The 128,635-nt window shown below is 42.2% G+C and overlaps 1 protein-coding gene across 1 annotated transcript; it reads left to right on the forward strand.

Annotated features, from left to right (window-relative positions):
* The first annotated feature begins 58,511 nt into the window (after nucleotides 1-58,511).
* CHKB (choline kinase beta) lies at nucleotides 58,512-117,580 on the forward strand. The gene is made up of 11 exons (XM_073619230.1): nucleotides 58,512-59,129; nucleotides 76,222-76,330; nucleotides 79,337-79,450; nucleotides 80,846-80,979; nucleotides 83,125-83,229; nucleotides 84,974-85,032; nucleotides 86,946-87,033; nucleotides 90,268-90,376; nucleotides 91,451-91,548; nucleotides 108,615-108,696; nucleotides 113,916-117,580. The coding sequence occupies exons 1-11, from the start codon at nucleotides 58,849-58,851 to the stop codon at nucleotides 113,970-113,972; spliced, it is 1,236 nt and encodes a 411-aa protein (XP_073475331.1). The 5' UTR covers nucleotides 58,512-58,848; the 3' UTR covers nucleotides 113,973-117,580.
* Nucleotides 117,581-128,635: the final 11,055 nt, after the last annotated feature.

Below are 128,635 nucleotides of genomic sequence, written 5' to 3' on the forward strand. Positions count from 1 at the left end.
CCTCTGCAAGGCCTGGATGTCACCTCTGGATACACGGGAAAGAAGCAAAAACTGGTTCCAAGGTTGAGCTTGGGAACACAGGCAGTGCACGATCAGCTCATGGAGCGTCCCATTAGTAATCCACTCGGGAAAGACAGATCCAGTAGGCTGTGGTGGGCAATCCTTAGTCATCACTACACATAGAAGGCAATGGGGATCGCTGCACTTTGTTGTGTCTGTAGAGAGATGTGCGATTCCTCTGCATGCAATCCACCCAGCACCGCTCAGGGGTACACGCCCTCTATAGGACACAATGGACAGGTCAGCCTTTCCTCCGTACTCCGTGCGATCTCCTCCGATCCACAGCTACTCCTCATACTCACTCACTGCCACCGCTACTGACTACGTAGTAGTCATAGTCAGTAGCGGTGGCAGTGAGTGAGTACGAGGAGCCCCGAGCCACTTCTTCTGGGGACTCCCGCCGGTGCTTCAGGCTCCTCCTTTTCATTGGGTGCCCCCACGGAAAGCCGCTTTCCATGGGGGTACCCGTGCGGATTCGCTCCGGAGTCCTGCTGCTGCATCAGTTGACACAGACAGTGGGACTTGGCCCCACCCCGTGTCACAGCTTTTGATTGACAGCAGCAGAAGTCAATGGCTCCTGCTTCTATCAATCTGTCCAATGAGAAAAGCGACAGCAGCAGGACTGTATCAGACTCAATTAAGAAAAAAAAAAAAAAAAAGGAATCTGGGGGGCAATTGCAGCACAGAAGGTTTTTCACTTTAATGTATAGAATGTATTATGGTGAAAAACCTTGAGACTTTACAACCACTTGAAGTGAGAAGGTGGTATAAACAGTAAATGCACATGGAGACCCATAACTGGTTTGGAGATCATGGGGAATTCAGGCAGGTGTTTATTGTGCCATATAGGGGAGAAGCCATTGATTGTGGGGTAGAACATTACTTTATAACTTTTGTTTTGGAATGGCACATGTCCCCCAGGCAGTGCCCACCTCCTTATGCCCTTTGACAAGTCCTTGTCTATTAGCTTTGAAAACACCCCCAAATGATTTTCAGTATTTGCCCCATTGACTAATGGGGTTTGAATTAAAATGTATTTACAATATGTTTGAAGAATAGTCCATGAATCAAACCCAGGCACATTCGCTTGTTACTATTACTTACTATACACTCCTACTGCACGACCGCGTCTATGTACCCGCTTCGTGGACTGCGCATGCGCGGCCGTGGCGAGGCTGCGCGCGTACCTCTCCCCGGCCGAGTAATGGGTTGGGTAATGCGGAAGCCCCACCGCACACCTGATTGGGACGTGCATATAAGGCTGCTTACCCAGCCTTATATCAAGGCAACCTTTCCAGACGGTTGTCCGTGGATCCTTCCATTCATTACCACTGCATTTACTCTGACAAGGTATTTTTTTTTGGAAATTGTAAATAATTCACCATTGCTACCTTTTTCTTTAGATGTTTTGGAACTGACACCTGTAAACCTACTGTGCCATTCTATTACAAATCCATACTATTTTATCGTTTGTTGGTGGTCTATTATAGATCCAACCCTCTACCTCGATACAGTATATATATGCGATCTATTATTAAAAGGTGAGGCTATCCAGTTAATATTACCTATTAACCCCTTGGATAGATTGTCTATAATGAGACTATACTTATTATTACGATTTATATATACACTTTACAGGTGGCGGTGTTTACCGCAAAACGCAGTTCCACTTCTTAGCATAAAGCTTATGACTATACAACATTTATCCAGGCTCATGCCAATTATGTTTTCCCATTAAGGTAGGCTGGCTAGGATCTGTCATCTGACTGCACCCTTTTATTTCCTCTACGGTGCAACCTTTTTTATCTACTTTATCCAAGTTGTTGTGCGTCTTTTGCCTATTTCACACTAGGCTCTGGCTCCTTACCTTATTTCTGGTGCTACTACTTTCTATACACTCAGACTATTCTACTAGGCACGTCCCGACATGTGTCCCACTACACTTCTTACATGCCCAGGTTTGAGCCCTCCTTTGATCGCCCTTTTGGGTATTCCCTGCAAACTCTCGGGACTTTTTACTTAAGATTATAAATGTTATCTATTGCCTTTTTCCTCTCCTCTAGAATAATTAACAAGCTCCTGAAGAAGCGATTTTTCGCGAAACATGTAGAGCTTTCTTGCATGTCACAATTCAATACATGCCTGCATTGACATGGTTTTAAATGATTATTATCCATATTGGAGAGGTTTAGCTATTGTTTGCATTATATTTGCAATATTTTAAATGTTTTTTCTTGTATTATGTGTTCAATAAAGTTTATATATATTTTTCTATAATTGATGCCCGGAAAGTCCATTTTTCCATTTTTCTATTTAACCATTACTATGTCAACAGGTATGCTGTATTCACCCAACAATGACAACAATAAAGCACTTTTTTTTTTTTAAAACAAACTTCTACTAGCTGTGTATCATAAGCAATTTACACATGTTTAAAAATAAGTCCTTATGTTTACGCTTTTTTCATCCTTTCATATCAGTACCACTGATCTTCTGAAGCCGGTTTGATGCATTAGATTTCTAAGGTGAGTTTCCTAATAGCGACAACAGAGAACCATGATTGCATAATGTGTGTTGACAAGGCCACTTGTGGTTTCTGTCATAAGAACATGCGACATGATGACAAAGCAGTAGCCCAACTAGGATCCAGGGATAAAGCATTGCCACAGAAAGTGTTTAGATTTTTTTTTTTTTTATATATACTGTATATTCATCATTGCATTTTAGCGCAGGTTAGTGTATGCAGTTTTTGGTGACCGCTGCTTCCTTTATTATTTGATTGTGTTTTTAACACTATATGTTTTATGATGAATACTATTTTATTGTGAATATTAATTTGGCTTTTGAGTACTTTCTATAGAATAATTTTTCGCTAAGCGCAGGTTTTTTTTTTTTCACTTTTGTTAATATTGCCACATGAAGTTTCTAAACAAGGTCCTTTATGGCAGGATCACTAGGTATTATTTTAATTAAATCTGCAGATTAAAAATATTATATTGGAGAGATATTAGATGGTATGATTATACAATAGAGCATATTTTGGATAGAATATAGGGATGTAGGTATCTTTTTAAATCTTGATGGTCTCATAGAAAGTAGGTTAAAACATACATCAGTCTGACTGAAGCCAACATCTCAGACGATGGGTGAGAGAAAAAGATGACTCAGTGACTTGAGAAAGTCATTTAGCTGTTACTACTTGAATGATGGCTGGGGAGGCCATTACCTACAAGGCAGTCTTGATTTGTTACAGTTTAGAGCAAAATATTAGGCAGTAAGTTTACAGATAAAATAGTTAAACTTTTTTGTTTTACCACTCATACAGAATTGAAAACATGTATTTCCACTATCTCCTGGCTTCATAGTGCAGCCATTATTACCGAACACAATTTATAGTAGCCCGGATCACTATGACGAGTAATACAAGATAAAATTTAGTGCACAGTCAGCAAAAAAGAAAAAAAAAAAATGGTACTTGACTGATTTTTTTGCTCCATTATCAGGAACACCACAACAGACCACCTAGGCATACTGTCACTGCATATCAACTAGAGCAGGGGTCCCCAAGCCCCTGTACCAGTCTGTGGCTTGTCAGATGCCGGGCCACACTGCCCCCTGTCCCTTCAGCTACTGCACATATGCCGGCCCAGTGAATCAATCAGGGAAAGCAAGCCAAGAGCCGAGCTTGAGCCAAAGACTCCCCTAAAAGCACACACAAATACCAGGCAACAACTAACAGTGCCGATCCCTGCAGTACCACACAGGGGGGTGCGAGATTTCATGGGCGATAAAGTGCCACAGGCAGAGGGGGGGGTATTGCTCTCCTCTGCTCAAACACTGCATAGAGAAAACTGCATCTGGTAGCAAGTGACACACTGCATCTAGTGGCAAGTGACAGTGGCAAGTGACATGCTGCATCTGTGGCGGGTGACGGTGGCAAATGACACGCTGCATCTGCATAGTTGCCAACATTGCAAAAAAAATATGTGGGACACTTTTTTGGCTGTGGGCGGAGATGTACAATAATTAGGGGGCGGGGGCATTCGTTTGTGGGTGTGGCCTAGAAAAAATGATAAGTGTGGCGCGCTTCGCGCGGCGAACAATGGGCGTGGCTTACGTGTAAAAGTGGGCATGGCTTAATTGGGCGTGGCTCAAAGATGGTGTGGTTAGAGTCTGAGATGAATGAGGGATGGAGAGGGAAAGGGGGAGAAGGAAAGGGGGAGAGGGGAATGACGGGACAGCAGCCCCAGATCCTACACAATAGAAATATGTGTATTCTAGAAAGTTTAACAATCAGCAGATAAAGATACTCCAAACACCAGGTGTTAACGCTTCAATCATCCCGGCACCATGGTTGTTATGGTGTCAGGATGATTGAAGCGTATTATTTCTATTATTACATTGTAATTTAAAATTAAATCATTCAACTCACCATAATGCCGAATCAGTGGGATCCCTGAGCGTGTCACTAGCCACGTCGCCTGCCACCAGCAGAGTCTGTCCTTGCATCAGGTGCCCCCGGCAGAGTCTGTCCTTGCATCAGGTGCCCCCGGCAGAGTCTGTCCTTGCATCAGGTGCCCCCGGCAGAGACTGTCCTTGCATCAGGTGCCCCCGGCAGAGTCTGTATAGACCCCCTCCATCAGTGCAGACCCCCTCAGTGCAGACCCCCTCCATCAGTGCAGACCCCTTCCATTAGTGCAGATCCCCTCCATCAGTGCAGATCCCCTCCATCAGTGCAGACCCCCTCCATCAGTGCAGACCCCCTCCAACAGTGCAGACCCCCTCCATCAGTGCAGATCTCCTCCATCAGTGCAGACCCCCTCCATCAGTGCAGATCCCCTCCATCAGTGCAGACCCCACCTCTATTAGTGCAGACCCCCCCCCTCTATTAGTGCAGCCCCCCTCAGTGCAGCCCCTCTATTAGTGCAGCCCCCCCTCAGTGCAGCCCCCCCTCTATTAGTGCAGACCCCCCTAGGTGCAGCCCCCCTCAATTAGTGCAGCCCCCTCAGTGCAGCCCCCCCTCTATAAGTGTAGACCTCCCCTCAATGCAGCCCCCCCTCTATTAGTGCAGACCCCCCCCAGGTGCAGCCTCCCTCAATTAGTGCAGCCCCCCTCACCCCCCGCTCAGTGCAGGTGCGGCCAGCCGGTGTTCTGCCTGCCGAGAAAGTTCCCCTTGGCAAGTATGGACCCCCTGTACTGTGCAGGCGCAGCGCTTGCGCAGTACGGGGCAGGGGAACTTAGTTTCGGCAAGACACTGCGCCGTCGCCATTGTCTTCTCCTTCAGTGGAGAGGGGAGGGGCCGTGCAGCCGCTTCATTGGCTGCATGGATCGAGCCCCCTTCCTCTCTCCACTACACAACACACAGTCACTAGGGGGAAGATCAAGCGGCAGCGCTGCCCGCCATTTTGCTGGAGCCAGCTGCTCCAAAACAAAAAAAAAAACATTCCCGATTTTCCCTATGGAAAATCCCGATTTGGGACAGCCTCCATCCGGGACGAGGGTCCCAAAATCGGGATTGTCCCGGGAAAATCGGGACTGTTGGCAACTATGCATCTGGTGGCAGGCGACGGTGGCAAGTGATACGCTGCATTTGGTGGCAGGTGACATGCTGTGTCTGGTGGCAAGTGACACGCTGCATCTAAAGGCAAGCAACAAGCTGCATCTGGTGGCAAGTGACATGCTGCATCTGGTGGCAAGTGACATGCTGCATCTGGTGGCAGGTGATGTGGCAAGTTACACGCTGCATCTGGTGGCAAGCGACCTGCTGCATCTGGTGGCAAGTGACACGCTGCATCTGGTGACAGGCAAGGTGGCAAGTGACATGCTGCATATGGTGGCAGGCAAAGGTGGTAAGGGATGGTGGTAAGTGACACGCTGCATCTGGTGGCAGGTGATGCGGCAAGTTACACGCTGCATCTGGTGGCAAGCGACCTGCTGCATCTGGTGGCATGTGACACGCTGCATCTGGTGGCAAGTGACATGCTGCATCTGGTGACAGGAATGGTGGCAAGTGACATGCTGCATATGGTGGCAGGCAGGCAAGGGACGGTGGTAAGTGACACACTGCATCTGGTGGCAGGTAAAGGTGGCAAGGGACAGGCTGCATCTGGTGGCAGGCAAAGGTGGCAAGTGACAGGCTACATCTGGTGACAGGCAATGGTGGCAAGTGGCATGCAGCATCTTGTGGCAGGCAATGGTGGCAAGTGACACGCAGCATCTTGTGGCAGGCAATGTTGGCAAGTGACACGCTGCATCTGGTGGCAGGCAATGGTGGCAAGTAACAAGCTGCATCTGGTCACAGGTGACAGTGGCAAGTGTAAAGCTCAGGCGTCCCACTGATTCTGCATTATAGTGAGTTAAACTATTTCATTATATATGACAAAGTAATAATGCACTGCAATCATTGATGACCACCCATTCCCCCAACACTGCCATCAGTCCCCGTAGATACACTGATTACCCCCTGCCCCTATAGGAAAATACATTTCTTTTGTTTGAGCTGCCATGTTGATCCTCTTTTGGCGTAATTCATGGTCATAATGAAAGACCCATCTTCTGTTTTCTTGTGTTTGATGTGTGTTCAAAGCATACTTTATTCACAAGTCTGTAGATTTCAATTCACTTTAATAGTGTAATGTGGATTACTACTCTGACACTGCATTTAACCTACTTTGCACTGCATTTCTGTTGAGGCATCAGGTCCCCTGCAGCATTTTATGTCTGAATCCATGTGGTTCAGTAGCACAGTCAAATGCAAAAGACAGTATTTATCAACAACCCTCGCCTGCATGAGCCCTAAATTACAGACACCCTTGTGTTCTTGGAATTCACTGGACTCCTACTAACTCCAAGCCCTACAGCCCCTAAGAAGCACATACTGTATACATCTATGTGCATAAAGTAATGCACATCTTTAATGCTCATTAATGCACTCTTTTGCATTATAAAACAAGAATCACAATTCTTTTGGTGGTAAATAGTAATGATGGATATCTATTTTTTGTTTTTTTGTTGTTGGCAAAGGAAAACTGGCTCAAAAATAATTTAAAAAAAAAAAAATATATATATATATATATATATATATATATATATATATATATATATATATATATATATATATATATATATATATATATATATATATAATTTATATATATATATATATTTTTTTTTAATTTAGCTGTAAATTTCTTGCTATTGTCATAATTTACCACCAAAGAACAATCTAAAATAAATTCTCCTGCTCATGACAATTGCAGCGATACTGCATATGTGTATGTTAATTGTTGTTTGTACCCATAGCACAGCCCAGAAACAGTGGTGCGCATTTTTTCTTAATCCTGCCTAAAACACACGAACACTAATTTAAAACTTTTTTTTTTTAATTCTACCCAAAATATGTGGACATGGCCTTTGACCCTGACCCTAACAAACTTCTTTTTTTTTTTTTTTTTTTTTTTACACACTTTGTTTACAATGTTTCTTTCTCTTCATTCAGAAGAGGAAGTACTGTAAAAAACAGGGGTGGGCTTACAGTGACTGATCACTGTGATAGCCAATCAGAGGCTATCGTAGCAATCAGGTGACCCAGAACTGTGAGTCCAGGGTCCTGATCATTAGTACGAGACCCGGGGCTCTTGGTGAGAACCCGGTCTCTGTGCTGGGAGCATGCTGTGCGGCACGCTTCCAGGGCAAGAGAAGATGCTCATATTTGCAGCCCCACTGAAAAGCCCATTTTCATGAGGCCGCATATATGTGTGCGGTCTGTGGAAAGGGGTTAACTTTCAGTTAAGCGGCCCATAGATGGGTAGAACAATGAATGATTGCGCAAACAAAAATCGAAATTTCGGTTTGATTTAACATTCGATTGTCCCATCATTGCTTTGTAATTTGTGCAGCAAAATTACATTTTTCTGATCGTTTTCACCATAGAACTAATTGAACAACAATGACCCACCAGCCGAGTCCATGGGTCAACTTAGGGTGGCTGAGCTTAATTGCTCAGGGGTTGGGGTGTGGAGCACTATTTGTTTCATCTAGGGCTGAATCAGGGTTGCCATCATCCCTGTTTTGTTGTACATAAGCAATCTCTGAATTGGGGCTCTCTTTAAGGCAACCAAACATAACAATATATAATAAAAATGTATGATTTATTGAAACACAAATAAAAAATTCTAACATGGGACAATTAAAAACGATTTTTTTTGACAAAACATGGAAATAGGAAGCGGTGATACCCAAACTCATAAGCTGATTGATTGTACTACTGCAATGACATGGATTGGGTACTGATGTTTTGATTATCTTCTTCAGGGATATGAATCACCACTCTTAAATCAGAGAATTCTACCATAATATAACACTCTTTATATGTATACATATGCATTGTAGCATATCAAACATATATACTCACAAACATTGATAAGTATGTCAAATCTCCTGCAGAGCTCCAGTACTTCCACCAAGGAAGGCGCATAGGAGGATTTTCAACAAGAACGCTTTAAATCATTCTATATGGGTATTCTTTGATGGATTTTTCTCCCCTATATGTAGGGCTGCACTTTGAACACAAGAGGGAGCAGTTGTTCCAAAACGACACTGCAAGGTGAAGGCATGAAAAAACAAAAGACAAAAAAAATTGTAGAATAATGGTAAATAAAAAAGTAATGAAAAAGATAAAATTAAAATAAAAGCTGCCAAGCTTCAAAACCATACCTTGTGCAATGAAAAAATGAGGGGATTATGCCTTTCAGACCAGTGTCTATCCTTCTATGCTGCTCCCTGAAGGGAGAGCTCCTCACTGTGTGTGTTCAGCCCACATATATATAAAAAAAAAAAAAAAATCTATATATATATGTATAATATATATATACAGAGAGAGAGAGAGGGAGAGAGGGGCGGTGATAAGCATACCCAGGTGCTGTGTGCACCTGTGCCTCATCTCCTAATCTCATACTTTGATGTGTTTTTTTCCCTATATGTAGGGCTGCACTTTGAACACAAGAGGGAGCAGTTGTTCCAAAACTACACTGCAAGCTGAGGGCATGGAAAAAACAAATCAAAAACAAAAATTAATAATAAAAAAATAATAATAATAATAAAAAATTGTATGATGAGAAAAAAGTGTAATAAAAAAGATGATGATAAAATTAAAGTAAAAGCTGCCAAGCTTCAAAACCATACCTTGTGCAGTGAAAAAAAAGGGAAAGGGGGGGGGGGGGGGGGGATAATGCTTTCCAGACCAGCGTCTATCCTTCTATGATGCTCCCTGATGAGAGAGCTCCTCACTGTGTGTGCTCAACAGCCCACATATATATAGAGAGGGAGAAAGGGGCGGGGATAAGCATACCCAGGTGCTGTGTGCACCTGTGCCTCATCTCCTAATCCCATAGAGAGTATAAAGGCCAAGCTCATTGGCTATCTGCGATCCCACCCAGGCATTCTCCTTTCACTGCACATGCACAAACATGCCTGCGCTGCGAAGTGACGTCATTTCATTTTCCACGTCCTAAACCTGGAAGTGATGTCATCCCCGGGCTACTACACCCGGAAGTGTACATCACCAACACAGGCAGGAAAGATAGGGAATCCAAAAGGCGCCACCACTCGAGTCGCCACCGACACAGAAATGCAAAGACACCCACTGAACACACAAGAGGACCAGAGGAAATCCTCTATCTGCAAGTATGCCAGTAAGGGCCCACCCTACAAGAGGGTTAACCCCACATAAGTGGGGCTTAGAGTGCCGGGTTGACACCACCCTGCGCCTCCCAGTGGGGAACTCCAGTACTGTATAGGAAAAAGGACTAGCAAAGCCAGTGAGGTTCAAACAAAAAATTACACATTACACTAATACATAATCCAACTCAACTTCTGAATTATATTAACCCCCACTCATGCGTGAGAGGTATTTGCACTACTCAATCCTGTCAAAAAAGCAGCCACATCCATCAAGGGTTGACTAAATGATATGCAGAGAAGGCAACATAGAGAAAAAAAGGGGAAAAAGAGGCATTAACCTCATCATTTCTCCGACCAAGGTCACTCTACCCCATCTAAAATATCAGGGGGAGAGATCTCGCTGGAGAAGAGCATGTATTGGAACCATCAAGAAAACAGGAGAGTTGCATCAGCTAGGAAGCACCCTCTACCCACTGGGCCACAGTCATTCTTACAGGAATCAGAGTTTCCACTACCCACATTATTCTAGTCAGTTTTGCCTGAGCTGAAGCCCTCCAAAAGGATCTAAAGCTCTCTTTTTCGTTCATGCCTGGAGGGATGGTTGCTTTTAAATAATTAATCCAGCGCATTTCAAGCTGCAGCAGATTTTTTTCCAGTCTCCTCTCCTATGTGTACTCTGTCTAATGCCACAAATTGTATCCGTGGCATTTTGTAGTTGTGTGTACATGCAATGTGTCGTCCTATAGGTAGGTATAAGTTTACCACCTGCATATCCTGTACATGTTTGGACATTTTTTCCCACCAATGTTGCTTAGTTTTTCCTATATAAAAGGAACCACATTCACACTGAATTAGATAAACAACCCCCCTGTGTTGCAATTTACAAAATGCTCGGGCCTAAATAGTTCTCCATTGGGAAGATTAAATTCCTTCTGTTTCCTAATAGAAGGACAATAAGAGCAATTGACGCAAGGAAATGTACCCAAGTCACTGCATGGGTCATCCCTTTTGGCCCCTCTGTATTCACTTTGGATCAAGCGATCCTTGATTGATGTTGCCCTTCTGTATGTTATTGAGGGATTCGGTGTAATGAACTTCCTAATACTAGGATCATCAGTTAATATTGACCAATTTTTTGTTACTTTTCTACAAATATCCTCATGTTCATCCGAGAACTTGAGAATGAGTCTTGTTGTGTTACCTGTAGTTGTTTTTGTATATTTTTAAATATCAAATCCTCTCCTTTGTTTATTTGCTCTATTAAAGGCTTTCCTCAATGTAGATTTCGTATAGCCTCTTTCCCGTAATCGATCAGTTAACCTGTCCGCCTCTATCTTGAAGTCTGCTTGACTTGAACAGTTCCTTTTTATGCGAAGATACTGACTGTAGGATATTGATTTCTTGAGAGAACTTGGATGAAAGCTGTTGGTGTGCAGGATTGTATTACCTGCAGTATCTTTCCTATACAGTTTGGTTATTTACAGTAACATCTAAGAAATTGACTTCTTGTAGATAAAAATTCATAGTGAAAAATAGGTTAAAATAGTTTTTGTTCATTGACTCCAAACATTGCATAAGCTGGGGGAGTGGTCCCTCCCAAACGAGGAAAATATTGTCGATGTATCTATGCCAGATTATCTGGCTAGTGTATATTGCAAAATCCTCATTTGACAGAAATTCCTGCTCCCACTCCCCCAGATACAAGTGGGCATAGGAGGGGGCACAACCGGTCCCCATAGCCACACCTTGTACCTGGAAATAGTGGGAGCCTTGGAATTTAAAAACATTACGGTACAAAATGTTTTTCAACATTGTCATTATGAACTCATTAAACTTTCATTCTGTTGAATGGGTGAACTAGAGATACTGTTGTACAAGGAGGATTTGGATTTTGTGGGAATTTCAGAGACCTGGTTCAACAGCTCTCATGATTGGCTGGCAAACATTCAAGGGTATACCCTATACCGCAAGGATAGAGAGGGTAAAAAAGGGGGAGGGGTATGCCTATATATCAAGAATAATGTACAAGCGAATGTGAGAGATGACATCACTGAGGGAGCTAGAGAAGAGGTGGAATCTAAGGGGAAAATAATACTGGGAGTATGCTATAGGCCCCCTAACCTGAGGGAGGAAGTGGACACGGATCTCCTATCACAAATTGGATTAGCAGCAAGGATGGGAAGTGTTATCATAATGGGGGATTTTAATTATCCAGACATAGACTGGGCGGAGGGAACCGCGCATTCATTTAAGGCTCGCCAGTTCCTTAATGTCTTGCAGGACAATTTTATGGGTCAGATGGTAGACGCACCAACTAGAAATAAAACATTACTGGATCTACTGATTACCAACAATACAGACCTGATCACGGATGTGGAAATACGGGGCAATTTAGGTAACAGTGATCACAGGTCAATTAGTTTCAGTATAAATCACACAAATAGGAAACATGAAGGGAACACAAAGACACTGAATTTCAAAAGAGCCAACTTCCCTAAACTACAAACCTTGCTAAAAGGCATAAATTGGGATAAAATATTAGGAACAAAGAATACGGAGGAGAGATGGGTTTGCTTTAAGAGCATATTAAATAAGGGCATTAGCCAATGTATCCCATTGGGTAATAAATTTAAAAGTGCGAACAAAAATCCTGGATGGCTTAACTCCAATGTAAAAATGCATATAAAAGCGAAGGAGAAGGCCTTCAAAAAATACAAGGTTGAGGGATCATCCTCAGCATTCAGACTTTATAAAGAATGCAGCAAAAAATGTAAGGGTGCAATTAGGACGGCTAAGATAGAACATGAATGACACATAGCGGAGCAGAGCAAAAAAAATCACAAGAAATTCTTTAAGTATGTAAACAGTAAAAAAGGGAGGACAGACCATATTGGCCACATAAAGAATGAGGAAGGACATCTGGTTACAAAGGATGGGGAGATGGCGAAGGTATTGAATTTATTCTTCTCCTCAGTCTTCACGAGTGAATCGGGGGGCTTCATTAACCAAAGCTGCAGTGTTTATCCTCATGACACAACACAGGAAGCACCTCCATGGTTAACAGAGGACAGAATTAAAATTAGACTTGAGAAACTTAACATTAATAAATCACCGGGACCAGATGGCTTGCATCCGAGGGTACTTAGGGAACTCAGTCAAGTGATTGCCAGACCGTTGTTCCTAATTTTTACAGACAGTCTATTGACTGGAATGGTACCAGCTGATTGGAGAAAAGCCAATGTAGCACCAATATTTAAAAAGGGCCCAAAATACATCCCTGGGAATTAGAGACCAGTTAGCCTAACATCAATAGTATGTAAACTCTTGGAGGGGATGATAAGGGACTATATACAAGATTTTAGTAATAAGAACGATATCATTAGCAGTAATCAGCATGGATTCATGAAGAATCGTTCTTGCCAAACCAATCTATTAACCTTCTATGAGGACGTGAGTTGCCATCTAGATAAAGGAAGGCCCGTAGACGTGGTGTATCTGGATTTTGCAAAAGCATTTGACACAGTTCCCCATAAACGTTTACTGTACAAAATAAGGTCCGTTGGCATGGACCATAGGGTGAGTACATGGATTGAAAACTGGCTACAAGGGCGAGTTCAGAGGGTGGTGATAAATGGGGAGTACTCAGAATGGTCAGGGGTGGGTAGTGGGGTTCCCCAGGGTTCTGTGCTGGGACCAATCCTATTTAATTTGTTTATAAACGACCTGGAGGATGGGATAAACAGTTCAATCTCTGTATTTGCAGACGATACTAAGCTAAGCAGGGCAATAACTTCTCCGCAGGGTGTGGAAACCTTGCAAAAAGACCTGAACAAATTAATGGGGTGGGCGACTACATGGCAAATGAGGTTCAATGTAGAAAAATATAAAATAATGCATTTGGGTGGCAAAAATATGAATGCAATCTATACACTGGGGGTAGAACCTCTGGGGGTCCTAGTAGATGATAGGCTCAGCAATGGCATGCAATGCCAAGCTGCTGCTAATAAAGCAAACAGAATATTGGCATGCATTAAAAGGGGGATCAACGCAAGAGATAAAATGATAATTCTCCCACTCTACAAGGCTCTGGTCCGGCCGCACCTGGAGTATTCTGTCCAGTTCTGGGCACCATTCCTCAGGAAGGATGTACTGGAAATGGAGCGAGTACAAAGAAGGGCAACAAAGCTAATAAAGGGTCTGGAGGATCTTAGTTATGAGGAAAGGTTGCAAGCACTGAACTTATTCTCTCTGGAGAAGAGACACTTGAGAGGGGATATGATTTCAATTTACAAATACTGTACTGGTGACCCCACAATAGGGATACAACTTTTTTGCAGAAGAGAGTTTAATAAGACTTGTGGCCACTCATTACAATTAGAAGAAAAGAGGTTTAACCTTAAACTACGTAGAGGGTTCTTTACTGTAAGAGCGGCAAGGATGTGGAATTCCCTTCCACAGGCAGTGGTCTCAGCGGGGAGCATTGATAGCTTCAAGAAACTATTAGATAATCACCTGAATGACCGCAACATAAGTGATATACAATGTAATACTGACACATAATCACACACATAGGTTGGACTTGATGGACTTGTGTCTTTTTTCAACCTCACCTACTATGTAACTATGTAATTGTGTTGCGATAGAACATGTTCAATCACTTCCAGGCCTTTTTTGTGGGGAATATTGTTGTATAGTGATTCCACATCAATCGTAACTAAATATGCATTCTCTGGAATAACTAAATTGTCAACTATTTGCAAAAAATGTAACGTGTCTTTTACATATGAGGCCAAACTAATAACATGGGGTCTTAGGTGCTCATCAATTAGTTGACTGGCACTTTCAGAGACTGAACCATTCCCAGAGATGATGGGTCTCCCTGGTGGATTCATGGCATTTTTATGGATTTTGGGAAGTGAATACAGTGTTGGAACTCTTGGATGTTTCGTTCTAATGCATTCCCATATTTCTTTGGAAATGCTCCACTCTTTACTGCTCCATCACAAAGGCTATAGAACTCCTGTTTGAATCTCTCAAGCATTGTGATGGAGATTGGACGATAACGGTCTTTATTCTGGAGTATTTTGTTGCGCATTGTTTCATAGTAAGTGTTGTCCATCGCGACCACATTACCTTCTTTATCGGAAGGCTTAATTGTGATTGTAGTGCTTTGTTTTAATTTCTGAAGGGCTTCAAATTTCATTTTGGAAAAATTAGGCTCCTTCCTATGGCATTTGAGTGGTTCAATTTCTTTTGTAGTCTATCTTAAAGAGGAAGTAAACCCTGATGGGTTTTACTTCCTCTTTTGCTCCCTGCAAATTAAAAGCATAATGGACTAGTATGTATCGCATACTAGCCCATTATGTGACAGTTACCTGCAAACGAATCCATCGCTGTCCCCTGTGCAGGCTGCGTCCATCTTTGCCCCTCTTCCTTCCGTGGGCCGCGGACTCCAGCTCTGTGACTGGCCAGAGCCGCGTGACATCACTCCTGGGCATGCGTGCAGGAGCTGTCAGTAACGGCACACGCTGGGGGAAGAAACGGCACGGAGGTCCGTTTCTTCACAGCGCATGTGTCAATTACATCATCGGCGCACTACAAGTGAAATATCTCCTAAACGGCGCACATTTAGGAGATATTTCCACTACCTATAGGTAAGCCTTATTCTAGGCTTATCTATAGTTAAAAGTCACTAGGGAGGGTTTACAACCACTTTGACCGCTTACTGCCCGCCGGCCGTCATATGACGGCCAGGCAGTGTGGCTCTTGTTCTGGGTGGGCGTCATATGATGTCCATTTAAACAGGCGCATGATCATGTGCGCGCAGCCCTGTACCTTTGGTGGCAGCCTGTCACGGAGACACCGCTTGCCACCGAGGGGGGGGTGAACAGCCATTGGGCATGGCTGTTTACCACGTGATCGGCTGTGATGAATTCACGGCCGATCACAGATGGTACCGCCCCACTTTGCACGGCGCATGGTGGCATGTTCCTGGTAACACTGCTCGTCACCGACGCTGGTACCGACATTGGCCAGTGGCTGTTTATCACGTGATCGGCTGTGATCCTTTCACAGTCGATCACTAAATGTAAACATAGAGCGGTAACGAGATGTTACCGGGTTCTCCTCACACACCAATCGTGTGTGAGAAGGAGATTGCGGTAACATCTCCTTACTGCTTACAGTGTACACCAACACACACTGATTGCCCCCCAATAAAGAGGACCTGTCATCACCCAAAGTACCTGTCATCAGCCATCAAAGTACCTGTCACAGTTCATCTGGGTACCAGTCACAGTCCATCTGAGTACTCGTCACAGTTCATCTGAGTACCCGAGTACCTGTCACAGTCCATCTGAGTACCCGAGTACCTGTCACAGTTCATCTGAGTACCTGTCACAGTCCATCTGAGTACCTGTCACAGTTCATCTGAGTACCCGAGTACCTGTCACAGTCCATCGAGTACCCAAGTACCTGTCACAGTCCATATGAGTACCTGTCACAGTCCATCTGAGTACCTGTCACAGTCCACATGAGTACCTGTCACCGCCCTTCAGAGTTTCCGAATACCAGTCCATCAGAGTACCCAAGTACCTGTCACTAGCCCATCAGAGTAACTGAGTACCTGTCACCAGCCCATCAGAGTACCCGAGTACCTATCTGCAGCCCATCAAGAGTACCCGAGTACCTATCTGCAGCCCATTCATATAGAATATACTTGGGATGTTTGCTTTCCAAAATGGGGTCATTTTGTGGGTAATTCCACTGTCCTAGTGCTCCAGGGCCTTCAAAGGTGTGATAAGTAGGAATGAAATGAGATGTGTAATTTATGCTCCTAGAACGCCTGAAGGTACTACTTCAATGTTGGGCCTCTGTATGTGGACAGGCTGTGTAAAAGTCTCACACATGTGGTATTGCCATACTCAGGAAGAGTAGCAGAATGTATTTTGGGGTGTAATTTTTGCTATATACATGCTATGTGTTAGAAATATCTTATAAATTCACAACTTTGAGTAAAAAAATGTGGTTTCGTTTATTTTACACATTTTCCAAAACTTCTGGAAAAAAATGAACCAATCATAAAGACTCATTATGCCTCATAGATTATACGTTGGGGTGTTTGCTTTCCAAAATGGGGTAATTTGTTGGCAATTCCATTGTCCTGGTGCTCCAGGGCCTTCAAAAGTGTAATAGGTGGTTGAGAAATGAGTGTCATTAATGCTCGTTTAATGCTCGTAGAACGCCTGAAGGTGCTATTTCAATGTTGGGCCTTTGTATGTGGCCAGGTTGTGTAAAAGTCTCACACATGTGGTATCGCCATACTCGGGAAGAGTAGCAGAATGTATTTTGGGGTGTAATTTGTTGTATGCATATGCTGTGTGTGAGAAATAACCTGATACTATGAGAATTTTGTAAACAAAAGATAAAAAAATTTAAAAAATCTTTATTTTGCAAAGAATTGTGGGAAAAAAATTACAACTTAAAAAAACTCACCATGCTACTTACTTAATACCTTGGAATGTCTACTCTTCAAAAATGGGTCATTTGGGGGGTATTTGTACTTTCCTGACTTGTTAGTGTCTCAAGAAATGAGAAATGAGATACCTGATGTACCGAAGGCCTGATCAGATGTGATCAATTTTCAGTGATCAGCGCCATAATTTGTAGACTCTATTGCCCCGTACACACGGTCGGACTTTGTTCGGACATTCCGACAACAAAATCCTAGGATTTTTTCCGACGGATGTTGGCTCAAACTTGTCTTGCATACACACAGTCACACAAAGTTGTCGGAAAATCCGATCGTTCTAAACGCGGTGACGTAAAACACGTACGTCGGGACTATAAACGGGGCAGTGGCCAATAGCTTTCATCTCTTTATTTATTCTGAGCATGCGTGGCACTTTGTCCGTCGGATTTGTGTACACACGAACGGATTTTGTTGTCGGAAAATTTTATAGCCTGCTCTCAAACTTTATGTGTCGGAAAATCCGATGGAAAATGTGTGATGGAGCCTACACACGGTCGGAATTTCCGACAAAAAGGTCCTATCACACATTTTCCGTCGGAAAATCCGATCGTGTGTACGGGGCATTAAACTTTCACAAATAATATACACTAATTTGGGTTATTTTTACCAAAGCTGTGTAGCAGTATAAATGTTGGCCAAAATTTATGAAGAAAAATTACTCATTTGCAAAATTTTACGACAGAAACAAACAAAAATGCATTTTCTTTCACAAAATTTCGGTCTTTTATTATTTATAGCACAAAAAATAAAAAACCCACTAGTGATTAAATACCACCAAAAGAAAGCTCTATTTGTGTGGAAAAAGGACGCAAATTTCATATGGGTACAGTGTTGCATGACTGAGTAATTGTCATTCAAAGTGTGAGAGTGCGTAAAGCTGAAAATTGGTCTGGGCAGGAAGGGGGTGTAAGTGCCCTGTATTGAGGTGGTTAAGAATAGCGCTAAGGTAGGGTTCTTATTTATCAGAGGAAACTTGAGATTTTTTCCGTATTAATGCTTCAGGGTTCTGTTTGGTAGATAGGACTTCTTTTAGAATTTTCTCTAGATCTATTTGGTCAATTAAATCCACTGGTTGACTTTCCTCAGATAAAAGTGTTAGATCCCTGAGGGCTTTGAACTCAGCTATGGAGTATTGTGACCAATCCTCAACCTCCTCTGTGCTCCCTTTGTCGTGTATGTTTTTGAGTAATAATTTTCTGGCAAACAAGTTAAGGTCTTTGATGACCCAAAACTTGTCCGTCCTTTGATTAGGACAGAAGGGTAATCCAAGGGATAATTTTCTGGACTCATCCTCTGAAAGTTTATTAAGTTAATTACATTTAATCCCATTTGGGTGTGTTCTTGATCATGTATTGTGAAATGTTGTCCTTGTCTAAAAAAATCATCCTGTGTTTTGGGGATAGCACCACTATTACTAGTGCATCCTTTGTGTGTATTACCTTGCTTTTTTTGTGCCTGTAGTTACCTTATGTTGTTTGCTACTTGTGTTGCCTAAACAGGCCCCACCACTGTTACCTCTATTGTACGATTCCTGTGAGTCAATCGTACGTTTCTTATTAGCTTGTTGAACCATACCTTCGCCCTGTAAAAATCTGAAGGAAGGACCCTTTCTCTTTTTGGGATCCTCATTTATCTGGCAGGATAAATGAGGATAAAGGAGGATGAAGATAGAGAATTGGGTATAGAGTTATCATTGTTTACCTTCCTTCCCACTTGTTGACTCCTCTTTCTCATCCTCGTACCATTTTGCCATTTATAAGCCCTACCTTCTGAGAAAGCCATTTTGTCCTTGCAAAATTTTTTCTCTTTCTTTTGGAGGATTTTACTTATGTACATCCAAATGCTCCTTAAGTTTTTTCTCCAGATCATCCACAAATTTTTGAAAGACAAAACTTGGACTGAACTCATACGAACAACCAAAACAAAACCAAAGCCTCTGCAAACAAGACAGGCGGCCTCTTCCAACCCCTTGCTATTGCACGCATCACAGCGATAAACAAATAGGTGGCCAGTTTCTGCTGATAGGAGAAAAGGCCCGGGATCAGACGGTGGAGTAAGGCCAACTTGGCATCTCTGCAGGAAGACACATGGAGACATTTTCTTTTTTCAATCGATTTCTTCATAGACAAAAGTGATGAAATGTATTTTGAACTTTACAGACACTACCCAACTGTACACTCCTCCTAGGTATTTAAAAAGTGGGAAGTGGACGACAATAATATTCTTTCGCAGCACATCTGACTGTTCGTTCTGAGAGCAATGGCCGTGGATTAGTTTGGTGTGCAAATTTTGATTGCCATTAGGCATAACGTGAAGTGGTCTTACCTATCCCCAACATGTTGTTCCGTAAATGCAATGGAACACCCAGGTAGTCTTTAACAAACTTGATGAGGACAACATTTTTTTGATCTTCTGAAATTGATACAGAATCAGGACAAAATATTTAAGTGGCGTTTGCTTGTACAGACACAGTAAGCCTGAAAGCTGAAAAGTCCTCTGTAGCCATGTTGTACTTAGTATAGCTGGTTTATATATAATGTCTATGGACTATTTTGTGATGTCTACTACTGTCTCTAAAAGAGAGCTTTATCTTAAAATCTTTTAACAGTATGCTAACTCTCAGGAACAGCAAAGTCATATATCACAATGTCATCTTTAACAATATCTACTGTCATTCTTGTAAATGTTGCAGTATATACACATTCTGGTTGCTGCTTTTGAGAAAATGTATATCCTCAGGCCTTAAGCTACATCGTTTTGACACCTCTTCTTGTATAACATGCTGAAGTTATCCATTACTCCGGAACTAGATTTTGCAGTAACAATGTACCCATAAGCAAGCTAAACACAGTGTGGGGAATTTACAAAGTCTGGAGCAGACAGAATCTGGGGTAGCCGTGCATGACAGCCAATCAGCTTCTATCTTTCATTTTCAAAGCTTAAAGTGTAACTCCACTTTTATTGAGAAAAAAAAAACATTCCCCTCTGGGTTATCTATGTACATTGCAAGGATTTCAAGAAACTTTGTTGCAAATTCCTACCTTTTGTTATTTTAAAGTAATCCCTGTATGTTTGTCTAGTGAATCGAATGGCAGTGGTTTCATAATTATCAACCAGCTGCTGCACCTGCAGGGCTCTAATGAAGAACATTGCAGGGTCTGCATCCCTTTAGATGTGATTTCCTATTGGGAGTATCTCACCAATGACAGATGATGGCACTGTAAATATTTTAATAAAAAAAATATCTAAGTACCTTTCCGAATTGATATACAGCTGTCACATGGCCCAGATCTTTCCCAGCCTGTCTGCAGGGAAAAATAAGCAGGAGAGGCTTCTAGTCCTCTGCTGCTGGTCACATATTATTAAAAAAAAAACAGCCTTTGGAATGCAGAGTAAAATAAATAATTGATATCAATAAACTTTTAAATTGTCATAAAATATATATTTGAAATCAAATCCTTTTATTCTTTGGTAATAACATGGCGTGGGTGGATTTCTGCCAGTCACAGGTGTCGCACCCCTCCAGCCTGTGTCTTAGAACAAGAGGGAGGTGAAGCCTCCATTAATCTACATGTAATATCCCACCCCTATTATGTTTAGTGGGCATGGAGGAGGAGGGTGGGAGTGGGCTGTCATTTACCACTGTGTATACTCCCACATGTGACTCTGTGGGCACATAGGTTGCTCAGATAGAGAGAAAATGCTCAGCAAAGAAACCCATTGAACTGAGCATGTGCAGAGTTGCCACCACAGCTGAATTGGGGACATGAACAGAAGGTGGAGATTACAGACCTTAAGTTGCACCCCCACTACTGAAAAACAGGTTTGGAGCAAAATAAATAAATGAATAAAAAAAAATGTAGTGGATGATATGATATTAAGATACTCCTCGTTTACCGACCACTCGGACTTACGACCATCTCTCCCAACCCAAGCGATGCACTGTACATTATTGTATTGTACAGTACAGAATTTGTTTATATTTTTGTGTTCTGTACTTATGCAAATTAAAACAACGTCATTGAGTTGGAGTTTTGTGTTTAGACCTTTTTTTCCAGACTACAGTAGAACGCTTAAAATATTGATTACTTGTGGTTCCTCGTTTAATGACCAATTAATTTAACAACCTGGTCACTGGAATGGAACCTGGTCCTTAAGTGAGGAGATCGTGTATAAAAGACAATTAGCGCCACCTCCCTAAAGTGTTATGTGCTATAAATAAACTATAAAGTTTACTAATTAGTACTCCACAGCTGCTGTACACTTCCAGTGAATTCACCTCGCCATACGACATATAAAATAAAATGAAAAATATAAGTGCAGCGCTATTAATCTATCATGTGAAATATCCAGTGATATCAAATGATATTCAAATAAATAAATACATCTATATAATAAATGTGTTCAATTAAAGTTCATATGCTAAAACTTTTCTGCGTTGAATTATTGTGACTTCTCAATTCATATATCATCCACCACTGTGCAAATCGTGTCTTCAGCAGATTATGTGCACACCTTCACCAGCCGTTATACCTGCTCACCTCATACATGAGTCAGAAAGACTCAAAACTCCTTTCTTTTTTAGCTATGGTCTCATCTCTTCCACATCCGACCAGCTACTCTGTATCCACTTTCCAACCAGTAGCCTCCCAGGGGGATCGCAAGAAAGATCTCTCATATATACTGCCCCACTGCTTTTCTCCTTCCTCCACACCAGCGTTATTACTCGGTATTCCGGATAGGATATGGCTCCACATTCATGCAACAATAAATAGAGGATACATAGTGCTCTCCGTTTGCAACATTTATTAAAATGCCCCAATTAAAAAACACTTACAAGATATTCAGTTAAAACCAGCTCTGTATAGTCCTGCTCATCACTGTGGCTGCGTGACCTCATGGGCTCTGCTTCTCCCCTCTGATGAAGTGAGCAAGTATAACGGCTGGTGAAGGTGTGCACATAATCTGCTGAAGACACGATTTGCACAGTGGTGGATGATATAAGAATTGAGAAGTCACAATAATTCAACGCAGAAAAGTTTCAGCATATGAACTTTAATTGAACACATATAAATGTATTTATTTGAATATAATTTGACATCACTGGATATTTCACAGGATAAATTAATAGCGCTGCACTTATATTTTTCATTTTATGTTAAGTGAGTTAAGTTATGTTAACTGTATTGCTGTTGTGCAAAATGTTTGTGGGCACACCAAAGAATAAAGGAAAGGCTCTTTGTAAGCCATGTGTTCGCCCACAATGGAGCAAAGCATTTCATCGACTTTTACCATCAATCAACCATAATAATTCAAGAAGAAGTCATGGGGAGTGTCAGATGATTCCTAAAGTGCATCTGTGCCCAGACTATGTACATTCAATTATTTACATATTCTTACCATGCAGCAAAAGTTCTCTAACACAAATCATCATTTAGAGCTCTAGCTTCTTTTAACCACTTCAGCCCCGGAAAATTTTACCCCCTTCCTGACCAGAGCACTTTTTGCAATTAACTGACAATTGCGCGGTCGTGTGACGTTGCACCCCAACAAAATTGACGTCCTTTTTTCCTCACAAATAGAGCTTTCTTTTGGTGGTATTTGACCACCTCTGTGGTTTTTATTTTTTGTGCTATAAACCAAAAAAGAGCGACAATTTTGAAAAAAAAGCAATGTTTTTTACTTTTTTGCTATAATAAATATCCCCCAAAAATATATATAAAAAAAATTTTTTTCCTCAGTTTAGGCCAATATGTATTCTTCTACATATTTTTGGTAAAAAAAAAAAAAAAAAATCGCAATAAGCGTACATTGATTGGTTTGCGCAAATGTTATAGCATCTACAAACTAGGGGATAATTTTATGGCATTTTTATTATTCACTTTTTTTTATTAGTAATGGGGGCGATGTGCGATTTTTATCGTGACTGCGACATTATGGCACATCGGACATTTTTTACACTATTTTGGGACCATTGTCATTTATAAAAAATGCACTGATTACTGTGTAAATGACACTGGCAGGGAAGGGGTTAAACGCTAGGGGGTGATCAAGGGGTTAAGTGTGTCCTAGGGAGTGATTCTAACTGTGGGGGGGACGAGCTTCCACTCACATGACAGCGATCATTGCTCTGACCACAGCACTTTTTGCGATTCAGCACTGCGTCACTTTAACTGACAAGGAGCAGTGATCTCTGTCATGTCATTAGGCAGAACGGGGAAATGCCTTGTTTACAAAGGCATCTCCCCGTTCCTCCGCTCTGTGACACAATCGCGGGCACCCGGCGGACATTGAGTCCGCTGGACCCACGGGCACGGTTACGGAGCGCGCACCCACAAAGCAGTGTCTTAAAGGGGAAGTTCCTGTATGCCCATTTACCCAGCCGTGCCATTGTGCCTACGTATATCGTTGTGCGCTGGTCGGCATGTGGTTAATGTGAAGTTATTCATTCTCACATATCACAACGAAGACTCTAAAGTCAATTTCTAATAGCTTAGAAACACCTGCTGTATGTTTACATTAGAGGGTTGACAAGCTGCCAAGATCTGCTCTCCATAGAAAATATCTGAGATTTCAATGCCTGTGAGATGAGCTTTGAAAATTAATTTCTCTACAATGCGTATAGATGCTGACATGGGCTTTAACTGTATTTTTCATTTAAAGGGCTTGTAAACCCTTTTTTTTTAAATAACAAACATATCATACTTACCTCCAGTGTGCAGTTCGTCTTGCAGTGTGGCCCCGATCATCGCCTTCTTGGGGCCCATAGGATGCATTAAGGTGAAAAAACACGAGGGTTTACAACCCCTTTAACTGGTTCCCGACCACCTCACGTCTATTTACGGGGGAAGACTGGCACCCCTGCACGAAACCCCGTACACGTACGGGGTTCCCTTTAAGAGCCGCCAGAGGATGTGCGTGCGCCCACTGCACAACAGGGGATCCGATGCGCATGGCCAGCGGTCATGATCACGTGCACGAGTGCCAGCACGGGCATTTGTGTGTGTAAACACACAAATGCCTGTGCTGTCAGAGAGGAGACATTGTTTATTCCTATTAAGTAGGAACAGCAATATGTCTCCTCTCCTACTCAGTCCTATCCCCATACAGTTGGAACACACATTTGATTGCCCCACAGTGTTAACCCCTTCCCTACCAGTGATATTTACACAATAATCAGTGCACTTTTATAGCACTGATCGCTGTAAAAATGTCAATGGTCCCAAAAATGTGTCATAGGTGTCCAATCTGTCTGTCACAATACTGCTAAAAATCGCAGATCACCGCCAGTACTAGTAAAAACAACTCTATAACTTTTGCGCAAACCAATCAATATATGTTTATTGGAATTTTTTTTTTTTTTTTACCAAAAATATGTAGAAGAATATATATTGGCCTAAACTGATGAAGAAATTTGTTTTTTAAAAACATTTGTGGGGATATTTATTATAGCAAAAAGTAAAAAATATTGTTTTTTTTTTTCAAAATTGTCGTTCTTTTTATGTTTATAGCGCAAAAAATAAAAACCGCAGAGGTGATCATATAGCACCAAAAAAAAGCTCTATTAGTGGGAAAAAAGGATGCAAATTTCGTTTGGGTACAGCATTTCATGACTGCGCAATTACCAGTTAAAGTGACGCAGTGCCAAATTGTAAAAAGTGCTCTGGTCAGGAAGGGGATAAAACCTTCCGGGGCTGAAGTGGTTAAGCACAAGAGAATCCATTTTGCAATGTTGCAGTGTCCTTCACATACACAGACTAAACTCTTCCTAGAATGTTATCTCTCCTCCTAAGGTCCCTGGTTAAACAAAAGAAAATTACTAAATTCCCCCATTCATACACTCAATGTAGATGGGGGGAATCCTTCCTGCTGAGCTTTTGTATTTTGATAGCAGGGAGATTTCTGGCGACAGTCGACGGCGCTGATCGAGATACATTTTTCTAACAGGCTGGTTGTACGCAAGTCGATAGATCGACTTGTGTACAACGAGCCTGCCCATACATGGATTGAAATTCATCCAGTCCCTGTTGATCCATGTATGCCCAGCTTTAGTTTTGCAACAGTTGGGCATAGCTGATGACATATGAAATGTGACATTATTCTATTTGCTAGTTTTTAATAACATCTCACACCACCCCCTTTCTCATCTCTCTCATCCAAGGACACCTTGATAACGGCCTATTGGAAGAAACGTGTCAGGGGAGGAGCTGCTAATGCTGACAGAACGCTGATGTCCGGTCCTGGGTCGGCAGCGGCTTTTGAATGTAAGATTTTTGTGCTTTTATACATGTTTTTAATGCTGAACGTATTTGTATTAAATACTACACTATTAAAGCATCTCTCTGGCTCCCGGTGAGCTTGATTTACTTCAGCTCTGACCTTTTTTTTTTTACTGGAGTGAATATCAAGTGAGATCGCTTTGCCTGCAGTTAGATATTTGTCTTAAAGACACAGGCATGCACCCTGCTGTAAGGGCAGCTATCCTATCTGGTGAGTGTTGATTCTATTGGGAGGTGATGGCTGACCTCTGAACACTCTGTTGGAAGGATTGTTTCTTCACGTGGGAAGGTTTGGATCTATCAACCTTCTTGCACTGGATTTTGCATCATATATTTTTTGGAATCCTTATGATTTAATTAAAAAGACTTCTGAATATTATTTAATGTTGATATATGGACAAACTTTTTCAATTTACTACTTATGAATTTGTTTGGTGCTGCACTTTTTATGTATATGTTGTTATAAGTGACAACCGTCACTATTTTTAGTTAATATTTCACAGTGCAGAAAGTTCTTAGTTTTATTATTCTTGTACCTGGATATGCAGAGTTAATTTTTATTTCCAGTATCTCAACCAGAAAAATCCATAACACATACAGATATGTTTTAAAGTAAAATGTAGGTGCACAGTTCAACTGAAGGTGCTGTAAATGCACAATCTAACTCTACTTCATTATTTCAACAAGGTACAAAAGCAACTATGATTAATAACTCAACACAATACAAAATGTAATTGGAATCCATTAAATTGTTACAGGTCAAAAAAGAATAACTAACTGTCTGATAGTTAATTTTTTTTTAGCTTGTTTTAAAGCATTTTTATTGCTTGTCAGGATATGTAAATACTTTAAAGTACACGATCTGGGAACAGATCAATTGACCACTTCCCGACTGCCTACCGCAAATGTACTGCTGAAGGCCGGTACAATTGCGTGAAACAACGTACCCGTACGTCATTTCGTGCAATAGACAGAGGGGGAGCGAGTCCAGCGGACCCCATGTCCGCCGGCTATCCGCGATCGTTCACCAGAGAGGCAAAACAGCAATCTGCCTATTTAAACAAGGCAGATCGCCATTTGGACAGGGGAGAAGATAGAGTTCGGTATTCCTGCTGAGCAGGAACACCGATCTCTGTCTTCACCCAGTCAGAGCAACCCCCACACAGTTAGCAAGCCCTAGGGACACACTTAACCCTTTGATCGCCCCCTGATGTTAACCCCTTCCCTGCCAGTGTCATTAATACAGTAACAGTGCATAATTTTAGCACTGATCACTGTAATAATGTCACTGGTTCCCAAAAAAGTGTCAGGTGTCCAATTTGTCTGCCGCAATGTCATAGTCCTGTTAAAAATCACTGATCGCCGCCATTTCTAGTAAAAAAAAAAAAAAAAAAGCCATAAAAATATTCCATAGTTTGTAGACGTGATAACTTTTGCGCAAACCAATCAATATATGCTTATTGGGATTTTTTTTTAGCAAAAATATGTAGCAGAATACATATTGGCCTAAATTGATGAAGAAATTAGATTTTTTACATTTTTTTATTGGATGTTTTATAGCAGAAAGTAAAAAATATTGTTTTTTTTTTTTTTCTTTTTTTTTTTTCAAAATTGCTTTCTCTTTTCTTGTTTATAGCACAAAAAAGAAAAACCGATAACTGATAAAATACCAAATAGGAAAAGAAAGCTCTATTTGTGGGAAAAAAGGACATACATTTTATTTGGGTACAGTGTCACATGACTGCGCAATTGTCAGTTAAAATAACGCAGTGCCGCATTGCAATAAAATGGCCTGGTCATTAAGAGGGAAAACCTTCCGATGCTGAAGTGGTTAACCCTTTTGCTGCCAGAGACATTTTTTTCTCCACATCTTTAAAAAATTTTAGGTCTTAAGATTTAATATTTTCTGAAAGCAGACACCCTAGAGAATAAAATAGTTGTAGTTCCAATTTTTTTATGTCACTTGATATTACCGCAAAATTTCAGTAAAAAAAAATACACTAAAGTGAATTTTAGGGCAAGCAAATGCAATAAACTACATATAAAAGACAAGGTAAATAGATACCCAACGTTGGTACCAGGGGTGTGTGGAGGCAATCTGGTAGCAGCGCAGCCGTCCAAATGGATCTGCCTGTCAATGTAAACCCCCCCGTCAGGTCTGTACGGACCTTGCAGCGAAAGGGTTAAAGGCATGATCTTTGTCACAACTGTGTTAACTATGAGCAAAACTTTTTTTTTTTTTTAGCTTTGGATGAAGTGGAGAGGGATTAGTACACCTGTCAGTTTTTATTGCTGTCTGTGCCCCCCCCCCCCCCCCCCCCCCCGTTGAAAAGATTAACCCTCTATTTGTCATGTTTCCATTATCACAAAAAAGCGATAAAAGTCAAACCAAGATTTTGTGTTGTCTCCAGAACAATAATAGAGGTGACATTTTCCAATGGGGACACTAGCTGTGGTGACCCAGTTGACACCCCCCAGGTTTCCCTCACTTTGGAGGGATTTCCTCTCATTTCCTGATTTAGCTATGGGACAGGAAGTGAAGTGAAATAACCCCAATGAAACACAGATGGCAAAAAAAAATAAGAACCTGACAGGGGTTAGAATCCAAAAAAAAAAAAAAAAAAAAAAAACACAAAAAACTATTGCCTATAGCTCTATTTTGAATGTGTGTGTAACAAATATAAATACGGTATATCAGTTTTATGTAGTAATGATGAAAAACAACAAAAACAAAAAACACTTTAAAGTACTAACAGCTTTTAAAATACAATATAACAGCGATTATAAAGTGTAAAACTAGTACACTAAATATAAACTGGCAGAATATCTTTGGGACAAGTGGGTTAAGTACTATAAGAAAGCCAAAATATGACCATATAATGTGAATAATACAATTTCTTGGTCTATTTGTTAACAAGATATTATCAATTCATTTATACAAGTACGATTCTAAAGCTGGCCATATAATCAGTAGAATGTCATTTTAAAAATTTAATTTTAGGAAAGTTCCTTCCATATTCTGATTGTTAGTGGGGTCAAATTGGCAGTCGTTTTCAACCACAGTGATTAGAAAATTCAAAGAAATAAGATGGAAATTTTTCTCGAACAAACTAATTTCTAACAGTGTATATGGCTTTCGTTCAGAAAATTTCATTGAATTCAAATACAAATGTGAAAAGCAATGACATTTTGAAGTACATCCATATAACATTCAAGTCATTGAATGTATTGAGAATTTTCATGTGTTCAATCGAAAGTCTATTAGTACAGTATATAACTGGCTTAAAGTGTAACTCCACTTTCGTAGGGGAGAAAAAAATAGCAAATAAAGAAGAAACAATATAGCGTATACAATTGTGAAACAGATATTTTGTAGTTGAATGTTATTAAAAATTACCTTTCCTTGTCAATCTGCAGCCACTGTAATTTTCTGAAAATGCAATATGGCTACCTGGAGGTTTTCTGTACAGATATGTAATATCCTGCTTGTGTGATTTGTTCACTGATTTTCCCAGAAGTGTACACTAAGATAAGTCAGATTTCCGGCATCCCCGGGAACACAAATGTAATTTTTGATGAGCTACACCCAATAGGAACACGTCTAAAGGAATGCAGGCCCAGCAGATTTCCTCATTAGAGCCCTACAGCTGCCACAGCTGATTGATAATTATGAAACCACTCCCATTAGACTCACTTAGCACAGAGAAACACACAGATGGATTTCTTCAGAATAACAAAAGGTAGGAATCTGCAACAAAATCCTGTTAAAATCCATGCAATGTACATAGATCACCTAGAGGGCAATGTTTATTTCTCAACAAAAGTGGAGTTACACTTTAAGATAAATGGTATGCAAACTGGCTGCCAATTAGTTTAGAAACCTAAATCACTGATCATTAGACAGGGATTATCCACCATGATTGCTTCCATAAAGTAAACCTATTCTGATGAAAAAGCTTTTACAGAAGGGGTCTATTTAAAAATCACACCTTACAGAGCTAAACAGCAGGCAGGATCATACCTTAATCAAATAATCCTTCTGTCAGAGCACACACAATATTATAGGGTATGAGCAGAGTAGGCATGAATCCTCATTTTACAGCACTTGGTGTTTGTGGAACTAGTCAGGAGATCCAAGCACTGCCAGCCACGCAATGGGCGGTTAGGCTGATGCAAATACTAATTCTTAGAAAGTTAGTTTAACTAATTTCAATATTACCTATAAATACAGACACACTTTGGATTCTCCTTTAAAAATGTGAGCAAAATACTGCAAACCAACAGAAACAAGAATTCAGATTTTTCTCAGCAGCTTTAATTTTTCAACAAATATTTCACCCCAATTTCTTTACATGTAGCAAACTAGACAGTTCTGACCCTGACAAATGAGAAGCAGTTTGGTATCCCACTGTCCTAGCTTGGTTTAAGGACTCAACTACATATAATATTATGGTTGTATGAACTGAACACCTAATTGCCTAGTGCAACATTTGCAATACATTGATTTCAGTTGAGACTTCTATAAAATAGAAAGTTGAATCTTAAAGATCTATCTTTGCAAAATTAGTACTTTGTCCCAATAGCTTGAAAGAGACAGGTCCATTGTAACTGCAGCTTGTCTTAGCTCAGGGGGATTTCTGAGACAAGCTGCGGCAAGAGGAATGCAGAGAGACAGGAGGCTAACAAAACCCCTCTCTCGTTGAATTTCCCTTGTCTTGGGAGATTGTTCTGAGCAAGACAAGCTGCAGTTACAATTGATCCGTCTGCTTCCAAGCAGTTATCGGATTTGCTGGGAGGGGAAGGGGGCATGTTGGACTTTATAACTAGACTTAGGAAGCACCTAACTACAGTGGACACAGTGTAGACTACAGTGGAATACTATGCCCCATGGAGGGAAGAGCAAAGAAAAATGTAATGAACATTGTACTTTAAGCTAACAGCAACAAAAATTGTAGTTAAGCCATAAAAAGTACTATAATTTTCATTTAGTGTGTTCAAGAATTTTTGCATTTCTGCAGCAGGTCCATGTAGGCTCCTGTGAGAAGATTTTCCTGACAGATGCCCAGGGCATTCATCAGTTCTTGAGCAATAACATCTCCATCCTGTGAAGTCTGGGAGTCTGTAAGAACTACCTACAAAACAGAAAATACATCAAAATAACTGTTACATAATAAAACAAATAAAAGAAGTGGCGTGTATGGTTCAAGAGAGTTAATATCAAGAATTTAAAGCGGTAGTAAACCTTAGACATAAAAAATGAATTAAGAACATCTCCCTATGGTATATACTAGCCAAAGAATCAAGTGTAATTACTCTCTGATCTCTTCTCTCTCTCTGCCATCTACATGAGTCACTGGAAAGCCTCTAAGCAAACACAACAGCTTTCTTGAAGACCGCCCCCGGCTCATAGCCTCAGCTCTGTATGTTTTTCTATGTCAGTGTGTAGAGCAGGGTGTGTCCCTTCTCTGCACTCAGCTACCTGAGAACTCTGTGCTTTAGCTCTGCAGTGTGTGTGTGGCATCGGATCCCCGCCCTCTGCCTGCTAGTACTGTGAAAAATCCTTTGATCTGTGTCGTTTTAGGAACATGTGCAGAAGAAAATGACTGCAGATAGACAGGTACAACTTATGTAGGAGAATTTGTTTCATCTTTGTGCATCACCTGAGGCCAGTCACTTCACTGGGTATATGTAATGCCCTGTACACACGACCTGTTTTGCCGTCGGAATAAACTCCGAAGGTTTCTCAGACGGAATTCCATTCAAGCGGTCTTGCCTACACACGGTCAAACTAAAGCCCTACCAAAGTCCATCCATCAAGAACGCGGTGAGGTACAACACGTACGATGGGACTAGAAAAAGGAAGTTCAATAGCCAGTAGCCAATAGCTTCCGTCTCGTATTTGCTTCAGAGCATGCATTGTTTTTGGTCCGTCGGAACAGCATACAGATGAGCGTTTTTTTTTTCGATAGGAATTGGTTCCGTCAGAAATATTTAGAACATGTTCTATTTCTAGGTCCGTCAAAATTGTCTAAAAAAAAGTCAGATGAGGCATACACACGATCGGAATATACAATGAAAAGCTTCCGTCTGACTTTTTCTGGCAGACATTCCGCTCATGTGTACACGGCATTAGGGTTTACAACCAATCTACACTGGAACTTTCCACCCCAAAAGTAAAAGCAAAAGATGCATGCAGCAGTCCATGCGCAACAATAAACATTGTACACTTAAATCTAGAAATTGTGTTTTTTAAAGTGGAGTTCCAGCATTTTTTTCTTTTTAGACACCTCCATGTTGTTTGCACTTAATCCTACATCAATCAGCATTATTAGAAATATTAGGCTTTGTTAATGTAATTTAGTTAAAAAAAACACATTCTTTGCAGTCCCTAAGCCCCCCCCTGAGAGCGCGCTCTCATCTTCATTGTGGGCAGCTGAAGCCCACTGCTATCTCGTTTCAGGATATGACTCTGCTGGCTACCCAGCATGCACTTCCTGATCTCGCACATGCTCATAAACAACAACGCGCGGCGCTTATCTCCACTTTGCATAATGTAATTTCCTTTTTGGAAACACCGTGATGCTACAAGCAGCAGAGGCACCTTGACTCCTGGGATTGATGACCCTCATATCCCAGGAGCCAATGGGTGGCCGGCAAGGTACTGCAGAAGTGGAGGAATACAAAGAAAAAAGGTATTTGCACCGCTGGGGAAAAAAAACAAAGCAATGAGACTACAGGAAGCGATGATGACACAGGAAGGGGGGGGGGGGGGGGTAGATGATAAAATGCCTGGAACTCTGCTTTAAGTTAAATTACTGCTTTCTCTTTTTACCTATTGCATTTTCCGAGGCACTAGCGAAGTAGCCAGTGTCTCCTGGCTGTCCCAGGGAAGGCTATATCACTAATGCCTTCCAAGGAGCTCCCGTCAGTAAACCGCCGCATCTCACGTGATAAGCTGGAAAAAATTTTTTCTGAACAGAACAAATACAAACTGTGCCAGATCTCAATAAGCACATGCATGAATAGGCTGACCCAGAGAACAAGGAAGAAGTCAGCCACTACATATCATTTAAAACGGTTATTGGCGAAAGCCAGAACTTGACAACACTACATGCCAAGTCTAGACTTGCAATCCCTGTGGAGTGCCTCATCTGATTTTGTTCCATAGCAAGCAAACTAATGTGTTATTCACAGGTACCAATAATGTGCTCATAACAGACCTCGCTCGCCCAGAAAAGTTTTATTATCTGTTCTATGACTGGATTTAACTCAATTAAGCATATTGACCAGATGAGTCTGCTCAGCAATGTTAACAAACAAGGCTTGGTTTTGTTAAGCTCTGGTAAGAGATATTTTTTGAATATAATACCATACCGTGCATTAATACAAAAATGTGGAAAAATTGGTATATTGATTATACCTCTGGATATTTCTTGCACAAAGTAAAAGAATAAATCTAAATGCACACAATCTACATCTGCTTATAAATCTGTTAGACTTTTTACACAACAAAATAAAGAACCACTTTTCTACCAGGGCAATAATTTCATTTAAAGCACAAGTTATAAATGGCATTTTTTAAAATTATAAAATTACTTTAAAACCTCTTTTATATACTTGTTATAGAACATATATTTAATATAGAATAAACCGGTGCAGTTGAAATTTTGTTTATGTCCTATGAATGTCAAATAAATTTTAGTGCTTACAAAACGCAATACAATTTTATTTTTATTTTTTGGTAAAATTATTAGAGATAGGATGGCATCAAGTATAAAGATACCCAACATGTCAAACCTTAAAATTGCGCATGCCCATGAAATAGCGAAAAAAGATGCCACCCAAAATTGTCCACAAGTAATGCTTTAAAAGGCTGTACATGTTATCAATTTAAAGTTAATTATGGCCCCAGAATTACTGCTTTCAGTCTGATGTTCACAGCATTATGTCACAGGTGTTGTGTTGCGCAATCTCTGTTTACATAGCTTGAGCAGGTGACAGGCCCTCTTTATTTAAAATAGGCGGTCTATTAAAACTCTGTATGTCACCTCTGCCTTTCACTGCAGCTAATCAAGAACAGATTGTGCTTGATTACTTTCTTCCCCAGTAACAGTAACCAGGAAATGAGAGCTTTAAACCTGGAAGTGAGAAAATGCTTGTCACTTTGGGGTTTATTTTTAGTTGTAGAGGTGATCAGTGAATGGATATTCCCTAATCTTCTCCCACTCTGCATCCTGAAGCCTTTTCCTTTGGTCCAATTAAAAACAATTTTTTTTTTTTATTTAACTTTTTCCCTATCACAAAAAGTCCCTTACATGATGATGTTTTTTGGTGACAGGTTCTCTTTAATGAGGATGTCCAGCAAAACTACGAACAGGGATGTCACACGTCACTTCCGGGTCAACAGCTAGAATCATGTATCCACTCTCCTCATTCCCCTCTACCCGGTGGCATCCGCTATTACGGTCCCGGGCCTGGATGGACAAGAAAAGTGTAAGATCCATAGTGGGGGGGTGGGGGCGGCGCACGCACGTGGTGTGGGGAGAATTCGGACAGCACCTTAGGAGTCCCGGTCCAACTACTCTCTGTGCTGACCCAGATTCTCAGTTCCTCCCCTCCCTACAATAACTTTAAGGTATTTGGAGAAGTGAAGGAAAATACTGTAGTGGGTCACTTGAGTAACAGCTATAAGTCTGCTGGGCCTGTTGGCATCGCACCCAAGGTCTCAGAGCCTTCAGATGTCTCTGCAAAGGAAGGCTTTTACAGACAACAACATGACTAAATACGTTAAATGCACATGTAAGAAGAACTAAACAATAACAACAAATACGGAAAATAAAAAATTTAGCGTGGCATATTTCTTTATTGAACATCACGGGACACAGAGCATCTTCATATTCATTAGGGTTATGTTACCACCTTTAAATGAATGGACACTGGCAAAAAAAAAGGACAGGAAGTCCACTCTCAGGCATAACCCCTCCTTGTTAGGCAAAGCTTCAGTTTTCTTGCTAGTGTCTTATGTAATGGCCATGTCTGTGCAGCTCTGCATAAAACTAACTAGCTTCTTAGCAGTTCAATTTGGGATTAGGAGACTGGCTTTATCTGCATCCATTTTTCTACGGATTTTCAATGCTCAGGGGAATGGTATTCAAATCCCGCTCTGGACAAACAGGGCCAGGCTCTAAAGTTGCTGGTTGACACTAAACCCCATGCAATTATATATTGCCTTGCAGACTGGTAGGGCACTATTAATGTCCAGGGTAGTGATCCCTAGCTGGGGAGTCGATGCCCTGAAGGCCCTTGTGGCAAAGCCCATCATAAAGGGTGAAAAACGGACCCCTTTAAGGGGTACTGTGACAGACTGGTAAGCCCCTTGGGATAACCCCATGTTAGTACACCTACCCCCCCCCCCCCCCCCACCTGTAGTGTTATCTGAAGTAGATTGCTGCTATTCGGCAGTCACATTCCCTCTTTATGCTTCCTGAAGGTTCAAATAAAAGGTCACGCAGCTTCAGTTCATAAGTTTACACAATGTTACCAAGTTGATGCTAGAGCTGCTGAGAATGCCACCTTTGATCGGTGTGCTTTGCAGGCTGCTGCGTGAGGTTCTAAACTCTTCTGCTTTGGTTGTTTGGGGCCTTCTGGTTTGTTGCCATGTGACTCGCCCCTCATATTTTTTACTATTATTATTTTTTTGAACATCTCTTTTTGATCTGGCATAGATGTAAAACGTCCTTTAAAACAGTTACACTGAGAGCTTTTGGAGTCGAGAATCCACCTGGCCCACCTGTCCTAAATCTCTCTTGTTTTTAATCAGAATATTATGGAATGTTAATTTAATAACTCATCACAAATATGTGAGTGTACTCTGTGAAAATTGTTTGTGGAATATTGTATATATGTGTGATGTCATATATGCTTATTCTGTTCTCTTTAATATATTTTATTTTAGAACAGAAATTTCTCTTGCTAATACTCACCCCTGAGGAAGTAGATACGTGTACTCCGAAACGCGTTGGGTACAAGAGTACTATATACTATTGTATGTACATTGGTGAAAATGTTAGAAATGCATTCCTTATGTTACATGTTTACATGATTTTATACAATATATTTAATAAACTATTGTTGTATCTAAATACTCCTTTACTCTTTATGTGCCTTAAAAGTCCACCACTAGGGGTTTTTGTTCTTTAGTTTCAAATATTGGATGTGGCACTAAAGAATGCATAAAATTGCAGTTCTATATAATTTCCGCCCCTCATATTGAGAGCTTTGGAACAATCTTATCGTAATGGACATGAAGATGCCCAGTGTCCCTTGATGTACTGTAATGATAAAGAAAATACATTGTGGGACACAGAGATCCCATCTCTGTTTCTTTTGTGGTTCATGGCTTGCTAGGAAAACTAAAGCTATGCCAGAGAGGGGACTTGTCTTGTTTTTGCCAGTGTCCTGAAGGTGGCAGAATAACCCTATGGTAATAGGTATGAAGATGCTGTGTGTCTTGTGATGTACTTCAAGAAAAGGATTTCACAGTAAATCAAAAATCAGAAAATTATTTCAGCTAGCAACACTAACTTTAAATAGAATGCCTTACCTCTAGCTCTATAAATTCTCCTAAATCCTGTACTCTGTCCAGGTGAATCCGTGTTTGTCCCACTAAGAAGAGAAATCGTTCCTTTACAACTTTACCTCGGACTCCTAAAGCTTGGGTCAGGACATCCTGAAAAAATAAAAGGTACAAAATGTTCGAAATGTGTGTCTACATGTTGTATAAATGCTTGAAATGTGAATTGCCAGATCATTCTGTAGAGGCCACTAGCTAAAGACTGGGGTGGATTTGGGAGTAGAAAATATTCACTCAATAAATTGTAGTTATGTTCATTTTGAATACCCAATCATATGTATACGAATAAAAAGGAATTTTTCACGACTGGATAATTTAACTGAACACAGCTTAACACTCCTAGGTGATCATGCATTCCTCCTTTAGTAAATCAGCTTCACTGTGACCACTATGCATCCCTGAGTCTGAGCTAATGCTGGGGTAAGGCAATAAACATCAGCTCATAATAAATATTGAACCTGCAGCTCTGGTAGGGGCTCTTTAGTTACTGGCATTACTAAACTGGCAGCTTTGCAAATGCTGGATAATGAATAAATTATATGTTAAACAGCTGCAAACTAACAAAGACTTTCTCCTGAACAGTTCTTTAAATGGCAGTGTGTTATTCCCATGGCATTAACACAAACTATTTCAGTTGTAACTTTAAGATTTGAGTGTACCAGTACTGGATTTATGCAGAATCTGGCTTTCAGTAAGACCCGGTTCACACACGGGCGGCACGACTTGCAGGTCGCCTTAGCGAGGCGACCTGCAAACGACTTCCGCGGCGACTTGCAAAACGACTTCTGTATAGAAGTCTATGCAAGTCGCCCCCAAAGTCGTACAGGAACCTTTTTCTAAGTCGGAGCGACGGTTCAATTGTACAGAACGGGAGGCGACTTGTCAGGCAACTAGGTCGCCTGACAAGTCGTCCCTGTGTGAACCGAGTCTAAGGCCCCTTTCACACTGGGGCGGTTTGCAGGCGATATTGCGCTAAAAATAGCGCCTGCAAACCGAACCGAAACAGCCGCTGCTGTCTCTCCAGTGTGAAAGCCCCAAGGGCTTTCACACTGGATCGATGCGCTGGCAGGAAGGGAAAAAAAGTCCTGCTAGCAGCATCTTCGGAGCGGTGTATACACTGCTCCTTCATCGCTCCTGCCATTGAAATCAATGGGACAACGCGGCTATACCGCCGGAAAATCGCCTCTGCAGAGGCGCTTTGCGGTGTTTTTAACCCTTTCTCAGCCGCTAGCGGGGGTAAAACCGCCCCGCTAGCGGGCGAATACCGACGGTAAAGCGCCGCTAACAATAGCGTCGCTTTACCGCCGACGCCGCCCCTGCTCCAGTGTGAAAGGGACCTAAGGAATTTACAATTGTTTCAGGTGATTGTAGTTGTATTAGTGCAACAAAAACAACTGAGTACTGTCCGTGAGATTTTTTTTTTTTATATTTGCACTAAATCTGGATGTTAGTGCAAATAAAAAAATATCATGGACAGTACTCAACTGTTTTTGTTGTAGTGCACTAAAACAGCTACGCTCACCTCAAGCATTTGTAACCTTTTTTACTGAAAGCCAGATTCTGCATAAATCCAGTAGTGGCACACAATACATGGGAGGTACATTTAAAGTGGTTCTAAAGCTAAAATGCTTTTTACTTTAATGCAGTCCCTGCATTAGGGTAAAAAAAAGTTTTGCCATTTGCTGTGTGCACCCACTCTCCCTAAACACTTACAATACCTGAATTCTGTATCAATCCAGAGCTGTGCTCGGCTGCATCTCTTCTCTCTGCTTTCACGTTGCTCCACTGACAGCAGTGGGAGCCTGTCAGTCAAGTCCTGTGAGAAGGGAGTGGGGGGGTGAGCCTCTCTGTGTCTACGATCGCACACAGCCTGGCTCGGGAGCGCACCTGCACATGTTCCCCCATAGCAAGCCACGTGCAAGCCAGCACGTTCCATTAGGATTAATGGCACCCACATGCACCTCCTGCATTTCACTGTAGGGGTCATTGCAGCTGCGCGTACAGATGCAGACTTGCAGTTGAAACCACACGTACAAGTGCGAACCTAGCTTAAAGTAAGCCTTTAATGAAACAGGACAACTATTGACCCAAAGGGGGGAAAAAAGAATGGAAGTGTGTCATTACCAGATTGTCAAAGAGTAAAAGTATTTTTTTAAATTTTGGTCCCTCTGTGATATCAAAGAAATGTAATGGCACACTACCAGCTACATAAAAAGGCAACCAATCGCACACAGGACGCCAACTCTGTGACTAAAACTAAACTAGGTAACGTAAGATGGAGAGGTTCTTCACATCTGTTTTGCCCCCTTTTTGGCTTAATCATTGGTAGGTATAGACATATTTCCTTTTACAGGATAGATAGAATAGGCTTAGAATGGGTGGGAGTAGGTTTAAACCTAGTTAGGGTTTGACTTGCCTTCCACTATATTTCCATCTGTGTGTCTTGTTGTCACAGAAGGCTAAAAAAACCTGCATATATAAAAGTGTAAAGAATCTGCCCCATTAGGTAATAATCCAGTATATTCCTTGGTAACTAATAAAAAGGAAGCTGGTAAGCAACTGTAATAAAAAATATGTAGACTGCCATTGCTGGACTTTGGAAAAACTTGTCTGGCTGTTGATGTTGATCCAAAGGCTTTACATTTTTATGGGTCACCAACCTGGAAAAAGTAAGTTGATCAGCAATTCTGACTTTGCAAGCTATATACTTGTCCCAGGTCAGTGACACAGAATGTAAAAAGGCCAGGGAAAACCAGGAATGGAACATTTTTCAGAAGCAGGTTAGCAGTTGAAGCCTATGCATTTTTCTATTGCCGTGTTTTCTCTATTTTTAGATTTTTCTCTATTGAAAGGTTTCCTCTAGAGAATAAATAAACTTATGCTACCCCAAATGCATACTTACCTTCATTCCATGTGATAGCACCAGCAGAGACAATTCCCGAACACTTTTACGCGGCCATCTTCCAAGGGATGAGAAGGTCTAATAAAAAGTCTATGGGAATCAACTGCACAAGAGCAAACATCACTAAGAAGATATTACTGAAAGCTGTTAACACCGTTGTCTGCATGAAGAGAAGTATGCATCTGAGGTGGGCAACTTCAGTTTGAAGGAGGGATAAGAGCACTTTGTCTGAAACTGCAGTGATCCTTTAAAAAATGTAAAGTTTTAATTTTACCTACCTCGAGTCCTGCAGGATCAGCTGTATTTGAAATCGAGTAACTTGACAACTTTGGCCCAAGCATATCTGGACGTTCGTAAAAAATCAGCTGACCACGCCCATTCTGTGCACAAAAAAAAAGTCTAGCGTTAACTATGCAAATGCTTTAAGTAGACGATGTAGAGATGAACACACAAGAGTAGTTTGGGAAATATTTAACTGCCATCAACAGAAAGACAAGGAAATATTAGAAAAGAAGAAAACAAAAATGACTGGCTTAAAGTGTTTGTAAACCTCTGACATGAAATATGAACAAAGCATAGCCTTCTATAGTGTGCACTTTAAGTGTAATTTCTCTCTGCTACCTGCGACCGTGTGTATGCTCCATCGAACATTTGCTGTCGGACTTTCGCCAACAAATGTTTGATAGCAGGTTCTCAAATTTTCTGGCAACAAAACTTTGTTGTCAGAATTTCCGATCGTGTGTACACAAGTCCGACGCACAAAAGTTCACACATGCTCGGAATCAAGCAGAAGGAGCGGCACTGGCTATTGAACTGCCTTTTTCTCAGCTCATCGTACAACTTGTACATCACCACGTTCCCACGTTCGTAATTGTTGGCCAACATTTGTGTGACCTGTGTATGCAAGACAAGTTGTAGCCAACATCCTTCAAACAAAAATCCACGGTTTTGTTGTCAGAAAGTCCGATTGCGTGTACGGGGCATTACTGCACCAAGAGGTAAAATGGTGATGGGGGGGGGGGGGAGCTTCAGGTACCTGTGGCACCCTCAGCTCTGTCCCTGTGTGAAGGAGGTGTGTCCCTTCCATTTCAATCACCTCTCCTCACAGAGCTCTGCAGAGTGTAACCTTTTCTGAAAGCTCAGACAAGCAGTATACATTCTGCACTTGAATGGCTGCAGAGAAGAGAGGGCTTCAGATAAACAGTACAGTCTTCATCTATGTGTATCACCTGAGGTGTGTCACTGCACCAGGTATATGTAAGGGTTTACAACTTTAACGAATGTGCATAAAAACAAATATGATGTGAAGTAACATACAGCAACCTATGATCATGATAAAAGACGATTGTTGATTAGCTGCTATAGGATACCAACTTTGGTCTTACAAAGACTAAAAAAAATATATATAAAAATAAAATAAATAGTTTTTTAAGATAAAACTTTAAGGATAGATATATATATATATATATATATATGTAAGTTTTAGGCAGGTGTGAAAAAATGCTGTACACTAGCACACAGTTTTTGAAAGAACTTGACACTAAATTTACAGGTGCCACTCAAGGCTTCACCGGGTCCCCTTATGTAGCAACCACTTGAAGTGCAAACAAGGACAGAGCTCGTCCCAGCTCTAGACATCTAATGGAAAAGTCCCGGAAGTCGCACATCTCTGCAAAACCCCGTAAGGGCTCTTTCACATGGGGGATCCGTATGTCCGTTTTTTATCCTTTCGTTTTCGGATGAAAAACGGACATACATGTATCCCTATGGAGCGTGACATGTCCGTGACGGTGACATGTCCGCTGACATCCGACCCGCTCCGATCCGAAAAGTGTAACAGAGGAAAACCCTACTTTTCCATCTGTTTTCGGATCGGATGACGACGGACACTACGGTCCGTCGTCATCCGATCCCCCATAGGGGAGAGCGGCGCTGACAGGTCCGTCGCTGCGGACCTGTCATCTTCCTGCTCAGCGGGGATCGGCGGAGCGATCCCCGCTGAGCAAGCGGGTGTTCACGGGGTGGATCATCACTGATCCGCCCCGTGTGAAAGAGCCCTAAGATGTATGACAGCCTCAGCCTGGGCTCCAGCCAGGCCAAGCCCACTGGGCGTGCTCAGGCTGTCATACACCTTACAGGGTTTTGCAGAGATATGCGACTTCCAGGACTTTTCCCTTAGATCTTGGAGAACGAACCACAGATCTTCTGTGGATGTAGGCTGCCTCAAATCCTTCTGTCTCTGCATGCAATTCCAGACAGACTCGATGATGTTGAGATCAGGGATCTGTGGGGGCCAAACCATCACTTCTAGGACTCCTTGTTCTTCTTTACGCTGAAGATAATTCTTAATGTCATTGGCTGCATGTTTGAGGTCGTTAACCTGCTGCAGAATATATTTGGAGCCAATCATATGCCTCCCTGATGGTAAGGCATGATGGATAAGTATCTGCCTGTATTTCTCAGCATTGAGGACACCACTGATCCTGACCAAATCTCCAACTCCATCTGCAGAAATGCAGCCCCAAACTTGCAAGGAACCTCCACCATGCTTCACTGTTGCCTGCAGACACTCATTTTTGTACCACTCTCCAGCTCTTCAGCAAACAAACTGACTCCTGCTACAGCCAAATATTTCACATTTTGACTCATCAGACCAGAACACCTGCTGCCATTTTTCTGCACTTCAATTCCTATTTTTTTGTGCATCATGGAGTCGCTTAGCCCTGTTTCCACGTCAGAGTTATGGCTTTTTGGCTGGAATTCTTCCATGAAGACCACTTCTGGCCAGACTTCTCCAGACAGTAGATTGGTGTACCTGGATCTCAGTGGTTTCTGCCAGTTCTGCTGATGACACTGCTGGATGTCTTCCAATGTCAAAGGGAAGTAAGCATGGTGTGTCATTCGGTCCTCATCGTTGCCTGTTTCTTTGTGCTTCTTTAAAAGGGCTTGAACAGCACATCTGGAAACCCCATTCTGCTGTGAAATCTTTACCTGGGAGAGACCTTATACAGTATAACTACCTTGTGTCTTGTTGCTATACTCAATCCTGCCGTGACGGTTTGTTTTGCTGTTTCTCACCCAGTTTTAAGCTTTGTACACAGCTGTTTCAGTTTCATTTAATGACTGTTTTTAAACCTACATGTGAAATTGATGATGATCATTAACACCTGCTCGGTATAATTGGTTAATCATACACCCTACTAATCTTACAAAATTCCTCACTTGTGGCCTGTTCCGAAGCACAAAGTGCCACGCATGCTCAGAAGAAATTCCAAGACGGAACAGCTCGTTCTGGTAAACTTAGCATTCGCAATGGATACAGCACTTTCGTCACGCTGCAATGTTAAAAATGGTTTAATACAGCGCACTCTCTTCTTTATAATGTGACAAGAATTAAGTCGTTTTGCTGCTCTCATATTCACACACACTTCTCACAAAGTTTTATTTTTGTTTTTTTATTGGGATTCCCTGAATATATTGTTATTAGTTGTCACATCTGACAGAATTTTTTTTTTATTTAATTTTTTGGGGGATTTTAAGCCTTTTATTTTTTTTAATGTTTGAATTTTTTCAAAGGCTGATCTTTGTTCAATGTTATTTTCATTTTTACTCCAGAATATTTTTGTGTGTGTTTTGTGTGTCAAGTTACCCCAACACCATTGATATCTTTTATTATTTAATCTCAAGGAGATTGTTTGGTGTTGGTGTCCCTTGTTCATTTCACATTGTATATTTGAAATGTACCTGAATCCTCACAAACCAACTGTCCTTTTTGAAGTAAAACACATAGGAGAGTATAATTCAAAACAAAAATCCTTTATTAAGGGCTCAGAACCAAACAAAGAGGAAGGCAACACTGGATCAACAGGAGAAATTAGCGAAGCCTGGGACCCCCACGGCAGACATCAATTCTTGAACACCAAAATTGGTGGCCTGAGGAGTCCATATGTAAGGGAGGGCAGTCTGGTCCAGAATTCGCAGAGATCCGGATAGCAGCAGATGACATCTGTGTCCCCAGGCTGTGGTACCACAAGAGGCTGCATTTTTTGGCCGACCAGACTGGATCCAGGGTCCTTACTTTCTGGTCTTCCTTTCACGCTTCATTCCGGGCTGTGGCTGTGCAGTTGGAGATGTGGCAGGAGGAGGAGTAGGACCTGGAGGAGGACTGGGAGGACCTGGAGGAGAAGGCGGAGGAGGAGGAGGAGGACCTGCAGGAGGAGGAGGAGGACCATCGCAAAGGTGTGTCTGAGCTGTCATTTGACCCCTCATACCTTTGTTAAGAGCCTCCAATATGAGCGCCTCACACAAGACTTGTTGGCCCTCCTCCATCCTCTGCATTTTATATGCAATGATGGCAGCAATGTCCTCCTCCAAGGTCTGTCGTGCTCCCAGGACCTCTGTAGCCCTCCAAAAGAGTCCTCCGGTAGCCTCCTCTAGGGCACTCCTCCTACTGCCACTTTCTCTTTTCAGGGGGGGTGGAGAGACCTGCAGATCAGCCAGCCGGCTCGGCCCGGCCACCTCCTGGCTGAGACTTCCCTGTGTATGAAAAAGGGACATGGTTGTAATGTTTTGCTTCATCAATCACAATCCTAAATTAATACTCCAAACTAACATCTAGTTAACATCATTGATTGGACAAGCAGAAATATTTAGAGGAATGCTATACCTGGCTCAATCTGGGCTCCTCCACATGTTGCCTGGAAGGCCCAGGTTGGGCGTCAGAAGCCTCATCCGGGGGGGAAGGAAGCGTAGAAGGAAGACTGGAGAGGGATGGCCTGGTTCAGTCTGGCCTGCCAGAAAATGCAGCCTGTCGTAGTACAACATCCTGGGGACATAGATGTCATCTGCTGCTCCGGATCTCTGTGAATCCAGGACTTTCTTGCGCTCCCTTACATATGTGCTCCTCAGGCCACCAATGAAGATCTTCAAATAGGTGATGTCTGTCGTGGGGATCACCTGCTTCACAATTTCACACAATTGCTCCAGTGCTTACTTCCTCTTTGCTTGGTTCTTGTAATGTGGGTGGTTAATCTCCCACAGACATGGCAGCTCCCTTAAGATATCTATGAATACTGACATGAAGTCATTGTCTTTCACTAAGATATCCATGTTCACTGCAAGACACAACACAAGACAAAGCCTAAATGTCAGACAAAACTCTCCTAATCTTGTTACAATATAGGCTTCAATGTAGAAGCAGTATAGGCACAAGTTTGTCTCTTACCTTCGTTCTTACGATCGGCGCGTCCAATTCTCCTTCCTCCGCTCACAGATCGTACATAATACGCACGCGTGTTACGCTTTATACACACTGCGCATGCGTGTAACTCCGCCCGCCCCTGACGTTCTTTCTAGTCTATTCCCCGCCCCTTTTCGTTCGGCGCAGTGGGTGAAGAGCACATGGCAGAGTTAGAGCAGGTGCGTGCTAATTGCAGGAACGAGGAGGAGGAGGAAAGCCCAGATCCGGACACGTCACGATCCAGAAGGAGACGTTTTAAGGCCACAAATATGTCCTTTGGGGAGATGTTGGAGATGGTCGACATCATGAAGAAGTCCGACTATGACGGAAAGTATGGGCCTTACCCCAACCCCAACATCAGAAAGGCAAAGATCATGGCGAAAGTGGTCAAAAGCCTTCACAAGAATTTCGGGGTACGACGATCGAAAGATCAGCTCAGGAAGCGGTGGTCGGACCTGAAGTTAAGAGAGCCAGAGCAGTACCGAAAGATCCGGAGAGTGCTGCAAAAAAGTAAGTAGTTGTGCTGTGTTCCAATTCTTTCTGTCTTTATTGCGTTCGTGCTGCTCCATATGCTTTTCCTAATTGTACAGTTTAAAAGGGCAACTTTAATGTTCATGGGCCCATTATTCGTTCGTATCAAACATTTTTCTTTCGGCCTCTAAAACACCATTGTTTAGGCCATATGCATTTTCCCACATTTTTTTGGGGCCTACTTGGATGCCAAATAGTTGTTTGTGTAGATGGGTTTGTTACTAGAATGAAATGCTAACTAGATTCTATGTAAGGAGAGGACACTCAGCAGCTGTTTTCACATCTGGACACTGGAGCACTAGTGTGGGACACAAGAACACCATTTTTATTAGGGGGCCACACAGGTGCTCCAGTGTATACTATAGGGGGGTCTCCATCTGTGAAGCTTGTACTAAACAGGTAAAGTATTGCAGCTTGACAAAGGCCAATAAAAAAAATACATCTTGGAACTCGGCTAAAATAGACAATTGTACCCCACTTCCAAGCAATGTTTCCTATTTCTAGTTCTGCCATCAAATATCTGTGTGCTAATTATACCATTTTTGTTTTACATAGGGGATAAAAGACTCGGAGGACACCCCTCATCCGAGGAGACCATAGACCCTCCACCTCTGGAAGAAGGGGAACTAACACCAACACAAGAAGTGCAGGAGGAAGAAGAAGATGTGGTGGAGATTGGCACCACAACAGGTGAGTGTCTGCGACCACAGGCTCAGGTAAAAGAGATGGATGGTGGCAGATTTTTGAGACCTGTTTTTGTTTTCTCTCTCTCTTTTTAGGTGATCGTGATGTTGTGGATCCAGAACGTTTCACATCAGAAAGTGCACAGATCCTGATCGGGGAGATCATGGGGTGTAATGTCGAACTGCAAAACATACAGCAAAAAATCAATGATGTTATTAAAAAAAATAATAACATAATTGATGTTTTGGGGCGAATTTAAAACCCCACAAAATCACTTTTTGGATTGTGGTCCAATCTTTAAAATTTTTTTGCAATGTTTTGAAAAGCCAAATTTGGAGGATGCACACAGTGTGCCAACATGTGCTATCTGCCATTACGGGAGATCAATGGACGCGTTTTGGGGTTGCAACCCCTTCCTCAATTATAAAGTAGCGTTGAGGAAGGGCTTGCTCCCCCAAAACACGTCCCTTGATCCCCCCTGATGGCAGATAGCACATGTTGACATTCGTAAATTGGTGTGCATCTTCCAAATTTGGCTTTTCCAGGGGTGATTTCCCCCCATCTGAACGCTATATCAAACCCAGTTCCTAAATACTGATGTCTGATATAGCCTTCAGGTTTCACCTAATGTGAACTTTGTACGTTCAAGCTTTTTGGCTTTCTTGTTGGTTTTACACAGGCCTGTTTTATCTGAAATGGACATTTCGATTTTTGATAATGCTACTGCAAAAATTGTTATACAACAAACATGTTGGTTTGTTTTAAAAACCTTTGGTAAATGCACATGTGATTGTGCAGGTATAAAAAAGTTGCTTACTCAAGAATGTGTGGATTATTGTCTCAACACTACAATACAACACTTTTGGGGTGATGTAATTGCTGTTTTCTGCAAAAATGGGTGTTATTTCCTAAGGGCAAATCCTCTTTGCACTACAAGTGCAGTTTCAGTGCAGTTGCAAGTGCACTTGTAGTGAAATGTGTTTTTGCATTTAGGAAATAACAGCCAACAGTGCTTTGTTTAAGGTTACACAATCACGACATTTTCTGGACTCAACACATTTCTGTCAGGGTCAGCTAAAACAAACACAAGCAGTAAATGTCCACCAAGAATTTCTTTTTTTTTTATTATAAAAAGGCTTCACAGATTTTCTGGCATATTGATAGCCCCCCTACCCGCAAAGAACTCCAGGTAGCGTAACCGGACATCACGGGCACTCAGGGAGGGCAAGCCAGGACGGCCACTTTCAAGCGCCGTCAGTGTGGTTTGATGTAGGATTCCGGCCTCAGGCCCAACTGAGCCAGCATAGTTGGCCGAATGTTTCCTTAAAAAGTTATGTAGAACACAGCACGCCAGTATAATATGGTTCAGTTTATACTCCGCCATATGGATGGGTGTCAGAAATAGTCGGAACCGGCTGGCCAGGATTCCAAATGTGTTCCCCACCACTCTTCGGGCTCTGGCCAGCCGGTAATTAAAAACCCTCTGTTCCGGGGTGAGGGTCCTCATTGGGAATGGCCGCATCAGGTGGTCCCCCAGCGCAAACGCTTCATCAGCAACGAACACAAATGGGAGTCCTTCAACATTGTCCTCTGGAGCTGGCAAGTCCAAGCTGCCATTCTGGAGACGCCTGTAAAACTCCGTCTGGGCGATGACTCCACCATCGGACATCCGGCCATTCTTCCCCACGTCCACATACAGGAAGTCGTAATTAGCCGACACCACCGCCAACATCACTATACTATTGAACCCCTTGTAATTATAATAGTACGACCCCGAGTTGGGTGGTGGGACGATGTGGACGTGTTTCCCATCAATTGCCCCTCCGCAGTTAGGAAAGTCCCACCGCTGGGCAAAGTGGGAGGCCACAGTCTGCCATTCCTGTGGCGTGGAAGGAAACTGTTGAGGAAAAAACAATAAACATTACTATTTTTTCACAGAAACATGGCAAGCAGATTAGGCACAAACATTATGTGGCAACCTCCAGATAGCATTTAGTAAGGGGAATGTAACAAGGCCAAAGTATAAGGTACACCTATCATATTCCCCCTCTCATGGGCCATTTCTAACATTATAGGGGGGGGGGGGAATCTTGGACAGGTAACCCTCTTCACTTCATTGAGAGCTGAATGCCTAAATAATGGGTATTACTTGGTACAGCCCCTCCTTAGTTACGCTATTGGCAGACCACTGGACAGGTAAGAAGTGTCATAATACAAAAGATATAAATACACATTGTACACATTTGAGGACATTTGGACATTCTGCTATTACCTATCAAGATAATAATAGGTTACAAAAACTTGAAACAGTACCATTGGAAAGTATACAGGCAGGCCCTTGCACTACATGCTTTGGGGAATTCATCCATAAACCTGACCAGTAAAGAGGTGGGTATAGTGTGTATGGGTTTGGCAAAGTCAGCAGATAGATGATTGAGGATACATAGAGAATTGGGATCAGCTGACTTGGGGGAGGGAGGGTTACAAAAAATTATTTGGGGACACCAAAAAAAAAAAAAAAAGCCTCTGGCACTCTGCCTGAATTTAAATAAAAAATAACATTTCCAAACATTTTAGGGGGTGTTTGGGGTAAAGCACTACTATAGAGCTGATAAAATACATTGTTAAGTGACTACATGAGGTGATTATAGGCCAGGAAAGACCAAGCTGGGGAGGTTATTGAAGGGCAAATATGTATGAAGGACCTAAAATAATAATTACATAAAAATCCAGCATGCATGAGGACAAAGGGGACATTCACAGCATATTCCAATCATGGTAATTAGGGAATGAGGAAAGAAATACAATATATTAGCAAACATTCAATACAATAAAATGTGACATTAAAGGATAAAAATCTTACCTTCATATACTCCTTCTGCAGGACCTGGATGATGGCAGAACAGGTCTCTGGGATAATGATACCCAGAGCCTGGGGGGAGATGCCTGTAGAGAACTTCAAGTCCTGCAGGCTTCTCCCTGTGGCCAAATACCGCAGGGTAGCGACCAACCTCTGCTCCGGAGTGATGGCTTGCCTCATGCAGGTATCCTGCCTGCTGATATAGGGAGTCAGCGAAGCCAACAAACGGTGAAACACGGGGTTCGTCATCCTGAGAAAGTTCCTGAAATCATCAGGATTATTCTCACGGATCTCACGGAGCAAAGGCATATGAGAGAACTGGTCACGCTGAAGCAACCAATTCTTGGTCCATGAACTCCTCCCCACCCTGTTCATGGACTGGACTTGTGTCAAGGTCAGGACCCCAACATCAAGCCCCCCCACAGCACGAACTCTACGAGGAGTACGCATACGAAACATGGCTAGAAAACAGTCGGCTGCTCAGAACGAAGTAACAGAACGCACTGAAGAACAGCAAGGCCTGTGAAGAGCGACCTGAAAACCAGTAACGAACGAACAAGAATACAATGACTACTTAAAGTCACACGGAACTTGCTTGCACGCACTGAAGAGCAGATACAAACCCACAAGCACAAACTGAACGGCAGAAAACTATCTGAAAGCCACGAGTCTGAAAAAGCGCAAATCGTCTCTCACCAAACTTTTACTAACACGAGATTAGCAAAAGGAGCCCAAAGGGTGCCGCGCTTGGTTCTGAACCGGCCTTTTCTAGTCTCGTCGTACGTGGTGTACGTGACCGTGTGGTTGGCGATCGGAAATTCCGACAACTTTGTGCGACCGTGTGTAGACAAAAAAAGTTTGAGCCAACATCCGTCGGAAAAAATCCTAGGATTTTGTTGTCGGAATGTCCGAACAAAGTCCGACCGTGTGTAAGCCCTATAACAGTGTAAATTTGCTGTCCCCTCAAAATAACTCAACACACAGCCATTAATGTCTAAACCACTGGCAACAAACGTGAGTACACCCCCAAGTGAAAATGTCCAAATTGGGCCCAAAGTGTCAATAATTTGTTTGGCCGCCATTATTTTCCAGCACTGCCTTAACCCTCTTGGGCATGGAGTTCACCAGAGCTTCACAGGTTGCCACTGGAGTCCTCTTCCACTCTTTCATGAGGACATCACGGAGCTGGTGGATGTTAGAGACCTTGTGCTACTACACCTTCCATTTGAGGATGCCCCACAGATGCTCAATAGGGTTTAGGTCTGGAGACATGCTTGGCCAGTCCATCACCTTTACCCTCAGCTTCCTTAGCAAGGCAGTGGTTGTCTTGGAGGTGTGTTTGGGGACGTTACGTTGGAATACTGCCCTGCAGCCCAGTCTCCGAAGGGAGGGGATCATGCTCTGCTTCAGTATGTCACAGTACATGTTGGCATTCATGGTTCCCTCAATGAACTGTAGCTCACCAGCGACAGCAGCACTCATGCAGCCCCAGACCAAGACACACTTATCTTTGTACTCCTCACCTGGTTGCCACCACACACGCTTAACCCCATCTGAACCAAATAAGTTTATCTTGGTCTCATCCAGTAATCCACATCCTTAGTTGCTTGTCTTCAGCAAACTGCGGGCTCTCTTGTGCATTAGCTTTAGAAGAGGCTTCCTTCTGGGACGACAGCCACGCAGACCAATTTGATGCAGTGTGCGGCGTATGGTCTGAGCACTGACAGGCTGACCACCCACCCCTTCAACCTCTGCAGCAATGCTGGCAGCACTCATACGTCTATTTCCAAAAGACAACCTCTGGATAGGACGCTGAGCACGTGCACTCAACTTCTTTGGTCGACCATGGTGAGGCTGTTTTGTGTGGAACCTGTCCTGTTAAACCGCTATATGGTCTCGGCCACCGTGCTGTAGCTCAGTTTCAGGGTCTTGGCAATCTTCTTATAGCCTAGGCCATCTTTATGTAGAGAAACTATTTTTTTTTTCAGATCCTCAGAGAGTTCTTTGCCATGAGGTGCCATGTTGAACTTCCGGCTAACAGTATGAGAGAGTGAGAGTGATAACACCAAATTTAACACACCTGCTCCCCATTCACACCTGAGACCTTGTAACACTAACGAGTCACATGACACCAGGGAGGGAAAATGGCTAACTCACTTTTGTTGCCAGCGGTTTAGACATTAATGGTTGAGTTATTTTGAGGGGACAGCAAATTTAGTTATACAAGCTGTACACTCACTACTTTACATTGTAGCAAAGTGTCATTTCTTCAGTGTTGTCACATGAAAATATATAATAAAATATTTACAAAAATGTGAGGGGTGTACTCACTTTTGTGAGATACTGAACATACATATACACTACTGTGCAAAAGTTTTATTCAGGTGTAAAACAATGCTGTAAATTAAGAATGCTTTCAGAAGTAGAAATGTTAATTTGTTTCTATCAATTAACAAAATGGAAAGTAAATGAACAGAAGAGAAAGCCAAACCAAATCAAGATTCGGTGTGATCGCCCTTTGGATACAAACCAGCATCAATTCTTCTAAGTACACTTGCACACAGTTTTTTTTACAGCATTTTCTTAAAGTGGATGTAAACCCACCACTCACCCAGTATAAACTAATGGCACAGTATTAATGCATATATAATGCAAGCCTCCTGCATGTATCTCTACCTTGCAAATGTCATCCCCTTCAGCAGTAGGAGCCCCACAAAACTCTGAAATCGGTGGGTTGGTCTCTGTGCCAGAGCTCGGTGGGCGGAGTCGTGATGTCACAAGACTCCCCACCCACCTCTACACGCTCCTATTCCTGAGTAACATCCAGTTAAAACTCAGGAAAGGCACCACATGACTTTAGCACGCTCCAATCATGCTGAGGTGTGGAGCAGCCAACCCTGGGAGAGCTGGAGAAGAAAGGAGGAGGGGGGTGAAGCTGGAATCTAACACTTTCTCTCTCTCTCTCTCTCTCTCTCTCTCTCTTATGCTGTTCATGAGATAAAGAAATCAGATGTCAGTCACAGCAGTGGGGGATGTGGCAATACACATTTATCTGTCTGTTGTTTTTTTATCTTACTAAAAAAAGACAAGAGAATTACTCAGAGCTGGATTAACTCCTCGTGGCAAGACTGGGCACAGATGACTTGACATCCTCTACAATTTTTTTTTCAGGTTTACATCCACTTTAAAGCTGCCTACACTATCTGCACAGTACTGTCTGCAAGTGGAACTTACGTAACATTTAAAAAAGGGCAATCAGGCAGGTCTTTTATTGCAGAAAAGACATAGAGGGGAATTTATTAAGACTGGAGCAGACAGATTGTGGAGCAGCTCTGCTGCTCTTAGAAGTGACACTACATAATATCCTTGTTCTCCAAAAATAATCCATACACATCCACTACTTAATGGCCCTCTAATCTATCTTTCATTAATCATTCCTTACTATGTTTTCCAGCTTCTTTGTGTAAATGTAATTGAAGAAATACAATAAAAAGATATCATTATTAGTCTCTGAGCTCAGAGCATAAAAGTGGAGGAAAGAAACAACGTTTTTCTAGAAATGTTCAATCACGATCTCAGTCTGAGGATGATTTAGAATCTGATATTTCTTCCATTTCTTCTTTCCAGGGGACACGGGATGGTCACTATCAATCACATGGTGGCACGCGTGGTGGACAGAAGAATTGGTGGTGGGTCAGCTTCACACAATATGGTAAAAAGGAAGTATGCTGGACAATTGGGGCAGAAATTATGTACACGTCACAACAATATGGTGGCAGGTGCTATGGGTATAGACAAGGCACAACCCACAGATTACCCTGTAAGCAATGGTATGTCCCTGTGGCCATTAATGATACACGTGGCCATTACTGATACGGTTTCTTCATTGCAGAATGGAGCTACACTGGATACACAAGTCACAACTGTAATCAATACACAAGTGTTAACATTAGACTGAATAAAACAAACAATCGTAGGCGCTGAGGGCAACAATTTTTTAGGGGTAACACTAGGGGTGCAACAGATCAAAAAAACTCACGGTTCGGATCGTTCCTCGGATCAGGAGTCACGGTTCGGATCATTTTCGGATCAACAAAAAAAAAAATCTCCCCCACTGTAATATCCACAATCTCCCCCACTGTAATAATATATTAGCAGGGTATGGCAGAGTATTGGCAGGGTATTGGAGGGTATATTGGCAGAGTATTGGCAGGGTATTGGCAGAGTATTGGCAGGGTATGGCAGAGTATTGGCAGGGTATGGCAGGGCATTGGCAGGGTATGGCAGGGCATTGGGGAACAATGAGGTCTTAGTCGGAAACTTTTTGCATGGCCTTTCCAATAGAGTGAAGGATGAATTAGCAGGAAGAACAATCTCCGCTGATCTGGACAAAGTCATCTCCTTGTGTAACCAGATCGATATTCGTTTTCAGGAAAGCGACGCCAGCACTCCTTGATCCTTAGTCAGCCTGAGCTCCCCTCTCTTTGACCCGTGGAGCATTCCCTGCCAGCTGAGGAACCCAGCTTCAGGGATCTGCTTTACCAATTTCTTGTCATCTACCTGGATGACATTCTCATCTTTTCGGATAATCTGTTTGTTCACAGAGACCATGTCCGGATTGTACTTCAGCGCCTTCGAGAAAATAATCTGTACGCCAAGCTGGAGAAATTTTCTTTTGAATGTTCTGAAGTCCTGTTTCTAGGAATGCTTTGTCTTTAACTTCGGTCTTCGTTTGGATCCTGGAGAGGTCTCAGCCATTACCAACTGGCCTCTTCCTGCCGGCCTCAAGGCCACACAGCGCTTTCTTGGGTTCACTAATTATTACAGGCAGTTCATTAGGAATTACCCCTCTATTGCTGCGCCTATTATTGCCTTAAACAAGAAGGGTGCTAATGCCAAGGAGTGGCCCCCTGAAGCCGTCTCTGCCTTTCATAATTTGAAACAGGCCTTCATGTCTGGACCTTTGTTGAGAGGACCTGACCCTAGGGATCCATTTTTATTGAAGTGGACGCTTCCTCAACTGGGGTGGGAGCTGTGCTTCTTCAATCCTTTGGGGAAAAATATCAACCATGTGCGTTTTTCTCCAAAAAAAATTCTCAGGCAGAGAAGAATTACGCTATTGGTGATAGGGAACTTCTTGCAATTAAATTGGCGCTGGAGGAGTGGTGTCATCTCTTGGAGGGTTCCCCACATTCCATAACAATTTTCACTGACCATAAAAATCTGCAGTACTTACAGAATGCCAAACAATTGAATCCCAGAAAAGCCAGGTGGACTCTCTTCTTTTCCCGTTTTAACTTCACCATTACATTCAAACTAGGTTCCTGCAACAGTCGGGCTGATGCACTCTCTAGGTCTTTTGACATTCAGGATCAGGAGCCTACCCCTGAACCGGAAGCCGATCATCCCTACCTCATGCATCCTTGCCCATTCTACCACCCTGGAGTCAAAAATGCCTCCTGGCAGGACCTTCGTCCCCACTGAGCTAAGATCCTTCGTTGGGGACATGACTCCAAGGTGGCAGGTCATGCTGGGTTCCTTCGATCCTTCCTCATCGGTCGTTACTACTGGTGGCCTACTCTCCGTTCGGATGTCAAAGACTACGTTAAAGCTGTCGTGTCTGTGCCCAGTCTAAATCCTCCACGCAGGCCCCTGCTGGTCTTCTCATGCCCTTGCCCATTCCCGAGGAGCCCTGGTCTCACATAGCCATGGACTTTATCACTGATCTTCCACCGTCTGAGAATAATATGGTCATTTGGGTGGTAATCGATCGGTTCTCCAAGATGGCTCATTTTGTTCCTCTTCCTTGTCTCCCTTCTGCTCCTGCTTTGGTTCCCATTTTTGTTCAAGAGATCTTCCGCCTCCATGGGGTCCCTTCCCATATTGTTTCTGACAGGGGTGTTCAATTTACACCTCATTTTTGGAGAGCCTTCTGCAAATCCCTCAATATTGTCTTGGATTTTTACTCTTCGTACCATCCTCAATCGAATGGACAGACTGAGAGGTTTAATCAGGTGTTAGAGGTCTTTTCCGCACCTTAGTTTCTGCTCATCATGGCGATTGGTCCTCTCTACTCCCGTGGGCAGAATTCTCTCACAACAATCGTGAACATCAGTTCTCAGAAAACACCCTCTTTCACAATTTATGGAAGACACCCTCAGCTCCCTCTTCCTATGACCTGTTCTCTGGATAGTCCATTTTACAACAATCATTCAATTCTATTTGCGTTAATGTTCATGATACCCTCCGGGCAGCTGCTGAAAAATTTAAAGGTTTTGCCAACCATCGTAGGCGGTAAGCCGCCTTCTCTACAGCCTGGAGACAAGGTCTGGCTTTCCACCAGAAACATCAAGCTCTGGGTTCCTTCTCATAAATTTGCCCCAAAATTCATTGCCCCGTACACCATAATTTCAAAGTTAAATCCGGTTTGTTTTAAACTGCAAATCCCTAAAAGCCTCAAGATCTCAAACTCTTTTCACGTTTCCCTCCTGAAGCCTTTAGTCCTCAATAAGTTCTCGTCCTCTCCCTGCATTGGTTCCAGTCTCTGAGGATAATCAGGAGTACGAGGTTAGTCACATTCTGGATTCCCGACTCTGTAAAGGCAGTCTTCAGTACCTCGTGCATTGAAAAGGTTTTGGTCCCGAGGAGAGGTCTTGGATCTCTGCATCGGATGTCTTTGCACCTCGTCATTTGAGGATGTTTCATTTGAGGTTTCCCTCCAAGCCTGGGCCCAAGCGAGGGAGGAGGAGGCCTTGTAAAGGGGGGGGGGGTACTGTCATGACTCTGCAGTAATACCTTCATGCCCTGTCTGTCCCTTACCTGGTCTGTGTATCAACCTTAGGGCTTGCACTCTCACACCTGCATGGTTAAGTAATCTTTCCTCAGTGTGGCTCCACCCTAACCTAAACAGAAACCACTATTTAACACTGTGTTCTCCAAGCCTGCCTTGCCAAGCAATATTATGCGTTTGGTTTCCTCTCTCCTGCTTGCCTTGTGCTCTACGTCTGTCTCTGTTATCTTGACTGCTAGTTGCCCCGACCTTTGACTTATCTCCTGACTATCCCTTGTTGTCCTGGTTTGCTGCTTCCTCTCTATCCTCCTGTAGCCTACGGTGAGCGTGAGCTAGGAGACCCTGGGGGCCGCGACCTGGAGCCAGTTGCAGCGCAGTCCAGCCTCACCACTAAGGGCTCTGGTGAACACCTGCTGGCTCTTAGACTCCACACCCTGGGGAATCTATGCTCTAGCTCCCAGTGGGATCCATGTTGGTGCTCCAGTGGACCTGCCTTCCTGAACCTCCCAGAGTTCCATCCACAGCATTCAGTCATAGGGTCCACTACCTAAGCAGTGCACTCCTGATTCCAACGGTGTGCATCTATCACCTGGACTCAGGTGACCTGATAGTTTGCTTGGCCATGGACCCGGCTGATGTGCCACTACCTGCTGATGATCAGCTGCAGGGCATGTATTAAATGCTTATTTGTAAAAACAAACTATTTACATCATCATGGCAAAAGGCAACCGGAAGCTATATGCAAAACAGGAGTCTGAAAATATGTAATTGACACAAGTTCCTTGCTTCAGGAATGGTAGATGTACAGAACCATCACTTTATCAGCAACAGAGGGCGGTTTTAAAGATTAAGGAGCACAAAGTGGAAGTCAAGTTTTGAACCTAAATAGACAGGCCAGTGTCTGGTCATTATATGATGAAAGAATAAAAAAAAAAAAAAAAAAAAAAAAAAAAAAATCTGAGTCAAACCTGGAAATCCCTTAGCTTGAGGCGTCCCTGTGGGGTGTTGAAGAAAATGTCTCTTTGGGAGATCTTTTCCCCACTGCTCTTGCTTAGCTCTTGACACACTTGAAGAGTACGTTCCCAGTTATTTATTTTGGCTTTCACTTCCACATTTCGAGGCATCTTGTACTGAAAAGCAAAAACCAGGGTGGGATCATGAAAGAAACTACCTCTGGAGTTCCTACATGTACATACTGCGTACATACGTGCATGTACAGGGAGTGGGTTTTTTTTCTTGTTACTTTTAGTTTGACAATAGGTTTATTACCTCAATGCAAAGAATGCATTAAAGTGGTTGTGACCCAAAAAAAAAAAAAAAAAAAAAAAAAAAAAGAAAAAAAAATAATAATATTATCCTGAACCTTTACAGCAGGATACACAGCATAGTGCTTGTGCTGTGTCATTTGTCCCCATCTATGTTCTAAAAAAACTGGTTTATCCTCCTTGTTCCTGTGTCCCCAGTTTGTGCTGACCACAGTAATCCTGGCTGCTGATCCTGGATTACCGTAGTCAATTTACGTGCCTCCATCATCTTGCTGTCTCTCCTCTCTCCCTGTCAGCTTGGGAGTCTGTGTTATTCGTGTCCTCCCCGTCCCTCTGGGCCACTATAGCTGATAAAATTACTAGTGACAAATCCTTTAAACCCCTCTCTGATGTTAAGATATAATATGCAGTATATGTTTTTTTTAAATAATTCAGCAAAACACCTAATTTACAGTGCCGCAGGGCCCTCACATGACTTCCCTGGCTCTCCTTCCTGCTGACGTCAGCGAGGAAACACAGCCCCTCCCAATGTAGTGCCCGGACCAATGAAGGAGAGCGCCGGCAGGTCACGTGAGCACCCAGCCGCGCTGTATAATAAGATTATATGCAGAATCATTTTTAAAAAGCACGCACAATGCACAATATATCTTCATTTAAGAGGGGATTACAGGATGGACAGAGCAACAAACACGACTAATAAAGTAAAGTGGGAAAGGTCACCTACAAAGGGCAGTCTTTAACGCAGGGCAAATGGGGCACCTGCCCTGGGCCCAATCTTTGTTGGGGGGTCCAAAGCATTGAGTCCGCACTACTTGTGAATTGGGGCCCACGATGACGCTTTGCAGAGCGCACAGAGGACACATGAGGCTGTATTCCCGAGCTAGCCAGCAGAGAGGGGGCGGGGCAGGGAACTCCACTGATGCTCTTACCCCACCCCATGCCTGTATGCTCAGGGTGGAGCAGTTGTAGTGAGAGCAGAGTGTGGAAGCCCTGCCCCCGGACCTCTGGCTGTATGCGGTTTTCTCGGCTGGCCAGGTATGTCCTTACACCCATAAATTGCCTGACTGCTGAAACCCTGAGCTGTGTTATTCAACTGTAAAGCTGTGCATTGCTGAAAGTTCTCTGACCATCTCCAGTAGCATGTCCGCAGTCTCCGATTGTCTCCTGTAGCATGTCCGTAGTCTCCGATTGTCTCCTGTACCACGTCCGCAGTCTCAGATGGTCTCCTGTACCATGCCCACAGTCTCGGATGGTCTCCTGTACCATGTCCGCAGTCTCTGACTGTCACCTGTAGCATGTCCGCAGTCTCTGACTGTCACCTGTAGCATGTCCGCAGTCTCTGACTGTCACCTGTAGCATGTCCGCAGTCTCTGACTGTCACCTGTAGCATGTCCGCAGTCTCTGGTCATCTCCTGCAGTATATTTCCAGTCTCTGGTCATCTCCTGTAGTATTTGTATTAATGTGCTGCTTTACTTGCTCAATTATTTGGGATTGCTCCACTTCACAGTGAGTTGTAATAATGTGCATTAACTTGTAGCAACCAAATAGTGAACAGTAGTGATCTGCTGTAATCTCTAGCAACCAGTGAGTGGTAATGATGTGCTGTAACTCCTAGCAACCAATCTGTGAGCACTATTAATGTGCAGTAACCTCTGGCAACCAATTGGCAAGCAGAAATTATGTGCTGTAATCTCTAGCAACCAGCTAGTGAGCAGTAAGGATAGGCTGTAACCTCTGGCAACCAATTGCTGCATGATCTGCTCTGCATCTACCTGCTATTTTTTGTATGTCTCGGAATTGGGGGGGGGGGCAAGAAAATGTTTGCCCAGGGCCCAATCAATATTAAAGACAGCCCTGCACCTACATCATCCCCTAAGGTCACCAACATTCACCATATACTCACCTCCTCGTGGTACAAAAAAAATACTCCCGCCAGTCACAAACAATCACGATATTTTAGACTGACCAATCACAGAGCGGTAAACTGGCTGTCACTAGAGCGCCACACCTCCCGCAGCTTAGATGTCTCCACTTCCGGGTTGATGGTACTAGACAGGGGCGTTTATGATTCTGATATGATGGATCCGTAGCAATACACATCGTGTATTAGGCACATATCTCCTACAATATACTGTGCATTTGGGGTAATGAGATAAATGTGTGTCGTATGATAAGCCTACCACCAATACAAAGCTTCCCCCCTGTGCTGCGGACAGCTGTTCATCAGGGCTCTGCAGTCTGTGTAGGGGGTGTGCGATTGGGTCCAGCGGGGAGTATCCCTCGTTTTGATTGGCTGGATGAGCTGACGGTCGGCCAAGCTGGCATGTGTCCACATGAGGTGACGAGGAGAAGTGCAGGCTGAGCTGGCCATGGTGGAGTGGTAGCCGGCAGTATGCAGTGTGTGGGAGGCGCCGATCCTCAGACAGGGGATGAGGAGAAGAGCGGGGAGTCTCCTGTCAGTCCGGACGGAGAACAAGCGGTCCGGGCAGTGACTGAACCCCCGGGGGAAGCCTCCTGCCCTCCATCCTCCTCAGTGGAGCCTGTCTCCCCGGGAGGACGAAGAATGGAGCTGAGCGATGAGCTTCGAATGAGAGCCTTCACCCTGTGCCGGGAATACCTGGGGGGAGCCTGGGGGAGCATCCAACCCAAACACATCCGGGTCTCTGTGGTCAGGTAATGTCTGCCCCACCCCTCTCATCTGTCATTACTAGTGCTTGGGGGTCCTATTATATCTGTCAGCACACCCCACTAATCAATCATTACAGCAGAAGAGCGCAACGTTTCGGGGTCACACAGGATCCCTTCATCAGACATGTGAGAAGGAGAGACCATCCAATGTGAGGATTACTGGATGTTACCCTAAAGTGCAACGTCACCCCAAAGGGGAACTTCTGCTTTCTGCCCTCTCCTTGACTCAGGGACTTTTTTTTTAGGGGGGGGGGGTGTTGATAGGTATTCGCTCCCACTTTCACTCCGATCACCCAGATGATCTAATTAGAAGTTACTTTGCGGGACCATTCACTAAGCACAGCCACAAGGAGTCACAACTGGCTTCCCTTGGCAAACATGTCGGGGACCCGAAGACCAGTGAAGATCCGGCCCGGGTGAGGACAGCGCTGGATCCCTGGACAGGTAAATGTCGTGTGTCTTTTTTTTTTTTTTTTCTTTTTTTAAAGTGGAGGACCACCCTAAAATAGAAAATAGCATGAAAAATCTTGAAAAAAATAAAAAAAAAACATTTGAAAAAAATTTTTTTTTTAAACTTACCTGAACCCTTGTTGCTAGGCAGTCTTCCTAATCTGCCTCTTCCGTGGCGTGTTCTGCTCCTAACTGAGCGGCCCCATTGCCTTCTGAGAACCGTGTGTGTTCCCAAAAAAACGTGGGGCCATTCACAGATCGCCGCGCCTGCGCAGTAAAAAACTGGCAGTGAACCCGCAAGGCTCCACTGCCTGTTTCCCTTACTTAAGATGGTGGTGCCAAGAGCCAAGGGACGGGTTGGCCTCGGGCAGCCGACATCACGGGCACCCAGGACAAGGTCAGTCTACTTATTTAAAGTCAGCAGCTACAGTGTTTGTAGTTGCTGACTTAAAAAAAAACAAATTATCGTGGCCGGAATCCCGCTTTAAGGGCCCTTTCACACTGGGGCAGGGGCGGCATCGGCGGTAAAGCGGCGCTTTACCGTCGGTATGCGGCCGCTAGCTGTTTCTCTGCCGCTAGCGGGGGGTAAAAGGGTTGAAAACCACCGCAAAGCGCCTCTGCAGAGGCGCTTTGCTGGCAGTATAGCCGCGCTGTCCCAATGTGCAGGAGCGGTATACATTCCTCTCCTTCACCGCTCCAAAGATACTGCTAGCAGGACTTTTTTCCCGTCCTGCTAGCGCACCGCTCCAGTGTGAAAGCCCCGAGGGCTTTCACACTGGAGAGACAGCAGCGGCACTTTCGGGTCGGTTTGCAGGCGCTATTATTAGCGCAATAGCGCCTGCAAACCGCTCCAGTGTGAAAGGACCCTAAGAGTGGTAGATAGAAAGTAGCTGTGGCGCTGCTTTATATGATGAAAGACTTCTACTCCTGGTGTCAAGGTGGACACAATTAAAGGATAAGTCCAGCCTGAGCTCATTTGGCTGTACTTCTCCTATGGATCACCGGAGTGCAATTCGTTCTGCTTTCCTTTGACTCGTTTATAGCAGAGATCGGTCTGAAGTCTGCTCTCTGCTGACGTCACAGAAATCGATCCATTCACCGTGTCATCCCAACAATAAAGCCTGGTTTTGCCAGTTGCCTGGACTGACACCCGTCTCAGGCTCTCAGTGAGCCGCTGAGACAGGTGCTGCCCGCCCCTCCACAGCTCAGCGCTCCAGTGAGTGCAGGGGAGTGGAGAGCCGCTGATTGACAGTCAGCAGCACTCTGCTTAGGGAGGTGCTATATTTACCAATTGATAACCTGTGATAGAAATAAAATGCTATAATTAATACATGTGCAAAAATTTCCTCTGAAAATGTGATATTACAGGTATAAAAATATTATACATTTATTGTAAACTTAAGCATGCCATACATGGTCGAATTTCGAATGAATTTTCTTTTCAAAATCAGAAAGTTTTTTTTTTTTTTTTTTGTGATCCGATGATGCCACCTTTGATTTTCGAAATTCGGCCGACCAAGCCTTCAATTTCACCTCATGTTGCTACAGAAAAGAATTTTCGTGGCCGGGAATCTTCTTTTCTCTCCGTAAATTTTCTTTTCTTATTACATTTCTCACACGATTCTCCCATCATTGATTAGAAAATCGTTAGTTTTTCAAAAAATTTCCAACATGTCCAATTCCTCAAATTTGATTGCCGCATAAAAATCGTCCGTTGTTGCAGCCCACTAATGGTGCGAAATTCGTATGAAAATTCTTTCGTACGATCTTCGAAAGAAAATTCTTATGAAATTCGAACCGTGTATGGCCGGCATTAATCCCAACAATATAATAAATTCATAAACAAATGCTTATTTAAACAGAAAAGTGACAAGTGCTAAAAATAAGAGTCCAAAGTAATACGCTGGTGTAAACGTAATACCAGCAGTTTAATACACTCATAAACAAATGCTTATTTAACCCCTCGCCGAACAGCCACTGTCATTTTACTGCAGCTGGTCGGCACAATCCCGCGAACCGTCGTAGCTATACGTCAGTTTGTGGGATCGGGATAGCAGATGCGTGCGCCGCCCACTGCACAGCGGGAGTGCCGATGGTCGTGGATACGAGAGGCAGAACAGGGAAGTGTGTGTGTCTGTGTGTGTGTGTGTGTGTGTGTGTGTGAACCCACAAATCCTTGTTCTGTTCTGTGAGGTGTGACAGATCGTGAGTTCCTATTAGCTGGGAACCACGATCCATCACTTCCTGTCCCCTCCCCCTACAGTTAGAAACACACACAGGGAACACAATTAACCCCTTGATTGCCCCCTAGTGTTAACCCCTTCTCTGCCAGCGACATTGTTACAGTAATCAGTGCATTTTTATAGCACTGATCGCTGTATAGATGCCAGTGGTCCCAAAAATGTGTCAAAAGTGTCCGATGTACCCGCCATAATGCTACAGTCCGATAAAAATCGCAGATTGCCGACATTACTAGTAAAAAAAAAAAAAATAATAAAAATGCTATAAATCTATCCCCTATTTTAGACGCAAACCAATCAATATACGCTTATTGCGATTTTAATGTTTTTAATTTTTTTTTTACCAAAAATATGTAGAAGAATACATGTCGGCCTAAACTGAGAAAAAATTTGCGTTTTTTTTTTTTTTTTTTTCAAAATTGTCCCTGTTTTTTGGTTTATAGCGCAAAAAATAAAAACCGCAGAGGTGATCAAATACCACTAAAAGAAAGCTCTATTTGCGGGGAAAAAAGGATGTCAATTTTGTTTGGGTGCAACGTCGCACTACCGCGCAATTGTCAGTTAAAGCGACGCAGTGCCGAATCGCAAAAATGGGCCCGGTTATTCAGCAGCCAAATCTTCCGGGGCTGAAGTGGTTAAAGTCATTGTAAAGTCTCGTGTTTATTTTTTATTTTATTTTTTTAATACTAATGTTATACTTGCCTGCTCTCTGCAGTTGATTTTCCACAGAGCAGCCCAGATCCTCCTCTTCTCGGGTCCCTCTTTGCTGCTCCTGGCCCATCCCTCCTGTCGAGTGCCCCCACAGCAAGCAGCTTGCTATGGGGGCACCCAAGCCGAGCTGCAGCTCTGTGTGTCCATGCAGACATGGAGTTGCCGTTCGGCCCCGCCCCCTCTCTCCTGATTGGCTCCCGCAGCTGTCAAAGTGAGTTAGCCAATCAGGAGAGTCCCGAACGGCCAAGGGATTCGTTGACTTTGTTGGACAGAGAAGGACCTAAAGTAAGAGGGGGGGGCTGCTACACACAGAAGGCTTTTTATCTTAAAGCGGGGTTCCACCCAAATTTTGAACAATATCTGTATGTATTCTCTTCCTTGCCTAGATGCTGACATGCCTTTTAAAAAAATTTAAATCGCCGTAATTACCTTTTATTTTTCTATTCTTCTTTGCACTTCCTGGTTCTCCTCCCATGGGAGTAGGCGTGTTTCTAGCCTCTCCCAGACTCCTGGGAGCTAGTCTCAGGCTTCCCAGGATGCCACTGAGCATGTGCGGGAACGAGCGGTGAATGCTGGGAGCACAGCATTCACAGCATCCAGGAAATAAATGCTTGTGGGCTTCAAATGCCCACAATGAAGATGGAAACCGCCTGCAGTGAATAATATAAGTTATTCTTTCCGACGAAATCTGACACAGGCGGACATATTACACACAATATGTGAGTATGTAATGCTGAGAAGGAAAGTTTGTGAATGAACTAAAAAAAAACAAAAAAAACGATAGATAGGTGGACCCCTGCTTTAATGCATAGAATGAATTAAGCATTGCCGTGGTGGCCAGGCTTCGTTGGGGGGCTGTATGTCATCGATGGTGCAGAGGAACTTTGGGAGGAAGGAGAGGCATACAAACTATTTTTGGCCAGTGTGTGCTGTAGATGATGTTTACCCCCTGGTGGAGAGAGCTTTTTGGTGATTGCGGTAAAAGAGGGGGAGCATGAGTGGGGACTAGGGGTGCAACGGATCGTCATTGATCTGTGATCCATACGGATTAACCTCCGCGGATCGGGACACCCGCGATCCGCGGAGCGCTCTGTGGCCTCGGCCATAGGAAAGGCCGCGGCTTCGGCCTAGCTCCGGAGCGGCGGCCATCTTGGTACACCCGGCAGCCGTTTACCACGTGATCGCTCCGTCAAATGACGGAGCGATCACTTGTAACAATGACGCCGGTTCCTCTCTCCCCTCTGTGTACTGATCTGTACAGTGGAGGGGAGAGTTCGGATGTACTCTGCAATGCCCTGCAATACTCTGCCATACCCTGCCACTACTCTGCAATACCCTGCCAATACTCTGCAATGCCCTGACAATACTCTTCCATACCCTGCCAATACTCTGCAGTGCCCTGACATTACTCTTCCATACCCTGCCAATACTCTGCAATGCCCTGACATTACTCTTCCATACCCTGCCAATACTCTGCAATGCCCTGCCAATACTCTGCAGTGCCCTGCCAATACTCTGCAGTGCCCTGCCAATACTCTGCAGTGCCCTGCCAATACACTGCAGTGCCCTGCCAATACTCTGCAGTGCCCTGCCAATACTCTGCAGTGCCCTGCCAATACTCTGCAGTGCCCTGCCAATACTCTGCCATACCCTGCTAATATATTATTACAGTGGGGGAGATTTTTTTTTGTTGATCCGAAAATGATCCGAACCGTGACTCCTGATCCGAGGAACGATCCGAACCGTGAGTTTTTTGATCCGTTGCATCCCTAGTGGGGACACCGGCACACCGCATGACCTTGTGAAAATATGCACTGTTGTTGAAGCACTCAGCATTATATTATGGATTTATATGTTTAGCACTTGTCATTTTCTGTTTAAATAAGCATTTGTTTATGAATTTATTATACTGTTGGGATTATGTTACTCAGCTCTCAGTCTAAAGCTGGATACACACTATACAACATTTGTTGTTCAATTCCTTTTAGATTTACTTTCAACCATGTAGTGCAAGGGCCTGCCTGATTGCATACAATTTGAAAGTTTTTAGGTTTGACCTGATGTTATATGGTTTTGATAAATTTAAAGGAAAAAATTTAAAGAAAATTGTATAGTGTGTCTCCAGCTTTAGAGGCGACAAGGGATAGATGCAGCTGAGATGGGTGAGAATGATGTATTTGTGGCCCACAGCTTCTTGAAATATCACATCACTCCTCCCAGGAGGCACAGTACAGTACATGATGTGGTGGCAGGCTGTAAGAAACTGGCGGAGACAGTGGTCCCCCTGATGATGTCAATGACGGTGTAGGGCAGGGTGTGCAGCAGATTCTCTTCAGAAAATTGCTGAGTGTGAATGTTTTTTGTGCATAATACACCTAAAAAAGTTCGGGGTAAAAAGTAGTATGGCAGGGGGTGAAATCCCTGTTTAAAGCAGTAGTAAACCACTGGCTGCTTTTTTTATTTTTTTTCAACCTGCAAGGCAAAGTTATAATGTGCTAGTATGCATCGCATAGGTCCTTCAAACAGTAACAATGTAAAAAGAAATGGGCTTGTATTAACATTACAGGGTCACATGTGAATGTGATACCTGCCTGTATGCTTGCTGTGTTGATCATCATCTAGTATTAATAAGGCCTTGTTGGCACGGACATACTTAAAGCCCAGCTCCAGGCAGATGTATGTCCTTAAATGCCAATTGTCTGTACCTATACAATGTATCCATTGCTGTTATGAGTCATCTGGTGTATTCTGTGCACTCCGACTCTTGGCTGTATGGAGTGTCGACATGGCAGGTACAAAGATTACACATTGATCACAAGCGTTTCCTGTGGATCTTGCACAATGTTTGCTTTATTCAAATATTTAGGCTTAATGTACGCGGGAAACTTCTCCCGAATGATTTAACTTGACAGATAGTAACCGATGTTTAGAAACGTCCGTTTTGCCGGGTTTACATGCTGCTTTTAGCCGCGTTTTGCGTTTAGGAGCATTTTATTTATTCTTCAAACAGTCAAAAATGTATCTCCAGAAACGCCTGTTAACAAAATGCAACGTTAACAAGCTGTTACAGGCGTTTGGTGTTTTAAATGCCTCTGAACATCCGTCCTGATTGTATTTTTTATTTTTTTTTTTTTTTTGCTTTACAAAAAATGCTTCTAAACTCAACTGCCTAGAAACCACTAGAAACGACCCTGTGTACATGTACTGATAAGATAACATAAAGGCGAGTTCAGGGGCAGCTAAAAAAAAAAAAAGCCCAACTGCTCCTTAACGTTCGTTTACCAGCAGCAGTGTACATGAGGCCTTAGTGTTGCAGTATAGGATAATTAACCTGTAGACAATGATTTATTATGAGTTGTAATATAGGGTAAATAACACAACAGTAACTTTAATTTCATCATGTGTGCTCGGTACTTAGCCAAGACATAATTTATATTTGAAATTGGAAATATGTGAGCCGCTGTTCCTGACACCTTCAGTGAGGGTGTTGTGCCAGTTGCCTTCATCATACCAGCCTTTCCAAAACCTTTTTGTCCTATAGAGAAACTCTCAAAAGAATTTTAAGGTCTCGAGGAACCCCTGCTAAAGAACCTTTTCTGTCATCCCTTCACAGTAAAATAGCATAAAGAGTAAGCTTGCTCTATTCTTCAAAATAAATTAAAGTGGTTGTAAAGGCTTGAGGTTTTTTCCCTTCATGCATTCTATGTATAAAGGGAAAAAACCTTCAGTATGCAGCAACCCCCTCAACACCCCCCATCCCTTTCTCTATACTCTTTTACGCACCTGAGCATGATCCAGTTATGTGCATGAGTGCAGAAGCTTGCCTGGGTCTCTCCCTTCTCATTGGCTGAGGCAGCAGCGGGAGCCATTATCAAGCAGCTTGCTATGGGGGAACTTATCAGGGGGGAGGGGCCAGGAGCATCGGTGTGGGATCTGAGAAGAGGAGTATTAGGGCTGCTCTGTGCTAAACCATTGCATAGACCAGGTAAGTATATCATGTTTGTTATTTAAAAAAAAAAAAATCTAAACCTTTACAAATGCTTTAACCACTTGCTGCCCGCCATATAGCAAAATGACGTCGGCAAAGTGGTTGCCATATCCTGACCTGACGTCATCAGGATATCAAGCTGCTGCGCGCCCCGGGAATCGTTGTTGCAGTGTGTCAGTCTGACGCACCGCAACTCTGATCTAGGTAAAGAGTCTTTGACAGAGACTCTTTACCACGTGATCGCTGGTGTCCAATTACGGCTGATAACGATGTAAACTGGAAGAGCCATTGATCGGCTTTTCCTCATTCGCGTCTGACAGACGCGAGCAGAGGAGAGCCAATCGGTTGCTCTCCTGACGGGGTGGGGAAGGGGGGGGGGGTCTGTGCTGATTGTTTATCAACGCAGACCCCTACTCGGATGGCCACCACGTTGGACCAGCAGGTATGCCGCCCTAGACCACCAGGCAGCTGCCAATCGCTGCCCATGAAAAATGCCTGCCAGTGATGCCTATCAGTGAAATTCAGTGCCGTCTATCAGTGCCACTAATAAGTACCTTTCAGTGCCCTTTGGTGCCTGGGCAGGAAGGTGTGAAAGTGCCTGGTATTGAAGTGGTTAATAATGGCTAGAAAGTAACACAGATCGTGATTGTATTTGTCAGTGGAGACATGCCCTTTGATTGTGATTGGTCTAGAAGTGAATGACATTACTTACATCAAATGTCAGTAGGAATTGCCTCCTTACATTGGTAATCACTGTAGGTGGGAGATCAGTCTGTGATTGTTCACAGCTCAAGAAACTCCTATCAACCTCCAGGGAAAGCCGGAGTCATTCTGATACATGAGCATCAATACTTTCTGAGTCACTGACCTTCAATTTGCAAATCGGACATTCTGACTTTCCTTGTCACATGCTTGTTTTTGGTCAGTGACACAGGACATACCGTATTGTAGCCGAGGACTGCAGTATAGTTAGCATTTCCACAAGGAGAATAACCTAGTCAGTCTCTGTATTTCTCTCAGCATGTTTTTCAAGTTGTATTCTCCACTTCCCGACCGGCGCACGCCGATGTACGTCGGCAGAATGGCACGGCTGGGCAAATGGACTTGCAGGTACGTCCATTTAAATTCCCCGCCGTGCCATTGCATGCGCGCCACTGGCGGCGCTTGTGCCGGCCAGGAGCTCCGTGAGGGGATACCCGCTCCGTGAGGGGATACCCACGATCGCCTCACGGAGAGGACGAACAGGGAGATGCTGATGTAAACAGCATCTCCCCGTTCTGCCTAGTGACAGTGTCACAGATCACTGCTCCCTGTAATCGGGAGCAGTGATCAGCATAGTTACACACACAGCCCATCCCCCCTACAGTTAGAATCACTCCCCTAGGACATACTTAACCCCTCCCCACCCCCTAGTGGTTAACCCCTTCACTGCCAGTGTCATTTACACAGTAATCAGTGCATTTTTAATCGCACTGATCGCTGTATAAATTACATTGGTCCCAAAAATGTGTAAAATATGTCCGCCATAACGTCGCAGTCACAATAAAAATCGCTGATCGCCACCATTACTAGTAAAAAAAAAAAAAAAAAATATTAATAAAAATGCCATAAAACTATCCCCTATTTTGTAAACGCTATAACTTTTGCGCAAACAATCCATAAACGCTTATTGCGATGATTTTTCTTTTTTTTTTTTTTTTTTTTTTTTTACCAAAAATATGTAGAAGAATATGATCGGCCTAAACTGAGGAAAAACATTTTTTTTTATATATTTTTGGAGGATATTTATTATAGCAAAATGTAAAAAAAAAATGTGTTTTTTTTCAAAATTGTCGCTCTTATTTTGTTTATAGCGCAAAAAATAAAAATCGCAGAGGTGATCAAATACCACCAAAAGAAAGCTCTATTTGTGGGGAAAAAAAGCATGTCAAATATGTTTGAGAGCCACGTCGCACGACCGCGCAATTGTCAGTTAAAGCGACGCAGTGCCGAATCGCAAAAAGTGCTCTGGTCAGGAAGGGGGTAAAATCTTCTGGAGCTGAAGCGGTTAAAGTGGATGTTAACCCGAATTATTTATTTATTATTTTTTTTTTTATATCATAGTGTAGAGTATAAGATTTCTTATCATTTGAGCCCAGTCTTGCCACACAGAGTTAATCCATCTCTGAGCAATCCTCTTTTATTGTTCAGTGAGAAAAATCTTGACAAACTGAGAAAAACTTTGTCAAATCCTCCCCCTTGCTGTGAGTGACAGGTGATTTACATCTCGTGCACTAGCCTAAGACACAGGTATTATTTTTTAATTCCCTCCCCCACTCCTTTCTTCAGCAGCTCTGCAAGGATTGGCTGTTCCACACCTCAGCATGATTTGGCATGCTGAAGTCATGTGGTTACTTTTCCTGTCTTTGCACTGGATGTTAGAGATCATAGCAGAAGTTCAGTATAAGAAATACACAGGAGAAAATGCATATTGACAAGAGGAGTGTAGAGGTGGGCGGGGAGTCTACTGACATCACGACTCCACCCACCCACAGAATCTGTCGTTTTTTCGGATCTCATAACATACAGAGGGGAGACATTTGACAGGTAAAGGTACATGCAGGAAGCATGTATATCCTTATAGAAACCTGACTCCACGAATATGACACCCCTTCTCCTGCTTCCCTCTCCCAGGGTGGCCTTCACTGGACTCACTCCCCTAGGCCTAATGGACGCATGGGAGGTGGAGTGGGATTCCTCCTATCCCCCCCAGAGCACCTTCCAGGTTATTCACCCTCCTCCCTCTTTTTCCCTCTCATCATTCGAAGCCCACTGTATACGTCTATTCTCTCCTACTTCCCTAAGAATTGCTGTGATCTACCGGCCCCCTGGACCATTATCGACTTTCCTTGATGAGTTTTCTGCCTGGCTACCCTACTTTCTCTCTTCGGATATTCCCACAATCCTTCTTGGTGATTTCAACATCCCTGCTAATACAAACACTCCTGCCACTTCTAAACTTCTTAGTCTAACCTCTTCATTTGACCTGAAGCAATGGGTACAGGCTTCTACTCACTCTGATGGCAACACGCTTGACCTTGTATTCTCCTACCTATGCACTCCATGCAACTTCTCAAACAATCCTTTCCTCTCTCCGACCACCACCTTATTAGTTTCTCTCTCCCCCTGTCTTCCACCACCTTTCCCTCCAATTGCCTAACCATCACCCATAGAAACTTTCGCAACTTCAACTCCTCTCTCCTCTATTCTGCTACTGACCACCTCTATGACAAAATCTCTCCCCTGTCCTGCCCCAACCAAGCCACGTCCATCTACAATAAATCTCTGTCCTCCACCCTGGACAAGCTCGTTCCCCTCACTACACGCAGAATCAGGCCTCGACCCCTACAACCCTGGCAAACAGCTGACACTAAAATTCTCAAACGTAGTCGTGCTCTTGAGCGTCTGTGGCACAAGACTAAGTCTCTCAAAGACTTCAACCAATACAAATCTGCCCTACAAAAATACTATTCTTTCCTCCATACTGCCAAGCAAACCTATTTTACAACTCTTATTAACACCTTCTCATCCAATCCCCATAAACTCTTCTCTACCTTCAACTCTCTACTTTATCCTCCACCGCCTCCACCCACTGACTTACTCACTGCCCAGGAAATCGCTAATCACTTCAAAAACAAGATTGATACAATCCGTGATGAAATCTCCATTCTACAGGTATCTCCCCCAGCTAAGACCCCATGTCAACAGATACAAGTGACACTCCCCCTATTCAAATCTGCTACTACAGACGAAGTTGCTAAACTCCTTTCTATCGCCCACCTAATCACCTGTCCCCTGGACCCTATTCCCTCTCAAATGCTACGGTCACCCTGTGACCCCATCCTACGCTCTCTAACCCACATCTTCAATCTCTCCCTTACCTCTGGTATCTTCCCCGATGCTCTAAAACATGCACTGGTCACCCCCATACTCAAAAAGCCGTCCTTGGACCCTACCAATCTTAACAACCTACGTCCTATCTCCTTGCTCCCCTTTTCCTCTAAACTCCTTGAACGCCTGGTTTACAACCAACTGAGTGACCACTTCATTAAAAACAACCTTCTTGATCCCCTTCAATCTGGATTTCGCCCTCAACACTCCACAGAAACTGCTCTTTTAAAACTCACAAATGACCTACTAACTGCAAAAACCAACGGACACTATTCTGTACTCCCTACTTCTGGATCTTTCAGCTGCCTTTGACACGGTTGACCACCCCCTCCTCCTCAAAAAACTTTACTCCCTCGGTCTCCGTGACTGTGCTCTTCAGTGGCTCTCATCCTACCTATCCCAACGCACCTTCAGTGTCACTTACAATTCTACTTCCTCCGCTCCTCTTCCCTTCTCTGTCGGGGTCCCCCAAGGTTCTGTTCTTGGACCTCTTTTATTTTCAATCTACACCTCTTCCCTGGGTCAGTTGATAGCCTATCACGGCTTTCAATATAATTTCTATGCTGATGACACACAAATCTATCTCTCCACCCCTCAACTCACTCCATCAGTCTCCTCACGCATCACTAACTTACTACCCGACATATCTGTATGGATGTCACACCACTTCCTCAAACTCAACTTGTCCAAAACCGAGCTTATAATATTTCCTCCCCCACGTGCCTCTTCCCCTGACTTCTCTGTCAAGAGCAATGGCAAAACCATCCACCCGTCCCCACATGTCAGGGTGCTAGGTGTTATCCTGGATTCTGAACTCTCCTTTCGGCCCCACATCCAATCACTTTCCAAAGCTTGCCGCCTCAACCTCCGCAACATCTCTAAACTATGTCCCTTTCTAACCAGTGAAACCACAAAGCTCCTGATTCACTCCCTGGTTATCTCTCGCCTTGACTACTGCAACTCACTCCTCATTGGCTTACCTTTTAAATAGACTATCGCCCCTTCAGTCTCCGTTCCATCCAAGACCTCCTGCTCTCTAGCTCCCTCATCCCCTCCTCCCATATCTGCCTCCAGGACTTCTCCCGAGCCTCGCCTATCCTCTGGAATTCCCTACCCCAATCTGTCAGACTGTCTCCAAATTTATCCACTTTTAGGCGATCCCTGAAAACTTTCCTCTTCACAGAAGCCTATCCTGCCTCCATCTAACAACTGCACTATTTTCTCCATTAGCTCATCCCCCACAGCTATTACCCTTTTGTATAACTTGACCCTCCCTCCTAGATTGTAAGCTCTAACGAGCAGGGCCCTCTGTTTCCTCCTGTATTGAATTGTATTGTACTTGTACTGTCTGCCCTAATGTTGTAAAGCGCTGCGTAAAACTGTCAGCGCTATATAAATCCTGTATAATAATAATAATTATAGATAACCCCTATGGCAGTAGTTTAGAAAGGATGACATTGGGTTTACATCCACTTTAAATATAAACTGTTTGACTTTGACAGTCTGTTCTAAATCAGTGGTCCCCAAACTGTGGTCTAGATGCGGCCCTTTGCCTGCTTTTAGCCAGCCCTTGGAGCACTATTTCCATCCGCTGATACCAACAATGGGGAAGAATTCCCCCCACTAAAGCAAATGAAGGGCCAGAATTCCTCCCAATGACGCCAACAACGAGGCCCACTGACACCAATGATGGGGCACAGTTCCTCCCACTGACACCAAAAACGAGGCATTGTTTATTCCCACCGATGTCCAGACCTTTTCTACTCCCAATAACCACAGTCTGGCCCCCCTTAAGTCTAAAGGACAGTAAACTGGCCCTCTCATTGAAAAATTTGGAGACCCCTGCCCTAAAGCATCCATCCCTGGAAGGAGACTCTTCAATTCAAGTTGACTACCGTGTGTATATGCTCCTTATTTATTGCTGTCTGGGTAGCTATGAGAGATATTCTGCTCACTTCCTGTTCTCCTCCTTCCTCCTTCCTCCTTCCTCCTTCCTCCTTCCTCCTTCCTCCTCCCTCCTTCCTCCTTCCTCCTCCCTCCTTCCTCCCCCCTCCTTCCTCCTCCGTTTAGGGAGGAAATTCTCTAATCTACTCTGAGAATAACAGAAAGATATACTGTATATAATATTGGAGGTTGAATCTGGTAAATATCAGACTAGGAGATCACATTTTTTAGTTGGACCCCTTTCACATGGGGGCGCATGTAATGTGCCCTGTTCCCATGTGCCCTGCCTGCATGTAATATGCCCTGCTCCCACATAATGTGGCTTGCCTTCATGTAAACGTTTACTTTAAATGTAATTGTAATGCCTTCTATTACCTCCAGTCTATCAGCCTTCACCTTCTCTGGGTTCAGATGCTGATCTTCCCTGCACAGTCTTTAAAGTATTTTTTTTTTTAACAACAAACATGGTATACTTACCTGCTCTGTGTAATGGTTTTTCACAGAGCAGCCCAGATTCTTCTCTTCTGGGGTTCCTCACCGATGTTCCTCAGAGTGCCCCAATAGCAAGCTACAAATTATAGTATAGTGTGCCCCTATAACCAGGTAAAAAAACTTCTGCCTTTACACCCACTCACTTCTTGCCCAGGACTACATGTCCCATGAGGCATTGCTCCTCACACATTCACAAGTTCTCAGGCACTTACTGACATGTATGGACGGTGTACTGAGCTGTATGTGTGCTGCACTGTATTTCCTGATATGTAAACAAATATTGCATTCTGTATGCAGGCCAACTAATCGGCTAGCTGATTACTCGATTATGAAAATAGTTGACAACTATTTTCATAATCGATTAGTTGTTTCAGCCCTACTTGGAATGCAGTTCAGTTAATACTGCGCATGTATGCTAAATCCTAAGGTTTACTCAGTGTACTGTCTTCTATAATCCTGAATCCATAGACTGTGTGATGGGAGGGTGCTTCCTGCATCTGATTTGTAATTTCCTCTCTCCCTCTGCGACTTTACCAATACAACCTTCCCAGGGCAGATAATAACATTGTTTTTTGGGCACTGTAATAATCCGATTTTCTGTATAAAGGAGTCCACAGTCATGCTTGGAAATGGCTCTGCTGCATTACAAACAGGTAAGAAAACTGGGTTCACAGGGCACCTCATCACTGACAATATAAAGTGTGGTGGACGGGTCTTTATAGCAATGTCTGGGTGAAAAACAAAAGACCTAAGCGACTTTGAATGTAATGCACATTTAACCCAAGACTTGGGATAAAAGCCTTGCAAGAGTAATATTTTTAGTTAGAATGTGCAGCTTATTTTCCGGTGACATGTAAGGCCAGCTGTCCATGTGTCCTTACAAATCCCTTCACCACATAACATGGTATAAATTATTGTCAGTACTGTGTCATTACAATAAAGCTTTGCTCAGGTCTGTGCACTCTGGCTAACAAAGCTGTCATCTTCCATTTTAACCACTCTCCTTTCTATTCTCCAGCTTGCAGTTCAAACACTTCTTGCACTTGGCAAATTTTTCATTTGAGGTATTCCAGTCAAGCAGCAGGGAAATTCGCTTTCAATTTAATAATGTGTTCTGAAATGCCATTGTCAAATGTTTCATTAAGTAAGAGTAGTTTATTTAAAGCGGAGTTCCGCCTGATAAAATATTTAAAAGTCAGCAGCTACAAATACTGTAGCTGCTGACTTTTAAAATAAGGACACTTACCTGTCCAGGCCACCCACGATGTCCTCACCTGAAGCTGACCCGTCCCTTGGCTCCAGGTGGAGGCGCCAGCATCCCGAGTAAGGGAATCGGGAAGTGAAGCCTTGCGGCTTCACAGCCTGGTTCCCTACTGCGCATGCTCGAGTCGCACTGCACATTTTTAGTGGTCCCTGCTGTCTTCTTTGACCTGTGTGTCTCCCAGAAGACAGCAGGGGGGGGGGGGGGCGGAGGAGGGGCTGGACATGGCATAGATCACCATGGATACTGCGGCGATCTTTCACCAGAAGTGGGAGCAAATACCTGTATTAGACAAGTATCTGCTCCCCTCCCCCCTGAAAGGTACCAAATGTCACACTGGAGGGGTGGAGAGAGGAATCTGGACAGTGGAAGTTGCATTTCTGGGTGGAACTCCGCTTTAAATGTTGGTGTTGTGAAGTCCTATTAGGTTTAGCAGGAACCAGCTGAATTTTGATCTGTGTGACCAACTTTGGTTAAATGGTCCTGCTGGAAAAACAGTACTCTATCAGTGGCTGCAGCGCTGATCAGTTTATTCTGACAGGGAAGAGGGGAGTCTCAGCAGCCAGAATATGATGGCGCAGCGGAAAAAATCTCTGCATTCACATTACTTGTGGGGATCTGACAATTTGTTTTTGTTCAACACACTAGTTAAATGAAAAGAAAGCTACCCGTGCATAACCTGCTTTAGATACATGGCTGCTTAGTTGTAGGTCTTGTAGTAGCCCTATACAAAAAAGTTAGAGGAGCTCCAGGCTCCTTCAGAAAAATTCAAGTTAGCAGCTACTGTAGCTGCTGACTTTTAATATTAGGGCGTTTTACCTGCCAAGGAATTCAGCGGTGTCCTCGTTCGTGCCACCATCTTGACTACGGGAAACCGTTAGTGCAGCCCTGCGGCTGCACAGGTGGTTTCCTACTGTGCATATGCGAATGTGAACGAGCTAGCTGCAGGGGGAGGGGGCCAAACTTCCGACTCAGTTCGCCATGGCAAACTGAGCCGGAAGTGGGAGCTGGTACCTGGTTTTGACCCCCCCCCCCCCCGTCTAAAAGGTGCCAAATGTGGCAGCAGAGGCAGAAAAACAGATTCCTCTTTTGTGTGGAGCTCAGATTTAATTTTTTACCTTCGTGAATGCGTTGCATTAAAATAAAAAAACCTGCTGTGTACTTATCTGTGCCCCATCTCAATCCAACGCTGTGCATTAGAGCAGCTGCTCTACCCCTTCTTATTGGCTCAGTCAATCACAGCCAGTGAGGAGAGAGCAGGGGATGGGGCTGAGCCCAGTCATGGACACACAGAACAGGGCTTGGTAGCAAGCATGTATGAGGGCCCCAATAACAAGTGACTTTCTATGGGGACACTCGACCGGGGTGGGAGTCAGAGCCCAGAATGCCGGTGGGTAATTCGAAATGAGGGAGATTGAGGCTGCTCTGTACTAAACCATTTTTTTAATTATTATTTTGTTTTCCTTTAGAATCCCTTTAATTCGGCAGAGCTGCATCTTGATGACAAAGACAGAGCTTCTCCATCAGCCTCTGGGCTTTTTTTCCACAATAAAAAAAAAACAATTAAGCTGACTGGCAGCCTCCTCCTTTTGGCAGTGGTTCTTGGGTGTTTGCTTCTGGTTTTCTTTTAAAGCACAAGTGCATGAAGAGCAAAACTGTAGGAGACCTTGGTCATGCAGAAATCTGTGTTACCATCCCACAAGGCCGAGGCTGCTGATACTCAGAATCTGAGATGTGCACATAACAAGAGATAAAGTAGATTGGCTATCATTCTCTATGTCTAGATCCCCAATCTGTACAGATACTGTCTTTAGTCCTACACATGTGCTTCATTACAATAAGCAGTATGGGGCCCATGGGGCACCAGACCTGAACAGGCTGGACATTGGTAATATGGATTTCTATCAGACCAGTATACTGAGTTATATGTAATTTGCTGCAAAGGTGGGAGGGTATGGTGCTAGGTGTTCACTTGCCTATCATCTCGCTAACCTAATTCTCATTTCAATGCTTATACCTGTTCTCTATACTAAGTTTTAGTTTTGTATGATTGATTTTCAGTGGCGGTCTCAGTAACCTGTTGTATAAGTGCAGTCTCGTAGACACTGTTCAGAGCCAGTCCAATGAGCCACGACAAGTTCTCTTGCGGCTGTATGGGGCTATCCTGCAGGTAATGTGGTGTTTCATTGAATACATTATGTTGTTTTTTTTAAATAACATGTTTATAAAAAAAAAAAAAAAATTAGGCACTGCTTCCTTTTTTTTTTTTTTTTTTTTTTTTTTTTTCTCAAGCATTTTTGTTATTGGTTTTGTGTAGGAAAAAAGTTAATTCTAAGGCCAGTTAAAGCCAGTTGCATGGGTTATGAAAAAAAAAAAAATGCAATATCAGTGATTTGCTAAGGTATAAGACCAGTCACCCTTCACAAAGAGTAAGCAGCAGTAACCAACATACTCAAAGAACACCAAGGAACACAAGTGCCTCCTTGTATTGTTAGATATTTGTTTATCCTGGAGTTCAGCTTTAAAGGCTTAGTACCCAGTGTTATACAGCGAATGTTACCTATTTATTGTTAAGCCATGGTAGAAGCAAAATAGGCTAGGTCAATGTGACAAGGCATAAGGAGGTAGGTGGGCTACAGCTAACAGGCGACCTACAGTGGATATAAAAAGTCTACACACCCCTGTTAAAATGTCACGTTTCTGTTATGTATAAAAATGAGACAAAGATAAATAATTTCTGAACTTTTTCCACCTTTTTAATATGACCTATAAACTGTACAACTCCGTTGAACAACAAACTGAAATTGTTTAGGTGGAGGGAAGTGTAAAAAACAAAACAAATAAATAATATGGTTGCATAAGTGTGCACACTCTTAACCACTTCCCGACCGCCGCACGACTATGTACGTCCTAAGTTTGAACGGGGATATCGTTGTTATGGCAGCAGCTAGCTGCCATAACCCCGGTATCCCCGTTTTCGTGCGGCGGCCGGCTTTCAAATAAAAGTGGTCCCTGCGGCGGATTCGCCGCGAGATCACTTTTATCGGTGGCGGGAGAGGGCCCCCCCCTCCCGCCGCGATCCGGTGCCCTCCGTCGCTTACCGGAGCCGTCGGTAGCGGCGGAGGCGATCGCGTCCTCTGCCGTGCTGTGTATAGAGACGAGTGAGGCCGAGATGGCGCTCACTCGTCTCCATGACACTGCTGGGCGGAAGCGACGTCAAAACGTCACTTCCGTCCACGCCTCTTAAAGGCATATTTTTTCAAATGTCATTTTTCTAAATGACTTTTTTTTTTTTTTTGCATTTTAGTGTAAATATGAGATCTGAGGTCTTTTTGACCCCAGATCTCATATTTAAGAGGTCCTGCCATGCTTTTTTCTATTACAAGGGATGTTTACATTCCTTGTAATAGAAATAAAAGTGACACAATTTTTTTTTTTTTTTTAAAGTGTAAAAATAAATAAAATATTGTAAAATAAATAATAAAAATAAAAAAAAAATTTTTTAAAACCCCCCTGTCCCGACGAGCTCGCGCGCAGAAGCGAACGCATACGCGAGTAGCGCCCGCATATGAAAACGGTGGTCAAACCACACATGTGAGGTATCGCTGCGACCGGTAGAGCGAGAGCAATAATTCTAGCCCTAGACCTCCTCTGTAGCGCAAAATATGCAACCTGTAGAATTTTTTAAACGTCGCCTATGGTGATTTTTGAGGGTAAAAGTTTGACGCCATTCAACAAGCATGACATGTTGGGTATCAATTTACTTGGCGTAACATTATATTTCACAATATAAAAAAAAATTGGGATAACTTTACTGTTGTTTTATTTTTTTATTCAAAAAAGTGAATTTTTTCCAAAAAAAGTGTGCTTATAAGACCGCTGCGCAAATACGGTGCAAAAAAAAGTATTGCAATGACCGCCATTGTATTCTCTAGGGTGTTAGAAGAAAAACCATATATAATGTTTGGGGGTTCTAAGTAATTTTCTAGCAGAAAAACCTGTTTTAAACATGTAAACACCTAAAATCCAAAACGAGGCTGGTCTTAAAGTGGTTAAACTTATACTTTGTTGAAGCACCTTTTGATTTTATCACAGTACTCAGTCTTTTTGGGTATGAGTCTATCAGCATTGCACATCTTCTCATGGCAATATTTGCCCATTCTTTGCAAAAACACTCCAAATCTGTCAGACTGCGAGGGCGTCTCCTGTGCACAGCCCTCTTCAGATCACCCCACAGATTTTCAATCAAATTCAGATCTGGGCTCTGGCTGGGCCATTCCAAAACCTTATTCTTCTTCTGGTGAAGCCATTCCTTTGTTGATTTGGATGTATGCTTTTGGTCGTTGTCATGCTGAACAATTAAGTTCCTCCTCATGTTCAGCTTTCTAGCAGAAGCCTGCAAACCGCCCCAGTGTGAAAGGGGCCTTAATGTTACTGTAGGCCACTTGGCAGCCTCCCCGACCAGTTTTCTTCTCGACTTTTCATCAATTTTGGAGGGCCGTCCAGTTCTTGGTAATGTCAGTGTTGTGCCATCTTTTCTCCACATGGTGATGGCTGTCTTCACTGTCTTCCATGGCATATCTAATGCCTTGGAAATTCTTTTGTACCCTTCTCTTGACTGATACCTTTTTAACAATGAGATCCCTCTGATGCTTTGCAAGCTCTCTGCGTACCTTGGCTTTTGCTGTAGGATATGACTAAGAATAGGTCAGGAAAGACCTACTAGAACGGGTGAGGTTTTACTTGGGGTTAATCAGAGGCACTTTAAATGATAGCAGGTGTGCCCCTCCCCCGAAAGATTTCAGTTTGTTTTCAATTGAGTTGTACAGTTTATAGGTCACATTTAAAGGTGGAAAGTTCTGAAATGATTTATCTTTGTCTCATATTTTTTTTTTACATCATAGAAACCTGACATTTTAACAGGGGTGTGTAGACTTTTTATATTATAGGTGCATGTTAGCTGTAGCCCACCTACTGGTACCTTCTTTTGCCTTGTCACATTGACCTAGCCTATTTTTCTTTCACTGTGCCTTCACAGTAAATATGTGCTGATGGGTAAAATTAATGACTATATTAATCTCTTGCTGTAAAATTGCTACCCCTTGACCTAAAAACGATGTGCATCTTGGCTTCATAAGGAAGTTTCAACTCTTGATCTTTTTTTTTTTATATGTAGGGTGTGGATTCTCTTGTTCTGGAGAGTGTCATGTTTGCAATACTTGCCGAGCGATCCCTGGGTCCTCATTTGTACGGTGTGTTCCCACAAGGTCGCCTGGAAGAGTACATTCCGGTAAGCTGTTCAAACTGAAAAAAAAGATTTAAAGATGATAGTAACTGGTTAATTTTTCAGACACCACTATTCGACTTCTAAAAGAACTGTTTTTTTGGATATATGGTTGGAGAGTGAACTTTCTGGGAAAAAAAAATGAAAAATGACAGCATGTGTTAGGCATTAGTAGTTTATGGTCCAAAAAAGTTGACATTTGTTTTATATTTTACTTGACAATTGCATCTCTCAGAAAGTATGCATGATCTTTCTTTTGATTCTTGTCTTTTGTATGACTGGATATTGTTCATCTGTTTTGGTAGCAAATTTTAGTTGCAGCCTCAACAAGCAGAAGTCTACATGGTGCTTCTGTCTTTTTTATTTTGTTATAATGTTTAGATTTTCTGTCACTTCCTGCCCTGATGACCACGATAACAAAAACCCACGACAGTCATTTGTGATGCACAGTGCTTTTGCAAGCCATATGCAGGTCAGATTGGGTTTAAATAGAAAACGGTTGAACTGGTATTTGCTGACCAATGGACACCTTGGGATAATATGCTGTGTGGATTAGAATAAAAATCTATGAAATGAAAATCTTCCCTGAACAGTGGAAGTTATTATTTTCTGGTACAATTTATTGAAATATAAGAAAAATAACAGTCGTAGTAATCCCACAAAGGGGATATGAAGGATAGACACAATATAGCAACGCAGGATGTGTCATAAGGTGTAAACTATCAAACAATAACCCTCCGACTAAGGTGGGGGGTCAACACAGGGTGCCTGAGCCATAGGGTTCAGGGGCTGGGGTGGGTAAGGGGAGTGCGTCAGTCCACTCAAAATTGGGATGAACACAAAGATATGAGGAAAAGGATGAGAAGAAATGAGGAGGGGCAGGGTGACCCAGAGAAGTGAAGAAAGAGAGGAAGCATAGCAGGAGAAGGAAAGGGGAGAAAAGCAAGGAAGATAGGAGAGAAAGTTCCCCCCAGACTGGGAGGTGGAAGAAATGAAGTAGAGAGTCTGCTCGGGTGCAGGGTTAGTAGAGCTTAAGAATACAATGGGCCCACACCTTAGGAAACAGCTTGGGAGTTGTGGAGGATACTGGTCATCTTTTCATTGATCACAAGGGTTGTTGGGATGCTCTTCACCTCTGCAAATGCAACAGCCGACTTTTTCCAGGCCCTAGCTATTGCAAGTTTGGCTGGAATGAATAGGTAGGCGGCCAATGTCTGCTGGTAGGAAAAATAGCCTGGGATCGGACAATAAAGTAATGCTAATTTGGCATCCTTGGAAATGATTATTTTAAGGAGATATGTCATTAGGATTGCCACAGCCTTTCTAGTACCTGACTCTTAGAAGCTAGTTCTGGAAAAATGTTCAACTATTTTTTATATTTATGGTTTCTCTAATATTTAGAGTCGACGACTGGTGACTGCAGAGCTCAGTGATCCAGAGATCTCAAGTGAGATTGCAGCCAAGCTCTCCAGGTTCCACAAGATGGTGATGCCATTTAACAAGAAGCCAGTATGGTTGTTTAAGACTATGGAGAAGTAAGTTCACGCATTTACTGTCATCCTCTAATGTCTAATCTATTATATTGGCATCAGGATTGGCAAATCCTGGTTACCTGTTGGTAGAAACTGGGGTTGATTTACTAAAACTAGTGATTGCAAAATCTGGTAAAGCTGTGCATGGTAGCTAATTATTTTCGTGTATGTGAATGTGAGAATGTCCTCACTGCAGTAGTGCTGTAACAAGGCAATTAGTGCATGCTTTGCCAGTTAGTTACCACACAGAGTAGACACACTATCTTCCCTGCAGCACTCATCACCTTCACCCCACACATCCTGTATCTAGTGAGAAAATAGGAAATTGTGCCTGTGACTCAGCTGTAGGGACCAAACATGGATTGCAGTATAGGGTAGTGCACATGTATTCAGTAGGAAAATATGCTGTAATCCCAGAGTATAGACTCTTCACTTATTAATATGTGGTGGAGCAGAGAAAACGTACTAGCTGTGATCAATGCGGTAGCAATCTGTCATCATGAAATAAATTCCAGGGACGTTTTGCAAGAACATCCTGCCCCTGAAATGGTATACTTTTAATTATAACACTATAGTAAAGGTAAAAGGTGCATTACTAAATTGCATTATATGAAAACTGCACACTTTTTACCCTAGGCTCACATCTATATGGTTGATGCGGTTTTCAGACACATTTTGCAGTGCTTTTTGCAACATGCATTTTTGATGTGCTTTTTGCATGCGTTTTTCATGAGTTGTTTTTTTTTTTTTTTTTTTCCTCTTTAACAAACGGTGTATAACTGATGACTCAGACAGCTGAATGTTAGCACAAGAATTGCCGGCAATAAAAGTGGACCCCCTACCAAACCCTTATCCAAGCATGCAGGTCAGGAAAGGGAAGGGATGGGCAAGCGCCCCCCCCCCGAACCATACCAGGCCACATGCCTCTAAAGCACCTTGTCCCCATGTTGATGGTGGTGACATGGGCCTCTTCCCCACAACCCTGGTCGGTGGTTGTGGATGTCTGTGGGCAGGGGGCTTATTCCCTCAGTGCGAGTGAGTATGGGTTACCCATTCACCAAAAAACTGTAAAAAGTGAGTAAAGACACAACACGAGTCCTTTATTAAAAAAAAAAAAAAAAAAAAAAAGCCCCCCACCCCCCCCGGTGTAGATCCATGGTCAATCACAACACCAAGGGGGAATGCTTGCTATTTTTTACTTTTTGCTATAATAAATATACCAAATTAAAAAAAAAAAAAAAAAATTTTCTCAGTTTAGGCCGATATGTATTTTTGGTGAAAAATAATATCGCAATAAACGTATATTGATTGGTTTGCACAAAAGTTATAGCACCTACAAAATAGGTTATTGATTTATGGCATTTTTATTATCGGGACTGCAACATTACGGTGGACAGATCGGACACTTTTGACACTTTTTAATTGACATTTATACAGCGATCAGAGCTAAAAATAGCCACTGATTAGTGTATAAATGTCACTGGCAGGGAAGAGATTAACAATAGGAGGCTATCAAGGGTTAAATGTGTTCCGTCACTGTGTTCTGACTGGGGGAGGAGACTGATTGGTGTTCCTATATAGTAGGAACACACGATCTGTCTCGTCTCCCCTGACAGAACATGGATCTGTGTGTTTACACACACAGATCCACGTTCCTGCTCTGTCAGGAGCGATTGCAGTCGCCTGGACATCGCGCCCGCCGGGCACGTGCATTGGCTCCTTAGTGACACGGTGTGCACACGCATCGGCTCCTCAGTGACGTGGCGGGTGTGCTCCCCCTAAACTGGCGGGAAGCGGAGGACGTCAAAAGACAACGGCCCAGGATGGGAGATGCCATCTGTGGACGTCATTTAACAATACGCCGGGATTGAAGTGGTTAATGAAACTTATAGGTATAACATAGGAAAAAAGCATGTAACCTAGTCTATTGATGGATTTAGGGTTTACAGTATTTAAGTCAAATTTGCAAGTAAAATGCTGTATGTAAATAGCCTCTTTAAAGGCCATGGTTTTTTGATGGCACCGCATAAATGCACTAAAATAAGTCCGTGGCACGGCACAAAAGTCAGGTCATGTTTGCCCTACCAGATAGCTTCTACTGTTAAGCATAGATCCAATGTATCTCTTCTGTTTTCTGTTCCCTTTTAGGTACATGTCTCAGATTTCTTCTCTCTCCTTTACACAAGCTCATCTTGTGGAGAAGTTCAACAAGCTGAAGAGCTTCCATTTAGAGGAAGAAATGGAGAGACTGAAGTAAGATTGCAACATACCTCACTTGAATTTAATGGATCTTTTCTTTTGTCTAATAAATCACTGCACAGTTTTAGTTATTGTTCCAGTCATATTTGTAAAATTAGGAGGGGACACTGTATGAAAAAATGCAATCACTCCAGTCTGCATTGATTTATTAGCTGTGCAGAGTACACAATATGTGTGACATATTACTTTTGTTATAAGAGCCGGATTTACTTGCTACATACCACTGTTTGCCCCTTGACAGCTCAATTCTGATCTGTTAAACCATGCTGAGTTTCAGTATGCTGGCCTTGTAATATCAGCAATCTCTCTCTTTAGTCACAGCTGCACTGAGATTTGTGTGTGAAGTCTCACCAGACTTCAAAGACTGTGTGGGATGGAGGAATAAAGAGGTTATCTTTGTACAGTGTGAGCTAATTTAAAAATGGTAGCTTTATTATATGCTCCTCCACAGAGACTATTAGATTTGTCTGAAACCAGAATGTGGCACCAGCAAATCTATGGAAATTATTTACAGATTGAATTTTTTTTTTTTATGCGCTAAGAATGCAAGGTCTGCTTAAAGATAAAAGTTCTGGGGGCATTTTATTTTGTATATAATGGCCTTCATTTTAATAATTTGGTACAGAGTGTTTTCTTGGCTCTGTAGACAACAGGTATAGTATATTTAAAAGGAAGTGTGAATTATTTGTGGTACAGGTTTTATGTTTATAGGATCACAAGGAACAATGACGCCTGATTTGTAATTATGGCCAGCAAGAATTTTTCATTTGCTTTAGCTTTGCAAATAAAGTACTATTGTGTCTAGACCTAGCTTACCTTCCTAGTATTGCTGACTGAACCCAGCATATTAAAGTATAACTAAAGGCAACACGTTTAGTTTTGGATAGTGTGTAGAGGGATAAGGACATCTGTCAGGTTTTTATTGCTGTCTGTACCCCCATTAGGGAAATTCCCCATCTCTATTTGTCTTTTTTAGCATTATCATTAAAAGTAAAAGAAAATCACAAATTTTCGCTTGTCCCCAGAAAAGTAATCTCGGGGAAATCTTCCAATGGGGATACTAGTTCTGATGACTTGGGTGGTTCCCAAGTGTTTCCATTAATTTGCAGGGATTTCCTCTCACTTCATGTTTTGGCAATTGGGCACAGATGGCAAAAAATAAACCAACAGGGGTTATAACCCTCTATTATTCTATCCAAAATGGAAAAAAAGTTTTGCATATACAGGATAGTTCTCCTTTAAGTTGCTGGGACCTCAACAGAAAACAGCCTGTGTAGTCATTTGAATGCTGGTTTATGATCCAGATTTTTATGTTTTTGTAATTTGTTGGTGTAATGATTTTTGGGTAATGTTAGAGAAAGTGGTGTCATTTGCATGTTGGTTGTTTTGATTTTCTTGTTATTTTTTCAATCAGTGTTATTTATTCTATGTAGAGTGTGGTGTTTTTTTTTGTTTTTTTGTTTTGTTTTTTTTTTTAAATGGGATGGTGTGGTTGATTACAGTACAGTATTTATTTCGTTTTATGTGGTATTGTTGTTATCTTGTTGTGATCTTTTTATTGCTTTGTTGAATGTAATTGTATTTTAGTCATTTTCCTTTGGGATTAATAAAGTATTCTGAATCTGAACTGCTATGGTTTATCAGTGCTTACTTACAGCAAAAGTCAGTAATTTACATGTATTTCACAATTTTGTTAACTTCTCATTTAACAATGGTTTACACCAATCTATCTGTATAGGCTCCTTTTGGAATCCACGCCGTCTCCTGTAGTGTTCTGCCACAATGATCTTCAGGAAGGTAACAAAGCCTCTTTTATCCACTATTATCTATTACTGTTTTGTACTGGTCTGCCACAAAAATAAGCTTGAGTGTGCTTGGTTTTTTTAAATGACTAAATTATAATCCTGGGGTGGCGTGCATTTATAGATATTATTCAAGTTTTCATTGGTATCATCCCAAATTTAAACATTACCAAAAACACAACAGAAGGACAGAACGGGACTTTAAATATGCCTTTTGAGAACTGAGTCCACACTGGATTTGTATAAAAACGTAACAAATTTTATTAGATTAGTTGTTAAAAATAACATTTAATCATCATATAATAGATGGGTATATCCTATATAATATAGATATATCTATATTTTATATAGATATCTACCGTATTTATCGGCGTATAACACGCACCCCAAGTTTAGGAGGGAAGTTTAAGGAAAAAAAACTTACATTTAAATGCCCATCAATGCAGCCTTATCAGTGTCCATCTGCAGCCTTGTCAGTGCAGCCTTGCCCCCAGTGTCCAGTGCAGCTTTGCCCCCAGTGTCCAGTGCAGCCTTGCCCCCAGTGTCCAGTGCAGCATAGGATGCATTTAAAATTGGCGCCGCCGAGATCGCAGGGACTGGGCAGAGCCGAGATACACATAGCCGAGTGTACTCGGCTCTTCTCGGCTCCGCTCACAGTCACGCCCAGTCCCGCCCTATGATGGACATAACACAGGTTCAATGGCAGGAATGGGCATGACTGTGAGCGGAGCCGAGTACACTCGGCTATGTGTATCTCGGCGACATACATCCCCCTTCCAGTGCTCCTTGCTGCAATAGACCAGTTATAGGTGGGGGAAGTGGCTACTTGTTTGTATTTTGATTACTTCGGTCAGGCAATGCACTGACATCTTTGCTGCCATAGTGCTATGTGCTGGTGTTCAGTGTGCCCCTGTACCTTTTATGGAGGGGTGGGCTCCTTCCAGGCTCACCTGCCCTCTGCCCATCTATTAAAATGCATGTGCTCCCATTGTGGAGCCTCAGAAGTCATAGTTGGGGACTACAGAAAACAGGGTGCCTTGACGGGGCCTGTAGCTTACGCATGTATTTGCAAATGTGTGCAGACTAAATCCCTGTTCCTAACGCATATTGTTATACTTGTCAGTTCGGTTGATAGCAGGTTTTACTGTATGCTGCAGAAATGTCCCTCCACTGAGTCTGGCTGCATCCATTTTAACTGTGGGCAGCTGAAGCTGCTGCCTGTTCACTTCCTGGATTTACACAAACACACAGAGGCACACCGCCAGCTCTGCAGCTCTCATTGTCCTCTTATGACTCAACCCCCCCCCCCCCACGAGAGTGAGAGAGAGAGCTGTGCATGATGTCATAAGCCTAGGCATTTTAATTTTACCAGACAAGAAACAGGAACTGGGCTGTATAAGGTATTTACTGGCAGAAAAATAATGTTTTACTATCCAAAGTTAAAACAACAAGGAGAAGATTTAATAGATGGAAAGTTAAAAAAAACAAAAAAAAAACTGAAGGTTCGCTTCAAATGCCGGAATGCTACTTATGATTTTTATAAGATTATTTTCTTTGCCCTTGAAGACACTTATGCTTACACCTAGGGAGACTTCTGACTATTAAAATAAATATACAAAAACACTTTAATTTTTTTATTACAACGCTTTTGGGTAAATATATGCATCTTTAAAAAAAAGTTTTTCAAATTCTTAATAAGCATACGTTTACACTATATGGGTGACTTCAAATTTGCCGGCATGTGTCATTTTTAGAAAGTTGTGAAATTGGTTGGCTCTGATTGTAGATGTTAGTGTGTGTGTGTGTGTGTGTGTGTGTGTGTGTGTGTGTGTGTGTGTGTGTGTGTGTGTGTGTGTGCGCGCGTTTTTTTTATATTCAACCTGTAACAATTGCAAGTATCTCTTTCAGGAAACATTCTGCTGTTGTCAGCTCGTTCGACCCACCCATCAGATAAGCTCATGCTCATTGACTTTGAATACAGCAGCTACAATTACAGGTGAGCCGAAGAGCTGAATTCTCTTCTGCTGCATAGGTATTTCCTACACTAGCTCCATTTAGTACTAACTCTGCGGTGTATCAGTACATTAATATTCTGGCCTGTTCACACACATGCGATGAGCTGCGTTTTACTGCACTGGAAGAACAGTAGTGGACAATGCGTGGACACATGGAAAACAATTGTTTTCTGTGTCCTGTTCACACCACAATGCTGGTGTTATGTGCATTGTATTAAAATGCTAAATGTATGTATTTTAATACAGTACACATCGAGACATGTAAAGGCAAATGCAAGTCTTTTAAAGAGGAAGTAAACCCTGATGATGGGTTTTACTTTCTTCCTTTGCCCCTGCAAATTAAAAGCATAATGTGCTAGTATGCATCGCATACTAGCACAATGTGTGACACTTGCCTGCAAATGAAGCCCGCGCCGTCCCCGCTACAGGCCACATCCATGTTCGGCCCTCTTCCTTCGGGGGCCGCGGACTCCGACTCTGTGACTGGCCGAAACCGCGTGACCTCACTCCCATGTGTGCGGGAGCCGCCAGTCATGGCACTTGCTCCTGAAGAAACGGCATGGGGGCGCAAAACACAGTAAATATCTCCCAAACGGCGCACGTTTAGGAGATATTTACAGTACCTATAGGTAAGCCTTATTCTAGGCTTACCTATAGGTACAACTTCCACAGAGAGGTTTACAACCTCCTTTTTAAGTAGAAAAAATTTAGCATTTTTTATTTTTATTTTTTTTATTTTGTCACTTAAAACGGGACACTGCTCACCTAGGATCCAGCAATGTGGTGTTCCTGAGCTCTCCGCTCAGACCTCTTCGGGGCAGCTGACTTCCGGGTCTCGATCACTGGCTGCACGTGTGCAGGAGCTCAGTCATGTTCGGAATTGGCGAATTTGTACAGTGAGCTGCGCGGCTCACTGTACAAGGGGTAAACAAGCAGGTAAGTAACTTTAATGCAGAAGAGACCAAACCTGTTTCTTCTGCATTAAAATTTGTGCATTTTGTGCCTGTCCGCCCAGATTAAAACTCGGGACCAAAGTTCCTATTTAAGCTGGCCACTAAAGGATTAAATTTCAGCCAGTTCAGCGGCGACTAGCCAAATTTTGATCCATCTGTGGCCAGTCCTGTTTGAGAGCAGTCGATATACTGGCCAGCCTTGCAAGAATCTCTCTTGTGGTTTGGCTATGGGACATGAAGTGAAGGAAAATCTCCCATGGCAAAAAAATTGACAGGGGTTATAATCCTTCATTACTCTATTCAAAATGAAAAAAAAATGCCAATAGTTCTACATTAATAAAAAAAAAAATATGGATATTTGATAACCACTCTATTGTAGCAGTGGGGTTCTTGGTACCTGTAGGGTATAGCTTTGCACCATATTGCAAAATACACTGTTCTGTTTTTAACAACATTTCCAGTGTGTGAGCAGCTTGTTTATAAACAAAGTGTTCTGTATGTGGGTTCCTGACTTTTTAGTCTTTACTTGTGCATTTGCTTTGTTACATAGATGGAACGTTTTGGGGAAGATTTACTATACTTGGTGCACACAGAATCTGGAGCAACAGTGCATAGTGACCAATCTGCTTCTAACTTCAGTGCGTTCAATTAAGCTTTGACAAATAAACCTGGTAGATTATTGGTTACTATGCACAGCTGCACCAGATTCTGTATGCACCGGTTTTAGAAAATCCCCCCTTTGAGTCCTGCATGTCTGAAGGAGCTTTTTTTTTCTTCTCTCTTAATTGCATAGTTTGGATATTAACGGTTCATCGGCACAGACATAAGCAAGGTATACACTGAGATTTGTTTTTTGCTCAGCCAGGAGGTTGAACGAAAAGAGATTTCTGTATCGGAAGAAATGTTGTGAATGTGCAAATCTCCCCTGCTGTACTATTGTATTCTTACAGCCTTAATCCATGTACACACGATCCAATTGTTGGCCAACTGAGTGTCTGATTTTTGTCCAAAGGGCGTGTGCCAGGATCTTGACTTGCATACGAACAGTACACAATTGTTGGCCAACAAACACAAACTTAATGACGTACTACGAGGAATTTCAGCTCTTGAGCACCACCCTTTGGGCACCTTCTGCTAATTTCGTGTTTGGTAAGCTTTGATTCCGAGCATGTGTGTTTGTACTTTCAACTTTTGTGTGACGGACTTGTGTACTGACAATACGAAAATCTGACAACAGACCGTTGTCTGCCAAAATTTTACTATCCTGCCGTCCCAACATATGTTGGCCGAAAGATGGACAACAGTTTTCAGAAGAAGCGTACTAACGGTCAGATTTTAGGACAACATTCTGTCAACAGACAATCCCTTGCCAACAATCTGATCGTGTGTACGAGGCTTAAGATTGGCTTCTGTTGAACAAATAGGGATATACACACAGACATTTGACTGGTTTCTGCTAAAACTGCTGCATTTTGATACGTGTATACTCAATGGATTGCCGCATTTCATAAATATGCTGCCATTTAATTTATATCTATTTCAGTTTATAAGAACAGCCTTATGGTAACACTAATCAATATGATTAAGCAGGAAGGAGATGCACTGTTTCAGGAATGTTTGTACTTGTAGTGCGCTATTTTATAGCAGTCATGTTTGTTTTGACTGCCTAAACTGGTGAAAGATCACATTGGGTTATTGCACCATCATTACCCTTTGCATTATTTATTAATTATGCAAACAAGCACTCATTTCTATATTAAAATATATTATATTAGAACACTCGGACTCCCATGGTTTAGGTTTTCTTTATGAATATTCCAATATCTATAAACCCACATAAACAAGACCTGTTAGAACAACTTAACCTATGCTGAGAACATTTGTTAAAACCAGAAATTGACTCTCCTTCAGCTTACCCCTGCATATTATCTTTAACTCTATGAATATTCGATTTGCTTGGAAAATTCCACATTGGTATTTGTCTTCCTAACAGATGGATCGATCATATCCAGACTTGTGTATATATTGGAGGCCTGGCAGGAATATAAGGTTGTCACGAGCCGCAATGCCGGCACAAAATCAATAAGCTTTTCCTAACCACAATGAACAGCAGGACTGGGATGTTCATTGCTAGCAGTATTGGTGCCCATAAAGGCAACTAATTTTGTATTGTATATCAAGAATGGAGTGCGCTCGTATTACACACCATTTTCTAATGTTTATCCTCTGCATGACAAACTTATCTTTTTTCAACCCCTACAGAGGATTTGACTTTGGGAATCACTTTTGTGAATGGGCATACAATTATCAACACGATGAGTGGCCATTTTACAAAGCAGAATTGAGCAACTATCCAAACCGACAGCAGCAGGTACATATCCATGATAATTAAAGTTGTTAGCTGTTTTCGTTACACCCTGTTCACACTGAATGCGGCTTTGAAATCTCTCTAATTCAGCATGATTTCAAAGCTGCCGGTCAGTACGATTTCATGTGCCGCTTGCCGACATCTGTGCAACTTCGTGTCTATGCAAGTTGCACATGAAATCACCAAAAAACACTGCAGGGACCTTTTTCAAATCGGTACAAGTCAGAGTTGCACCGATTTTGAACGGTTCCATAGGCAAAAATGGGGTGTGATTTTAAACTTTTCAAATTGCATGACAAGTCGCACCGGTGTGAATGGAGGCTTAAAAACCAATACAAACCTTGGCTTATAAAAAATGATAAAAAAAATATAAGATGATGAGTCACACTCCACAATTCATACTATTTCCAAAAAGTGGCACTCCGTAATTTAGCTTTTCTTGATACTTTATTTTATTACCACCAATAAAGAGGCTGCATACATGTAGTCTCCACCCAAAAACACTCCATAAATGCATTACACCAATGAACAGCTTCACAAAGATAGAGTAGTGAAATGCATTTAAGGGGGCGTGTGTGTTTTGGTTTTGTTTTTTTTTTTGGATTGAGACTACATGTATGCAGCTATTACAGACTTTATTGGTAATAGCCTAAAGTATCAAGACAAGCTATTTGTGGAGTGTGACTCTCATGTTATATTCTTGTGTTGGAATGAAGACGGACTGGATGACCTGTGAATGTTAAAAGGTGGAGGTTTGGAGCAACGCTGTGGATTTTGGGTATGCTGCGAAAGATCACAATACTTGTTGAAGTCTGGCGCCATAAACATTCATTATCAGTTGTGAAAGTCAATCTATCATTACCAAATTGCTGCTCAATGGTAGCAAGTCAGTAGTGACAGTCATTTCTGTGGTTTAGGCCGTGAGGGAGCACTCTGTAGAAAACCCAAGAACAACTTGAGCAATTAAGTCTCAGGGGAAATGTCACTAGAAAAAAAAGCAGCTTACTTGAATTTGGTATGGTGATTAGTGTTCTACACTTTAACTTTGTTCTTCTATTTTACTCTTTGACATGGTAGCTTCACTTTTTCCACTCATACCTGATGGAAAATAATCCAGCACTCAACGAGGAGGATCGGCATGTTCAGGCGGAGGCAATGATTATTGAAGTGAACCGGTAAGAAAATGCATTAATTGTGGTTGGGCTGTCAGTATTTCCCCACTCTTTATTTTAAACATCAATAGCACATCCTTGTAGTTGCCTGTTTAAAACCCATCTTTTTCTGTTTGTTTCTTTTCATGGTAAAAACACAGTATAGCATATATTTTGTGTAGTGGATCTCTTAAAGTACAACTAAACGCAAAATGTTTTGTTTTCTTTTTTTTTTGTTTTTGTTTTTGTTTTTTTGCGTTTTGGATAGAATGGAGAGGGATTACACCAGTGTGTGGTTTATTTTTGTATTTTTTTTTTTTTTTTTTTTGTCCCCAACAAAGTAATAGAGGCGAAATCTCTCAAAGGGGACACTAGTTCTGGTGCCAGGAAGTGCAGGCAATCTCACCAAAGGGACACTGATGGCATAACCCCAGTCACTTTATTTTATGCTATCTAAAAAAAAAAAAAAAAAAGGTTTTGCCTCTAGTTCTACTCTAGTTCTAGATTTTGCTTAGCCCTTTTCTATGGAATAGCTCAGCCTGTGAGGGAGTATTTCCACAGAGACACCTGCAGCGATGTTGCCTGAGCAACATCGGCCTTAAAATGGTTGTAACCCTAAAAAAAGTGATCCTGTTCTGTTCAAGCAGGGTATACAGCATAGTGCTTGTGTGGTGTCATTTGTCCCTCTCTATGCTGTAAAATACCTGTTTGGTCCTGAAGGGTAATGTGTCCCCCTTAGTGTGCTGACCACGGTAATCATGGCTGCTGATCCATGATACCATGATCAGTTTACGTGTGTCCGTCAGCCCGCAGTGTCTCCCTCTCTTCCTCCCTCCCTGCCTAATATAATGGGAGTCTGTGTGCGAGCCATCCCTCCCCTCCCCTCCCCTCGTCTCCCCTCGTCTCCTCTCCCCTCCTCTCCCCTCCTCTCCCCTCGCTATGGCTGTACAATTACTAGTCCCAAATCCTGGAGGCCCCTCTGTTACAGAAAGATATACTGTGCTGTATCTGTGTTTTAAAAATTATGCAGTGAAATACCTTATTTCAGAGCACCACTGTGCGTTCACGTGACCTTCTGCCGCTCTCTTCCTGACGTCAATGGGGAATCTCAGCCTCTCCCACTGTAGTCCTCAGGTCGGGGAAGGAAAGCATCGGGAGGTCACGTGATTGCACAGCAGCGCTTTGAAATTAGGTATTTCGCTGCATAATTTAAAAAAAACAACATATACTGTACAGTATATCTTTCTGTAACAGAGGGGATTCCAAGATTTGTGATTAGTGACTTTAAAACCACTTTAATAGTATTGCTGCTTTTACCTTAAGGCTACTTTCACACGGGGGGTTGGCGGTAAAGCACCGCTAGCTTTGGTGGTGCTTTTCAGCCTCTAGCTGGGTGCTTTTAACCCCGCTAGTGGCCAAATAAAGGGTTAAAAGCACCCGCAAAGCTCCGCTGTGTTGCCCATTGATTTCAATGGCAGGGGCGGTGGAGGAGTGGAATTTCAGCAAAGGAGGAGCCTGAATCTGTGAAAGCAGTTCCTAAAGCTCCACCTGCTGGATTAAGAAACAAAGGCAACGTGATATTTCAGGTTTACCTAACTAAAAAACATACATTTCACAACTGAGCTGAATGACTCTTAGGCACTGGTTGTGAAATGAGACAGTAAATCACAACCACTGTGTAGCCCTGCAAGTAGAAAGCAGAGCTTCTATAAGTATGTATGGTTAACTATGCTAAATAAATATGAGTATAGATCAACCATAACTTTATAACCTCTGACAGGTTACAGCGACACTTTACTCCTAACAACTTGATTAAAAAAATCATGTTCTTTAGCAAGGAACATACAGGTGCATCTCAAAAAATTAGAATATCATCCAAAAGTTTATTTTAGTAATTCAATTCAAAAAGTAATACTCATATATTATATAGATTCATTACTTACAGAGTGATACATTTCAAGCATTTCTTTTTTTTAATTTTGATGATTATGGCTTACAGCTAGTGAAAACCCAAAATTCAGTATATTAGAATATTACATAAGACCGATAAAAAAGTTTTTTAATACAGAAATGTTGGCTTACTAAAAAGTATGTGCAGTATAGTATGCACTCAATACTTGGTCGGGGCTCCTTTTGCATGAATTACTGCTTCAGTGCGGTGTGGCATGGATGCGATCAGCCTGTAGCACTGCTGAGGTGTTGTGGAAGTCCAGGTTGCTTTGAGAGTGGCCTTCAGCTCATCTGCGTTGTTGGGTCTGGTGTCTCTCCTCTTCCTCTTGACAATACACCACAAATTCTCTATGGAGTTTAGGTCAGGCGAGTTTGCTAGTCAAAAGTACAGTAATACCATGATCATTAAACCAGGTATTGGTACTTTTGGCAATGTGGGCAGGTAGGTGCCAGGTTCAGCTGGAAAATGAAGCTGGTTAGCAGAGGGAAGCATGAAGTGCTCTAGAATTTACTGGTAGAGGGCTGCGCTGCCTTTGGACTTGAAAAAAAAACACAGTGGACCAACATCAGCAGATGACATGGCTCCCCAAATCATCACTGACTGGAAACTTCACACTGGACCTCATGCAACTTTGGATTCTACTTTCATCCGAAAAGAAGACTTTGAACCACTGAGCAATAGTCTAGTCCTCTTTCTCTTTAGCCCAGGTGAGACGCTTCTGACATTGTCTCTGGTTCAGGAGTGGCTTGACACAAGGAATGCCACAGTACACCAGTCCTAGTCCACTCCTTGTGAATCTTCCCCCAAATTCCTGAATGCCCTTTGCTTCACAATCCTCTCAAGGCTGCAGTCATCCCTGCTTTTTTTTTTTTTTTTTTTTTTTTTTTTTTTTTTTTTTTTTGACCACGCTTTTTTTTTTTTCTTCCACTCAACTTTCCATTAATATGCTTGGATACAGCATGTGAACAGCCAGCTTCTTTAGCAATGACCTTTTTGTTACTTAACCATCTTGTGGAGGGTGTCAATAACTGTCTCCTGGACAACTGTCAAGTCAGTAGTCTTCCCCATGATTGTGTAACCTACTGAACCATGCTGAGAGACTATTTAACCACTTCCCGCCCAACACCGTTGTATGACATCCTGGACTTTGAGTGGAGATATCTGAGTGATGCCTGCAGCTGCATTATTTTCAGCCGGGAAATTCCCTGCACCGCAAAAAACAATCATGGCAGCTGTTCATCAACTTGATAGTTTTTACAGGCGGTGGGAGGTGTCCCCTCCTTTTCCCTCTGGTGCTTCTACCGGCTCGCCTGTACGATCGGCGAGCTGGGGAAGGAATCCGTGGTGGAAGTTAACCATAGAGAAAACCGCAGACCAGATCGTCCCTGGCCGTCTCTATGACCTTCGGAGGCCCAGGTGCGATGTTATGACGTCACGTCCGGGCTGGCAGATGTAAACACTGCCATGTACTTGGCTGGAAAGGCCGAGATCTATTTTTTATTTTTTATTTTTTTATCTCAGTCTTTTCTGCCTAGAGGAGAGATGTGGGGACTTATAGACCCCAGATATCTCCATAAAGAGGACCTGTCTAGCCCTATTCCTATTACAAAGGATGTAAGGATGTTTACATTCCTTGTAAAAGGAATAAAGGTGATCAAAAAAATAATAATAATTTTAAAGGGGAAAGTAAAAAAATATTAAAAAAAAAAAAAAAAATTTTTTTTAAAGCGGCCCTGTCCCCATGTGCTCGCATGCAGAAGTACTTTTGTAAACGGAGTTCAAACCACGCGTGAGGTATCACTGGAAACATTTGAGCGAGACAATTCTAGCCTAGGACCTCCTCTGTAACTCTAAACTGGTGACTTGTAAAAAATGTTAAAGTGTCGCCAATGGAGATTTTTAAGTACCGAAGTTTGGCGCCATTCTACGAGTGTGCGCAATTTTAAAGCATGACATGTTAGGTATCTCTTTACTGGGCATAACATCATCTTTCACATTGTACAAAAAAAATTGGGCTAACTTTAGTGTTTTTTTTTTTAATTCATGAAACTGTTTTTTTCTTCCAAAAGTTGTGCTGTACCACTCCAGTGGTGTCTCATGTACCTTATCCTGTTTTACAAATAAAAAGAAGAATTTAATCTGTTTATCCCAGCGCCGCGATATACCCGGAAGGCACGCCGAGGGGAAATGTCAGCTCCCTCGGCGTGGACCGGGTGAGATGCCGGCGCCTCGTTCTAAGGTAAGTATCTCATAATGAGCTAGTATGCGGTGCATACTAGCTCATTATGCCTTTTCCCTTACAGGTGTAGGGAAAAAAAAAAAAAAAATAGTCAGCGGGTTTACTACTGCTTTAAAAGTGGATGTTATGACATCTCAGGGATAAGACCAGCACTGAGGGCACAGCTTTTCACATGAGCGAAGCCAGCTCTGGTAGACAACACAAGAATAAAACAGAAAAGCGACTGCGTGTAAAATTTAATGTTACAGTAATATGTTATCCAACACTTACATCAAAGTAAGGGATGACAGGCTTATGGGAAGTGAGATCTCCCGGGTTAGTCCCCAACGTCTCTGGCGTGTCCTGTGTATGCGGAATGTCCGGTTGCTGTAACCGCGATGACCCTGTAGGAAGCCAGCTGATCCTCTCGATGGCTGGAGGAGATGGAGGTATTCTGCCAATTGATTTTTTTACTTACTTCAGAGCATTTCATACTTGTCCCTTCCCTCTTCCTTTACACTTGAGAAAGGAGCGCGCATGCTCCATATGAGTCTCACGCATGCTCTGAAACGCGTTGTGTTTCTCCCATACCCCAGTGACGTCACACGCTCACTGGCTCACTCAGAGCCAAATAACTCTGTTTCCTCCAGCCATCGAGAAGATCAGCCGGCTTCTTTTAGTGTAAATATGAGATCTGAGGTCTTTTTGACCCCAGATCTCATATTTAAGAGGTCCTGTCATGCTTTTTTTCTATCACAAGAGATGTTTACATTTCTTGTAATAGGAATAAAAGTGTCACTTTTTTTTTTTTTTTTTAAAGAACAGTATAAAATAAATAAGGAAAGAAAAAAAAATTTTTTAGACGCGCCCCGTCCCGCTGAGCTTGCGCGCAGCAGCGAACGCGTATGAAAACTGTGTTCAAACCACACATGTGAGGTATCGCCGCGATCGGTAGAGTGAGAGCAATAATTCTAGCTCTAGACCTCCTCTGTAAGTCTAAACATGCAACCTGTAGAATTTTTTTAAACGTCGCCTATGGAGATTTTTAACCACTTACCAACCGGCCCATAGCCGAATGACGGCTGCAGGGCGGTTGGATAACTCTGGGTGGACGTACTATGACGTCCTCCCAGAATTCCCCTCTCGCGCGCCCCCTGGGGCGCGCACCCGAACACATCCGTGACCGCCGGGTCCAGGGGACCCGGCGCATCACGGATCCCGGTAAATGGTACACAGTGATCGGGGAGGGGGATGGATGGATGTCTGCAGCGCTGTGGGCTGTATGTGTAGTGCCCACAGCGCTGCACAGTGACATCCATCCATCCATGCTCAGCCATCCCTACTACTAATGCTGTGCAATACTCTGCAATACCAGCACAATACTCTGCAATGCTGTGCAATACTCTGCAATACCCCCACAATACTCTGCAATGCTGTGCAATACTCTGCAATACCCCACAATACTCTGCAATGCCCCCACAATACTCTGCAATACCCCCACAATACTCTGCAATGCTGTGCAATACTCTGCAATACCCCCACAATACTCTGCAATACCCCCACAATACTCTGCAATACTCTGCAATGCCCCCACAATACTCTGCAATGCTGTGCAATACTCTGCAATACCCCCACAATACTCTGCAATGCCCCCACAATACTCTGCAATGCCCCCACAATACTCTGCAATGCCCCCACAATACTCTGCAATGCCCCCCGCCATACTCTGCAATGCCCCCCGCCATACTCTGCAATGCCCCCCGCCATACTCTGCCATGCCCCCGCCATACTCCGCCATACTCCGCCATACCCCGCCATACTCCGCCATACCCCGCAATACTCCGCCATACTCCGCCATACTCCGCAATACCCTGCCATACCCCGCCATACCCCGCCATACCCCGCCATACCCCGCCATACCCTGCCATGCTGAGCCATGCTCAGCTGTACTCGCCCTCTGTATGTGGCCAAGCTGTGGAAGTCTCACACATGGGGTATCGCCGTACTCAGAAGGAGCAGGAGAATCTATTTTGGGGTGTCATTTTTGGTATGTGCATGTTATGTGGTAGAAATATTGTATAAATGGACAACTTTGTGTTAAAAAAAAAAAAAGCGTTTTAACCACTTCCCGCCCGCCGGCCGTCATACAACGTCCTTGACTTTGTGCGGAGATATCTGAATGATGGTTGCAGCTACAGGCATCATTCAGATATCAGCTTTTTCAGCCGGCGATTCCCTACACCATGAGAACTATCATAGCAGCTGTTCCACTGCTTGATCGTTCTTACGGGAGGCGAGAGGGGACGTCCCCCCTTCCCGCCGCCTTGCGGTGCTTCTACCGACTCACCGCTACGATCGAAGCCAGGATCTTTTTTTTTTTTTTTTTTTTTAATTTCAGGCTTCCCAGCCTAGAGGTGAGATGTGGAGTCTTATTGACCCCATATCTCACTGTAAAGAGGACCTGTCATGCCATATTCCTATTACAAGGATGTTTATATTCCTTGTAATAGGAATAAAAGTGGTCAAAAAAATTTTTTTTTTTGAAAAAAGCATCAAACTAAAATAAATAAAGTAAAATGAACAATAAAAAAAAAAAAAAAAAAATTTTTAAAGCGCCCCTATCCCTGTGTGCTCGCATGCAGAAGCGAACGCATACGTAAGTCCGCCCACATATGAAAACGGTGTTCAAACCACACATGTGAGGTATCGCTGCGATCGGTAGAGTGAGAGCAATAATTTTGGCCCTAGACCTCCTCTGTAACTCAAAACATGTAACCAGTAAAAAATTTTAAAGCGTCGCCTATGGGGATTTTTGAGTAGCAAAGTTTGGCGCCATTCCACAAGCGGGTGCAATTTTGAAGGGTGACATGTTGGGTATCTATTTACTCGGCGTAACTTCATCTTTCACATTATGCAAAAACATTGGGCTAACTTTACTGTTTTGGTTTTTGTAAAGCACAAAACATTTTTTTTTCCAAAAAAAACGCGTTAAAAAATTGCTGCGCAAATACCGTGCGAGATAAAAAGTTGCAACGACCGCCATTGTATTCTCTAGGGTCTTTGCTAAAAAAACATATATAATGTTTTGGGGTTCTAAGTAATTTTCTAGCTAATAAATGATGATTTTTACATGAAGGTGCTCCCCCTGCATGTTGGGCCTGTATGTGGCCACGCTGTGTAAAAGTCTCACACATGTGGTATCACCATACTCGGGAGTAATAGCAGAATGTGTTTTGGGGTGTAATTTGTGGTATGCATATGCGGTCTGTGAGAAATACCCTGCTAATATGACAATTTTGTGGAAAAAAAAAAAAGTAAAAAAAAAACCTTGATTTTGCAAAGAATTGTGGGAAAAAATGACAACTTCAAAAAACTCACCATGCATCTTTCTAAATACCTTGGAATGTCTTCTTTCCAAAAAGGGGTCATTTGGGGGGTATTTGTACTTTTCTGGCATGTTAGGGTCTCAAGAAATTAGATAGGCCGTCAGTAATTCAGGTGTGATCAATTTTCAGATATTCGCACCATAGCTTTTGGACTCTATAACTTTCAAAAAGACCAAATAATATCCACCGATTTGGGTTATTTTTACCAAAGATATGTAGCGGTATAAATTTTGGCCAAAATATATGAAGAAAAATTACTAATTTGCAAAATATTATAACAGAAATGAAGAAAAATGTATTTTTTTACAGATTTTTCGGTCTTTTTTCTTTTACGGCGCAAAAAATAAAGAACCCAGCAGTGATTAACCACTTGACGACCGCCTCACGCCGATGTACGTCGGCAAGGCGGCACGGACAGGCAAAATCACGTACATGTACGTGATTTGCCTTCCGCGGGTGGGGGGTCCGATCGGACCCCCCCCCGCCGCCCGAGGCGGTCCCGTTCTGTCCCCCGGCGATCAGAGACGAGGGGGAGGCCATCCGTTCGTGGCCCCCCCCTCGCGATCGCCGCCGGCCAATGGGAACACTCCTTTGCTGCTGTATGCTAAACAGCAGCAAAGGAAGTGATGTAATCTCCCCTCGGGTCGGTAGTTTCCGTTCCGGCCCGAGGAGAGACGACATGTGAGTAAGTGCACCAACACACACACACACACAGTAGAACATGCCAGGCACACATTACACCCCGATCCCCCCCCCCGATCGCCCCCCGATCCCCCCCCAATCACCCCCCCCCCTGTCACAAACTGACACCAGTTTTTTTTTTTTTTTTTTTTCTGATTACTGCTGTGTCAGTTTGTGACAGTTACTGTGTTAGCACAGTTACTGTTACCCCCCTGTAGGTCTAGGGTACCCCCCTAACCCCCCCTAATAAAGTTTTAACCCCTTGATCACCCCCTGTCACCAGTGTCGCTAAGCGATCATTTTTCTGATCGCTGTATTAGTGTCGCTGGTGACGCTAGTTAGTGAGGTAAATATTTAGGTTCGCCGTCAGCGTTTTATAGCGTCAGGGACCCCCATATACTACCTAATAAATGTTTTAACCCCTTGATTGCCCCCTAGTTAACCCTTTCACCACTGATCACTGTATAACCGTTACGGTTGACGCTGGTTAGTTTTTTTTTTTTTTATAGTGTCAGGGCACCCGCCGTTTATTACCGAATAAAGGTTTAGCCCCCCGATCGCCCGGCGGTGATATGCGTCGCCCCAGGCAGCGTCAGATTAGCGCCAGTACCGCTAACACCCACGCACACAGCATGCGCCTCCCTTAGTGGTATAGTATCTGATCGGATCAATATCTGATCCGATCAGATCTATACTAGCGTCCCCAGCAGTTTAGGGTTCCCAAAAACGCAGTGTTAGCGGGATCAGCCCAGATACCTGCTAGCACCTGCGTTTTGCCCCTCCGCCCAGCCCACCCAAGTGCAGTATCGATCGATCACTGTCACTTACAAGGCACTAAACGCATAACTGCAGCGTTCGCAGAGTCAGGCCTGATCCCTGCGATTGCTAACAGTTTTTTTGGTAGCATTTTGGTGAACTGGCAAGCACCAGCCCCAGGCAGCGTCAGGTTAGCGCCAGTACCGCTAACACCCACGCACGCACCGTACACCTCCCTTAGTGGTATAGTATCTGAACGGATCAATATCTGAACCGATCAGATCTATACTGGCGTCCCCAGCAGTTTAGGGTTCCCAAAAATGCAGTGTTAGTGGGATCAGCCTGGATACCTGCTAGCACCTGCGTTTTTCCCCTCCGCCCGGCCCAGCCCAGCGCACCCAAGTGCAGTATCGATCGATCACTGTCACTTACAGAACACTAAACGCATAACTGCAGCGTTCGCAGAGTCAGGCCTGATCCCTGCGATCGCTAACAGTTTTTTTTGTAGCGTTTTGGTGAACTGGCAAGCACCAGCCCCAGGCAGCGTCAGGTTAGCGCCAGTACCGCTAACACCCACACACGCACCGTACACCTCCCTTAGTGGTATAGTATCTGAACGGATCAATATCTGATCCGATCAGATCTATACTAGCGTCACCAGCAGTTTAGGGTTCCCAAAAACGCAGTGTTAGCGGGATCAGCCCAGATACCTGCTAGCACCTGCGTTTTGCCCCTCCGCCCGGCCCAGCCCACCCAAGTGCAGTATCGATCGATCACTGTCACTTACAAAACACTAAACGCATAACTGCAGCGTTCGCAGAGTCAGGCCTGATCCCTGCGATCGCTAACAGTTTTTTGGTAGCGTTTTGGGGAACTGGCAAGCGCCAGCGGCCTAGTACACCCCGGTCGTAGTCAAACCAGCACTGCAGTAAGACTTGGTGACGTGGCGAGTCCCATAAGTGCAGTTCAAGCTGGTGAGGTGGCAAGCACAAGTAGTGTCCCGCTGCCACCAAAAAGACAAACACAGGCCCGTCGTGCCCATAATGCCCTTCCTGCTGCATTCGCCAATCCTAATTGGGAACCCACCGCTTCTGCAGCGCCCGTACTTCCCCCATTCACATCCCCAACCAAATGCAGTCGGCTGCATGAGAGGCATTTTCTTTATGTCCTCCCGAGTACCCCTACCCAACGAACCCCCCCAAAAAAGATGTTGTGTCTGCAGCAAGCGCGGATATAGGCGTGACACCCTCTATTATTGTCCCTCCTGTCCTGACAATCCTGGTCTTTGCATTGGTGAATGTTTTGAACGCTACCATTCACTAGTTGAGTATTAGCGTAGGGTACAGCATTGCACAGACTAGGCACACTTTCACAGGGTCTCCCAAGATACCATCGCATTTTGAGAGACCCGAACCTGGAACCGGTTACCGTTATAAAAGTTAGTTACAAAAAAAGTGTAAAAAAAAAAAAAAAAATATGAAATAAAAAAAAAATAGTTGTCGTTTTATTGTTCTCTCTCTCTCTATTCTCTCTCTCTATTGTTCTGCTCTTTTTTACTGTATTCTATTCTGCAATGTTTTATTGTTATTGTTATTATGTTTTATCATGTTTGTTTTTCAGGTGTGTAATTATTTATACTTTACTGTTTACTGTGCTTTATTGTTAACCATTTTTTTGTCTTCAGGTACGCCATTCACGACTTTGAGTGGTTATACCAGAATGATGCTTGCAGGTTTAGGTATCATCTTGGTATCATTCTTTTCAGCCAGCGGTCGGCTTTCATGTAAAAGCAATCCTAGCGGCTAATTAGCCTCTAGACTGCCTTTACAAGCCGTGGGAGGGAATGCCCCCCCCCACCCCCACCGTCTTCTGTGTTTTTCTCTGGCTCTCCTGTCTCAACAGGGAACCTGAGAATGCAGCCGGTGATTCAGCCAGCTGACCATAGAGCTGATCAGAGACCAGAGTGGCTCCAAACATCTCTATGGCCTAAGAAACCGGAAGCTACGAGTATTTCATGACTTAGATTTCGCCGGATGTTAATAGCGCCATTGGGAAATTGGGGAAGCATTTTATCACACCGATCTTGGTGTGGTCAGATGCTTTGAGGGCAGAGGAGAGATCTAGGGTCTAATAGACCACAATTTTTTCAAAAAAGAGTACCTGTCACTACCTATTGCTATCATAGGGGATATTTACATTCCCCGAGATAACAATAAAAATGATTAAAAAAAAAAAATATGAAAGGAACAGTTTAAAAGTAAGATTAAAAAAGCAAAAAAATAATAAAGAAAAAAAAAAAAAAAAAAAAAAAAGCACCCCTGTCGCCCCCTGCTCTCGCGCTAAGGCGAACGCAAGCGGCGGTCTGGCGTCATATGTAAACAGCAATTGCACCATGCATGTGAGGTATCACCGCGAAGGCCAGATCGAGTGCAGTAATTTTTCCAGTAGACCTCCTCTGTAAATCTAAAGTGGTAACCTGTAAAGGCTTTTGAAGGCTTTTAAACATGTATTTATTTTGTTGCCACTGCACGTTTGTGCGCAGTTTTAAAGCATATCATGTTTGGTATCCATGTACTCGGCCTAAGATCATCTTTTTTATTTCATCAAACATTTGGGCAATATAGTGTGTTTTAGTGCATTAAAATTTAAAAAAGTGTGTTTTTTCCCCAAAAAATGCGTTTGAAAAATCGCTGCGCAATTACTGTGTGAAAAAAATGAAACACCCACCATTTTAATCTGTAGGGCATTTGCTTTAAAAAAATATATAATGTTTGGGGGTTCAAAGTAATTTTTTTGCAAAAAAAAAAAACTTTTTCATGTAAACAATAAGTGTCAGAAAGGGCTTTGTCTTCAAGTGGTTAGAAGAGTGGGTGATGTGTGACATAAGCTTCTAAATGTTGTGCATAAAATGCCAGGACAGTTCAAAACCCCTCCAAATGACCCCATTTTGGAAAGTAGACACCCCAAGCTATTTGCTGAGAGGCATGTCGAGTCCATGGAATATTTTATATTGCGACACAAGTTGCGGGAAAGAGACAAATTTTTTTTTTTTTTTTTTTTTTTTTTGCACAAAGTTGTCACTAAATGATATATTGCTCAAACATGCCATGGGAATATGTGAAATTACACCCCAAAATACATTCTGCTGCTTCTCCTGAGTACGGGGATACCACATGTGTGAGACTTTTTGGGAGCCTAGCCGCGTACGGGACCCCGAAAACCAAGCACCGCCTTCAGGCTTTCTAAGGGCGTGAATTTTTGATTTCACTCTTCACTGCCTATCACAGTTTCGGAGGCCATGGAATGCCCAGGTGGCACAAAACCCCCCCAAATGACCCCATTTTGGAAAGTAGACACCCCAAGCTATTTGCTGAGAGGTATAGTGAGTATTTTGCAGACCTCACTTTTTGTCACAAAGTTTTGAAAATTGAAAAAAGAAAAAAAAAAATGTTTTTTCTTGTCTTTCTTCATTTTCAAAAACAAATGAGAGCTGCAAAATACTCACCATGCCTCTCAGCAAATAGCTTGGGGTGTCTACTTTCCAAAATGGGGTCATTTTGGGGGGTTTTGTGCCACCTGGGCATTCCATGGCCTCCGAAACTGTGATAGGCAGTAAAGAGTGAAATCAAAAATTTTCACCCTTAGAAATCCTGAAGGCGGTGATTGGTTTTCGGGGCCCCGTACGCGGCTAGGCTCCCAAAAAGTCCCACACATGTGGTATCCCCATACTCAGGAGAAGCAGCTGAATGTATTTTGGGGTGCAATTCCACAAGGGCCCATGGCCTGTGTGAGCAATATATCATTTAGTGACAACTTTTTGTAAATATTTTTTTTTTTTTTGTCATTTTTCAATCACTTGGGACAAAAAAAATAAATATTCAATGGGTTCAACATGCCTCTCAGCAATTTCCTTGGGGTGTCTACTTTCCAAAATGGGGTCATTTGTGGGGGTTTTGTACTGCCCTGCCATTTTAGCACCTCAAGAAATGACATAGGCAGTCATAAACTAAAAGCTGTGTAAATTCCAGAAAATGTACCCTAGTTTGTAGACGCTATAACTTTTGCGCAAACCAATAAATATACGCTTATTGACATTTTTTTTACCAAAGACATGTGGCCGAATACATTTTGGCCTAAATGTATGACTAAAATTTAGTTTATTGGATTTTTTTTATAACAAAAAGTAGAAAATATCATTTTTTTTCAAAATTTTCGGTCTTTTTCCGTTTATAGCGCAAAAAATAAAAACCGCAGAGGTGATCAAATACCATCAAAAGAAAGCTCTATTTGTGGGAAGAAAAGGACGCAAATTTCGTTTGGGTACAGCATTGCATGACCGCGCAATTAGCAGTTTAAAGCGACGCAGTGCCAAATTGGAAAAAGACCTCTGGTCCTTAGGCAGCATAATGGTCCGGGGCTCAAGTGGTTAAATACCACCAAAAGAAAGCTCTATTTGTGTGAAAAAAAGGACAAAAATTTCATAAAGATACAGTGTTGCATGACTGAGTAATTGTCATTCAAAATGTGAGAGCACCAAAAGCTGAAAATTGGTCTGGTTAGGAAGGGGGTTTAAGTGCCCAGTTGTCAAGTGGTTAAGGGTAAAAGTTTGTCACCATTCCACGAGCAGGTGCAAAAAAAATGGGTTAACTTTACTGTTGTCTTATTTTTCAACTTAAAGTGTATTTTTTCCAAAAAAAAGTGCGCTTGTAAGACCGCTGCACAAATATGGTGTTACAGAGTATTGCAACGACCGCCATTTTATTCTCTAGGGTGTTAGAACCCCCCACATATATATATATATATATATATATATATATATATATATATGCTGTACGATCATCTTTCACATTAAAACAAAAAAAAAAAATTGGGCTAACTTTACTGTTTTTTTTGTTTTTGTTTTGTTTTTTTTCATTGAAGTGTATTTTTTTCCTAAAAAATTGCATTTGAAAGACCGCTGGGCAAATACAGTGTGACATAAAATATTGCAGCAATTGCCATTTTATTCCCTAGGGTCTCTGCTAAAATATATATAATGTTTGGGGGTTCCAAGTAATTTTCTAGAAAAAAATATTGATTTTAACTTAAAGAAGTGTCAGAAAAAGATTTACACTTTAAGTGGTTAAACTTACTGCATTTACACCTTGTTGAAAACTTGGCAGACTGCCCACAGAAGTTCTATCCCTTTTGATCTAAGAAGGAAGCTTAGTTACAATATTTTCAAGTTAAGGGCTTGGCAGAATGCCTTGAATGCTTTCTTTTGACAGCTGAGTGAGCAGATAGTAGTCTCTCCACTTGTTTATATGAAAGAATCGGCAACCTCTGCAGGAGAGATCGTCAGGGGAGGTGAAGCGAAATCACGATTTTTAAACGATTAATTGAGCAGCTTATATATATATCCTCTTTCTGAGATTTGGTGTTTACAAGTAAAAAAAAATTTTTTTTTTGCTAGAAAATTATTTAGAAATATATTCTCATTCTCTCTCTCTCTCTCTCTCTCTCTCTCTCTCTCTCTCTCTCTCTCTCTCTCTCTCTCTCTCTCTCTCTCTCTCTCTCTCTCTCTCTCTCTCTCTCTCTCTCTCTCTCTCTCTCTCTCTCTCTCTCTCTCTCTCTCTCTCTCTCTCTCTCTCTCTCTCTCTCTCTCTCTCTCTCTCTCATATATAGTTCTAAATTATTTTCTAGCAAAAAAAAAAAAAAATTTTTAATTGTAAACACCAAATCTCAGAAAGAGGCTCGGTCCTTGAGTGGATAATGTAAAAGAAAGAAATGCTTGAAATATATCACTCTGTGTGTAATGAATCTATATAATATGAGTTTCACTTTTTGAATTGCTTTACTGAAAAAAAATTACTTTGTGATGATGATCTAATTTTTGGAAATGCACCTGTATATCCAACCGACTTTCACATGCCTTTGTCACCTAAAGAGTTTGTTACCCCAACATTTCATATTCCTGATATGCGCCTGCTGTATCATGTAGCGTGTGAGCAAAGAACTGCTGATAACTGGCATGTCTGTTTACATGTGGTAAGCTGTGTTTGGACACAGCTGATCACATAGTAAAGGGTTGGTGTGATTGGTCCTTTACTGCGATCTGTGATCAGCTGTGTCCAACAGACACAACTTTCACAGAGTATGCCCCAGGTAGCGTGCTGGAGACAGGGTTCTGGGAGAACATCAATGGACATGCTGCCAGAACCAGAGGACCGCACTGTAACTGTCTTTTGGCTATAGCGTAGTCAGGAAATAGTTGATAAAATCGCGACAGACTGCACTAGGAGGCCTTTGTTCAGGCTTGAGGATGACTAGTGCCTTCTGACAACCCTAAAGGCAGCCGGCTGCCCTGATAAGGGTAGAGGCTTTTTCCCCCAAAACACGGATGCATTTGAAGCTTTAACCTCCCTGGCAATGCCGCGTACACACGAGCGGACTTTACGGCAGACTTTGTCCGGCGGACTTTTCGACGGACTTTCCGAATTAATGGACTTGCCTACACACGATCAACCAAAGTCCGACGGATTCGTATGTGATGACGTACGACCGGACTAAAACAAGAAAGGTCATAGCCAGTAGCCAATAGCTGCCCTATCGTCGGTTTTTGTCAGTTGGTCTAGCATACAGACGAGCTGACTTTTCGACCAGACTCGAGTCCGTCGGAAAGATTTGAAACATGTTTCATTTCTAGGTCCGTCGAACTTTTGGGGAAAAAAAGTCCGCTGGAGCCCACACACAATCGAATTGTCCGCCGGACCAAGTATGTCGTAAAGTCCGGTTGTGTGTACGCGGCATTAGGAATAACACACTTAAATATGTCCAAACCAGAGTCTAGTAGACATCCCGGGTATGATAAAGTTTGAAACACTAAATCATAAATTATAATATAATAACTATAAATGATTATAAGAAATGATAATAAAAATGATTCAATAATGTATTCAAATCAAAAACACTGAAATTTGCTCAGTTGCAGAATTGTCGCTGACATTACTTTCAGTGTTTGATGGATATCCCCACAAAATCAATATCGCTCAATTCTGCAAGTGATTCTAATTTATTATCGCTGTTTTCTAGCTGGTCTAAACCTGCTTTTGATGTAAAGGGATGGTTTTGGTTGCTATGGACAATCTCCAGTTTCCAGGCAAAAGAATAGTTTTTATAATATAAAACTGCATGCAGGGCACTGGACAAACCACTAGGGAAAAAAGGGAGTTGAAATAAATTGATACAGTAATGTAATCTGTAAGATTACAGTGTACTGTATATGTATTTGTGTGTTTTACTTTGAATTTGGCGCTGTTCTCCGTCCCCGTGCGTTGCAACGCTCGCAGGGAACGTAGCCCGGGCACAGTGATAGAGCGAGCGGAGGACGGCTCGCTCACACTGCAGGGAGACATCGCAGGATCCAGGAGACAAGGTAAGTAAGCTCTTCCTGGATCCTGCGATGCGATCCAGAGTCTGGCTCGGGGTTACCGCTTTTGGTACTGAAAATCCACCCCGAGAGTGGTAGAATACCTTTCCAGTGGACAGTGACTTAGATCATTACTGTTTTTAGGAGCTATGGTGGCTGAACAATCCTCAGATCAAAAACACTTCTGGATTGGTCAGATGCCTGCCCCCCCCACTGTGCTCTGTGGCTTTGTCCAACAGCCCCTTCTTTCATCACACCACCGTTGTAGAGCATAGATGTTTCAGCAGTTGTGGACTTCTAGCTGACCATTCCTATTCATTAATACTGTGTTTTTACACACAGATTTGTCAGTTTGAATGTTTAGCCTTTCACACCATTGCTGTAAACTCCAGAGGCTGTAGTATGGAAGACTCACAGGAGATCAGATTTTTTACAATTGCCTGTCTAGGAACAAAATTTACACTTGTCAGCCATTTAGCTCATACATCTTCCCATTCTAATGTTTAATCAAACAAATGAGTCCAATTATATGTTTGATTTGTGTGTATAGCCACATAATCTAGTTCTTCATTGTTTGCATTAATGAGCAGGTGTATTTAATAATGTGATCACTAAATGTTCAGTGTATGTTATGAAAGGATATGTTAACAGTCCTAATCACCAATAATTATCATATTTTGACCACTTTAGGTTTGCTTTAGCTTCACATTTCTTCTGGGGCCTCTGGTCTATCCTGCAGGCAAAAATCTCAACTATTCAATTTGGTTACCTAGTAAGTATGTGTTCAAATACATCATTTAATTCTAATACACTAAAGTGGGTGAATCTTCTGTTTTTCGTTTTTTCTCTTTTATTTTTTTTTTGTATCGTAAAAAAAAAGAATTATGGGTGCAATGTCTGGCTCCTCAGTGCTGACAGCTCTTTTCTCATACCTCAGCAAGGGCAGACAGTTACTCTGCACCCTCATAGTTCATTGAGAAGGAAAAGCTGTCTGCTGTGCTGGCAGACAGGATTTGTAGTTCATCCATTCAGAGCTTGCAGAGCCTGACACAGTTGCTCTGTTTTTAAAAATGTGACAGCCCCACTCGCTGTCTCAGGGATTGGGGGGATGCTGAACATGTTCCATCCTAAATATGGGTGTAACATGTTCAGAAGGTGAACTTCGCCTCAAAAGAATACTTGATCTTTGTGCCTCAAAAAAAAGCTACATAATGGGGCAAAGGACTAGTCACAGGTATTGATGTCCTTGCCTAAGAAGTTTTTAAAAGCTAAGTTCACCATTACATTAAAAAAAATACATTTTCAGGTAAAAAAAAAATGTGCATTTATTATTTTTTTAAAACGAGAGCCTGCAAAGTTTTGCACCTGTGATTAGCTGATCTCTGGTGCATTGTCAGGCTCCTGCTTCCAGTGCCTACAGCTCTGTTGCCTGTACCTCCGTACAGGCTGTCATTTGCAGAGCTGTAGGTAGTGTGAATTAATTATGGTTATGCTAATCGGTGCACCCACTGTTCATGCAAGCTACAAGTTCATCTGCCAGACTGACAGATGGTTGATAGTTGTGAAGGAATAAACTGCAAGTACCAATTTAGACGACCGCTGTGCCACATCCTTTCCATACCCAAAAAAGAAAAACAAATATTGCTCTATATTTCTAATCGGACTTTTAGAGGTACACAATGAGGCAGACAAGATTTATAAAAGTATACAATTAATCATATCTATTAAAATGATATACCAAGAGACACATAAAATTCATATAAAAGATGAGTACATAAATCGCCACCCTGAGCACCCAGGATTAGACACTCGGGTATCTTTTCTGGGTTCACCATCCAAATGTTTTGTGGCAGGCCATGCTTCTTCAGGATGGGGCAGTTATTTAGTATTGCACTACATCATAATAGAAATTCAAAAATGTCATGCATCTATAAACCTCTTTTATTAAATACTTTACAACAGAGAATACTGTGTGTGTGCTCACATTTTTCTCAAGTCTTGCAGGGCAGCATCTACAGTACTAAGCCAAACGTTAAGACAGGTGTGAAGAAATGCTGTAAAGTAAGTGCTTTCAAAAATATATATTTTATTTGTTTACTTTTATCAATATACAAAGTGAGTAAACAAAAGAAAAATTTTAATGAAATCCATCGTTGGTGTGACTCCCCTTTGGCTTCAAACCAGCATCAGTTCTTCTAGGTACACTTGCACACAGTTTTTGAAGGAATTCCGCAGGTAGCTTGTTTCAAACATCTTTGAGAACTAACCACAGATTTTCTGTGGATGTAGGCTGCCTCAAATCCTTCTATCTATGCATGTATTCCCAGACAAACTCGGTGTTGAGATCAGGGAACTGTGGGGGGCCAAACCATCACTTCCAGGACTCCTTGTCCTTCTTTACTCTGAAGATAGTTCCTAATGACTTGCATGTTTGGGGCCATTGTCCTACTGCAGAATAAATTTGGGACCAATCACACATCTCCCTGATGGTATGACATGATGGATAAATATCTGCCTGTATTTCTCAGCATTAAGGACAGTATTAATCGGGCTATATTGAGGACCGTAGATGCAGTAGTCGGCCAAAGACACTTAATGCAGCAGATGAAAGACATCATGCTTACTTCCCTTCGACATCGGAAGATGTCCAGCAGTGCCCTTAGCACAGAACTGCTGGAAACCAGTGGGACCCAGGTACACCCATCTACTGTCTGGAGAAGAACTGTCCAGAAGCGGCCTTCATGAAAGGATTGCAGCCAAAAAGCCATACCAATGACCTTGAAGCAATGCTAGACGACTCAACTATGCACAGAAACTTATGAACTGGGGTGCAGAAAAAGCAGCAGGTGCTCTGGACTGATGAGTCAAAATTTGAAATTTTTGGCTGTAGCAGGAGGCAGTTTGTTAACTGCCAGGCTGGAGAGCAGTATGGTAATGAGTGTCTGCAGGCAACAGTGAAGCATGGTGGAGGTGCCTTTTAAGGTTAGGGGTTGTTTTTCTGCAAATGGAGTTGGAGATTTGGTCAGGATCAATGGTGTCCTCAGTGCTGAGAAATTCGGGCAGATCACGCCATACCATCAGGGAGGCGCGTGGCTGGCCCTAAATTTATTCTGCAGCAGGACAACGGCCCCAAACATACAGCCAATGTCTTTAGGAACCATATTCAGTGTAAAGAACAACAGAGTCCTGGAAGTGAGATTACATGTTGAGACAGAAGGATTTGAGGCAGCCCATATCCACAGAAGATATGTGGTTAGTTCTCCAAGATGTCTAAAACAACCTACCTGCCGAGTTCCTTAAACTGTATGAAAGTGTACCTAGAAGAATTGATGCTGTTTTGAAGACAAAGGGTGGTCACACCACTTTCCATTTTGTTAATTGATAAAAAAAAAAATCTATTAACACTTCCATTTCTGAAAGCACTCTTAACCACTTAAGGACTTAAGGACCAGGCCTATTTTTCAAGCTTACACAAGTTTAAAATCTTTTTCTAGCAAAAAAAAAAAAAAAAAATTAGTTGGAACCCCCAAACATTATATAAATATTTTTGTTTTCTAACACCCTAGAGAATAAAATGGCGGTTGTTAAAAATACTTTCTGTCACACTGTATTTGCGCAGCGGCCTTACAAGTGCGCTTTTTTTGGAAAAAATATTTTTTTTAATTTAGAAAATAAGACAACAGTTAAGTTAGCCCAATTTTTTTTTTTATTTCGTGACAGATGTTACGCTGAGTAAATTGATACCCAACATGTCACGCTTCAAAATTGCGCCCGCTCGTGGAATGATGACAAACTTTACCCTTAAAAATCTCCATGCGATGTTTAAAAAAATTCTACAGGTTGCATGTTTTGAGTTAGAGGAGGTCTAGGGCTAGAATTATTGCTCTCACTCTAACGATAACGGTGATACCTCATGTGTGGTTTGAACACCGTTTTCATATGCGGGCGCTACTCACATATGCGTTTGCTTTTTTTAATTTACTTTTTATTTTGGCACTGTTCTTTAACCTCTTCAGCCCTGGAAGATTTTACCCCCTTCCTGACCAGAGCACTTTTTGCGATTCGGCACTGCGTCGCATTAACTGACAATTGCACGGTCGTGCGACGTTGCAGCCAAACAAAATTGACATCCTTTTTTTCCCACAAATAGTGCTTTCTGCTGGTGGTATTTGATCACCTCTGCGGTTTTAATTTTTTTCGCTATAAACAAAGAGTGACAATTTTGAAAAAATTGCAATAATTTTTTACTTTTTGCTGTAATAAGTACCCCCCAAAAACTACTTTTTTTTTTTTTTTCCCCTCAGTTTAGGCCGATATGTATTCTTATATATACATATTTTTGGTAAAAAAAATCCCAATAAGCGTATATTGATTAATTTGCGCAATTGCTATAGCGTCTACAAAATAGGGGATAGTTTTATGGCATTTTTATTATTTATTTTTTTTTTTTTACTTGTACTCTGTATGAACAGACTATCTGTTTCTTCTCCCCTCAGAGAACGGAAACTTTTACACACACAGATCCCGGTTCTCGGTGTGCCCCGAGCGATCGCGGGAGCCCAGCGGTGATCGCGACTGCCAGGCACTCGCATCGGCTCCATGGGTGAGCGCATGCCCCTAGTGGCCGAATATGGAGGCGATGTAACATGACGGGGATTCGCACAGCCGAGCCATGTTGCCGCAGCACAACTGCGGCGGCTGATCGGCAAACCGCTAAAAAAAAAAAAAAAAGTCACTTTTATTCCTATTACAAGGAATGTAAACATCTCTTGTAATAGAAAAAAAGCATGACAGGACCTCCTAAATATGAGATCTGGGGTCAAAAAGACCCCAGATCTCATATTTACACTAAAATGCAAAAAATAAAAAAATGTCCCTTTTTTAAGAGCTATGGGCGGAAGTGACGTTTTGACGTCGCTTCCACCCTGCAATGGTATGGAGCCAGGTAGGGGCCATCTTCCTCTTACTCAGCTCAATGCCAAGCAGGGGACAGGAACCGATCGCCTCCGCCGGTGCCAGCAGGAGGGGTGGGCCATCTCCCGCCACCAATAAAAGTGATCTCGCTGTGAATTCACCGCTGAGGCGACTTTTATCTTAAAGCGGTTTGCCCGCTGAAGAAGTGGATACCAGGGGTTATGGCAGCTATCTGCTGCCATAACAACGATATTCCACTTCAAAGAGCCGATGTATAATGATGGCCGGGCGGTCCGTAAGTAGCTAATTTTACTGTTTTTTTGTTTTTTTTTTGTTTTTTTTTACACCTGCCTTAAACTTTTGCACAGTACTGTGTGTGTGTGTGTGTGTGTGTGTGTGTGTGTGTGTGTATATGTATATGTGTGTAGATATAGATATAGATATAGAGAGAGAGAGAGAGAGAGACTGACTCTCTATCGTATATATCATAGTTTGTAGACTAACTTTTCACACAGACTAATATGCACTGATTTGCGTTATTTTTAACAAAGCTATGTAGCAGAATACATTTTGGTCTAAATTTATTTACAAAAATTTATACCAAAAACAGCTCTCTGTCTCAAAAAAAAAAAAAAAAAAAAAAAAAGATAAAAATTCATTTAGGTACAGTGTTGCATGACTGAGTAACTGCCATTCAAAGTTTGACAGTGCTGAAAGCTGAAAAATGGCCTTGACTGGATGGGGGTGAAACAGTCCCTACTTGAAGTAGTTAAACATATAAAAATTAATATACTTTTTTAAAAATTATATTTTTTTAGCCATGCTGTATGAATGGGAACAGAAATAGATGGGGAGTTCTAAAATTTGGCTGCAAAAGTGGAACCACACTTTAAACGGAATTCTTGCAACACTGTAATTGTTAACAACACACGATAATTTGGTCTTAACAGAGCCAGAGACAATGTTTTACTGCAAAACTAAACAGAATGGTGGGTGAGTGATACAGATAAAATTCTTGTTCATTTTAACACTCATCTCTTCCTTTTTTTTTTTTTTTTTTTTTTTTTTTTTTTGCAGGATTACGCTATCTCACGGTTTGATGCCTATTTTCAACATAAAAACCTTTGGTCCTAAATTTCAAATGAACCTCCATCTTTCCATTTCCCCCTTCTGCTACTGCAACTAAACACTTACAAGTATGTTTTGACCACTTATCCGCCCAGTTCCAGTGATCTGTATGCACCGTTTTCAGCTCTGCATAGAAACTTGATTGGGTGATCGTCACAATCAGACTTTTGACCTCCATTCAAGTTTTTCATATTTATTTATTTTTTACTAAAAAAGCCTCTATATTGCCTTGTTTTAGTTCTGAACCACAAAACAGAAGCTGTTAGTTATTACTGTAATGTACGTTGGAAAAAATTATTTCAAATTTATTTATTTGGCTAGCCGCATATATTAACATTAAACAGACGGGATATAAATCCTTGTAGTACAATACCATCCATATGAATAAGCCAATATCGTAATTAAGTATTGAATATTTGATTGTTAGAAATATGGCGATACTGTACTTTCTTAGCTAAATCCATCCAGCTGTATGACGTTCATAAGGAGCAGACAGAACATTTATCTTGAACTTACCCTTGTTTTTACTTGGATAAATTTTATTATGCAGCCATTTCTTGAGTATGCCTAAATAAATTATTCTGTGTTTGGAGTGGAGATCTTTTTTACATTCACCCAGTGGGTGTCCCCCTCTGTCAGAACCTGCTGCTTGGCTTTCTTTAGTACAGGGCAGCCCACCTACAGAAGTGTTAAATGTTTTTCAATGCAAGCATAGTTGTGTTGTACTAGAGAGAACCAATCAGCTGAAGGCAGTGTCTTAAGACTGCACTTTTAGGGCTCATGCACACAGGATGTTTTTACAGCTGCTGTTAGGGGTGTCTGACGTTTTTTTAAACTGCCTCTAAACGCCCCTCCATGTTAGCCTATGTGCCCATGCACACAAACTTTCTGGTGCGTTTGGAGGCAGTAGCAAAAAAACTACAGTCTGTGCGTCCAGGAGCAGAGGCTGGTGAGCTGTAAAAATGAAAAACGTGGCTAAACGCTGTAACAAGCGTTTAGCCGCGGTGGGCGTTTTTAGGCATTTTTACATTATAGGGAGTGTTTTTACTGAAAAAAAAGCCAAAAAATGCTAATGCCGAAAAACACCCATAAATGCTAGTCAAAAACGCGGCTAACATTGCGTTTTTAACGCTGCTTTTTCCTGACAGCAGCGCTGGCGTTTTTTAAATGGCCTGTGTGCATGAGGCCTTAAAATTGCTGAGCAGCTTTGGTTATGTCTAGGAATACATGTGGATAGGGTTTCATCTTTAAAAAGGTATTTTTGAGTTGAATAATAAACCTATGGCAAACATACAAGGGGAAAGCCAGACTGCTCAGGGCTTGCATTTTTTTTATCTAGGCATCTTTGTTTTGCTCTTTTAAATTGGCAGAATTAATCTTCTTACTTTAGTAACTGAAACACGATTCCAGGGCCAAGATTACAGTCTGTCAAGAGAGAATGTCCCAGCTCCATGGATTAATGGGAAAGAATGCTCCGAGTTTGCATTTTGACATTCTTCCTAAAACGTTCTACACTGATTGACGTTCGTATTTTAAATAACTTCTATCGAAGGAACGTGTTGGAAATTTTCCAACAATAGGCAGGTGTATTAAAGGTCAATCTTGACAAAATGTACTGTATATTTCAGATTTTGGCTGAAAATACACCTGCCAGTTTTCTTCAACATATTAGATTGCAGTTATTGGTTGTGATATTGGAGTCCCATATCCTATTTTTGTTTTATATTACAAAGAATACATCAAGGAGAGGATAGGAATCATATAGGGGGTTTTAAGTAGTGCAGTTGAGCTACTAAAATGTACTAGCAATTCGCCTGAAAAATTATTGGCGAATAATTAAGAGTATTCCTCTGTATTGCTCCTATGGTGTAAGATATACATGCAGCAATAATATGCACTTTTATTTGTACTATATGCTCCTGAGCTAGCTCACACCAAGGCGAGCCATTTTTTCCATCTGTGTGGTGATCAAACTTTGAGTGATTTAACTATTAGCGAATCTATTGACACGATTGAGCTAGAAAGAGCTTGTAGCGTAAATTGAAGTAGAACTTATAGGCCCTCAGTGGCCCTTAGAGATAGAAGTAGCAAATGGATGATTCAACTTACTTGCCTCTGCCAAAAAAAATTTAAATGTATTTTTTTTTTTCTTTTAAAGAGAGTCCTTTAACCCTTTTCGCTGCAGCAACCGGGATTGTGTGTAAAACTAACGGGCAGATGCACTCGGGTGGCTGTGCTGCTGTCCAATTTCCTCCAGACACCCCTGGTACTGATGCCCCCCACTCGTGCATGCCCCTGCCATGTATTCCAGGCTCCGCATGCTGCTCTGCATTGCAATACATCCAGTGGAGCCCAGAGAAGACACGCAGGGTCTTTTAGACCCTGCATGTCCCATTAAAGAGAACCTGTCACTTAATGCGATGAAAAAAAAACAAAAAAAAAGTTAAGCAAAAAATGTATTTTTGCAAAAAATAGTTACACCCAAGCACATAAAACTAAAATGAACGTAAAAGTAGGCATCGGGCACCTACATGTGAAAATGTTGATTGCGATACATATGTTACGTATTGCCACACATGCCGGAGTGAGATCAATAATTCTAACACAAGACCTCCTCCGTAATACTAAACTGATGACCTATAGGGGGCTTTTGAAGCATCGCCTATTGACAATATAGGGTACTGAAGGTTGTCTCTATTTCGCGGGCACAAACAAATTTAAGGTTTGACATGTTGGGCATCCTATATACTCGTTGCGACCTTGTCTTTTATATTTAAAAATTGGGTACTTTTATTACGTTTGTACTAGAATTCATTTTAGAGTGTGTTTGTTTTTTGTTTTTGTTTTTTTACTAAAATTTTGCGTTTCCTAGACCTTCGTAGTAATATAAAGCGACAAAAAAAATTGATCTACCACTATTTTATTCTGTAGGGTGCCTGCTTTCAGAAAATACATGTTTGGGGGTTTTATGTAATCTTCAGGTCTAAAATTATTTTTAAACCTGTGCAAAAACGGCTCTGGTAGCAAAAGGGTTAAACATTCCATTCAGTATTAATGTGTGCAAATTCAACAAAAGATAAATCTATAATTTCTCTTATCACAATGCTATATTCATTGTCCTCTACATTATCTTCAGCAGACTTTCATGTTTTGTGTAAATTATTATTATTTTCTTGTTTTATGTTTAATTTTGTGACTTTTTAAAGTAAAATGCACTGTTGAGTGTTAACTATGGAAAATTGCTCAAAACAAAACCCTTGCTGCAGCTATAGCACATATCCTGATAAGTTTAGCTCTGTATCCTGATGAGATTAAGAATGTAATTTTACGTAATTAAGTAATGTGGTTAACCAGAGATTTTTTATTTTTTCCGTCTTGACCAATTACAATTTTTACATGCTTTCTTCCAGCTAACATTTATATACACTACAGTCTATAATAAGTTTATTCAGAACATTTTAAACAATTCTAATGGTTAAATACATTCTTGTTTTAATAATAATTTACACATGTAAATGCTGCTAAATGGATGCTGATCAATGTCTGGTAACATGGCTGGAAATTTGATGTTTAACCCGTTCTATTATAATAATAAATTCTTTGATTTAAGAACATCTGTATGTTTTGTATTCATAATTCCATTTAGTTTCAAAAGCCAGTGTTGTGACTTAATTTAAAAGTCCCTATAACGAATTCTATCTTTTAATTAAAGTATGTATGAACCTAATTTCCAGGTTGTTTTTTCTTATATTTAATTCAAAGCTTTATGATCTGCATACTGCTTGCTTGATTTTCTGCATGTGACCCACATAGATATATGTATGTATGTATGTGTGTGTGTGAGAGAGACACAGCGGCACAGCTGTTAGTTTGAGTCAATCTGTCCATGTACAGACAGATACAGTTGTGCTCATAAGTTTACATACCCTGGCAGAATTTATGATTTCTTGGTCATTTTTTAGAGAATATGAATGATAACACAAAAACATTTCTTTCACTTTACTTTCACTTTGATAATAAAATGGCTTCAGCCAAGAGAAGGCAAAGAGAAGGGGATGTAGGGGTGAAGGGTCCCATATACCTTCTTCAAGTAGGGAGGAACCTGGATGCAGATCCCTGTTCAATCTATCCCCTGGGGGTCAGTGTGTTCCCTCTGGCTCTGAATCTCTCCATCTATCTGGCATCTCAGCTATCTCTGAGGCACATTTCTGCAGCTTCTTTGTGATCAGGGAGGAATTCTCATCAGCTATCACTGGTTTACAGAAAGAAAAAATAAGGGGGAAATACAGCGCTGTGTAGAATGAAACTATGTATAGCAGCTGACACAACTTTGGACTAAAAGTGATACATATAGGTGTACAAAAGTGTAGCGCTAATACAAATATAACAAATTAGAAGAATACCCTCCTGTATGAAAAGGAGGGGTATACATAAAGTGCAGAGAGAAATACTTTGATTAGAGTTAGTGACTTAAACCCAAACAAACCATGCTACCTTAGCAACATGATAAATGGAAAGATTGAAATAAAAAGTAGAAAAACTAATAAGATCAGTGAATGGTAGTCAGGTGCATGAATAAGCTCATACCACAGCAAGTGTTAAATATGAAGACCAAAATTGGCACATAAAAATCAAAAAGTCCAAAATTGCTAAATATGTGTTCACACGGCATAGATATTCCAAAGAACTGTATTCACACCAGTAAACAAGAGGAGGTTTACCAGATGTCGATGACCTAGAAGGGCTTACGCCCCCTAGGTCATATAGACTTGTAAGTCAAATGACTTAATGGGTAAACCGGACTAGGCTGGCGCAGCAGATCTTGAATTAAAAAGTCGAGTTTAACGCAGACGTTAGAGGTCATCAGATTGAAGATAACATTCCAATAGATGAAAACTCAGTGTTCAGAGGCCATGCAGAGATAAATGAAAAATTCCCATAGCGTGATACCGTTTGAATACGTTTTATTTAAAAGAAAGGTAATACACTCACATGTTAGAGGATCATCAATTAGGCTCGATAGATACAAGAACGAAAAGCGGTATATGTATGTGGGTCCACCCGACGCGTGTTTCAACTAAAGAGCCGTCTTCTGGGGTGCGAACCCCACACACACACCACCACTTATAAATCATTAATGACCCCACACAAACAATGCATAGTACCGGAAGTGAACGTTAATTGTGTCACTTCCAGTTGTTAGTCAGAAGTGTAGAACAGAAATATCTAATAAAAAATATACATAGAAGGTAGAAAAAATATATGTATATGTGTGCCAAACAAACCAATTATAAATGTGAACAAAGTCTGTGAGACAAATGGTTGAGAGCGGGTCCAAGCCTCGTTATGGGGCTGACTCAAAGCGTCGCCGTATCCACTCTTCCTAGCATAATAGCCAGGAGATAGAGCCAAGCCTCACTTTGAGTTGGGACACACCGCGCGGCCGTTTGCAACGTTGTGACGTTACGGCGCATGGTCTCTGGACTAAACCAGACCTCGATGTGGGTGTCGGCACATGACTGGATTATACAAAGTCACATGTCACGGCCGCCAAAGACGCAGCCATATTACAGACACTGCCGTCCACATCTAGATACCGACCAGAGGAACAAAAGGCCACTAGATGACGTTAAAGAAAAATATATGTAAATAAATGGGATTTTGTATATGAATGGATATACAAAAAAGTACTTGTAAATGAATGGGATTTTGTCTATAAATGGATGAGATTTTTTAATGCATTGTTCAATACGGGGCCATCATTTACAAATTATTTTTATTTCACTTTGAAAATTACATCCTTTACATGCAACGAAATATATATTGTATGTAGAATATCCCAATTTCCATGGAAAAAAATATTTTACTTTTTTATAGAGTTATATTCACAATCCAAAAGCATATTCCTTAGATATATTCTATATTAACAGAAATGGGAAATGAAAAAATAATAATAAAATAAAAAGAATAAAAATATTAAAATGGCCATGTGCTGGCAAATTGGTGAAAGACATTAATATTAGTAAAATTAGTAAAATTAATAGAATGGTCGTTCCTTTAAGATTGATTAATAAACGAGTTAATGTCCCACTCCACATTCATTCCTTGTGGATAGTGGGTCTGTAACTCGTATATCCAGAAATTTTTCAGTCTGGAAACTCCTCTTTTGTTTGCTCCTCCCCTCCATGGGGCAATATATCGATCTATAATCAAAAATTGAGTACCAGTGGGGTCACGGTCATGATATTGTCTAAAATGTCGAGGTACTGTATGTTTGGTGCTTCCAGACTTAATCAGATTAATATGCTCAGTTACCCTGACCGTGAAAGACCTAGTTGTTCGGCCTACATATTGTTTACCACATGTACATATCAACAGGTATACAACATTTACAGTTGCACACGTACAGAAATGTTTTATTTGGTACACCCGATTAGTCGCAGTTGACCGGCGTTCATTACTTGCCTTTCTACCGCATGTATTATATCGGCAGACCGTACATTTCTTACACGGATGAAATCCAGTTAGGTTATGAAAGAAAGACGGTCTGCTTGGAGGGTTAATAATAGTGGGTGCTAACTTACTTTTAAGAGAAGGTACACCTCTGTAAATCACTTTGGGTTTTTCAGGTAGTAAGGAAGCCAAAATCCTGTCGTTCCTCAGGATGCCCCAATGTTGTTCAAAAATGTTTTTTATTTGCTTATGTTGGGTAGAAAATGTAGTAAGAAAAGACTATTTGAAATGATCATCTTTCTCACGTTGTGGCTTATCCTCCAATAATGAGGGATGATCAACAGCAAGAGCATTAGTTCCCTTTCGACTTCTGCTTGACTGTATCCTTTCTCAAGGAAACAATAGCTTGTGTGTTGAAAGTGTCGATATCTGCGCAGGAACTGACTTTTTGGAATGGATCTCAGCCATGATTTATGGTGGCAGCTATCAATGGGTATATACCCATTTCTGTCAGTTGGTTTAAAGTAAGTGCTAAATATAAATTGTTGGTCAGACCTTTCAATAACAAGATCCAAGAAGTGTATCTTGGACTTGCTAGAGATCATAGCCTCTATCGTTAGTGTTAAGCACCGAGAAAAAATTTGTCAGATCCTCTGGGGTGCTTCCCCATAGGAGGAAAATGTCGTCTATGTACTGGGCCCACAATAAAAGTTGTGGGTTATCCGTGGCATAGACGACATCCTCCTCCCACTTGGCCATGAATAAATTGGCCAGGCTAGGAGCAAATTTGGCTCCCATAGCCACCCCTTTTTGCTGTAAATAAAAACGGCCATCAAACCAAAAATATTTGGTTTATAGCACTGGCTTACAGCATGTCTACTGGTCAAGGTCCTGTTATTTTAAGATGCCTCTTACAAACGTCTGGTGGGGACAGTTTTACAACCTGCAGTCGCAGCCTTAGGTGTGTGCCAAAGTTAAGGTCTGGGCCAATAACATAATCAGAGAGGACCCTACTTCTAGAGCTGCCAAAACAAGCAGAAACATGAAGGATTTCCCACGTACTCTTAGCTTCCCAGCGGATGCCTTGAATGACTCCATCCAGTTCTCATCTAGGAGTCTTGTTCATGCAAATGTGCAATTACCCTGCTTTAGATTATTACACACAGAAGGTGACTGTTGGTAAGAGCACTCTGTTACCCACAGCTGAAACCTCAGTCCCAGTTCTGCCAAAAGCCATGGACTCAAAAGCCCTCTAAGCCGGGGGGCAAGTCCCCTTAACAATAAAAAGGAACCCCCACTCACTCGGGTGTGTGGACGTTTGAAGGCCTTCGTGGAGGTTTGGCAGGGGAAGATTATGGACAAGTAGGTCCACAACGTAGTGACTATTGGCTACATGCTGGAATTTCAGAGCCTTCCTCTTCTTCATTTTATGCCTTCAAATGTTTTTTGCATCCACAAAAGATTAGCTCTTTTGCAATCTCTGGATCATCTTCCATCTCAAGGAGTGATCGTTTCAGTTCCAGGGGGCAAAAGGTTGCATCTTAGATCTCAAGAGACTTGACAAGTTTCTACAAGTGCAGAAGTACCAGATGGAATTGGTGGTGACCCCTCTCCAGCAGAAAGATTTCCTGGCATCAGTGGATATCAAAGCAGCTTACCTGCATATTTCAATCTTTCCACTTTACCAAAAGGTTTCTGCGGTTTGCAGTGGAGGGCTGCCACATTCAATTTGTGGCTCTGCCGTTCAGCATGTCCACAGCTCCCAGAGTGTTCACCAAGGTCCTGGCTTCCTTTTCTGGGGTTCCTGGGTACACCAGGCATCCCTGTTTATAGGGTCCCTGGACAACTTACTTCTGAAGGAGCAAGCCGTTCTCCAGAGGGTGCACAATGTGAAACACATTGGTCTCCAGTAGCGAAGCTTGAATTTGTTCTAAATTTACAGAATAGATGAGGAATGAATGGTTCAGTGCTATGGACTAATACAAATATGCTAATAGCTGCTGCCTCCACATATACCAAAAAGGTAGATGCCCAAAAATGAGGTGCAGTATGGGTAGGTGGAATTGGCGCTGCTAATATGAATAGTACTCTCATATACCAAATAATTCTAATGTGCAAAAAGCCCAAAAAAAAAACATAAACAAAAAAGGCATGGGCAACATGATTCAGAAAGTGCTCAGTGCAAGTGCAAATACACATTTACCCAAACCATCAAAGTGCTGATGTGCTATAATGGAATTTTGTTTTTTTTTTAAATATATATACAAGGTGATAATAAATTTATAAATGTAATGACTCATAAAAAAATCATTAATTCAGATTAAGTCTATAAATTCATAACAGAAAAAAGTACTTCAGTGGTAAATTAAAGTGAAAAAGGTGCTGCAAAGGAAGTGCATTCAATCAAGCCAATATCTTCGTCAATTTTTCCCCGTGTCGCCTAATCTGATGGAACACCGGAAAAACAGCCAGAGGAGGGAGCATATTGAGCGAAGGAGACTTGTAGGTTGCTGCAAGGACCCTTTTTACAGTCATTTGATACTGTGGAGGCTAGACACCCTTTGATGGGTCGTGGCATCTGGTGAGTGCAGCGCAAGAGAGGGGCACAAGTGTGACACGTGTGCTACATGAAGATATATGCCTGATTGAATGCACTACCTTTGCTGCACCTTTTTCATTTTAATGTACCACTGGTGTCATTTATTTCTGCTATGAACGTATGGACTTTATCTGTATATTAATGAATTTATTTATATATTTTTTTTTTATAGGAGTCAATATATTTTATTATTTATCACCTTGTGTGTGTGTAATATATACATATATGTATGTATGTGTATATATATATATATATATATATATATATATATATATATATATATATATATATATATATATATATATATATATATATAATTTTTTTTTTTTTTTTTTTTAGATGTGTCCATTATTACACATGTTTGATGGTTCAGGTATGTGTGTATTAGCACTTGCACTTAGCACTTTCTGAATCGAGGTACTTTTGCCTGTGTTGGTTGCTTATGCCTTTTCTGTTGTGTTTTTTTGGGCTTTTTGCACATTAGAATTATTTGATATATGAGAGCACTATTCATATTAGCAGTGCCATCTCCACCTACCCATACTGCACCTCAAAATTTACAGAAGTCTACCTTAATCCCAAGCCAGAAGTTGGAATATTTAGGCCCGACTCTGAATATTTTCAAGGTGAGAGTCATCTTCCTGCCAGACAAATGTCTTTCTCTGAGGACTCTGAGTCCTCTGAGGCATAGTAGGACACAAGCGTTGGATTCCCCAATGCCATTAAACTGAAATGAGACTGTTTCTGGACTGGCCTATCTCCTCATGGAGACTGGAGATGGGGAAAATCATTTCTCCTATTCTGAGGAGTGTCCTGACTATTGATGGAATTGAGGGTGATTTGCCTTGCTCTGCTACATTGGTCAGTGTACCTGAAGGGCCTCCCTGTAAGGGTTTAGTCTCACAAAGCCACAGCGGTGACATACCAATGAAATGTACTGTGACCCAACACTGAATAATTCAGCATGTGATTATAACATCGAAAAAATTAAAATCAAGTTCCGCAAAACAAGTGTCCATGTGTATTCATTCAAGATGTGTGTTCAAATCGTGTTTCAACAAAATATAAAACTGTGCACCGCTCCCAGTGAGAAAATAACGATCAATCTGTGTTCCAGATATGAAGATTATGTGCCTCTTGCCAGATCTGCATGATCTCTATATTATAGAAGATCATGATACGCATGAGGTGAACAGGTATCAAATGTATAGCCTCATCCAGTGTGTATTCCGACCTTCACGATGGATGGATCAAACAGCCTACAGATCAGCGTCTCAACCCAGCACACTCCGATACAGAGCTCTGTAGTCTGGGGAGCAGACAGGAGGGATTGCTAGAGCTGAGCTGAGGAGACACCAAAGCGTACAGCAGCCTGTGGAGAGAGGATAAGAGAGATGCAGTGCTGAGGTGACACTGTTGCAGTGGAAAGTGCAGAGCGAGTCTGGATCAGAGTGTGCTGGTGAGACGGTGATCTGCAGGCTGTTTGATCCATCCATCGCGGAGGTCGGAATACATACTTGACGAGGCTATACATCTGTTATCTGTTCACCTCATGCATATCATGATCTCCTATAATATAGATATCATGCGGATCTGGTAAGAGACACATTTAATCTTCATATCTAGAACACGGATCATTATTTTGTCACTGGGAGCGGTGCATAATTTTATATTTTGTCTCTTGCAAGATTTGAACACACTTCTTGAATAAATACACATGGACACTTGATTTGTGAAACTTGTTATTAATTGTTTTGATGTTATAATCACATGTTTAAATATTCAGTGTTGGGTCACAGTATATTTTGTTGTTATTTTCTTGCTATATTAGCGCAAATCTTCATCCAGAGGTGTTTTGAGGAGTTCTACCAATGACTGGGAACCCCAGATGTGAATCCTCACAAATATGGTTTGGGTCGCATCCTGGCTTTTCTCCAGTCTGGAGTTGATATGGGACTGACCTTGAGTGTGATTAAGGGTCAAATTTTGGCCTTGGAGGGTCTTTTCTGTAGACTGACTGCTTTACATTCCTTGGTGCACGCCTTTTGTGCAAGGCATCGTGCATATTGTTCCACTGGTTACTATGTTGACTACATGAGACCTCAACTTGGTACTTGTTGTATTTCTCCATTTTAATCCATCTGGGATATACCTTTTAGTCCTTGTGTATCTGAAGGTTATTTTTCTAGTTGGCTTTGTTGATTTTGTAATTAGCTGCTCGTTCCTGTAAGAAATCATTACTTGTGCTCCACTGTGACAAGGTGGTTCTATGCCCTCAGCTGTCCTTTTTACTTAAGGTGGTTTCTTAGTTCCACCTCAACCAGGACATTATCATGCCATCATTCTGTTCTAAACCTCAGATGCTGGGAGGCAAGGCTGTTCATACCTTGGATGTGGTTACCTGAAATCAACTGCTGCAATTCAGCAGTCAGAATTCCCTCTTTGTGCTCCCGAGCCCCAAAGAATTGTCACGCATCTTCCAAATCTACCATTTCTCAATGATTTTGTTGTCTTATTTTTCAAGCTTATGGTCTGAAGGAAAAAGTTTCTCCATCTTCGGCGATGGCTCATTCTACCTGAAGTGTTGGTACTTCCTGAGGTATTTGTCCTCAGGTTTTAGTAGCTCAAGTTTGTAAGGCTGCTACCTGGTCTGGTTTATACTTGTACAAATTATTACTAAGTGGATGTTTGAGCCACAGAGGATGTCTCCCATGCCTTTTTAGACAATAGTTTGTCTCTTGCCCTTAAAATGGCCAAATTTGCCAAACTGAACCTGAGCAGATTTGCCCATGACTGCTTTTTTTCTATTAGTTTTAGAGTAACAGTTCTATGAAATAAAATAATATGCTGTAACAAAAATCACTGAAGTCAAATCAGTTGTTATAGTATCTGTCATTGTTGATTAGTTAAGCAGAATGTTTGGGAAGCAGTAGTCATTCTAGTGATTAGAGATCTAGCTTCCCAGTTCACCATAGCATATGGCTTAGAACTCTGTATGCTTGTTGCTAAGCCTAGAATTGTAAAAGGATGTAGATGCAGATTAGAATTTAATTTCTTTCATTGGCTCCACATTGACAGGACATTTATCCAGATTATTCATATAACAGTTGGCAAAAAGACAACATAAGCTTTAAAAAAACACAGATTACTGAAATCCATTGAAGGATCTTATTGGTGAATATTTGTTGTACATTTCTACTTTATGCAAGAAAACCTAAAGTGCCTTTCTACCTTTCTATGTATGGGGGTTTTTTGGTTTTTAACAATGTTTTTATAATCTAATATAATTTAAAAAATTATATATATATAATATATATATATATATATATATATATATATATATATATATATATATATGTGTGTATATGTATGTATACATTAGAAATCGACCAATATGGGTTTTTCTTTGGCCGATGCCGATATTTAGAAATCATGGCGGCCGATGGCTGATATGTGTTGCCGATTTTTGCGGCCGATATTTTAGGCCGATTTTTTTTTTTTTCTTTCTTTTTCCTTCATCTCAGAAAATCTAGGGTGGGAGGAGGTTATTGTTTAGGGTGGAAAGGTGGGGTGCAGAGGTGGGGTGCAGCCTATCGGTGTCCATCAGTGCCATCTCATTAGTGCCCACCAGTTCAGCCTGTCAGTGTCCACCAGTGCAGCCTATCGGTGTCCATTAGTGCCCACCAGTGCAGCCCACCAATGCCACCTCATTAGTGCCCACCAGTGCAGCCTATCGGTGTCCATCAGTGCCACCAGTGTATCTCATGAGTGCCACCTTATCAGTGCCTTTCAGTGCATCCCAGCATTGCCCATCAGGGCCAACCAGTGCATCTCATCAGTGCCCACCAGTGCAGCCCATCAGTGCCAACCAGTGCATACCATCAGTGCAGCCTAGTGCCAACCAGTGCATCTCATCAGTGCCCATCAGTCCCACCTCATCAGTGCCCACAAGTGCCAACCAGTGCATCACATCAGTACCCATTAGTGCATCACATCAGTGCCCACAAGTGCCAACTAGTGCATCACATCAGTGCAGCCCATCATTCCCACCTCATCAGTGCCCACCAGTACAGCCTAATACTGTAATTCACTGCCACCTCAGCAGTGCCCACCAGCGGAGCGCTCCCGGCTCCATTCCGTCCCCGCGCCTGGCCAAAGACAGCTCCACTCGTCTGACGTGCTGTGCGCCCCACCTCTGCCTCCGGACTACAATCCCCAGAATGCGGCGCGGCCGGTAACAGCCAATCGCCGGCCGCCGCTGCCGACTTCCTCCACGGACAAAAAAGAAAGTCAGCAGACAGCGGCCATGATAGCAGCCGTTTAGAATAGACGGCAGGCGGCCGGGGGGATTTCCACCCAGCACGCCCCCTGCCTCAGATGCCTCACAATTGGCCTTTTTCCCATAATAATTGGCCGATGCCGATTTCTTTAAAAAGGCAAAATATCGGCCGATATATCAGTCGACCTCTAGTATATATGTATGTGTGTGTATATATACAATATAATATTTTATTGATCAGTTGCCTTCTTAACAAGCAACTCCATTTTTGTGGGAAAATTAGCAAATTAAAAAAAAATGATGGCATATACAATTACTACACAAGCCGTATTGTAATAGATTGTTTTTAAAAATTACCTATCTCTTTCAATCTGCAGCACTGTAATTGTAAAATTCAGTGTAATATGCCGGGCTGGAGGCTTTCTGTACACAGTGGGTGTACAGAACTTCCCCAGAAATGTAATTTCCTGATTGTGTAATTGGCTCACTGATTTTTCCCAGAAGTCTGCATTAAGATACAAGTCAGATTTTAGGCATCCTCTGAAACAAAAATTGCATTTTTGGTGAGCTACTTCTAAAGGAATCTTGACCAGTGCATCAGCTGAGTAATATTGAAAAAGTCACTCCCATTTAGATTCACTTTGCACATAGACATAACAAAATTAACAGCTTTTTCTTCAGCGCAGAAACCTATAGGAATCTGCAACAGAATTTGGTAAAATCCTTGCAATTTTCTTAGTAGCATAAGTGAGTGAACGTCTCAAATAATTCAAACATTTCAGAACTGGAGGGATGACTTAATTGACATCACGGAAGATGATGGAGTTGACTGTATACATAGTTATCACATACACGATCTCTGCTAAAGACAGATTCTTTCAACTGACATTTCTTCATTGAGCTTGCTATACCCCACAGAGACTCGCTAATACCAACCAAAGTTCTAGCCTCCTATGCATACTGTGCTGAGCCTCCACAGTTACCTTCTTGCCACCAAATGGTATTTTATAACTGCATTTTTCTGACTATAGGACTCCTCCTTCCCCTTGATAGACCTACCTCTGCTATGTCTATTAAGCCTACCCTAAGCCCTCTCCGCTTTTTGTCCCATCCCCTGCCTTACCTCCTCCTCTCTCCCCCCTCCCTTTTCTCCTGGATCCCTTTAACTTTGATAGGGTAAATGGAATAGCCATTGTATTTATCACACATTTATTTATGATTAGGCAGATATATTGGATGCATATTTTGTTAGAAGTCATATTGTGTAACAGCTGTATTTTGTGTTAAAATGCTATTTACACCTCAAACTGTGATGATGGCTATCTTCTGCCTTTTCCT

The sequence above is a fragment of the Aquarana catesbeiana genome, linkage group LG03, assembly GCF_042186555.1.
Source record: "Aquarana catesbeiana isolate 2022-GZ linkage group LG03, ASM4218655v1, whole genome shotgun sequence".
NCBI lineage: Eukaryota > Metazoa > Chordata > Amphibia > Anura > Ranidae > Aquarana > Aquarana catesbeiana.

What these genes read in the sequence shown, in the direction of transcription:
- CHKB (XM_073619230.1), top strand. Translation starts at nt 58,849, where the DNA reads ATGCAGTGTGTGGGAGGCGCCGATCCTCAGACAGGGGATGAGGAGAAG. An exon ending in TTGTTTAAGACTATGGAGAA is followed by an intron (nt 80,980 to 83,124) that starts GTAAGTTCACGC and finishes GTTCCCTTTTAG; the next exon opens with GTACATGTCTCAGATTTCTT. An exon ending in ATCCAAACCGACAGCAGCAG is followed by an intron (nt 90,377 to 91,450) that starts GTACATATCCAT and finishes TTGACATGGTAG; the next exon opens with CTTCACTTTTTCCACTCATA.